Source organism: Diadema antillarum, unplaced genomic scaffold (assembly GCF_040938485.1).
Source record: "Diadema antillarum isolate AM-2024a unplaced genomic scaffold, OU_Dant_1.0 seq00000124_RagTag, whole genome shotgun sequence".
In the NCBI taxonomy this organism is placed as follows: Eukaryota; Metazoa; Echinodermata; class Echinoidea; order Diadematoida; family Diadematidae; genus Diadema; species Diadema antillarum.
Window position 1 is genome coordinate 2,192,969 of NW_027271204.1, and position 144,179 is coordinate 2,337,147.

A 144,179-nucleotide genomic window follows, 5' to 3' on the forward strand; every position below is an offset into this window, starting at 1 on the left:
AAAAACTGAAGAAAAGGACAAAGATAAATATGAAATAAAAAAAAAATGATCCAGAAAGCTAACACCTTTTTTTTTCACTTCTTTTTCATACAGAGAGTAATATCAGGTAGAGTGCTCAGCAAATATTGTTCATCTCATCCTGAAAGAAGAAAGAGAGGGGCCGGGGGGGGGGGGGGGGGGGTGAAGAAAGGCAAATACAACCCATAATACGTCAAGCCTTCGTGCCTGGATCCTTACTAACCCTTTCAAAAAATCATCCTTTGTTTAGTCTCTTACTTTTTTCTCTTTTTTTTTCCGCCACCAGCAGGAGATGCAATACTCCTTGAGCTTATAATACTTCAGTACTAGCACAAACTAGGCTGGTCTCAGAGAAAAGAATCCAGCAGGTAAAAGAACACATAGAGGTAACCCAGTCTAAACCAGAGCATACTGTATACGACAAATATTTCACGAGATTTTTATTTTTGCAGAATAGTTGGGTGCTATTCGCAAATTTAAAAACATACGAAAATATTATGTAAACTCTCATCCTGACATGAATGCGTCGAGCATGAATACATTTCTACGTTTAGTGCTCTACTTCACAATCACGAATTTAACTACATGCGAAATTGTCCGGAAGTAGCGACTCGTGAAATATTAGACTTGCTAAATATGATCGCGTATACAGCAGTCTACTTGCATGAACCAACTTTCCATCGTTGAATATACCAGCATAGCTCAAGTAGTGGCCATCGAATGCTAAGAAAAAAAACAACAACGACTGAGCAAACTGGACGTAATGTCTGGCCAACGAGCCCCTAGAACTTCCCTGCACGAATGGACTTTAGTTGGTGGAGGGAAATTTGCTTAGATTCTACTCAGGCACGTCCAATACAATAGACAGTGACATTTTCGACAATTCTGTGCCAGTTTGAACAGGAGATGGAGAAACACAAAAAGAAAAGAAAAAAAGGTTGAAAGAGAGTGCAACAGAGGGAGAGATGTGTAGGGGTAGATTATTAAATCATTAAGCACAAACATAGGCTTGTGTTAAGGTTGTATTTCAGCAGCGCTCGGACTATTGCTGGTTGTGAATGGATACTTGTGCAAATTTACAATCATGCTATGTGGATTGCTATGAGTCGACAGGCAAACAATAAATGCTCTCACAAAGGCCTGGATGCAAACCCTGTGTATTTGATGAGGGAACATGGTGCTACCAATTACACAGGCAATTACTTTTTTAGTACAAGGGAGAAAAAATGATATGTGCGCTCTTGTAGAACAGCAGAACACAAGCAAAGAAACAGAATTCTACACAAACATCTTTATATTCACTACACTACTAAAAATAACTATATCTTTATTCATGTATTTATTTATTTGTTTGTTTCTGTACAAAGGAATGCACTTTCCACTGATCCCATGTAATGCCTTAACATAGTTAAGGAATCAAATTTTGTTTTTTTATCTATCTTCCTCTTCTCTCAAAAACAAAACAAACCATGTTGAAAGAGAAAGAAACACACCTCCTATATGTCTCGCTTCTGTGTGTTACGAAGTATTGCTACATTGATTCCAGTGGAAGTCTATGAAACACATACTCTCATCTTCCTTTTTTTGCCCTTGTTTTTCCTCAACCACTCCCATTTCCTACTATTGCCATCCCAGTTAGAGTCCCCCTGCGTTCATCATTACTGGCTGTGGTATTACATGTATGTGCCTGATAATGCAATTGAATGCAGGCATCATATGCAAACAAAATGCTCAGCTGTGAACCATTTCTGAACAGCAAAGATATGATTGTCAGGCTTGTCAATGTGACGATGTATTCTCTATGAACTTGTTGTATACAGATGCAGACAATGTGCACTGGACTTGAGCTGCATGCTCATCTACAAGTTGTACGCTTTGGTGCTCACACTCCTCGAGGCAGGTTGTTTTAGTATATCGCGACCTCGCTTGCTTCGCGTCACGTGCGCCGAGCAATTACGATAACGATGGAACAAGCAGGCGATTTCTACGGACAGCATGATGTACATCAGTCATAGAACTATTTTCCTCACCATTTGACATGGCAAACTTCAACACCTACTCATAGGACCACCCCCCCCCCCCAAGTTTCGCTGGATTCTGTCAGGATCTTCATGCACATCAGTGAAGGACAAGCCCTGTCTCTAACAACTTCCTGCAACATCAACCAGCAGTGATTGTTGGCTTCATGGGTTCATGGCTACTATCTTCAGGGCAGGATCATTGGGAGGCTGCCAAGGAGCTGCCTACGCATGACCATCATCTATGTATCAAGGCCCTTGTTACACCTGCAAATGGTGGTACCGGTTTTTTTTCATCTCTAACTGATTCAAGTTCACTGCTTCTAATCCACCACTGAGATTCAGAAATGAACTCTTAAGTGACGCATTAAGGACAGAAACACAAAGGCTTACACTGACGTCAGCAACGTGTTTAAAATTACTCTGGGGGAAAAAATGGAACCCTCTGGCTATCATCAGCGACCCTTTTGCAGAATTTTCAGGAAAGACGTGCTATACACAGGAAGGGAAAACAGGAGATTAAACATTCATCAAGGGGGGGGGGGGGGGAGACAGAGTCTTCATGAATGAGAAATGGGCAGAAGAAGAAGGTAAAGTGTCAGACGGGCATCAAATTACCCGATGAAGGTTTTCTGTGGTGCTAGTATTCAGAGAGGTCAAAGGAAGTAAATAGATGCTTGAGCATACACAGAGCAGCTGCCATGGCAACCACTGTATTGGGAAATTAAAAAACCCGGACCTGTGACCCGTGATCACCTCACCGACTGAAATGCAATTAATTTGACTGTTGTGTGGGATGTCGAGCCAGCCTTTGCGACCAATTTAAAAGCGAGCGATTTTAGTGCAGCTTGAATGGAGAGTCAAATGTCAATGAAAAGACGTCCAGGCTTTCTGTTAAATTACCCATACATCACAAGCAGTTCAAATGCTCCATGACTTACAGTATCATTCATTCTTTCACTAATTTTTGGTCCATTCATTATGGTGTATCTCTTTTTCTCCCTTAACATCCCCCTCTCCTATCAAAAAAAAAAAAAAAATCTCTTTTGTTTTTTACTGGACTATCTTGTACGAGTTTAAGCAAACAATGTGACAGAATAATTCTTAACTGCCTAATACCCTATTCTATCCCTACCTCTGTACTTCTTTTTTGTTTCGTATGTTCAAATCATCCTTATATGCTAAGGACAATGTACCACTAAACAGGACAGTAAGTCAGAAATGTCTATAGGAAACATCATGCATCAATGTAAAAATATCCAAAACAAAACCAAAAGAAAAAAAAATCCACCAAAAAGAAACATACAAATAAACTTTGTAAGAGTTTTTTTTCTCTCTTCTTCACTTGCTCAAGAAAAAAGGAAGAAAAACAAAAACAAAAACATTCCCTACAGAAATCAGAAGAAATGACGCAGTCGTGTCTCGCTCCATTAGTAAGTATGTCAAGTTAATGTCCCAGGTATACATTGCACCCTTAATGCACCCCATTAGGTCAGTGGTGTTTGTACAATGGTGTTTTATACACTTAGATGCAAGGATCTGCTAATCTGCAAAATCTGACAAATTTTGTATCATTAGTGACACAGGATACTCACTCAGCAGCTATTACAATATAAAAACTGTCTATCCCCTTCCCCCCCCCCCCCAAACTAGACAAGCTTAGATTTTGCAGTAGGAAAGTGACATACAAATGCAACCAAAGTTAATAACAATGACCTTTGCCTGCAGGTGGATTGAGAAAGACAAATACTGGTAGCAGTGAATGCTGCACACACCTCAAGTTGATGTTTTATAAGGGGGCTTGAATCAGGAACCTCATTATGACATGTGCTAGTTCTTACAAACATTACAATTACATCCCCACAAAAAAAAAGTAACACACAAACAAACAGATTTAAAAGGTAAATAAAAAAAGTCGGTGAAGAACCTATTTCTTTAAATCTTCACGTTCATTTGAAAAACTATAATACACTTTTTATTCATTTACATACGTACGAAAAGAGGAAAGAATCATATGAGAATTATTCAGAATCCATTACTATTTCACTATATATACAATCAAGGGTGAAAACCACAATTACATACAATTTTAAATCTTCTTTTGTTTAAATGTTTTTCTTTGTCTCCTTCATTTCTCTCCTCAAGGGCTGATGTCAAGTCGGGGTCAAAGGTCAGACGTAGTATAGTCGTACTCTGGACGTGCTAACCAAGAGGTCCTCGTCGAAGAATTTCGTCTCGATCACAACGTTGCCACTGCACATGAAAAGAAAAGAAGAATATATGGAGGAAGGTGAAACAAACTCATGACATACTCAAAGAATCTATTGAACACAAACTAGTTAGTTAGTCTCACTGCAAGTTTTTTTTATTCATATTTAAAAATAGTGTGACAGGTAATGCTACAATGTGTAATGATACATTCATGTACAGCAGAAACAAGCAAAAACACTAACAACTGACTTCCTATTTGGGATACTTGAGGAAGGGGGAATACATTTATTATTCTCATTTAACAAGATTTTATTTTCAAACATACATTGCATATAAAATATCATTAATTGGATAATCTACACTGCCAGGTGCACTTATTTATAATGCTTATAATCTTTAAAGACATTTATGGGTATGACGTACTTGGTGGTGAAATATTTCAAGCTAAGCACTGTTTTGATTAACTTCGTAATGTTTTATTATAGGTTTCCTCTTACATCCTAAAACACATCTTCAATGGCAACAGGGGCAGGCTTTTTGTGCAGAAATTATTTCACTTTATTAATTCACTCAGTTCTGTTATTCTTTCTTTCCAGTAGAAGACCTCTCTCACAATAACAGTTGAGAAAGGTCTTTAAAGGGGACCTCCACATGATTTTCAGACTTTTACATTTGAACAACTATAAATTAGTCAAACTGAGTATAGAGTTTCAGAATTTATAGTGATTCGGATAAGTAATGAGAATGTTTTCAAAATTTATGATGAATTGCAATGAACAAGGATGATGACATGATAGCCTCACCATAAAGAATGCATGGGTTGGGGCTCAAGGAAGCAGAACAAAAGAAGAAGGTATGCATGGATTTTTCACAGGTGACCTTGTTGAGCAAGCTGTATTGTAATGGAATTACACTGCTACATTTATGAAATATATGAGGCTCTGATGTCATCATCACTGTTCAGTGTAATTTGTTTAAGACTTTTAATTTATTGGTTTCTCTGCTCAAGGACCACAATAAATTCCACGGATCTATACATGGAGCTGTTGATTTATGTACTACATGATGTGAAATTATGAAAATTGTCCGGAATGCCCCTTTAAACTTCAGAGGATTTTCTAGCACCAGACATTCCCCTCCCCATGAAAAAAGACATTAATTAAAATTTCAAACAGCTACACAATTTTCATGTCTCACAATATTTCATATTGAAGTATCACATCACATACGTCAGCACAGCCACACCATACATCATCCATGACAAGCTGTGTACTCATTGTCTGTTCTTACTGACGCAAAGACCAGGAAGGAGGGGGGGGGGGGGGGCAGAGAGGAAGATAAAACTTCCACAAATTGTAAATTCAAATACCAGCATGTGTGGAACGCCACCGATACGTTTAACAGCCTGGGTCGGAGGTCAGAGGCTAGGTTTGTTGAAGCATCAGATAAATCACGACACGGAGGGCAGTTCGTTTACAGCTGATGCAACATTGGGCTCTTTGTACCCCCCCCCCCCCCCCCCCCCCCCCCCCCCCCCCCCCCACTCACAACCGAACGAACATACATCCAGCCCGCTCGGCTCGGCCGAGCCATGTCACTCTTCTCTCCCATTTATCACATCCAAATGGCCCCGGTCTTCTTCACGTTGTCTCTCTCAACCGAGTCCTGTTTTCTCTCTGCCGTTATATTTGCCGCATCAAGCACTGTTTTGTCTAATCCTAACAGTTTCTGGTTTCCTGGTTGCTTTCAGTTCACTGCATTTCTGACCTTTTCTCCAAGTGGATTCGGAGAGGATGCTGTCTCCACTCAGTCAACATCTCTCTCTCTCTCATTCTCTCACAGTCCATAGGAAGTGTTGCCAATGTAACCATACGTCACAGGAGACAGGCTGAGATTTTTAACTGGAGCTGATTACATTATGATTTGCCGATTCACGAGTACATTTTGTCCGGATTTACCATGGACCAGCTCAAACAGAACAAATTTGTCCAAACACACTTGGGCTTGGGAATATTTGTCGGACTAAACCACTGCTTTCTGGATTATACCTTTACAAGCCCACGAAGTTGCACTGTGGCTTTGTTTTGATTCAAATGGAATGAAACATATTGCAAGTCACATCCTGGTCATTGCCAAACCTAAACCAATTTCAACCATAGATTAATATGACCTCTGACGGATTAATCTTCCAGCCAAAGCACAGTCATGAATACAAAAATCCATTTAAGAGAAATACGCTAAACACAGCTTTATATGTTGAGTGGGAAAGTGCCTAATTTATATCTTTAAGTTAACCCGATGCAACATGTAAATGATACAATGTAGAGGAGTGTGTATTAAGTATAACAAAATAGTAAACAGTACAATATACATGGACGTGACTATGTGGGACTGGTATATAAATCGTATGTTTGTCTTTCAATCTGCTTTCTTGCTGGGCATCTCAATAGATGACCTTTGCTGTAATATTTTTCTTTAATCTGAATTTATACCTGAATAAATGATACATGCTGACTTCCTCAATATGATGAAAAAGAAAAAAACAGACACACACACACAGACACACAGACACACACACAATTTTGCACTCTTTCCTTTTCTTTTCCAGTGGGTGCCTACAATAGCTGCATCCACATACAAGATTGGTTTTTGCCTGAAGATTTGAAAATCAATTTTATTTTCTACCATTCACACACATTGTGCAGGATGAATTATCGCAGGAGTTTAACCCATTGAGGATGGTTTGATTTTGCTACAACACGCATTTCCCATAGATGCTTGCCTGAGTATACTCGGGACTCGTCCTCAACGGGTTAAAAAAAAAAAACTCAACAGTGGTCAGAACATGACCACAAGCAACTGAGTGTAAGAACCTGCTATAGCAAGATGCATTATGGGATTTTGAATATTGATATAATTGATATATCCATTAAATGTCTGCATGTGCCTTTCACTCACACACCCCAGGGCAAATCATCGTGATAGTTTAAAAACAAATCAAACAGGACTAACTTTTGCATCACAGTGCAGACTGTGAGAGTTACTATTTTGTGTGTGTGTGTGTGTGTGAGTGTCACACGACGTAACAGATTTTGCACTGCACTTCAAAGATTTATTTTCAAAACAATTAATTTCGGGTACACATGAATGCCGCTAATGATATCAGGCTTTTAACACTGAATATGCTTCTCTTCCCGTAATGGAAAAACACTTGAGAGACCAAGTGTAAACACTCATCCTAAATCACCGCAAGACATCTAGGTAACGTTCGTTTATAGCTGACTAGGTGTTCTATTTTCATAGTGCATTGGCATGGGGGGGGGGGGGGGAACTTACCCATCGTATTTCTTTCCTTGCAGCACTTTTCTGGTCTGCTTTTTTGTACACCATGCTATGGGTCTCTTTTGTATAACAACAGTGATTAAGAAAGCAATTCCTGCCTCTTATATCGTTTTTTAGAAGTAAACTTTGGCACTCTGGAGATGAAGTAAAGACATGCAACTTTTTGATTCCTCTAATTTCTCTTTCAACGCCCTCCCCCATCTTTCTTTGTTTCTCTCTTTCTACATGCCGTCACACTACCACAAAACTGCTAATACTTCCACTTCCCTGTATTTTGCTTCGCGTAATTTGGGCAGTGTGACCACAAACTTCTTGAGAAGTTACCAGCCAAACTTCCCACAAAACCACCTGCATACACTTGGGGAGTTTCTTTCTCCCTTGTCGCGAAACAACACATAGTTCTGTGCAGCATGACCACGTGCGGCTGAAACTTTGAGAAGTTTGTGATGGCATAATACAGGTAGGGACCCATTCATTTTGTTTACGCACATTGTGCATTCTTCTGTACGCTGTCCCACGTTAGTATTTTTTCCTGCAAGAGACAGAAAGAACAGGTAGTTTCCTATCACTGAAAGTATGCATAGTTTTGTCTGCAGTTTGACCACATGCTCAATTTTCTTGAAGTTATCGGGAGGCACGAAGTGTGCGGCCAGTTGTCTTTACACCCAACTTCTCCTGTTATTACACACTTTCACCAAGCAACTTGGGTGAAAATCTTCTGAACTCAAGTAGTTTGATATCAGATTACCCATCTTGGCCCACACTGCTAAGCCTCTAATGATGACACCACCTCAACGTCTTTTTTATTTTGCTGTTATTCGGTAACAATTTTGTGATTTATGCCATCCCAGCAAATGGCTTTGATAGACTCTCTAAGATCAGTGACCATGCACTGCTTTAATTCAGATTGCCACTACATCATCATTATCTATAATGCCTACATGGAATTCAGCTGAAACTTTTTGCTCTTAAAAGTTGCCAGCTTTTGTTTTCCTTCTATCGATCAAACTGTGTCTTCCTTCACCTTAGGGACAAGCCCTCCTTTAAACGACTGTTATTGCCACTGACAGAATTACGATGTCTGGGTTACTACCTTAAGGGCACCATGAGCATAATTCATAAGCCGACTGGCCTATTCCTTCCTCATCTCTCCGCCCCCCCCCCCCCCCCCACCACCATTAGCCTGCTTTTTTGAAGATTCATGAAGTTAAGATGATGAATTAATCTTGCTCCGTGTATTTCATCTTTGTACAAAGAATTACACGTTACATTTTTGCTCACATATACACACACACACATATGCACACACAGTATCAGAGTCACACTATGCTGGGTACATTCTGCCGCTATGGGGAGAGGGACAGACAGAGAGAGAGAGACACACACACACGCATAGTCAAAGAATGCTATAAAAACAAAACAAAACAAAAGAAGAAACTGATCAGAAAGCAAGCGAGAGTAGGGCGAGTGGAGATTTCTGACACTCAATTATGATTTCAACCACACAGCGCAAATGTGGGCACGCTCTTAACCCAGTTCCCGGCGAACATGTCATTGCTTTTGATTTCCCGTGACATTTCCAGCGGACCCCGCCCTCGACTTGGCAGTGTTATCTCACTCTATGCCTGCAATCTGGGGTTCAAGCAAATTAATCTGCTCGCCTCCTGGACTAATATCAAGTAATTTGCACTGTGACATTTCATTATCCTCACCACAACTCTCTCTCTCTCTGTCCACCTTTCATTCTTACGATGATATTCTCCCCCTCCCCCCAATCCCTTTTTTACTTCTTTCTTTTACCTCCAGGCAAGTTGTTCAAAAATGAAAAAATAACACACGCAATGTATAAAACAAACAAAAAATCCGCAACTGCTGCAAGTTCCCTCAGTGGAATGCTTAATAGCACGATCCGTCAACAGAGAATAATTCACATCATGACAGAAACAATGAGGTGTAATAGGTTTCAGATTCTGCAACGTGGAGTGTCTGCAAGACTTGGAAATTCTGTCAGATGTAGGATTTTATGGCTCATACTGCAGTCTCGGTCTAACTTTAATGTGTACAATGATTTATCTACCTCAACCCTTGGAGGTATTTGGAGGTTTCTTAAGGATAATGCTATGACATTTCAAAAATATTTAAATTAAGATCAAATCCAGGAAGTGTGATATAACTTTAAAGTTTACAGCAACCGATTTTTGTTTTTGTTTTTTGTCTGTCTGTTATCACAAACCTCACAAATTCCTCAATACTTCATAAAAATGTAAAATACAGGATATTCAGAGACTGGTCACATAACCTCTGATATAACAAATCTAATATTGCAATGACTATCTAACTCTCAGGCAGGGTCAATAGGATTTCAGGCCAAAAGATGGATTCCCGTGAATGTTGTGTGAGAAATAAGCAAAATCTTCTCTTATCTCACTCCTGTATCAACCTGTTGCTTACAGGAACCTTGTGTCTTGCACAAAGTCTGTGGAAATCTTGTATGCATCGTCTGCTAAAAAAGGTATAACTTGCAGGAGTCTTCATATGAATTCCCATAAAAGAAATAGTTTGTTATAACCACGAGAGAAAAAAAACACCTCAGATGTTCAGATTGGAAATGTCTCGAATTAAAAAATATGACAGAAGCTATATATGTACAGACCAAAGACATGAATGGGGGTCACTGCAAACATCTTGAGGACATGACAACCCTTGACCCTGTTTTTGCCAGTGATAAGTCCAGTCTCATACATGGGACATGCAAAGCCTCCACTGCAGTCCTTGGGAAAACTGTGTTACAGTGAGCCATAGCACGATGGATCATTCATGAAATTCAGCGGATCCTTTCAGCTTGAAACAACGAGCTGTACTGCCATGGGCAAGAAAGAAGTACGCTTTACAAGTCAACCAACTCAAAACAAAATAGGATACAAAGCATGACTCCACAACAACAACAACACAATACATGACATCAGGTATCCCACCTCCGGCAAAAGAACTTTTCACACTCATGTGAGCTCAACTTCTCTGTGAAAGCAAGTAGTGAAGACTTCTCATTCTTCTGCCCCAACAAGACCAAATACGGCTGGACAGTGGTCAAAACCAACAACAGCAAAACAAAGAAACAGACGCGAACAGACACATATGGAGAATTCTCCCAATCGCACGTAAAGGTAAATGTATAAAACACTTGGTCACTAGCGGTCGGGTCCATACGCTGGCCGCATACTATGTGGAAATGAATGAGAAGAGCTTATGCACCCACGCATAACATGTGGAGGTCAAGTGGGGTCACATAATGCTCACTCCTGCACTACCAATAATGCAGACTTTAATAGTAGGCATGGACAGAGTGTAATGGCATCTATTTTTTTTTTCTTATGGTACAGTAGTTTGGAGATACAGATAGTGCTCCATGTTTTTCGTGTCTGATCAAAGAGAGTTAGCGCCGTGCACCAGCACAACGTTGTCAACTCACTGTAATGGAAATTGAATAGCGCCGCAGCCATTTGAGTTTTTCCTGAAAACAGGCAGCCCCCCTGATGCTACAGAAGCAGGAGGGTTTCTCCTCTCAAGGACTGCACTACATGCATGAAGCAATTCAACTTTCATGGGGTCTGGAATTGACAACTAGTGATGTGTCCCATATCGGAATAAATGGCCGGCAATCAGCTAGAACTGGTTCTGCCCCTTTGGATGAAACATTGCAATGGGCAGGGGGTGATTGCGATAATAGTTAGACCCTGCCCCATCTGACATCTGATCGCAGCAAAAGGGTTCTGCGGTCACTGTCCCCAGTGCAAACTTAAGAATGTGTTGGATGCATCTGAATGGGGAAAAATGGGACCCAAATCAGAGATACCTTTTTTTATATTCTCTTGGTTCTAGGGTAATTGCCCCCTGGACAATTACTCCAGACCCTTCCCCTGATTCTAACCCTAATCCTAATCCTGAACCTAATCCTCATCCTAACCCAAACTCTAACCCTAAACCTTACCTTAACCCTAATCCTTATTCTAACCTTATCACTAACCAGTATTTAGCCGGGGGGGGGGGGGGGGGGGGATTGCCCTGATATGATTTTCTTATCTGAATATGAAAAGATATCTAGAAGTTTTCTGGAAGCCTTCTGCAGAACCACAAAGACTGGCAATTCTGTACACACTGCCTTATTTCAGCCAAAAAGCTGGTATCAAACAAGGGGAAAAAAGAAAAAAAGCTTTTTAGTATTGCTAAACCTTTCTTGCATGGGACCTACAGAAATGAGAAGGATTCGACATTGATCCATTCTAAAACACGACCTGACTCATCTACTGGTGATTTCTCAGGCCAAGGGCAGTTGAACATTTATTGTTTCATCGCATCATTGTCAAACGAGAAAATTTAAGAAAAAAACAGAGTAGCAGTGAAAAAGAGAGAAAGAGAAACAGATATTGCTAGCCTGAGGGGAAAGTTGTCAGGAAGAAATATTATGAATTCAAAATCAACTGATTAATGACACTTGAAGTGAAATCAAGTGATAGTGCACTCGCAACCTTTTGTATGCTTGCAATTTTTTTTTCAATAACTGTAAACCGGCCTGCGGGTGTAATTTAAAAATCAACGCTCTTTTCAAAAGAGTATGACCAGGTCTCAAACGTCAAAACTCCTCATTTGCTTTGCGATTTTACAAAACAAGGACAAATTGTAATATTTTCTGGAATTTTGAGGTAAATAGGTTTGCATGATCAATCAGGATAATACCTATATAGTTTAATAGCAATTTCTTAATTTAGAACACTATCCCTTTCTTGGTGGAAGATGCAAAGCGAATATTGAGTTTTTATAATCTGTTTTCAGACTCACATTGAAGACCTCAATGGGCAATTCCGCGGTTAGTAACGTTACATTTGAACAAATTTAGATATTTGTTTTTACTACTAAATTACCATTCATTCATTTCAAGCCAAAATTATGTCAAAAACATGTTCATCCTTCCCAGGTTTATGATACAGAAAAGAATGAATACAATCCAAGAAATAATAGCATTGCTATGGCAACTTAAAGGGCTGGTTAGTAACGTTACGAAAAAAGGACATGAGAAAAAAATCAATGTCTTGTAACAAAAAGTGTGCAAAAATTCAAGTTACTTCAAACAAAGTGTTGCATCAATTTCAATTATTGCATCATGACAAATGTTCACACAATGTTTTTTAGCAGTTCAACCAATAATTTCTTAGCTAGACCCCCAAAAGCATGGTTAGTAACGTTACGGTTAGTAACGTTACATTTGTCCGGAGTAATTCCGCAGGTCATTTCACCCTTTTGTAATTGACAAAATGTCACATGACTTCTGGAGTATTTAAATGTATTTATCTTTTACCCTTTAGCAAAACTTTGAGGAAAAAATTTCAAAGGAACCCACTGTAATTTGCATTTAAGTGAATTTCAGCATCCCCAGTCCCACATGTACATTTTAAATGATGGTTTTAGATCTCGCAAAATCAATCAATACGAAAGATAAAATCTACTGAATTTGAAAGACCTTAATGATTGGTGAACATCCTTGGCATTAGTTGATACCTAGATTAAAGAGTAAGATAAAGAGGCACATTTCTTTTATCCATGTCATGTCCACCTAACTGCGGAATTGCCCCAATGCATTTTATACTTTGATAATTCAATTTGCTATACCACTATCAGAGCTACATTAAGCTATTTGTATTTAAGATGATTGTGCAAATTTGAGATTTGCAGTAATAAAGAAAAGATCTCACAAAGATCTTTTAAAAGCTATTATGTGCTCCTTGTAAGGCCAGACATTGATGACTATTTCATTTGAGATTTCAGTGCTCTCACTGCGTTGCACTGATGGATTTTGACGAGACAGGCCTACATGTCTTTCATATTGATAGTAAGATATTAAAACAATACAGATTGAAACTTTGCTTGTTTCGTCAAGTTGAAATAACAACTGCACTGGATCAAAACACAGTACTTTCTATATCACATAGCACAATGATAACATAAGTAAATTTGAGCAGAAAGGGAAAACATCAGTCTGCTTGCACACTAAGAATAGTTTTGAATTTTCGTTTACATAAGGTTTGGTGATCATTCACACACAAGGTGCTTGCAATAACGATGCAATAACAAAATATGACGTGAGTCTGTTTAAGTGGAATCTCATTGGAAGGGAGTGTCTAAAACGATTACTGGTATTTCTTGTCAAATTAACCGCAGGACTCGGCTTCATCCCCAAATTTGCATGCAGCCAACTTGGGATGATATAAACGCATTTATAGCACTACATCACCGCTCAGAGCTTGTGGTGATCCCTCGTGCTGTCCAATTACTGTGGGTGTTTACGCCGGAATAATTCCTAATGCATCTGCCATTTCACACTCAAATGACTCGCTTTCGTGTCGCGGTCTTGGCCATGCTTATTTTTTTTTTCTTCAATCTGTTTTGTTGGGGTGGGGGGGGGGGGTGGGGGTGGAGAAAGGCGGCCAACTTTTATTTCATCTTCCTGCCTGCTGCATACTCGAAAGCGACTGCACTAATTCCACCAATGACAAGATTTTCCAGGAAATCTACCTGGCAGCTATTTCTGATGTGTTTTTTTCTTTTTTATCAACATTGCACTGACGCAAGGGAACATCTTAAGATAATAATCTGAGTACTCGCAAAGTCTAATCCTTTCTAGGGTAAAAATACATTTTTGTAGCGATAAATCTAATTTGCCTTCTTCATTTATTTTACCTGTCACATCAGATAAAACTTCCTCAAATGAATATCGACAATGCCTTTGAATAACCTGATCACTCACTCTCATTCTGGGTTGTTTCAAAGTGAGCACTGAGTGGCAAATAAACTGAAGTTGCCAGCTCGATCACTTTGCAACATTTTTTTACATTCACTCAACTAATCATTCAACTCTTGAACGACAGTGAGTCAACTATTGTGAAGATTATGATAACAAGAACAAGGCAAACAGATGTATTGACAAATTAATCAGGGACCAGCAGTCAAAGACCTTTTGTGGTCTGAAGAAGAATATATCATCATAGACTATAAATACACCACCAGCACACTTTTTTTCAAAATCTGCACCCATCATTCTATGAGCTGCAAAGTTTCAGAATAAATGCTCCGTGAAGCTACATCACTGACTCGCGGAAGACCTTCAAACACTGCACTGTAAGTGATGCGCATTTGACGGAACAGAACTGGGGCACACATTGTGCTGTAATGTAAAATGTACTTGCTTAAAGCTCCAGAAACGCCAAGATCAGGGTTGCCACGGACGGTTAGATCACATTTCATGGTGATCCCTTATAATATTGGCAGGTCATGTCATTTCTGCCTTTGCTTGGCAATCCACTTTGAAATGCACTGAGATGTAGAACACAAAAACAAAACTAAAACTTTTCTCCTCCATGGCAGATTTTATATCTGCACGCCAGACTTTGTATTTGAGTGCAAATTCCCCTGACAGGTTGAAATGTGATCGGCAAAAAGTGCGCACTGCATTTCCTCTCTACCTAACCAAGCGACAAAGGTCGGGTGATCTGATACCGCCAGTCCAAGATTTTGCAGCCTGCTAGGTCACATTCAGAGCACAAACATTATACAGCAATGTGGCAGAGACATGCTAGTCTTTTCATCCAACAGTCAACACCTTTCTCCTTCACCTCTCGCTTTCTCTCGCAAGCAACAGGCTGCTGATCAGTTTTCAGTGGACTAGCGCTTTGTGCCATCGGCTATTACCTACGGACTTGAACTGCATTCACACTGCAAATGTTAGCTACAACGCTGGCCAAAATATGTTTACAAACAATACTTAAGTGAACTAAAAAAAAAGAGGAAACAAATGAAAAATATATTCCTTATCCTTTAAAGGGAAAAACCAAAGTGCATGTTTAGTAGCAAGATCAAACAGAAAAGAGGTTCTTCTTGCTTTCTAAAAGAAATACATATTTCGTCCGTTGAGAATGAGAAGGGCGTTAAGTTGTTTCAAACACTATGGGTTTAGAGGCAACTTAATGCCCTTATCATTCTCAACCGACGATTTGTAGATGAAATGAGTATGCCCTGAGGCAGAATATCAAAATCAAAAAATGGAAAAAACAAACTCTAATAAAAAAACAAACTCTAATAAAAAAACACACACAAAACACACCAGTTGATTGATGAAAGTAAAAGGAAGAAGTGGGGAGGGTATTTGATTTTCATAGATAGAATTTCAAAATTCATGCCAAATGAGACGCCACAATCTGATAATGTACGAGTCACAAGAGGTGAAAAGGGTTCCCATGGACCCTATCCTGTGAGAAGTCAGGCACGCTACACACTCTTGCCGCCTCACACCTCACAAGCATGATTGACGGTCATTTTCTTTTATTCATGATTGCCCTCGGAGGAGACACAATCCCATTCGAGGAGAGTCACACATGGTCAACGGAATGGAAATTGAGATGATTGGTGAATTACTGCAGGAGCGACAATATTTTCGGGGGAAAATTGCCGGCGAAATCACTGCAGGGATTTGGGTCGAGGGCAAACTGATATCGAGCCTTCCCAAGGCAACGGTCTGAAAACTTGTCGTGATTGGACGAAGCCAGGCGTGGCAATCCTAGTTTTAACGTTTCTGGCTCTTTACCACATGGAATAAGACAGGCAACCATGATCTACAATCTCTGTGCGACAAATATTGATCAGTAGAATCCGCATATAAATGAGATGACATGCAACAGAATCGTGAAAGGATGAAAATAGATATAGCCCCTTGCCATGTATCCAGATCAATGCTACACCCTTTTATGGTAATCATGCATGGCCTGTGTGAAATAACAAACACAAACAAACAAACAAACAAACAAACAAACATAAAATAACATTTTTCCTGATCATCAGACCTTTTGTCAATTTCTTTAGATTTTGTAGTCCCATGAAGAGAAAATTGTCACAGCAACTATGGCTGTCATCATAGATCGGGAAGTTGCAAAGAGTCATCACAAAAATATTTTTGCGACTTTATTATGAAATGTAAAAGCGTACATGAAATGACCCATTCATTATACAATACAACCAACTGAACCTTTAGTTGCTCTGTGGTACTGAACAAAGCAGAAAAGATCCCCCCCCCCCTCTCTCTCTATAACAAAACTGAAAACAAAATCAAAATACCAAAAAACAAACACAAAACATGAGAAACCAGTTTGAGTAATGCATCATGTTTATAGCCACATTATTGCACTCAGTGGTGTAGTGTAGATGGCATCACTATCAGCAACACTTTCACATCTACTTCTGATTACACACAGCATCAGTTGAGATTCAGAAGGGCATTAATGCTTTCAAATGTCTGCCAAGTCTGAATAGTGATAACACACAGCATCAGTTGAGATTCAGAAGGGCATTAATGCTTTCAAATGTCTGCCTAGTCTGAATAGTAATAACACACAGCATCAGTTGAGATTCAGAAGGGTGTTAACGCTTTCAAATGTCTGCCAAGTCTGAATAGTGCACTTCTGCTTCTTAACCAACAACATTACAGCAGACAAAAAAAAAATCGACAACAACAACAAAAACAAAACAATGTGCACGCACAAGTACTGCTTACTCACTGAATTCATACTCGCACACGCATGAGGGTTTTCAGGCATGAACGGTACAGTGGTTCTGGTTAAGCATGATGATACTAATACCGACACTGTGCATTACTCAATGCATTCAGATTGATAGGATTGCCATGTGCCGGTGGTGTTCCAGGGGATAAACATCATTCCTTGCCATGGCAACCACTACCTGTTTGATGCAGTCATACCAGTCGTTGATATGGTGGGGGCGGGTGGTGTTGTATTCATTTTGTATTCTCTTATTCACATATGCATTCGTTGCCATTTTCATGTGAAATTGGTGAGGAAAACCACTTCATTAAGGTGCAGGCAGGGCTGCTATTAAAACATCCATTTCCTCCACTATGGATTTTTTTTCTTTCTTATTACCTCCGCCAAGGGAGGAGGTTATGTTTTCGCTACCGTTGGTTTGTTTGTTAGTTAGTTAGTTTGTCCGTGTGCAAAATAACTCAAAAAGCAGTTAACGGATTTGGATGAAACTTGCAGGAAAGGATTAGAATGATACAAGTAACAGATGATTAAGTTTTGGTAGTGATCCGAGAATTTTTTTGGAATTTATAAAGGATTTTTTATATTTTGGCAGGTAGGGTCAATGAACTTCAAGGGAGTTCAGGCTGCGCGTATTTGAGGTTTGCATGCGTGCACTAAAGTGCGTGCTCTAGTGTCTGCTAGGGCGAGGCGCGCCATGCAGCTGAGGGTTTATGATGTAACAAAGGCTTCTACATTGTATAGTGGGAAATCGGGCGACTTTCAGCACACAATGCTATAAGTACGTAATATGGGTGGAAATCACTGATATCTCAATCAGTGGTGGAAATGAGCTGCATGCTTGGCGGAAGCTTGGAAGCTTGCGCTCTCAGAGTGCTTCTCTAGTTTTAGCATTTGTTTTTTAACAAAAATGTTAATGGATATGGATGGAAAGTACGAAAGGAAGTCATCAATGGGCTATAGCATGTGATGACTGATCCCTTTGTGGAGGAGGCTCAAATGTATAGCGTGTACACAGACTCGAGTCCTGGTACATTGTATGTGATAAAGAATTCTGTGGCATTAAAAAAGATGAGGGTAATTTCAAACTTTACCACATCATTAATCCATTCGTAACTGAACCGCCTAAAACCACAGGTCTTGTTACTCCCTAGAACGCCCAAAACCGCCCATCCATTTTTTTAAATAGTTTCTGCTTTACCATTTTTATTGTTTTCATATAGAGTGTATAATGCTGTAATTTGAAAGAGGTCAAAGGTCAACAAATGTATGTTAATAGAATAACTTCTGTGACACATCAGTAACAATAGGCCATTATGTATGGAATATTCAGCTGCTAAGGGTTAGACTCCTGGATGAATGTCCACCATGCCAGGATCAAATACATGTAAAAGAGGGCAAGCTCATTACCAAGCTCTAGATGGACCACAAACTTTTGATTCTGCTACCGGCAATACTCTGGTCAAAATTTGGTGAAAATCCAGCCCCTGTTTTCCATCGGAAAGATGTCAAGAATCATGAAAACTTGCTCATTTTGGTTTAATACTTTGGCCCCACCCTGTATGTCCCTGTTGGGGAATACCAACACTTGTACAAACTGTGATCCCCTTCCTACATTGATGATTCCTGCCATAATTACTGGGCTAAAATCCAGTCCCCAGTTTCAAAGTAGAATACGACAATGTGAAAAAAGTTTAAGAACCCTTGAAGGACAAGTTCACCTTCATAAACATAAGGATTGAGAGAATGCAACAATATTAGTAGAACACATCAGTGTAACTTTGAGGAAAATTGGACAATCGATGCAAAAGTTATGAATTTTTAAAATTTTTGTGTTGGAACCGCTGGATGAGGAGACTACTACAGTTAGTGAGTCATGTGCGTACAACAGTACAAAGAAAATGTAAAAGAAAATTCAACATATTTTCACTTTTTTTTGCATAATAAAAGAGCTCTTGACTTCCCTCTTTCTAAAGGCAGGGGGAATAATATTACCCATAACATTTGTCGGTAACGAGTCAGTTGAATGTGTACTTTTTTCAAAAGATGGAATTTTGTGAAATTCTCTTTATATTTTGTTGTACGCATGTGACATCTAAGTTATTCATACACTGCAGTAGTCTTCTCATCCAGCGGTTACTACACACAAACTTAAAAAATTCATAACTTTTGAACGGATTGTCTGATTTTCCTCAAACTTTCAATGATGTGCTCTACTAATATTGCTACATTGTCTCAATCCTTATGTTTATGAAGGTGAACTTGTCCTTTAGGAAAGTTTAAACCTTTATGCACTGTATAATTCTTTGGTATTTGCAAATTGTGTTTGCAAAGAAGGTGAGCAAACTATATGATATTGATTCACAGTTCAGCATCTGGAGAATTCATATCTGAAAAAAAAAAAAAAAACACGAAAAAAACCCCCTCCGACATTGTATGGCTTCCCAGATGACGAAAATATATATATATGTATGCACATAAATGTCAAGGAGATGAGAATGAATTGACATTTCACTGAAAAGTGGACAAACTGAAAAAGTAAAGCCTCTGACACTGCAAGTAGAGCTACAGCTAGGCAAAGCAAAAGGACTCCCACAGATCACCATCAGTACCAACCCTCTCTTGGGACCTTGGTATTCGAGATGCTTGATCGGCCTGATCCGCGTCGGACAACCGACAAACACAGAGGGGGAAATCCCAAGTCACCTTTCAAACTTAAGTCCCGAGTTTGCATGCCTTTCCTTGCTCTCCCCCTTCAGCCCCCCCCCCCCCCCCCCCCCCCCCCCCCATTGTGGGCATGTGGACTGGCTTCGGAAGGAGTCCTGCGGGACAAATCTAATGTCAGACCGCATAATGGCGCTTGTGCTCGTGTGTGTGTGTGTGCGTGTGTACGCATGTATTTGTATGTGTGTGTGTCAGAAAGCCAGCATTATAGATCATAGAAGGATTCACAAATCAGAGTACATTGCAGATCCATTCTCAGGAAACTCTCAATCCTCTCCAAGCCACTTGACCATCGGTAATTGATGTCCCAATTGATCAGTCGGGCGACAACGCGTCTCCTACAAGAGTGCCGGAACATGCCCATTCATTATTATTCTGCGTCATTCGTTGTCATGAAAACAAACTCGAATCCTAAAAGCACATACAAACAGTGAATTCTATTTGCTCTTCTTTTTTTCTTTTTTTAAGATTTCTTTGAAAACTAGTTTTTCGTCAATTTGTATGTCGGTACATGGCGCCAGGTGTAAATGAGGCACAGACATCTGCACAAAATCTCTATACTTTACCGACATTATAACAGTTTTGGCACAAACAACACAAAAACACAAAATGTAAGAATTGTGCCACTTCAGATACACAACATAACTGCTTGAGTTAGCCGCCTTTTGCACAACATATCAATTAATCAATTTTAGCACAATAACTGAGGTGTTAGTGCTTGATTAAAAGAGAATAAAACAAAAACAATAACAAATGTTGGCCTGTGAATGGTAGTTAAAATCACATTCATGGTCTGCATGTAGTCCATGGGCGAAAACAGGTGCCAAACAGGTGTACCTCATACACACACATGGTGGTGTCTAGAAATCACTGCTAGCACTGCCTCTTTGAAGTGTAGTTGAATTCTAGTTTGTGAAACTACTGTAAAAGTGGAAATTTTCGCAGTGCTCAAATTTTTACGCATTTCATGCAAACCAGAAACTAGTGCGGAAATATCTAAAAGCACACAAATATTTTTGACTGCCAACTGTTCCAGTAGTTGATGTCTTGATTCCACGGAATTAAAGAAAACACAAAACTCTTCTTACCCGGACGAGTGCGAAAAATTATTCGCACGAAAATACCCACTTCTACAGTAAGCTACAGTAAGTGTAAACTCTCCTTTTTTCTCATCGTATGCCATGCATCATCCATGTGTAACAGATCAGTGTGTGCAAGTGAGAGAGTGTGTATGTGTGGGGAGAGGGGTGCATTAAGTGTGTGTGCATGTTTGCATAATTAATGGCATTTACCTGTTGCATCAAGATGAAAGGTTTTCAATGAAACCGCAAATCAACTTGCCTGAGACTGGTTTCTTCCAGCTCATCCATGGGGATGACGTACATTATACCACCTGTTCATTCAACCCTTTCAATTCTAAGCACAGCACAGCTTACAGGTGCATGGATGTCACCATCAATGAATAAAGGAGTGCTGATTTTCCCTGGGGGCACTCTCCAGTATGGCACCACACCTCTCAGTGTTTCAGACGGAACACCAGTAATCAACATCCACACATTCAACCACTTTCGATTCCACAAACAGAGCATTTCAGTTCTCCTTGCCTCATTGTAGTCTACATCTTTCCATTGATTTGAATACACAAGCCTACAATGTGTACAATACATTCAACCTGTAGCCATCTTTGAATAAGGACCCGTACTTCCAATCTGGCAACTCCCATTTTTCGACTCAAAACTTGACAGTCCTGTAGAAATACAACACTACAAAGATCCAAGGTGTATGCTCCAAGTCATGATACATAAATAAACTCCCCTTCTTAAAAAAAGAAAGAAAGTAATAATCATAATAATGATAATAATTAAATCATCATCATTATAATCATAATAAATAAATATATAAATATAAATAAATAGATAGATGAATAAATAAATAAACAAATGAATGAATAAATAAAGGCAAACATTTGATACTTCTCTTCATGAAAGACTTACAGACAGCCAATCCCTTTTGCATGCAAATTTTTGAAAAATTGGTGAGAAAACTTAGGTATTGAAGAAAACACTATTTGGAAACCTCACTGTAAATTTTGAACTCAAGGGGGTCTTTATTTGTTTAGTTAAATTGACCGTTAAGATTTGAACAATTTTGCGAACTTCGCAAAAATTACAAATCTAAATGCTAGTCTAGTTTTACAGACCTGTGTGATGCACTTAGTTGTACATGTAGTTCATGTAAGTGGTGTGTTGTTATTTGCCACTGATAACAAAGTAAGAGAAGCTAGTGAATTCTTCTTTTCTGACAGCTTTAAAACATGCATGTGTTGTTCGAAGTACATTTGTACAAGTATCATATTACAACCACAGGAGGATTAATGTAGGCAGCTGTGCTTCGTACACAGAATACGTCACAGTGAGCGTTTGGTGCATTATTTGAATTTTAACGGCTAACAACCTTCAATTATCACAGTAATGTTACAGATTTACAATAGTCTTGTCATTCTGGTGAAATATATCATGTTCTGTGCTATTTGGGAAGGAATGCAAAAGGGAAGGGCCATCTTTAACACTGGTACTCCAACAGAACCAACGCTAGTAAACTAACCCACCTACACTGTAAGAATACAAACTCATTCCACAGTTGCATCAATTTTCTAAAATGCATTGCATAAATTTCTGAATAACCACTGTCATTGCCACTTGTACCAGCTTTTCAGGAGTATTATACCCTGGTGTTTTTCACCTAAAAAACAGCAAGTGTCGAGAAAGGGCTCCCGTAGCACTTTATGGCAAATTATCTTCCCTGCTGTAAGCATAAATTACTTAGCTGTATGGAAATCTTCATTAAGTTTTCATATCCGACTGAGCTAATGCCAAAACGATAGCACGCGAATATGCCAAGATATTTTAGAATTTGTGCATACATAACATGCAAAACTGGGAAAAAGAAGACTGAACGAAGTGGGAGGGGGGTAGGGAGTAGTCATTAGGTGAAAGCTCTCACATTTTCCACAGGCACAGAGGCTCACAATATGTCAGGTGTGGTATGCTAACATCATACATCAAGTCACCATACCTGAGTACGGAGGCAGGCATCATTTGTCCCTCGGCGGCGGCCTCGATCGTCGACTGCCACGTGTTGGTCGAGTTTGGTATTACAAAGCCGAATTCGAAGTACCATTCTGGGTGGGGCAGTGAGAGAAAAACAAGAGAAGAGAGAGAGAGAGGAATGAATGCATGAGGCTAAATAAGCATTCATTCAACAATGTGAATCCTACGTGTTATCCAAATTGCGCATTTCATTTAAGAAATGCCTAGAGAGGTTTACATTGCGAATAATTAAAGGGCCCCTGAAATCCAAATGCATGTTGATTTGGGTTGATTTATGATACCCTCAACATCACTTTTGCGGTGAAATGAATATCTAGAAACATTCCATATATTTTTAAAGATTTTTTTCTTCTATTTTTCTTCAGATTACTTGGGAACACCCACAAAAAATCCTTCCAAAACAATATTCCTCCGATGACCTCATTCGTCAATCATTGCTAAAATGTTTAACAAAAGACATTGGAATGCACCTTCCCCTCGACTCAGCATAACTTGCATGTTCCCTCGCCGTGTCTTTTGTTAGTCACATTAATATCACAGAAACATACAAGTTATGCTGAGTCGAGGGGAAGGTGCATTCCAATGTCTTTTGTTACACATTTCAGTACTTTAGCAATGATTGACAGACTCGCGAAATATATGGTGTATACAGTATGCTAAACACGCAAAGATATTTCATCAGTGCTCTCTCGGGTTTTTACAAACATTTTCTTTGTATTTGTTAATAAGTACAAATGAAATGAAATGAATTTCATATCTTTGGTAGATAAAGCAAAGTAGAAGAAATCCACTCAAACACAAGACAAAAGTTCACTCTCAAAAAAAAAGAGAGAAAATAAAAACAATGCCCCTAAACTACTTTGTTAACTGAACAGAAACCTTGAATCAGTGAAGTAGGCCAAGAGCAACATCCATTACTTAGGACACCTCATCACATTTCTCTATTCTAAGAAGCACTTGACAAATTTTTGCCTGCAGCTTCTGAGGAGAGGCTGAAGAACAGTCACACCATTAGGCTTTGTTAGCTGTACAATGACTATCACAAGTAGATATAAAGCTCCAGGGAATGTGGTGACAAAGAGAGGTTTTTTTAGAGGGAACATTTAATTTGTCAGAAACTTTAGAAGCAGAGGATTAAAGTTAATCACGAATGTGGGTCCCGGGCTGCCGCAAGGAAAAGGAGAAATAATGTGATCCGAAGCATCGCTAAGCAGACAAGATGGGTTCTACTTTGGATAGATTAATTCAATCTTTCCACGAAATATGTGCTGTCAGATTCTCAAGAGCTTCTCAAGAGCTTCTTTCATGTTCTGTTAATTTCAGAGTACATGTACACAATCTTAAAGATAATACACCATTAAAGAAGAGGGTGAGAAGACTTTCTCAGAACATTATTAAAGTGGGAGCAAAAGTAAGAGTGATAACCAAAAGATAACTCTTCTGTATTCCATGAAACAAGGACTGATTTTGCCCTATTTTCCACATTTTGTGTGTGTTGTGTGTGTTTGTGTGTGACATTGTGTGCTGCTGCAATTTGAAGGTGTAGGATCATTGCTCTATTCATTTGAAAATATGGAAGCTTTTAGAACTCCACATTCTGTGGTTGGACTTCTTGCTTTACCATAAATCGATATCACAAACTGTTTGAAAATTATGCGACGTGGATTTTGGGTGGGGAGAGGGGTGGGGAGAGGGGTAGGGAGAGGGGTAGGGGAATACAAATTTGTATGTTTACATACAACTCTGTTTAGATTTTCAAGAACTATAAATTTACCAACATCAACTTCCTGCTTACAATAAAGAAAGACAATGTAGCCTCCTTTGCCAAAAAGCTCAAACTTTTGAGAGATACAGTATGTGCAATTGCAGAGTAACTAACTATAAGACCGACATGATGGTACTAGTACCTGTCTGGTCGGGGGTGGAAGGGGGGAGGGGGAGACGAGGGGAGGGGAGAGGGGGAGAGGAGGGGAGAGGAGAGGGGGAATGAATGCAATAAACGGTGCTACAGACTTTAATCAGAGGATGTGATATAGTTAAGGATTGTGTTCAGAAAGTCTTTTTGTATTTCATTACTGCTATATTGTTCTCTGAACCAAACTTGAGAGCTGTTTTTTTTACACAAAAGTTCCACTGGTCACTGTTGATCACTTTTCACAACTTTTTCTTTTTTGTAGCTCAGTATATTCATTTCACCATTCATTAAAAATCATCATAAAGCAAAGAAATTGAGGTAACAGACACATGAACCCACAAATAAGTACCAATATTTTACCAACAGTCACTGAATGATTGGTATTAAATAACCCTAATGAAGCACTGAACACAAGAATTTATGAGGCTTCTTAATAAACAAGGGTTTTTTGTTCTGAGTACATTTTTATTTCAATAGGAGAATAAAGTCAAATATAGGGAACAGACAACTTTCATTATGATCAGACAAAAAAAAAAAAAAATGAAAAAAGATATACGGGAACGAAACTTTGATAATGGGGCAATAGTTTGGCCAAAATACACAAACAACTTTGTACAGCGTATGTATAAAATGCAAAAAAAAAAAAAAAAAAAAAAAAAAATGAGTCAAGGTAATGAGGCCATCCCCTAAAAATTCTCCTTTACTACATTTTTTTTTCTCTTTCATCTGATTAGGCATCTAACAGCATTTGACCCCGCCTCTTTACAAACTCCTCATTTCTACAGCAGTGGAACCCCCAATGTTGAGGATCTAATGACTTTTCCAGAATGTACCTTATGGGGAAAATATCGGCTGAAAACCAGAAGGGCATTATAGCAATTTGGGATGGAATTGAATAATTGGTGTCACGTTGTAGAGCTTGATCTCCTCTTGTATATTATGGTGTCAATTTTAGACTGTTTCCATTTTCAGTGAAATGTTTAAAATCAAAACCAATAGGGTGCTATTTTACCTGATATTTGGAACAATGCTTATACAACCTACCCACTTTTGATTAAATTTCAGCTTTTATTTCATGAAATTTGATTGTGTTGTTTTAATTTATGCTCACATCTTGGAACGTGATACTAGTAGCACCCTTCTCGTTCTCTGCTGACAAAGATGAAATACATGGTTTCAAGCATACATGAGACTCGTGCTGCACCGACATTATCACTTTACGTATTGGCATTCAATGCGACTGTAACTGAAATCACTGCTCACGAAAAGTGGATATTAAAGACTGAAGAATTCTACCTTTTCTTTTTCATTTTTTTTTCACTTCCACTTGTAGCCTAGGGACTTTCAGAGTTCTGCATGTCTGATTTTACACAATTAAAGCCAACTTCAATCATGGGTGGATTTTCCCTCTCATAGAGAGATTCTATATAGCATGGCTTGCATGCTAATGAACAGGACTCAATTCCACGTCTTCAATCTCAAGGGAATGGCCGAGGTAAGAGCCCCTAGTAGGGTTGCCAGGAAAACTTAAAAATGAAGGAAAGACACGCAATATCTCAAGCTTTCAACAGCCGTGACACGGAATGCTGTTCACATTAATTAAAATCTACTGATACTTCCTCTCTGCACATACGCAGGAGAATACGTGAAAGGGCCTACCTCATCGGGATTGGCACATATTACTTTAAAATCTGGTTACGATTCTTTGCCCTCATGACTATGCAATCATTCGCCGAGCATCTTTTCCAGAAGTTGCTGGAAGCTGACAGTTCATGTGATGCAATTATTTCTTTCTTGCAGCAACAGTATCCTTCCTGATGAATTAATGGTTTGGCAGGGGATTTCATTGGCAGGTTCTTTCCTGAAGCTCCATCCAAATCTAGGGTACTTTTTGTCTCTTTCGGTCAGTGCAACACGTTCATAAAGTAACATTTTTTTTCCCCTACCGCTTAGGGAAATTGTTTTTTTTTTCAATTATATTTGTTTCTTTATGAGGGGACTGCATTCTACAAGCTCTGCTTTTTAGCAGTCCCCTCCATTTCCAGCATTTTTGTTTCTGCCTTTACCACAATGATGACGTAACAGTTATTTGTATCTCTGTTGATAATTTCCCTGGACATCTCTTTTACTCTGTTATTCTGTTCATCGCATTGTGGTACTGATTTCCTGACATCTGTGTATACGAGTGTTTCATTGTATTTCTAATTATTTGTTTGGAAATGTAATAAATCAACTTGAACTGACTTGACATTTATTTAAGAATTGCAAATGGAGAATGCTGAAGACACTTACATCTACTCTGCAGTCACCCTGAGACATACAGTACTATGCATGGACCAGCACTGTTTGCAAGGCACTTGAGTCACACACATGGGAAAAGAGCCCCATCAGATGCTCTCCAAATACATATTTTGGGGGACTACGCTTCAGAATAACTACAGTGTACCACAGTACACTGATATTATGCCTTGTGCATATAATTTTGCCCCTGTCACATCGACTTAAAAAATTGTATGCTATAGTATAACATTGTTCTCTGCTGTAAACATGTTAATATCATGGACAAATACTTCTGGTACCACTATGGATTTTCCTATGCAGAGTTATTCCAGCCCCTCATAGAACTTTATTTTAAAAAAAGATAATAATATCTGGTCATCATCTTTAACAGAGAAAAGGGGGGGGGGGGGAGATTGGAGTGCCACCACAGATATCAAAATATTGGTATAATAAGTGATAACATAAAATATTGCGAGCTTTTCTGAAACTCCTTGGAACACACCAAACATCCAGTTTTTACCTTTAATAAGGGTTTAATCAAGAGCACAGCTATTTTCAGCTGCAGTGTAAATAATATTGCGGGCACCGCCAACAGGTGGTTCTACCATTCTCCGGCACAGTGCAAGTGCCCTTCCATTTGAAACATGATACCTTAAACCGAATCCTCCACTTTCACGGTGGAAGCAGGAACATACTTCCCCTTTTAGAATACAGGATCTAGGTCTTGAAACTGAAGACATGAACCAGTGTTCAGAAGCTGCCCACTTTATACTGATTTTTCACAAAGCATTCTGCAAAGGTAGACATGCAGTGTCTCCCCCCCCCCACTGTTTAACTACAATTATACAGTACAATGTATATTATTCATATTCTCTCACATTTGCCAATCTGAGATGACAGAGGAACCTTCCTGAGAGCTAGCATAAATCATTTGCGATATGAAATCACATCTGATATTCATAATCCTTTCAAAATCATTCCCCCTGCTCTCTGACAGAGCAAAGTCAAGTGCTCATTCATTGCACTACAAAAGTGCACACATGTTATTGAAGTATCTTTATTTGTTGTATTTGTCACTTGAATGAAGTAACAAAATCTTTTTTCTTTTATTTCTCATTCAGAGACGGCTGCACAAAAGTTCGAAATTCCTCACTTTTAGATGGGTTGTCTGGTTTCCTCAAAGCTTGCTGATGTATTCTACTATGATATGCTGTATTCACTAATTTCAGTTTTCACACGAGTTTCATTCTCCTTTAAGTGTTCAAATGCAGAGTTTGGTACGCTGATAAAGAGCAAGATTGTCAGCAGGTCCTCAAAAAAGAAAGATAGAAAAAAAAAAGAGTCCACATGATGTACATTTTTGTGTACATGTATGTATTTGAATTCATATGTATGTATCTGCCTATTGGCATGTACAATTGTACATGTACATACACATCCTATTCTTCCTAGAGGTGTAATCTTCACTGTCATTCCTCTAGCTCAATTCTGCTGTGCACACAAAATTTCCTCCAATATCAAGAGGAGATTTCCCTTGTCAAAACAAGACAGAATAACAGGCAGAGAGGCAAACTACAGTGCATGGTGTCGTCAACAGCACCCTGATAGATAATTTCCCCGCAAATCAGAATGGGCGGACAAAAGCAACACCAGACTCGCACTCCAAATTCCAGGAGCGTGCGATACCGTCACCTCATCAATTTGAGAAATTACGGGATCTCCGCTCACGTGCCCTTTTGACATGCAGGGAATACACCTATGCATACGTGTATATGTATTATCTCTTTCACCAATCACTTCTATGTATTTTATATTCTTGCTTCCCAAAGGAATTCAATCAAGTACCTTCTACTCACAGGACTTCAAGACTCACACATTAAAGATAACAAACTAAATTTGTACACATATATCACAGAAGCATCTCAATAATATCACTACACGTACACTACCGCTCCAATATTTCTTTTCTTTTTCTGTTTTTCTTGGGGGAGGGGTGTATCAGTTAAGAATCAGAAGGATATAGCAAAACACTAAATTGTGCTGGACACATTATCCAAAGTCGCTGGCACTGAAATGGTTACCCCTTTGTGTGCAGTAAAGTGCTGATTAGCACAGAAAGCTCTACAGCCCTAGTGCTGTATACACTGTCCATCTGAAGTCCCTGAGTCACATATGGAGTATTAAATGACACAAGTTACACAACTCCAGCTGAGAGCTACAATGAAATACCATTGCATCAAGAGTATGGTGCTAATGCTACCACATTAAAATGCTAGACAACCATCCATTCAAATTTCATCATGTGTCTCACTCGCAGAAAGCATCCTCATTATCTCTAATCTACAAATTTAAGACCACAGTACAGTTTGTACATCGCTGCATCAGGAAGCAGACCAATAAGTTCTTTAATAAATGCTGGGCTTAACCTTGTTAATTGTATTATTTAAATAGAATATATTCCTCTTTCTGAGTATGTTCATTGTTGCTAGTCATTGGGAGTTTTCCTTGCATGAAATGTGTTTTGTACAGATTTCTATCAATCAGGGTTACAAGGAGGAAAAAACAAGAACAAAAAAAATCATATTGATAAACAGTCAGTGCTACAATTTAGTCTGTAGTTGCCATCACTATGTAAAAGCAGTCAAGGTCACAGCTAATCAGCTGTGAGCATTTGTTGTCATAGTTACTGCAAGTACTGCAACTGTCAGTAATTACAAGTTATAATGTACATCTTTCACATGAAAGAGGCCAAAGGAAAGTCCATCATACTTGAATTAATAGATGCTGATAGTTGTTACTTTGTCAGAGGCCTTCATCGGTTGTATAAAGACTCCTTGAAAGAAGGGCATGTGACAGCAATTTTCTGATAATGGAGAACATCAATATCATGTCTTGCCACACAAGCAGGTGAATGGTCTACAAGTATACAACATGCTCTTGGTACTTTCAAGGTGTTGTCACTATACACTGTTGTTCAACGCTGATATAAAACAAAACATGACTGGCAGTGTTTTCTAATTACAGACTATACATTAGTTTGAACACTTTCTGACCACTCACATTCAAAAAAGAAAAAAAAAAGTCTAAGGCCACTCAAATAAGGGCTGGCAGCTCAAATAAAGGAAAGAAATTGCAGCAAAGTCATACAGTGCAATTTGATATGAACAACAGATTTCATATAAAGGGAGATATTGTGGCTCCCTCTCCATTTTAAATGTAGGTCAATCAAACCAAAATTACAGATATTCAGCATTTGATATGAACATGACCCCAATTTCTAGTGTAAGCTTTTTATAATTTGATATATTGAACTGGACTGAGATTTCATATGCCATCATCCACATGAAATGTTACAATTTCTGAGCAAGGCAAGTTCTGCAATAGGCCAATGGTAGAATGTCTCCACTACAGAATCTATGGCCATATATCTATTCAAATGACTGTGTGTTATTAAGCCCTTGACTTAAAAGGGATTTTCTATATAATTTTGTTACATTTTTGGTCTTCTTTGCAGGCAAGTAAACTTAATGTTCAGGCAAGTGTTTTGCAACAATCAAAAAACCGCTTGCCTGACTGAGCAAGCAATAAATGAAAGTGGTAGCATCCTGCATAATGACATTACTTAGTTATTGAAACACAGGCAGAACTTGCTATAATCTAAACCAAACTTAGAAACACCAAAATCACAAAATTTGTGGATGAATATACTTGTACTCTCCACAGTAAACGTGTTGGTAAATGCCCACAAAACAAAGCCATGGGCACTACATTACAACTCACACCAATTTTATTATGATAATTATTATCTTTTTTTATTAATTTTTTACCCTAATAACACATTGGTACTAATATCAACTAGAAATGTCGCTATGGCGACTGGTATGCCTCCGCCATAATGCATGATTCTCCTAATAGGTCTAGATAGTACATGTGGACAATGTGTGATTACATTTTCACAAAACTGGCAAAATATTGAAATGACAAGTTTGTCACAAATGTGTTGAATGTTCACCTTCCTTGACCTTGGTTTAATTGGATGAGTAGGAGAGCATGCATTTGGGAATTTAAGGACTTTAACTTGACTTTGACCCATTCATACATTTATGCATTGAGTAATTTTCATGGTACCGGTATGGAGAAAAAGTGCAATTTCTGTACTGAATAGTAAATTGTTACCATGTTCATCTTGCCTTTGACCCTAAAATTCATAAGATAATCACTTTCAGGTAGAACATGCATAAATATGCAGTAAGTTTCACGATAAATTGAGCCACTTCCGAGATATGGAGGAAAAAGTTAGTTCAGCACTTTCACTTGATCTTTGACCTTTTGACCTTTGAGGCAAAAAAAAAAAAAGAAACAGAAAAAAAAAACTCTCCAGAGAATTTCTATTAGGTTACACATGCAAACACCAAGTGTAAAAAAAAAATAATAATCCTGCTGGCATTGCATGAACATGAGGGAAATAGTAAAATTTTGAAGTGTTGCACTTGACCTTTGACCCCTGACCTTTGACACAATGAACCCTACATTCTCTAGATAATCACTGCCAGTCAGTACATGTATATACTATGTTCCATGAAGATACCTTGAACAATTTTCCAATTTACAGAGAAAAAAAAGACGTTTTAATACTTTTACTCGACCTTTTGACCTTTGACCTTTGACCTCATGACCCAAACTTTCACAAGAGAATCTAAATTGGGTAATACATGTATACACTAAGTTTCAAGAAAATATCTTCAGGCATTGCATAGATATGGTGGAAATAGTGAAATTTTATGTATTTGACCTTGACCTTTTGATCTTTGACCTTGAGCACGTGCACCCAAAAGTTGATAGGCACAAGTTCACCCCCTAATACACATACATGCCAAGTTTCATTAGGATACCTCAACAGGTTTTGATAGTTACCTTGTCCACAAAATTCATTACGGACGGACAACCCGAAAACATAATGCCTCCGGCACCACTTCGTGGCGGAGGCATAAAAACATAAAATCTTGAAATGCTTATTCTATTCAAAATGATTTTCTGGCTCATCCAATATGGTAAAAACTTTCCAATGGAATCAAGTCTTTCCATACATTTACTTGTTTAGTATTAAAGGTACTGTTTACCATTGGGAGCAGTGATGTAAAAAAATGTTTGAGTTATCCCAATTGATGCTTATGTGTAGGTCAGTTGTACCACAAAACATCCTACCATATAAAAAAAAATTGCAATAAAGCCTAAAATATCAAGAGACATAACTACTTTTCTCATTAAACCATAACTGTAGATGATTTTTACAAGGTGTAGTCTAGAAACAATTTTATTATAACTATTGTTCACATTTTGTATATTTAACAATACTTAACACTGATTATACTGATTAACCGTTTTACACTGGTTGTTTCTAAACCGTAACTCACATTTTAGAACTATTTTGAAGTACTAAAGCTGGGTTTTTGTTTCATGATCTGCAAATGGTAAAAATGCCATTAAAAGCATGTTGGGGTTGGGATACAAAATACCCTTCATGATAATCCAGTGCACATACAAAGCACAACGAGCCAAGTTCAGGCAATCCTAGGCATACAAAAACCCTGGAGGAATCCATTTGCGTGACTTCTCTAACAATCCCTAATTCTCGAGCAGCCCCATTCTCTTCCATCACGTACACTAGCTCTAGCAGAGGTGCCGTGGCATTCTCTCCCTCAAATTTTGGGCTGAATTGCTTTGAAATCAAGAGCACTAATTGATGTATTGCCCCCCTAGCGACTACTCCACCGCAGCCCCGCGAGCACATTCTCTGCTCACGTACTACCCAGATGATGCATTAAGCTCCACAAAGCATCTACACAACCACTTCAGCTCCTTTCGATCTTCCTGGCACCACAGGCACGACTCAATGCCAAAGCCGAGATATCAAATCTTACGGACATGAATGCTCCAACATACAGAACACAATTCTGAGGTCATACAGGCCTATTTATTGTACACCTTTCTCCATTAGATTGCATGCAGCCAGATAGACAAAAATATCTAATAAAACAGATCCAACAAACAAGATTTAATCTGGTTTGACATTCAAGAATTCAACATGTTGAAGCACATTGCCTGCTTCAAGGTTATATGGTCAAATTGGTTTGACAGATATTTGAATAGGTGTTGCTATGCAGCACCTTTCCTTTTGACCTTTCATAAATGACATTTAAACGCATTGCAATCTCATCCATTTGTGAATATCAACGTAAATTGTGGTTTAGAAGTGGGAAATTGAGGAATGCAATGCCAATGAAATCAAAGTTCTCAATAACATTCCCGATGCTCTTGCCGCTGACAGTAAATTCAAGCTTGTTGACTCAATTTAGGGTTTTGGTTCTGTATCAATTGAGATCTACTTTAAAAATTACAAAAATGGTACAACCATATGGTGTGTGTTCACTTGGCCTCATCATTATGTTTTAGCCCCATATATCCTATTTTCTATTCAAAAGGACAAATGAAGGTCATTGGGACCATACAAGTATACTGTATACGCCGAATATTTTGCGAGGTCTTTATTTTCGCTAATTTTACGAGTCAGCTGCTATTCGCGAAATTAAAGACACGCGAAAATATCGGCTCTAATCCCGATATGAATGTGATGTATGCGTATACATTTCTCCGTTCAGTACAGGACTCCATGATAGCGAATTTAACCACTCGCGAAATTGTCATGAAGTCTCGGTTCGCGAAAATTTAGACTCGCTAAATATATGCCGTATATCCTATTGACATCTACAAGTATCCAGATGATCAGATCTATGTGTGAGTTTTAAGCATGTTTGACCATGTTATTTGATAATACTTTGACACAAATGGTGATACATAATTTGTTTTGGCTATCAATTGAAATTTCATGTGAGGAATTCCTTAAACCATTTTCTCAAATTCCTAAAACATTAAATTTAGACATTTTCCCCCTAAACCACGAAAAATGATCCTTCAAGGGAAAAACCATGCCTCAACTGAAAGACTTTGAATTTGTGCATGTATGTCCTTTTTGCAACCCTGAAAATAAGATTTCTTTCATCAGCTCGTATATTGTAGAGGCAGGTGATTAGACCTTTCCTTAGGAAAAATAAAACTTGATTTTTTTCTTCTTTTTCTTACGAACAGAGATGCCACTTCCAATGAAAGAGAGGGCCTGAAAAAAAAATCTGCAATCTATTGTACTACACGTGGAGCTATTTTGTACATCTACAAAAGAGCCTGATCTTTAATACCACCGAGGTCTGAATTTGGGCTTTTGTCTGAAAACTAGCATCCCTGTATGATTGAGAGAGAAACAATACCAAAGATTTCCAGTGAGTTTTGTACTTCAACCCCGGAAAAAAAAAAATCCAGATGTTATTTTCAGTACAACAGTGTGATATGTGGTCGTTTTTTTTTCTATTGTTTTGTTTAAACTCTGATGTGTATAAACTTGAAGATTTCAACAATGTTAGGAGACACCTCTTCAACCATGCAAAATTGTGTGATGTTTGCAAATGGATATCTGACCTTTAAGGATTCAGTCATCTACACTAGATATGAACTTATTTTTGTCCTGAGGCATCTACTCTACACTTCACTCACTGAAAATAGCAAAATATACCACTTTTTCATCACATACAATTCAGCTTCCTACATGATAGTAAATCAGCAAAGGAGATGTTTGATTGACTATCCATTCAAAACTATCCAGTATGTATTTGTTCGACTTAAAGTTGACTTACCACACTAGTACATGATTTTGGTATGGTGGCAGCTGATTATAAACACTTCATTTTTCTTGCTGTCTCCACAGTCTATAATTTATGTTGTCAATTTGAATTTACTGTATACATCGAATATTTCGTGAGGTTTTTATTCTCGCGAATTTTGCGAGTCAGGTGCTATTCGCAAAATTAAAGACATGTGAAAATATTGACTCTGATCCTGATGTGAATGTGACATACGCATGTACACTTCTCCGTTCAGTACAGGACTCTACAATCGCGAATTTAACCACTTGCGAAATCGTTGGGAATTCCCGATTCGCGAAAATTTAGACTCGCAAAATACTCACGAAATATATGGCATATACAGTATATTATCTGTGCCTTTGTCTGGATTTTTTTTTTTTAAATCTGTTTGAATGAAATAAACATGAACTGAATTGAATTGAATTGAAATTTCCATAACAAACTTCCCAGAGAGGACACTCACCTTCTAAACAGCGTCCTTTGAATAGCACCCTCTGTTCAAGGCGGAATTGATGCATGGGCTCGATGGAGGAGAAGTTGACTTCGCGTGAGATGGCTTTGCATTTGAGGATCTTCTTTGGCACCCTGGCTTCGTGTTCCCCGTCCGGAGCTGATCTGAAATTGATCATTTCAGTCGGAGATGGAAGGACATAAAAGATTCATGGGTGTTGTTCTTGTTGTGCTTTTTCTCTCTCATTTTGCCTGGCATAGCATTTCTAGAATTATGCTGTACATTTCAGTCTTCTGCAACATTCTTGACAGGTGTAAGAGCCTATCAATTGTCAGTGATACACAGACTCCAATATAACAGAAATGCCCTAAAGTTTTCTTCTTAAGTATGAAGTTGGTCAGACGAGTGCAAAAGACTGCAAAAATGCATCATTTGTTTAAATAATCAGAGATTGGCCACACACACACACACACACATACACACAAAGACAAAGGATAATGAACAACAGGCATGCAATTGTGCCAACATTTTGACCTTCTCGCAAAATAGCTTTTAAAGGGATGATATAATTTTGGATGAATTGCGGAATTCAGATTTTAAACCTTTGGATGATAACTAGTGTAGAAACCACAACATTTAGGATACTAAAAGCATGCAATTCTAAGTGGAAATGAATTTATTTGATAAAAATTGGTTTTGAAATATGGCTGATATGAAGAAAACAAAGTAAAGCAAAGTGATCCCAATAAAAAACAGGGTCCATCTTTTATTACGACCTCATTGTTTATCGCATATCTCGGCCATTTCAAATCCAATATTAACTATAAACTTGCATATATGTGTTCCTCTAGAATTGTACGCTCTTTGATATCTCATATTCATAGTGGTTTCTAGTTCTCGCAAAAAGTTAAAATCTGAATCCCCTATCTCAACCAAAACTATCATTCCTTTATGGCTTGCTCCTCACATAAAGCTATGGGGGTGTATACAGCTGTTTTTCTTTAGCTGTTTTTGGCCCCTCTTCTGAATAAACAAAAACACACATAAAAGCACTAAACAAATCTATGTAAAATGAAATGCATACCATGTGGCACAGACCTTGACAATGATGATGTGCAAGTGTGCCAACTATCAGATATTAGAACTCACAAGAAAAACACAACCAGTTCAAATTTGCATGCCTGAACATGCACAGTATGGTTTACCACACACTGCACAGTGTTCGTACTACAAAAATAAAGTACAATTACGTAGTAAGTTATAATTCCAATGATTTGTTCCATCTCAATGTCAGCAGAGGGCTTACATATAATGGCAAATGGGCTAAACATAACAACATTCATCACTTTTAAGACTCCCTGTATATTCCCTGCAGACAGAGTGCAATGTTTTTAGGACATGTACAGACAATGTTACTTTGCACTATATCACACACAATTATTCGTTGAATACAGAAGTTCTCCACAGCAGGTACTAAAGCCACTACACTTTGTTTTTAGCTGTTTTTGTTTGATGTCCATCATTACTTTCCACGTGATACTCTTCCCTGCTTAGATGGTGACGAATGGATGCTGAATAATCAAGCTTTACAGGGATTAGTACTCTTCGAAACAAATTAGGGTGTTGTAATTCAGTACAAATGTACATATACAGATTACAGGAATTTAAGTGGGACATACAAATTACACACATTTCAGATCAGCATTTTACATGTATGTGTGATAGTAATTACAAAAGTTGTACCTCACAATCTTCAGCACATACATGTAAGTGTAAGTTCAAAGTACTATACCTGCAATACATACAAGTTGACAAGCTGCTCACAACGATCACCAAAAACCAAGTTCAGCTTCTTGTCAAACTATTAAAGTTTAACTTGTTTTTCACTTCAACACCATCTTACTGTAAAAGTAAAGAGTGGCAGTTAACATAGCACTTCTAATGGCTAAATACATGTTTCAATAGGGTTAAGAAGAACAGAAAGAGAGAAAGAGACAGACAGAACAAGATTTGAAAAAAAAAAGAGAAAGCGAGATGGGGGGGGGGGGGGGGGGGGGGGGGAGAGGGGGCAAAAATGTTGGAATACTCACAAATCATCGTGTCCCTGCCACATAATCTTTCCAGAATCTGCATCTCTGAGATTCATCCAATTTCTGCATTGAGGATACGCTGGTCAAGGAAAATCTTTTTTTTTTTTTTTTTTTTTTTAATGAAAATACTGTTTATACTGTATGTACATACATGTATGCACAGTTATAGTCCAGACAATTATACAGTACATTGTAGGTGCCACATACAACTGTACATCGTGTATAATTGAACAAAACATACTGTATACCCCATATATTTGGAGAGTCTAATTCTTCTTTTTTTTTTCTTTTTCTTTTTTGCGAATCAGAACTTCTGAACAATTTCACAAGTGGCTAAATTTGCAAACTTGGAAGACAGTAGCATCATAAATCTTGTTCGTCGACTGTGTGCTGTGTACCAGTACAAAGGTGATGTACAAAATGTACATGTGTATTATGCATACACATACACAGTGTATGTATTGCACTTCATGCTAGGATCAGAGTTATTATTATTATTTTGTTTTACATTGTCTTAAATTTGTGGATAGAATCCAACTGAAAAAAATTGCAAAAATAAAACCTTGGCATCAAAGTACAGACTTGTACTGGGCCAACTTACAAAATTGTAAAACCAATACAATTACATTGTATACGGTCCTCTATTCATGGGCTACTTTTTATGTAAAATGCCAACTTTGGGAAAGTTTTTTTTTTTTTTCTGCATACAAACAAGCATGGTGAATGAAAAAAAAAAACTTAGTATTTCAAATCAAAACAAGCAAAAACAAAGAAAAACTAAAAAAAAAACTATAATATCAAACCTAAATTCCTGCTTTTGACTCATATTTACAGAGTCATGATAGTGAATTTCAAAAAAAATAAGTGTGCCAAATTCTGCATAGTTCATTGTTTAAATGACTGGGGCCTGTCTTATAAAGACTTGTGATAAAAATCAATCACAAGTTTCTTGTGAGCTGCAATGCAAGTTGCGATTGATTTGGGGACTTGTGATTGATTTGAAGGCTTTATAAGACGGGGCCCTGGATTACAGGTGTACGTTGGAGCATGAAGTACAACTGGTATTTATTGCATGCACTGTTAGCATCATAGATAGCAACATCGATCAATCAAAAACATGGAGACATCGTGAGTGAGATAGTGGATTGATTGCTGGCTTCCGCTTCTTCCACACGCAAAACATTTGGCATCACATCGATTTCCTAAATCGCTCAATCTATGATGGATGTTGCCCTTCAGTTTCCATCTACCTGAAAATGCAGTAAAATGTGAATTATGATAATAAATTGAAAGCATTCGGAATGGGTGGATGGGGGGGGGGGGGGAGGAGAAAATGAATCACAATTAATCTGCTGAAGTACATGTACACTGCCAAAAACAGGCAGAGCTGTGCTTTCTGCATGACCAAGAAAGAAGAGCATTTTCAAATCAATAATACAAAGCATACTATTTTTGCTTGCTTCAGTGGACTATTTCAACACATTTTACTGCAACATGCAGAATTCAAGGCAACAGTGTACAAGGCACCGTATAAGCTGTTATTTTTGCGAGGGTTTGATTTTCTCGAATTTTGCAAATCATAGTTGGATCGCGAATTTAACATGCGAAAATGTCTCCATGCGCTTTGTTAGCTGCATTAACGTAAGCACCGGTGTCGATTCATGAAAACAACATCTCGCGAAAATGTCTATGACCTCGTCATTCGTGAAAATAACAGTGTATACAGTACATTGTGGAGCATATACAATGTAGGTGTAGGGAGAAGATTACACAGAGTGTACTCTGTACTTTTTTATTCATTATTTTAAGCTGTACAGTATGATCAACTTTCAATTTTGCAATTACCCTTGTAAATCTACAAAATAATTGGGATTCTTTTTCTTCTGAGCATGAGAACTACAATTTGTACTGCTGCTGAAAGTTTCATCTCAAGCTCATTTAATATTTCCGGCATCATACATAAAATCTCCCAAACCTTCTTCAAAATTTGCACACTCTGAACACTTGCAACTGAAACTTTGCAAAGTTTGTCACATGACCATTCCTTTTCCCGCTTGCACTTCCTCCAAAGCGCGCCCTCATTGGGATGTACAATGTATGTGCGCATTGTTTACAAAACAATCATTAGCTGTCAGACGGCACTTTCTCTTCGTCGCGCATGCGCACCTGTGACCAAACTTCACGAACTTACATTATATCATCAAATGAGACTGGCTAAAGCCACCAGCCAGAGGCACGCCCCATCTGGAGGCAAGCCCAATCAAGGGGGCCATTGGTAACATAATGCCGTTTAATATATTCCTCTTAATTTCTGGTTTGTTTTTTGTTTTTGTTTTTGATATACAAGCAAATTTGCTATCATCACTTGATGCCAAAAATTATGACCAATCAGCAGTGTTCTATTTGAAGAAATTGCACATTTACAATCTTTAAGATGGGCATATCCAATAATTCCACTGGTTGGAGTGACAAACTATGTTACGCATTTCTGTAGGAATGCAGAGCTGGCTAGAAGCCCTCTCCCAACTCGTGAATAATAATTGCATTTGAAAACCCCAAATGGGCACCTAAAATGGGCAGCTAAAATAGGCCCACTAGCAATTGTCCACAATGATAACACCAAGAGGGCCTTTGAAAAAAGGTGACCTCAGCACACGATGAGCATCACCTCGGGCATCTTTGGATGTTGTACTGCTCCTAATGGGAAGGACAGGGCAAAAACACTACCAGGACATAAGGGAGAGATTAAGATCACCAGGGTAGAGCAAAATGCGCACACAGACGTGTCAGCTGTGGGGCGAAATACCAGAGCATGTTGGTAATAATCACCCCCCTTAATCGGTCAACGCCACTTTTTCATGAATAATTCCTGAAGATTCTACCTCGATTAAGTTGCTATTATACAGTGTAGGTGTTATGTTGCTATCTAGTACACTTGTACTTTCCTATATGATGGCATGGTAGATCAGGAGTCTTAAAGGGATAGTGCAGCTTTGGGTCAGAAGACACTCAAATGTACTGATAGAAAAGTCTTGGGTTTATGACTCAAAATCAATGACATCTCACCAAAACAAGAGAAAGATCACTCTGAGGGAAAGTAACAGGTATTCAGCAGGAACAAGGCTGAAATTTCCACCAACTAGAGGATGTTTCAGCTTGTGAAGGTCCATTAAACATCAATTGCGTACTGCACAATGAAGGCACCCATTTCTGACCCCAACAAGGACTTAAACACTGATTTTTAGGAATTTTTAGAACCATTTCATAAGGGAATCTGTAATGTTATAACATACCCTGTACACTGTATATCAAAATCTATTGTCCACTTCCATTTCTAGATGGCAGATGAACAAAAAGACAAGCCCTAAATAAATATAGCAAATTAAAGATGAACCACATACAATGATTTTGTCAAACTACTGTACTACACGTGTACATACCACGAGCAAAGCCGAAGTAGTTCAGGCAAATTTTCTTTGTTGATGTTACAATGTATAGTAGCTCTGATCATTCTTGCCATCACCTTGTGCCACATACATGTACACAATGTCTTGATGACAGAATTTCCCGCAACTTGTTTATCTTGCACATTATGCTAAAAGAACACTACGCTCCCCTATTATAGCTTCAGCCCCATGTACACATCAATAACTACATTTTGTACAAGCTTGCATCCACATATAAAACCCAGGAATTCAAGGTCTATTTGATGAAAAATTGGTTTTGAAATGGGCGAGATATCCAAAAGCAAAATATCAAACAAAGCAATAAGAGGTACTGTACATACGTGATGTACATGTATGTACTGTAGGTCTCACCTTAAAGTAGGATCACTTTGTTTTGGATATCTCAGCCATTTCAAAACTAAATTTTCATCAAATGAACTTCCTATGAATTTCTCATAGAATTGTACGCTGTTTCATATTTTATCAGACTGCGGGTTTATATTTCAATTATCATTATTTGTATCTCACAAAAGAAACTTGAAGACCAATTTCAATAAAAACTATAATTATTATTATCCCTTTAATGCTTTCTTGATTTTGCTACAGGTCCTAAATCCACTGTTTGCTCAGGATCTACTGACGTGTCATCAACAAGGGGATTACATACCGTGTACGTCATCATATCATAGGAAATATGTGACTGGTATACAATTGTACAAAGCATGACTAAGCATTAAAGTTATGGGATAGGATTAATATATTTATGAATGCATTTTGTTTCCACTATGCCAGACAATTACGCACTGTGCAGTATACACAATGTATGACTGTACATGGTAGCTGACATACGAACTGGCACATCTGCGCGATGAAATTGCATAATTTAATAATGTAATGAGTGTACCAATACTTTTTGAGTTGTGACATAGACAAGGATATTTCATGAAATGGCCTTCAGCTTTGCAGCCCTGATGATCATTATGACTACCAAGGGAAAAAAGAAGAAAAAACATAGCGCGCACGCACACACACACACATACACACACACACCACACCACACACACACATCATTGGTTCAGTGAATCAGCACATTACATTTCATAACTCTACCAAAGTTGACGGAATTTGCTACAATGCATCATGAGGGCAAAAAACAACAACAAACAAGTAAAAAACGATTGGTATTGCAAAATTTTGTTTTTGCAAAGTGTGTGTGATCATACATGCTTACACATCATTTACAAATTTTGAGGCATTCTAGGTTATCTTGGTTTACATTGTCGATCATAAATACAGTGGCTATATGGAAAATTTGATGCCTTCATATAAATCTTACTATCTGACAAGGGTAAGACATAAATTTTACTCACAAACATAACCACTGTAACCCTTTTAAATTCTATTCATAACATCAATCTAAACCTAAAACCCTATCACAACCCTAACCCTACATCCATGGAGATATTAAGACTGGAGCAACTGTCGCCAAAGCAAATGTCATGTTATTGTGTATATCAACTTCCTGTCAGATTGCTACTACACACACCAACCACAGGGTACATTATGATATAGTGTACCAACAAGAAAAGACCACTGAAGCGCAATGTTAGGCACTGTACCACAGTATTTCAAACAGTGTGTATCATTTTTGCCATTAAAATGGAGAACTTGTCCTACTGCACTGCACAATTAACTCCCATTCCCCTACTTCCCACCCGATCCGTCTCTCTCAATGACAATATATTAGATTAAAGATCCCCAAAACGAGGGGAGGCTAGCCACGTGGCACCCATTAAATCCCACTTCTCCCCACCTGAGCAGCATTCCTCTTCAACCCATCTTCCGCCCAATACTCCGTTGCTAGGCAACAGATGTGAAACGGTACAAGCTCACTTGAGGATCGTTATCTTGGTAGTAATAAATGTCTATACTGCAATAGGTAGGGTTCATACATGAAGATCCTATAAAGTGTTTCTATTATTTTTATTATTATTATTCTTATATTTGCATTTAACCTCAAATGCTGGCCATGTGGTAAACAACAATAACAACTACATCTGGCTAGAAGACCATGGAAATGCAGCATATCAACGAATACAGATTGTCGTGCAATTTGTGACTTTCCGTGTAAAAAAACTTTTGCTCAACTTCACATCACCATAGACTTCATGATGCTAGTAGTTGGTATGAATTACACCAAGGGATACCAAAATCACTGGCCCACTACTGAAGTTGACTGAAGACTTCTCAGTATTGTACGTGTACAGGTACTGTACAAATATGTATAAATATATATCAAGCTATTTAAAACAAAAATATCACATTACATCATGCAATTCCAGAGACTTTTTAAAAGTTATTATACATTTAAAAGCTTTTGTGATTTTAACCTACATGTATAATAGCCAAACGTCTCAGCAAATGATGACTTACAATTTGTAAGCACAACTACAGTGTACGACAGATATGAGACAGCTGATAAACCTTCAAGCTGATAAACCTTCTGAAACAACGATGCTGTTTAAACTACGTTTGAACACCTTTCTGTCACTCTTGTGTTTTCAAAACAAACTTGATATCTCATTAATTGCACAGCCTCTTGATAAAACTGATGGAAATTTTCTTCATTAATTAGGATTATAATATCTGTAAATGAGATTTGAAGTACAGTTGTACATGGTCTACAGTGCACTCCTGTTATAATGAAGTCCTCTGGACCGGCGCTTTCCTTTCATGTTATCAAAATAAAAATTTAATTACAGCTGAACAGTAAAGTTCATAAAGGTTTTACACATGTAGATGATAATTTTGGGACCTGAATCTTTAATTATTTGTTGTAATGAGAATTTTGTTTTAACAGGAGTGCACTATTAATATTCACTGTGATACAGGCTGTAGTAATGATCAAATGAAAAAGAATCATTTATCATGACAGCGATTACATTTTCTACTGTTACAACTACCACGGTAATCCTCATTGATCGTCATCATAATCACTGTTTAACTATTATTCATAATGTATGGAAGAATTTAGCCTACCAAATTGCTGAACTTTATGTTGGCCAAAACAAAATGAGAAGTACACTCTAGGTCAAGTTTTGCTCCCAATTATTGCTCCTTTGAAACGAGCAATGTCTATTCTGTATCCAGTTTCTCTTAACTAGATAACTCATAAATCAAAAGAATGTGTCGCTCATAAAAGTGTTTACTGTGGCAATATTCTGTTTTATGTTAACTTGTGACATGGTACAAGTACCTCGCTGAGCAACTAATTAGGAGAAATGAAGAGCAATCAACATCATCAATCCACCCACTTATCCATCTATGTATTGCAACCATGCAACAACATGGGGGGGGGGGCATGGCTGAATATGTTACAAAAGCAGTTCAGGTAAGTGCAAAGACCAAATGCAAACTACACCTTCTCATGTGAAAAACCCCACTGCCAACTACAATGTTCTTCATTGTCTGGGGACTGCTTGCTAGGTCTACCAAAGGAAGTCCTGTGGGCAAAGCGTAGGAGAGAAAAACAGAAGTGATCGATGCAAGTTAAAATTGAGTGCCCAAGCATTCGTGTCTGAGGGAAGCCCTATACCAAGCATGGGGATGCTGATGGCAAACGTGATGCGTGACATTCACAGCGCCGCTACCCCACAGCATGCAGTGAGCCAAGCAAAGGTGTACTGCTGCATTCGGCATGAACGCACCACTCGTCGTGAAGTCAGGAGAACATTTGGATCGTCCATTGCAATGCTAATGGAATTAGCAACTCGTGCAGTTCCCTGAAGAAAGCCCAGCTGGTTTATTATTCTTTCATTCATGGTGACTGCAACAATGGCAACAGGAGGGGAGAAAACGGAATGTGGAGTCCTTGGTACTTTTTACGTGTCCTAAAATGCATGTTTAATACACAGATGTTCGTTGACAAGACATGAAGAGTTTGTTTGCAAAAACCAATAAGTCCATTTTTGAAGATTTTGAAGTACGGTCTCTGTAATAAAGTACAAAATAATACATTTTAATTGATATATTGGTCACTACATATAAAGGTACATTTTTGAAGTTATGGTCAATGAAGCAAAAATTTTCTTATCATTCTCTTTATTTTTCTTGACCTTTCATTGCAAATATCTCGGTTTGACAAATATGCACTTATCGGTTTTTGCAAACAAACTCTTCACATATTCATAGAATACTACGGCAAGAATGTCAGGGCTACCAGATCATATACATGTAACAAGGAAAACTCATGAAATTTGATTTTAAAGAAATCTTATTCACCAAGAAATAATTTCTTGCAAAGAAATGTCTTCATAACAAAGAAGAACTTGACATGCACAGCATCTTGGTCACTGAATCAATAGTCCCACACAAAAGCACTTTCCATCACGCAAAAATTGCCACTGAATGGACAACATTTTTAAACTTGACCAACATTGATCCAAGCTCTGCAGGAGGAAAGGACAGAACTTCCCCAGGACTACGCCACACAGCTTGTCCAGAGCATGCGTCAGAGATGCCTGGAATGTGTCCAGGCACGAGGAGGACATAATATTGAACATTGATGTTTGTGAATGCTTTTTTCGTCCTGTGACACTGATTTTTGCGTAAAACTTGTAAGGCTCACTCTGTTACATTTTGTGACTTTTGATTCAGTGGCCAAGATGCTGTGCATGTCATTTTTTTTTCTTTGCACTAAAGATCATCACTTACTATTGGGTATGAGATTACTAATGGATATTGCAGCATACCTGTGTACAAAATTTTTTATTTCTAGGAGGGGAATTTTTGTGTGTGGCCTTTGACAGAAGTGGGTACTTTCTTTTGCTGTCCAGTTTATTACATGTATACAGTAAAATTTATGTATGTTTTTAGACCACAATGTTATAAAAAGTTCTAATGTTCACTAACTGGAGGTGTACATATGAGTGTTAAAAAGCACATGATTTCAAACCCAGGTTGTAGATTTCAAAGTTTACCTTTATTATATAAAAAATAAACAACAACTTTGTAGTGGTGCATTTGCCCTTGATATCTTTAATATTTCACAGAAATGTTCATGCCAGCCAACAAATATTTCTCGCCAGAAGTGTGCAGGTTTGTCTATATTCAGGCAAATGTGGTACTGTATGAGGAAGACACCAGAGAAAAAGGACACGGGAGATGAATGCGAAAGCCATGACCATTGCGAGCCAGTGGAAGAAATTTAAACAGGTGGTGGCCTGGGCGGCTCCTTGGTCTTGCAAGAGTTTTTTTGTAAAGTCAAGTTTGAAGTGGGGGTAGAACATTTGTCGCAAACCTGCTGAAACTTTTGCAAATCAGGGCCCATTTGTATCACTTTCCAGTTTGTTTACAGAAGTGGTCAGCGACCAATCTACATGTACATCATGCTGGGGATTTGGAGACCGGCAAAGATCGTGTGATAGTCGTCTCAGGGCTGTTTGCGACCTGGAGACGTCATCGAGTGCCCCCTGAACGCAGGATTGCCGCTTGAAACGTAATATCCTGCGTCAAATGAAGAAGTGCATCTAATCAATACGCTTTACCACTCTATCCCCTTCTGTGTCATGTTTTCTCTGATAGGGGAAATTCTGCCGAAGATATGAGACATATGACGTACACAACAGTAGACTGCAACACCTGCCCACAGCTAAATTTAGACAGTATGAAGATTTACAGTCGTGTTTGCCTATCGCAAATGATCAAACATTAATACACTGTAATGTATTCATGATATCCTTCTCCATTTTAGCAATGTAAAAGAACATCGTCAGCCCTAAAAAAGCCCTTTCAAAGTAGATTTGATATCACTTTAAAGATAAGTGGACAGGCACATTGTACCAAGAAAACAGATATGAGTACCATATGGGGTCATGAACAAAACTTGTACAATGTACAGTATACTGTATCCGACTGATTATATATACACAAGTTTGTACCACTCATACAACAGGGAAGACTTCAGTGCATTCTGTACTGACACGAAAAGCACTGCTGTTAAAGTACATTGTATGTCGAGCCCTGCATCAATACAATTTCTGTATGACATGAAGGTTTGAAATACGTTTTCACAAAGCAGTGATTGTCACAAGCACAAGGCAGGTTCAGTATAAGATCAAGGAGTTTCCAATACATGATGGCCTCACCTCAAAGTGTTCCCAAATTGATTTGTACACATTAATGTCACAAAAATCCAAGTTTAGGATCTCAGTCTACAGGTCTTCACAACTTTTACATCATAACTGCTATTAAAATAGAGGATACAATGTATCATGAATACAGTGTGTGCGTGATCATTTGCATAATAGGCAAAAATGGCTGTAATCTTCACACTGTCTAAATTTAGCCGTACATTGTAGGCACGTGTTGCAGTCTACTGTTGTGTACGTCTTTATGTCTCATACATCGATGTATCTTCCGCAGAATTTCCTCCATCAGAGAAAAACATGACTCAAGGGAGAAAGAGTGGTAAAGTGTACTGATTTGATACACTTCTTCATTTGTTGCAACACTAATTTGGTGCAAAAGATTGAATTTTTTGTTCTTGATTTCACGTCAACTGAAATTTGATATATCAATTTAAAGTACCGGTACCCGTACCATGCTTGTTGAGTAATAAAAAACGTGTGAAACTTTCCGGTCCCATTAAGCTATTGTAATCCTTGTACAAATCCTTCTTGATTTTGATTTAGTGTTGAAGATTTTTTTTTCCCATTTTGTTTGGTTTTCATTTCACTGCTGTGATATATCTGTACAGCCAATTTTGTCACTGTGCAAAACTGCACTTAGAGCAACCATATGTTGCCATGGGAGCCATTTCCTAGCTCTGCATTTAATAGCTTCCTCTTCTCAACAGCCCTCCAGTAAAAATGCTTGGTACATGTCTAAAACTGGGTTAAACCTTTGAATCCCGCATGTATGATGAAAAGGATGCTGCTAATCTACACACATGGAAAGTTTGTTTAATGCTCCATACAATGATCGACACATTTAACACACAGTTTGCTGACTCATTCCCTGCACACTTCATTCGGAGCCTACATGTAGATTTCACAATCATTCCTGTGTCACCAGTTTCAGAGAAGTGTCAACAAAATCCACTGATTTGCCATGCTTGTCATGCTCGCAGCCCTACATCACCAACAGCCAAATTCATTTATGATTGGAAAGACATGGAGCCAGCTTGTACAAGACAGCTGTACAATACTGTACAGTTCCAGTATGTCAACAACAACTGGGTAGAACACCTTGATGTCAATGGCACTGTACCTCTGCTATTACTGTTGAGCACAGCCAAAATTAGAGTGGCTGTATGGTTAGGCAGGACTCTGTGTGCGGTATCTAAATGCGTGTACAGATGTAACTATGGCAACCAGCTACAGTTGCCTGAGAGCGGCTTCAAGCCATCAATGAAGTCCATGCCATCATGTGCAGAGCTGCAGCATATAAAAGATAAAGTGAATGGCGTAGCGGCGTTACCTGCCTTTTTTGTGTCTCTGTGGTTTAACAATGTGTGGCCCACAAGAACAATAGGTTTGTACAGTCACTGTGGTACACAAATACCCTGGGAAACACAGTTAGTGGATACCTGGTAGAGGTTCTAATAATGTATGGGTATCTCCTTTATAGTATAACACACTTATACATGTAAAGTGAAGTGTTTGCATCCCAATGGACTTTAATACATGAGGAGATGGTAATGATCTTTGCATAGAACACACTTTGGAACTCTACCAGCAGCATCACACATTTATAGTTTTAAATATCCATAGAGGATGCGTTGAGTTTTAGGCGTTTATTTCAGGAAGACAACTACATGTACACTTGTGTATGCACATTGTATGTAGATCTAGTAAATGCTGACGGAGTTATGCAGCACACTGTGCTGGTTGTGATTCCAAGAACGCAGTCAGCCTACTGAACATTTTAACCCATTGAGCACGGTCTGATTTTGATATATACTGTAAAAGTGGATATTTTCGCGCCACTAATTTTTCGAGCTTGGCCGGGTTAGAAGAGTTTTGCGTGTTGCTAATTCCGTGGAATCAAGACATCACGCACAGGAACATATGGCAAGCAAAAATATTCGAGAGCTTTTATTTTCGCGCTAGTTTCTGGTTGCGCGAAATGCGCGAAAATTTCAACACCGCAAAAATTTCCACCTTTACAGTAACACGCATTTCCCATAGACACCTGCCCTAGTATACTCGCGACTTATCTTTAATGGGTTAACACAAATTTTGTGCCTGGTAGTGCTAAATTGTAATCTCCCCTTCCAGGACAAAAACAAAAACAAAAACAAAACAAAAAATCGAAACATTAAAACTAAAAAAATAAAAAATTTGGTGTTGGGACTCAATCAGCTCCATTTCTAAATTCTAGTAAAAATTATCCCAGGAAGCTCAAAATAAAATTTGTTGCATGGAGGTACATGTGATGTACATGCCAAACACTAGTAGACAGCTTAAAGATAAATCCGACTTCAGAGCACTGCAACTTTAATACAAAAATTGTATAGCAGCCATACAAATGTGTACATTGTACATATGTACAGTTGTAATTGGGGCTTCCAAAGAAGAACAATTTACGTAGCACTTTCAATGGGATACCGGTACATGCAATGAGTCAGGTGCATTGCTACATATGTCAGTGCATAAATTATCTTTTGTTCGGCATACCTGAAGCCCCAACTGTAGAAATTACCACAAAAAGCAGAACCCAAACCAAATTGGTCCATATAGATATTTTACATGGAAACACACAACGATGGAGTGGAAGAAGAAGAAGAAGAAGAAGAAGAAAAAAAAAAAAGGAATGATCTCGTCATGTTGGCCACAGATCTCTTTTTCCCCACCATGAAACTTTAACTTTTGAATCTACAGTAAATCCACATGATTACTACTAGATGTACCTAGAGTAGAGTGTTTTAGTCACAGGCAGCTCTGCTGTCAGAACAGAATTAGAAATGATTCAGGGATTGCTACAAATGCATAGGAATAATTTACACAAGACCTACTTTACACTGTACCTGTGTGACCTCTTAAAACTTGTTACACTTTATGTACTGTACATTTCAGAGCTACATTAGATCATTCTGGCCAGTTTCTCTCAAAACTGAGGCTTTGGTATGATCAGTGTACCACTACATATCCAAACTGCATATGGGCATTACAGCAGATAATTGTATACAAGTACACAGTGTAAATGGGCTTTCCGGCAGTAACAGGTGCCGGGATACAAAACCAAAACTTGGAACCTCCAGACAACACTGCTAACCCCCACATTATTTAATACAAAAAGCACATCCTTTCTGAAAGTGGCAATGCGAAACTCAGAGCAGGATGACTCACTCACAGTTGATGTGCATTTGCACAAAACGTGGTAGAAAATACCACATAATTTGTTGGCAAAATACCATGACTTGTTGGTACCATTCTGATTCTCAAAAAATCTCAAATTGTAAACTTGGTTGTAATCGAGATATTTCTTGCATCCAAAAGCAAATTACTGTAATTCTAGGATAAATTTCCAAATCGAGGTCAGGAGGTACACTGTACGTGTATCTTTAGAGGATAGGTTCATCTTCAAATGTGTTGGGATTGAGTGACTGCAGCAATATTGGTAGAACACATCAGGGAAAGTTCAGGATGAAAATCAGACAATCCATTCAAAAGTTATAAATTTTCATTCAAAGTTTCTGCACAGTTACTGCTGGATGAGAAGACTACGTACTACCGTGAATGAGGACACATGCGTAAAACAATAAGGAAAATATAAAGAGATTTCCACAAAATTTCATTTTTAGAAAAATGTACACATTCCCTCGACTCACTACTGACCTAGATATTTTAAGGGTAATCTTAATATTATTCCCCCTGCCTTCTGAAAGAGGCAAATCAAGAGCTCTATTATTATGTGAGAAAAGTGAAAATGTGTCGAATTTTCTTTATTTTTCCTTGTAACTGTAAAAGTGGATATTTTCGCGCGACAAATTTTTCACGCTCGGCCGGGTAAGGAGAATTTTGCATGTTTTAAAATCCGCGGAATCAATACATCAACTACTGGAATATGTGGAAAGCAAAAATATTTGTGTGCTTTTATTTTTGCTCTAGTTTCTGATTGCGCGATATTGCGTGAAAATTTCAACACCGTGAAAATTTCCATTTTTACGGTATCGTTCTAGTATGGTGTATGGGTTTGTTCAAAAAGTTGGGACCCAAAGTTTGACACATAGGTCCAAAATTAAACATCAAATTAATGAAAATGACTGACATTTACTGTTATACCTAGCCATACTATAATATATTTCATCCTTAGGATTTGCTTGAAAATTCCAATATAATTTTCTTGTATGAGAATGAGATTGATTGTAAATACCGATGTCACATGGACACCACATTGAAAATGCTTTCTCCTTTTCTCCAGGAAATGGCATGAGAACTGTAATTTAAAAGCAGTAATATCACAAATGAATACCATCCACACAATGAAACAAGAATCAGATGCTCATGTCCTCAATCTTTTTTAGGGAAAATTTGATCTATCACTCAAAGTTTGCTTAAAAATACCCAAGTTACAAAAAAGAATGTTTTCTTCTAATACATGTACAAGACAATCTTATCATATGCTATCTGATAATGTGATACAGTGGTAATTGTAGGTTATGGTGAACTCTACATTCCTGCATCGAGTATTAAGACTTGTTATTAAGAGCAAATTTCTTGTGTATCTTTTTGTGTGGCTCCAGTAGTAGAGCGATCTACCGATGTTACAAGGACACCGTGTCTTAATTTTAAAAGCAGAAAAGGGGGCCTTATTAAAACAAATCATTTCAAAGATATATGTTCATAATATACCATGTTGATATTTCAGTATATGAGCCAAAAACGGTTTATTCAATTACATTTCATGCCATTTTCTGTACCCCTTTCATACCAGTGTTACACCGAGGACACAGTGTCCATGTCACACTGGTACATATACGACATGTATTATCCCCCCAAAGTTAATTTTCTTGAAGATGTAGGTAAGCTTTTTTACCTCGGATGCTACAAGTAAGTGATCCTTACTCGAGGACAATAAATGTATTATCATTATAAGCTCTGAAATTTTGTGTAGCATAATTCTGCAAAAATACAATGTATACCATGTTACATGGACACTGTGTCCATGTAACCCTGATACTTGCCAAATGACAAGTTTTGTGCAGTTACAGCTTACATTGACAATTACCTTTAGTGATTATTTCTAACATAATAAATGTAAAACCTCTCAACACACATTTCATTGGGAACAATTCAACTGGAAATTCTCGATTTCTGTGACACTTTGGCTGATACAAGCCATACCGCCATTATGGACGGTGTCATCACAAAACGTCAATGCCAGACGAAAACTGTTATTATTGAATGCCATAAGATTTGCATACAAGTAATTAATTAATACATACGGATATTCTAACAAAAAAATTGGGAGAAGCTGCCCCATAAAAGACTTGATAGTCATAAAGATAGATCCCAAAATTACGGGGTCATCCCACAAGACCGACACCCACAAGTCATACAGCCCACGAGTTTGAAATTGAAAAGCGGTCCAGGAGTCATACAGCCCATGAGTTCGACACTAGGCAAATAAAGCCCATGAGTTCGACACTAGGTAAAAAAAGCCCACGAGTTCGACAGATACAACACAGTGCTTAATAATGTGTCGGTATCGTGGGCCTTGTTAGCGTAGTGTCGAACTCATGGGCTGTATGACTCGTGAGCTGTATAACTCATGGGCTGTATGACTCGTGAGCTGTGTAACTCGTGGGCTACAAAGTATATGACTCGTGAGATGTATAACTCGTGGGCTATATGACTTGTGGATGTCGGTCTCGTGACGTGCACCCAAAAATACCGCCGTTACGCTGGACACCATCCTGACACAGCAAAGTTTGAACATAAAGTGTGGAAATACCGGTACTCTGACTTTCTTGCTTTCATAATAGATGTGTTTAGTGTCAGAAATGAAGAAATTCTTTGAATATATAACCACTTTGGCCCTTCTAATAGTGGAAATAAAAAAATGTAGGAGAATACCATCGTTACATCCTCTTTTGATCATTGGACTGCACATACAAATGTACGTGTGTAACAATGGTATGGGCAATTTTTAGATCAATTATATTTAAAAAAAAAATGTTTTTGTTTGGCATGGAGAAATTGGTTAGGCAATGGAGTTTGCTTTATAGATTATTTCAGAATTGCTGGTACATTTAACTCGGACAATGTGCTCAATACTCTGTCATCACAATACCCTGTTTAAATTTTACCCAAAAAAAGGCTAAAATGACAGTGGACACCATTAAATAAAGTACATTTTTACACAAATTTACCAATTGAGGAAGCATGCTTAGTATTTCATGGTATAAGCCCTCCTATAACAATGATACCAGTGCTCAACACAAAAAAAGTTCTGTATGAACAAAGCACTGAGACACAAAATGTTATGCATGTTGAGTCTGTGCCAAAAACCCTGGGTCCCAACTTTTTGAAGAGACCCGTACAAGTATGCACCTGACATCACAAACTGCAGTACAATTGTAGTCTTCTCATCCTGCGATGGTGGCACTAAAACTTCAAAAATTCATCACTTTTGAACCTGTGGATTGTCCAGTTTTCATAAAACTTTCACTGATGTGTTCTACTGATATACCGATACTGCATTCTCTCAATCCTTATGATGGTGGACCTGTCCTTTAAATCTGATTTGCTCTAAGATTCATGGTGCACACTTCCCATCTGAAAGACTTGTACCACTTTCAGTAACTCTCTGGCTCGGGCCAGGCCCGAGCTAAGTCGTAAAATTTTGAGTTTAATGAATAGGTTGGGCCAAAGTGTCCTGCGCCAGGCTCGGGCCTGGCACTGATCGAAGAGTTTATGAATGATAGCAGCGCCAGGCTCGGCCAAAATTCCTTGCACGGTCAAAGGATTACTGTACCTGGCCGTGCCTCTGCCACAGCACACATTGGGTGATTTCAAGTTCGGTGCTACATGTAGTGCTAGTGCTAGTGCTAGCCCCCAAATAACAGCGTTAAATCGAGCTCCAACACCGACGGTCAGATTAACGAGGCGATACCGATCAAAATTATCGATCACCAGCACTAGGTGTTGGAATCACAGCACCGCGAGCTCCGCGGTAATTGCGCGACGAAAAAAAGTGATTGCGCGTGATTACAGTAAAATATTAAAAGATGTAGACAAAATTGCTCAGTTTTAGAGACATGGTGAGGAAGACAGATTAAAATTCCACAAATTTCATCCGCTCCCCTAAATACAACTATCTTAAATTTGCTCCCAGGCTCGGATTTAGAAAGCCATGTCGAGAGTGTTCGTGTACGTTACGTGGGCGACCACTGCATTAGCATAGACTTTGCACGTAAAACGTGCATCTATTATGGACGTGAATATGAGTCTCGCAAGGCAACGCTAACACCAGCACCGAACTTGAAATGACGAAAATGGGTGATTTCAAGTTCGGTGCTAGTGCTAGTGCTAGTGCTAGCCCCCAAATAACAGCGTTAAATCGAGCTCCAACACCGACGGTCAGATTAACGAGGCGATACCGATCAAAATTATCGATCACCAGCACTAGGTGTTGAAATCACAACACCGCGAGCTCCGCGGGAATTGCGCGACGAAAAAAGTGATTGCGCGTGATTACAGTCAAATATTAAAAGATGTAGCCATAATTGCTTAGTTTTAGGGACATAGTGGGGAAGAAATATTAAAATGCCACAAATTTCATCCACTCCCCAAAATACAACTATCTTAATTTTGCTCCCAGGCTCAGATTTATGAAGCCATGTCGAGAGTGTTCGTGTACGTTACATGGGCGACCACTGCATTAGCATAGACTTTGCACGTAAAACGTGCATCTATTATGGACGTGAATATGAGTCTCGCACGGCAACGCTAACACCAGCACCGAACTTGAAATGACGAAAATGTTAATCCCTAGGGGCTAGTGTTAGTCAATGGCGAAAAAGCACGTAAATCGCTAACACAATCGGCGGAGCTCGGTTCAGCAGACGACATTCAACACCGAGCCCAGCACCAGCAACCGGAAATACGTCATAATTTTGAGGTCAACTCCCAACACCGACGTGATTTCAAGTTCGGTTTTATCGCCGGTGTTAGTGCTGAGATAGCACTAGCACTAACGCTAGCACCGAACTTGAAATCACCCATTCAGTTACCATGGCAGTTAAATCCCTTACATGGCCGAGTTCGTGCACGAGTCATCTTAAAAGTAGCACAGCTCTGCTAATACCATACTTTAGTTTATCAAATACTGAACGCAAATTTTAGTGCTTGGCGCGGGCCAATTTAGCTTGAGTCAGGAGCTGGTCAAAAATGCATGAGTTACTGAAAGGGGTATCAACTTTTAACCTTGATTTAGCTCAACCCTACTTTTTAATACTTCATGAAGACTCATGTGGACTAAAAATTTACAGTTCTGTGCTATTTCACTCACCCCAACATTGCTAGAGTACACACAAGATCATTGGTAAGAAACTCAGCACGGCTTTTAACAGTGTTATTGCATATTTTGAACCCAATCTCTCATACACTGTAGTCTCACACGCATAAATGTTCTTGTCATCAACTCTACTAATAATACTGTATCAGGGCTGCCAACCTTGAGTGAGAGTTTGGCGTGAGACACTGCACTGCGAGGGAGAGGAGCTGTGCGGTTGTACGTACAACTTATGTACTGTACGTATATACGTACACACGTATACGTATGTACACAGTCAGTGTACGTAAAGCGATGTAAAGCACATGTCATAGCCATACATGTACTGTAATTTGCCCAAAGTACAAGCTACCTCACATCGTATAGGTACATTGTAGAAACCAATCGTAATCCAATAGCTCGTCTTTGTGCGTGAACCGAAAACGATTATTATTGGTTTTAAAGCTTTACACCCGGGTGGGAAAATCTCGAAATTTGGGCTTGGGCATACAGTATGTATCATTCGGATCATCAGAGAAATTATTGGACACATAGTCATGTACATTCCATTTTGGGGGTTTAGCGTGAGATTTCGTTTATCAGAGTGAGACAATCAAAATTGGTTGAATTGCGTGAGTCTCATGCTCAATGCATGAGAGTTGGCAGCCCTGCTGTATGCTATCCGTGATTTAGGAACACATCACTTGCACTGAGCTACGACACTAAGGATGAAGGACGCAATATCTTTTGGAAGTTTGTTGTACATAGAAGCCCTTTGTACAACACCTAAAAAAAGATTCTTGCTATCTGATTCGTCAATTGCTCATCACGTGAACTGCAGTTATTGTACAAATGTACCATGATGCACACTGTCACTGTTCGGTGTGTAATTTTGTCAAGAATTTTGGAGTATATTGCACCTTTTATATTTGAATACCCATGATGTGTAAAAAGCTCATAAAGAAGACAACACAATAGTTTTTGCAGCATTGCCTGGCTCTCATGCATACAGCTTGGTTTGTGCGGCCAGTCACTTATAATCTTATTTATTGTAAACATCTTCGCTTTTAAGATGAATTTACAGTATGGACATAACAATGGACTGGAGAGCTATATGGAATGCCATTAAGGAAACAATACAAAATTCATTTCACTCCAGCCAATATTCATTTCACTTTTAACAAATACATTTCACTCACAAACATTGATTTTACTTTTTATAAAAATACATTTCACTTTTCACAATAATACATTTCACTTTTAGATTAAAATTCATTTCACTTTTCACAAAAATACATTTCACTTTTGAATTAAACTTCATCTCACTTTTCACAAAAATACATTTCACTTTTGAATTAAAATTCATTTCACTTTTCACAAAAATACATTTCACTTTTACATAAAGATTCATTTCACTTTTCACAAAAATACATTTCACTTTTACATAAAGATTCATTTCACTTTTCACAAAAATACATTTCACTTTTAAATACAAATTCATTTCACTCTTCACAAAAATACATTTCACTTTGGCGTACCATATCACTCAGACGAAAAAATTTCACTGCGCTAAAACCATTTCACTCTGATAAAACCATTTCACTCCGATAAAAAAAAAAATACGTTCCTCTTTTTTCCCGGCCAAAAGGTGGCGCCAGTCTGAGAGGAGTCACAAGTGCCATGGCACTTAGCACTGAGCTGAGGTGAGTGGCCGGCCAGCTGGCCGGCTGGCTATAATGCAGTACCTAGATTTAGCGCGCTACGCTGGCGCGGAAGCGACGCGAGGCGAGCTAGCAGTCGACGGTCCTCGCCTCGGCCTCACTCACATGCACGCTCGTGCCGTTACATGCATACTATTTTGTACATCGAGAATTGAATCTACGCCTGACTTGCTGAATAATTAACGTGTGTTTTACAACGCTTTTCAACAGCGATGTTGTGGGGTAAGTTTGATGTCTGACTTCTTGTGATCGACATGCTATTTTTTCCGGTTCAAAATGAGTATTTCTTTTGCCGTTTAAATAGTATCTCGAAGTTGACATAGTATTTTTCCTCTTTCAAAACATTCCCGTGTTTATAGCTGGCTGCTGACCCATCTAAAAAGGGGATTGATGTGACTTTTTGTTCATCAGGTCGGCAATACTTCGTGCTTTACGCAGATACCAAGATCGACGGTGCCCTAGAAGCATAACTTGTTAAAAATTAGGCCTGAAGATTGCATTTTTAGAGGCCAAATAATGTATTCTAGTCCTCCGGAAGGTCACGTGATCGCATCTAGTGCGGAAGGGGACTTTTTCGGACCGTAAATGCACCGTTGTTAACGATCTCTGCGGAGGTGCAGGGTCAGTCCCATATATTGAAATTAGCGTTGTTCATTCGCTCAATTGGAACTTCGTGATATCGTGTGTTGTGTACAGTGAGTCAGTGTAGGCCGGTGGCGGTAGGCCTACAATTGTATGTGGCGATGGCAATTTGTAAATTTGAATGTACAACTTATTCACAAAAATTGCACAGTGTACAATGTGTATGCTGTCTATAATAAACAGGGTCTTAGTCTTCATCTCTTAGTAGTTAATTATTATATGATTTAGGCACCTACTCATCACTTAATACAAACAAGAACAGTATAGATTCAATGTTATCACAATATTATTATTAGTTTTTTCTTTCGCATGGAGAAAGAAGGCACAAGAGCGATTCTAGTATTTGATGTAAACATAATTTTCATGACATGTTTAAGAGTTGACCCGGCTGCAATGTTAACACTAATAGAGTACCAGGCTATTTGAATTTTTCAAGTTGGTGTACAGGTTGTCAGTAAATATCAGATATAGAGATGTATTATTAGTCTTCCGCATCTACAATTTGTAGCAATAAAGTTTACGAGGATGTCTGAATGAATGCAATTATTCTCAGAATAATATGAAGAGTTTGTTCGCAAAAACCGATAAGTCCATATTTGCCAAATGGAGATATTTGCGATTAAAGGTCAGGAAAAATAAAGAGAATACTAAGAAAATGTTTGCTTCTTTTGACCATAACTTCAAAAATGCCCTTTTATATGTAGTGACCAATATCTCATTTAAAAGGTGTTATTTTGTACTTTATGACAGAGACCGTACTTGAAAATCTTCAAAAATGGACTTATCGGTTTTTGCGAACAGACTCTTCATATGTTTACCATAGTACAGTGCATGTCTGTAGTTTCTCTCTGCTTGAATTGGGGTTTACTCCAACATAATGTTTTCGGACATGTTATTGTGAATAATGGTTTATAATACCATCTATGATTAATTTTCTCTATTTGTGTCACATTGTATATGTAGGTATCCCCAGTACCTGACATCACACCGATGGAACATGCATATTTAAGGTGATTCTCTTCTCTGTGGCCTCCAGGAAAATCTGCATGACATAAACGAGAAGATCTACACTGTCAGTTCTATAGTATATTTTGTTTTCTTGGATGCACACGTACCATTCAATCTCTGACAGATTTTTATCAAGGAGAGCACTGCTGTTTTGCAAGCGCTGAGTGACTTCCTCACAAGAATAGAAACAGCTGATTAGTACACCTGTCAACTTTTTCATTTCATTGAAAAACCTAGAGCAGTATGTGATCATGATAACCTACCTCAGAAAGGTGCTAAATATGTGATATGATACAATAGGAAGAATGAAGTTGATATACAATTGTAACATATTACAGTATATTACTGTATATCAACTTCATTCATCTTTACGGTAACATTTTTAGTAAAGAGGATGTACATGTATATTCTTTGAAAAGCACGGTTGTTGTAGTAAATGTGAAATTCGACCATTACAGATACATCAATGTGTGGAACTATGCAAGATAGATTATGTTAAATTATGTGCATTTAAATTACTTTGGAGTTTGTACAGATGGCAGAATTATGAGCCCTGATTAAACTAAATATTATCCTTTATGATATTCTTGATAAATGTTATGGAAGCAAGTACATTGTACAGTATGAAGTAGTATATGGACGTACAGCCATTACTCGACAGGGGCATGTCTTGTTGCTGAAGGTATGAATTTAATTTGTACATCATCACTGAAGTACTATAAGAGGTTTAGTTAGTACATGTATGCATGTTTTATTGCTAATATTTTGGTTGTGACCCATTTCAGAAGAGGTTTCAAAGATGTAAGAATTCTGTTCGATCAGGAAGATACACAAGGTATGTCACCAAAAGGAATTGATCGGTCAAGAAGGGATAAGGAAGATGAAGATTTTGACACAACAGTTAGATAGATGATACATTACATTAGTACTTCCCCCAAATCAACCAAAATTTTGAACATGTTCGCATTGAACGGGCATGCTCTTATTAGATACCTATAAAGAAAAAATGTGGACCTTGTGAAAGGTAAGGTGAGCAGATTTTTATAACACCTGGGGGGTTTCATGTTGGCCTGTAGTCTACCCCAGGGTTGTCGAGTGTTGTTACTGGTAAGGGGTTCGAATACACATTTGTATCATTCACTCAGTCATAACCATGAAGAGAGTGACACACAGATATTTTAAATGTGTATGATACTGCTTGTGTACATGTACTGATACATGTGTATTCAGTTGACAGAGATGTTGGGATGATTAGTTTGCCTTTTGACATTTCAGATAAGATTATATACAGTCAATGCTAAAGTTGGGAATGAAAGATTTCTTCACATAGATGTTTTGAAAGATGCTATAAGGCCAAATCTAATCTGTCTGCTTCGATTTCCAGTAATATTGATGTTTTAAAGTTACTTTAAATTTTTTATCTGTTTAGTTTCCAGTAAGTGTACTTCATACATTGGCGGATCCAGTTAGGACCGCAACTGGTGCACATCCCCCTTTATTTTTTGTTTAAACAAAAGAAATTAAAAGAAAAAAATGGGGGGAGGGGTGCATGCGCCCCCCTTTAATTTTGTAAACGCGTCCCCTCTTTACGGAATTCCTGGATCCGCCCCTGCTTCATATGTAGTATGTACACTTCTGAATTGTTGATGCAGCTGCCAGTTCATGTGTTTGAAACATTGGCAGTGTGACCAATAGATACATTGTACTTGCCTTCAAAGTATTTAAGGGCATATGTACACCTTCAAAACATTTTCTGCTGTTTGGACTGTTGATGAAGTTTATATATTTTGTACATGTTTCATTTTGTTTCCAGTAAGTACACTTCATATGTATACATGTACACCTTCAAATTGCTCTTGCAGCTGCCAGTTTACTGTCACCCTCTATTCATGTGTGTGAAACCTTGGCGATGTGAATACTATAGTAGATACACGTATGTGTACCTGCCTTCAGAGTACTCAAGGGCATTTGTACACCCTCAAACATTCATGCAGTTTGAACTATTAATGAAGTTATCTCTGTACATGTATCATTTGAGTGAAACCTTGCCAAAAGTGTAGATGGCATGTAATTTACAGAGTATTGCCTCAAAATATTTGTGGTATTCTTGCTTGATTTTATTCACTTACATAACATTCAAGCCATATTCACAACTGTTTCATGTTTGTGCAACATCGGTATCAGTATAGTTTGTTTATTGCCAGTGTCAAAATTTGCCAGCATTTTATTTGTAGAGATCTGCTCAATACAATGTAGCTCTGCAATTGTTCAAACTACCTGGTACATTACATTTGCTCTTGTCTTATTACTGAGCTTCACCAGAAGAATTTTTTTTTTTGAAATGTTCACTGTACGTCACTGTTGTAGTCAAGACAGACTGATCCTACTCGCGTTCCTACATGTACTCACAAGACCGCTGACAGTTGTACCTTTCGCAGGTCTCTTACATGCCACTTGGCTGGAGACTGAGTCCAATACCACCACCAAAAAATAAATTAAAAATAATTAATAAATGGATGAATAAATAAATGAGAGTTATAAATAAAAAAAATAAAATGATCTAAAACTGCATTTGACTATACTGCTAAAAAGTAGATAAAACTGTAGACTGCTTATGCAGCTCTTACTTTAGGTATTATTTTTTTTTGTTATGTGTGTGATACATTGTCATGAAGATTGGTGGATACCTTGAAACTTAACTGCAATGTAGTTCTTTCAACACTTACATGTAATAAATATATATATATATATATATATGGAGATGTATATACATTTATAAAGAAAAAAACTTGTGGATTGTGCTCCTTTCTCTGTTGTTATTAATGAAAAAAAAAGGTATTTTATTAATTGATGAGAATGGCACGTGCAATAATGTATGTAAATTTCTCTGCCTAGTTAGGTAGGCCTATAGTAATAGAGTGAAGTAATGTAGTGAAGTCCTTGGGATCAACAGCTTTCTTTTGTTACATCAAAATGTTGTTATAACCAAGCATGTAAAAAAAAAAGTGGATAATGTAAGCGGAATTTCGATATAATGTAACTGTGTTCACTTTAGCGGAGTGAACGGTATAAGTAGTGGTTATAATGTATTTGAGTGGATGCTTAGGATGCTTTGAATTGAGAGAGAGTGATGTGAATGATTGATGGCAGAATGAAACTGAGAATCAGACACTTCCTGTTGACGAAATCAGAAGGGTGGACAAAAGCAAACAAAACAAACATACATTGTATTATGAATAACAAGAACAAGACATATAATCAAATCAAAGAGAGGGAGAGAGAGAGAGAGAGAGAGAGGGGGGGGGGGGAGGCCCAGCAAGAGGCTGTAGACTATCAGTACGTAATGTCTAATGACAGACACAAGTACAGTATATCACAGCTAGACGCTCGAAACTGACCACGTTTATTTACGCTGGGGTCGCTCATACAGTAACACACACGTACAAAGGCATCGAGGACACACGTCAATTTCTATATGTGGGACAGTACAGTACTTCGCGATTTCGTGCCGAGAAAAAAAAAGGAATGACATCCCTATGATATCAGCTGGCTGCTGACCCATCTACAAATCATCACATTACACTTTTAGGTATCATCTTAAAGCTGAATAAATTTCCTTTTACATGATATAACTTTTGTTGGTGCCCCACGATGAAAAAGAAGACTTTTAGGAGAATTTTAGAAGAATATCTGTATCCATTATTTCCGGAACATCTGCAATTAGTTAGCCACGAAGTTGATAATCTTTCATGTCGTTCTTGGAAAAATCAACAAGATAGCATCCCAGTTTTAACCTTTGCCTATCAAATAAAAGAAACATCATGTGAAAACGTAATTCAGTGACCAAGATATGAGCATTTCAAAACGATTCTCCAATCGCGCTCTCTATGACTTGCGGGGTCAACTTGCGTGAGAGGACTTGGATATTCCAGACGGGTTTTTTCGGGCTTGCCGACTGACTGGCTACTCAGTAAATCTAGGTACTGCATGCATAGCCAGCTGGCCGGCCAGCTGGCCGGCTACTCACCTCAGCTCAGTGCTAACAAAGTGCCATTGCACTGTGACTCCTCTCAGACTGGCGCCACCTTTTGGCCGGAAAAAAAGAGGAACGTATTTTTTTGTATCAGAGTGAAATGGTTTTATCAGAGTGAAATGGTTTTAGCGCAGTGAAATGGTTTCGTCTGAGTGATATGGTACGCCAAAGTGAAATGTATTTTTGTGAAGAGTGAAATGAATTTGTATCTAAAAGTGAAATGTATTTTTATGAAAAGTGAAATGAATCTTTATGTAAAAGTGAAATGTATTTTTGTGAAAAGTGAAATGAATTTTAATTCAAAAGTGAAATGTATTTTTGTGAAAAGTGAGATGAAGTTTAATGCAAAAGTGAAATGTATTTTTGTGAAAAGTGAAATGAATTTTAATTTAAAAGTGAAATGAATTATTGTGAAAAGTGAAATGTATTTTTATAAAAAGTAAAATCAATGTTTGTGAGTGAAATGTATTTGTTAAAAGTGAAATGAATATTGGCTGGAGTGAAATGAATTTTGTATTGTTTCCTTAATGGCGTTCCATAGAGCTACATTGTACAGTGTACACAAATTACAGTCATTACGGTGTTACTATCATTCTGTCAAGAATGCTATCACATGGAAACCCATGGGGTGAACTGAAATGACGACCCATGTTTTTAAACTTCTTGCTACAAATTCTGTAATTATCATGTATGCTTGTTGATGCAGTTCTACCCAAGACATGTAAATTGTAGACAGGTTTTAAAACTAAATGCAGTGCAAGTACAGCCACACATGTGTGGTTTCCCCATCCATTTTTGCACTTTTGTCATTCAATTTCAAAGATTTATTATTCAATTTCGTCCCAAGAAGCACATGGAACACAAATCCTAACTTCAATTTCGTCAATTGTCATTGTTATTCGTTTTTCGTCAAACATTTTCGAAGACATGGCATTCAGAATCGTCAATTGTCATTCAAATTCATCCCTCCCGCTGACGGATCGCAGAATGTGAAGATCAAATTCGTCTTTGTTCACACAATTTCATGAATTTTTCATTCAAATTAGTCAGATGTTGTCGAATCTCTATATTTGATGGTGAACTAACTTTAAGCTGACATATTTTTACTTTCTCTCGTAAATTGTATCGTTACACAGTATTCCCTTACCATTGCGTAGACAATACACACGAAAAACATGACTGTCAACCAAAATTGATTGAAAGATAAACGACAGTTCAAAGTCATAACACAGGACAGTATGTCAGTGTATGTCATCTTTTGAACTTTAACTCGTAATGTTCAGGTTTTTGCATCATAATGCATGAAGCAAACTTTAAATTTTGTACCCTGGAAAGCAGCAGACATACATGTAATAATATTATTCGTTCTTTGACATTAACAGTTTACAATTCTACACTTACAAGTTTGTAAATTTTGTCTTTAATCATGTTTGCCTAGAAATCTTTCTTTTCAGTGTGTTCGTTTGCAAGACGGTACGTCTGTTTGCATCAGTGTGTACTTGGATTGCTTGTGTGTGTGTCTGTAACTGTGGTTCTGTGTGTGCTTGGGAGGGGGGGGGGGGGGGGGGGACACTTGTGTGTACATAAATTGTATATTAACGCCTGAATGTAAAATGTGAATGGTTACAGAAAAAACTACATGAATGACTGGAAAATCACACCGGATAGAGATATGAGACAAATATGAATGAAAATTTAACGAAAATGATTGACAAGAGACGAAATCGATCCTGCTGTTTTGGGTGCTGCGAGTGAGACTGACGAATTTGAACTGTAAATGACGAAAATGTATGCCAAATGACTAAGTTGAATGGACTTTATTTGAAAATGAACGACAAAAGACGAATTTGAAAGTAAGATTGGCCTATTCCCGACATCCTGCGACGAAATTGAAGTAAAAATCTGTGAAATTGAATGAAAAAAAGTTTGAAAATGATTGGGAAAACCTATATCTTTATATCCAGCACATGTGTACGGTCTTGTTTCAGATCAATGGTGTAACTTTGAAAATGACTACTTTATGAACTCTAAAAAATAAGTACAAAGTCGTATTCCCTTTTCCTTTGGTGGTTTGAAAGGGCACCAAAAGTGCTACCTCCCGTAGCATAACAAACTTGTGTGGTCAATTCATATCCTTGCCAGGGAGGCATATGTGGTCCAAAAGTGCCATTCTTCAGGGACAAATTTTACAAGGTTTTAGGGTAATCAATATTATGTTATGAAGCTTTCCAAAATTAAAATCTTATTATTGCTGTTGTAGAAGAAGAGGAGTCATACTAAATACCTATCACCATTGGAACACTACAACATCTCATATGTGCATATGACACTACCTCTAAAGGGGTGTTTCGGACGTGACATTTTCCGTTAACAAATTAGGGTCTAGTAGAATTAGTGCTTGGAATAAGTAAATTCAAAAAGAGAGCATCAAATCATTATTTAATGCATGGCCAATGATGTGTAGATTTACATGTAGCAGTATGAAGGCATCACCCATGCTTGAATAGAAAACATTCAAAAATACATTTTTGTTAACAATTTTCCGTTAACTTTTTGTCACGTCCGAAACAAATTTCAGATTGAGATAATCAATACCAAAAAATATAACTAAACAGTTTTCACCATTTCTAAATCACCACTGCTACTCTCATAAGAGTCTGTGAATATTAGGAAAGTATTAGTTTTTTAATAAAAATTTTCAGGGAATTTTACGTTTTCCGTTAACACATGTCACGTCCGAAACACCGTGTCACATCTGAAACATACACATGATAACTTTCAAGTCAGGTTCTCCACTAAAAGACTTACCAGGTAAATAGTTGCTTGTCTGACTTTCATAACAACACACTGGTTATATGTATGCATGAATTATGTCAGCTCAGGTTCATTTGTACATTTTGGAGTAATGAATGTAAACAAAGGGTGTTTCGGACGTGACGTGTTAACAACCTATTTAGACAAATGGACCAGACACAGCAATATACATTTGTTCACTCATTCTTCTTGTATCATTATCATTTGCAGGGTGCAAGATGTATTATGAACTACAACTAACATTATTTAACGGCACCTACTTGCCCAGAGACACAAGTATGTCTAAATTTAACCTAGGATTGGGATAACTGAGTGTCTTTCATTTCTTCATCCACAGAGGGAAAATGGGGAGTAGAGTTTCGAAATATGTGTAATATCTTCAGTATGTAACTCATATTTGATATCTCTTACATAGTCTCTCTGCAGTTTATTTAAATTCTTGGTAGTTTGAAAAGCAACAAATGTTTGCATTATAGTAAACACTGTTTCGGACGTGACACATTAGTGTTAACATTTTACTTTTTACTTGAATTCTATACAATTTTGCTCACATCCATTTGTGTTTTGAGTCAGTTTCATTGACATACCAATGCAAGGCAAACTATTTGGAAAAAAATTAACTTACCATTACTTATTTTTCTTTCTTCTTCACCTTTATTTGTCAAGAATATCCAATACATGTATGGACATGTATATTGCATAATGTTCTCATTGGACATTCACATGTTATATGTCTCTACAATACATTGCACAGCGACTCATAAGTGTGCTGCAGCAGTACATGTATGTTATTAAATTGGTGTCATGCTAAAGTGCTGTGAATAGTGAATCAGTTTCATTAATAATTCATTGATATTTCGTTACATCTACTTCTGTACACACACAAACTGTAGTACTGAGAATACTGTGAAAATCAAAATGTCAGATTTCTCTCCCTACTTGTACTGTGTATGAGTAGGGTCAATCCTGATTTCAGATAAACTGCACCCCATTAATAAACATTTTTGTTAGGAATAATCACATGATCTGGAAATGTAACTATCCAGACAAATTACCCTTAGTCAACTATCCCCCCCCCCCCCCCCCCCCCCCCCATGAAGTTCCACCTTAGTGCACTGCGCAGTTGAACTGGGATATTATTAAAGGTGTATGAAACTAGAGTGTGAGTACTAATAACTGGGAGAGGGCTGCGAGCAGTAAGATACTTTTACAACTCCCCTTCTCAATTCTATAAGGGTCATTCTTTTGTGCATCTCATAAAATATGACAAGTCAAGTTTTACAGGTTGTGCATATGGACATATAATACAATGTATATGGAGAACAATCAAAACTCCAAATTGAATTAAAGAGATGTAAACTTGAAATCACATCATATACCATCCACTCCCAACAAGAAGCTGATTTAGCGTTAGAATAGCCGATAAAAATGAATATTTAAAGGACATGTACACACATTGTAAGAACTGTACTTGTACATCCCGGAGTGAGCTAGTTATATGATGTCCCAACACATACAGTAAAGGGCATTGCATCATAGACAGACAGGGTAGTACAATATATTTGAACAAGCAATGCACTTGTAAATACATAAATTTAAGTAAATGAAAATGTAAAATGAAACTTGAATTTAATGATTGCATAGGCACATACAAAAAACAAACAAACTGGCAACTAAAAGTGGTATAAGGGGATGTAAATATGATCTTGCCTGCTAAGGTTCCCTATAAATATATTTAAATTTGATGGCACATACAGCCGTATGTGTATGCATAATGTTACCTAACTTGTGTTCCTACAGTCACAAATATCATGGTAGTCAGGATATTTAGCATGTTATTACAAATAACATTTTTGTTTTACTTGTTACTGATAGTACAGTGCAGGACCAATTGATTCCAGTACAGTTCTACAAAATTTGGAGGCCATGATTCGATCTTTGTCACAGGTATCAAAAATACAAAGAACAGCATTCCTCACTTTGAATGTGCATAAATGCACAGAATAATTGAGCATGTTTGCATGTGCAGGAGTTAACTGGACAGATGTTTTTAAGGTAACTACTGTAGTAATCTATCTAGCTAGTAACCAATTTCAGCAGACAAGTGAGCTCTACTTCAATTGAAGGATGTGTTTGAATTCACCAGGAGAATGTTGTTGCAATTTATCTAATGCATATTATTTATGCACTGATTCTTGAATATTTGTGTAAGAAATCATAAATAGGAGATTATAAATCCTAGTGATGCCATAACTTGGTTGTTATGTACAAAGCACAGGTCACTCACTAGGACATAAAACTACCTACAGGTACATCCTGTATTCTTCATGACTCTTGGAAACTTGTACTGAACAATCTGGGTCGATTGAGTTTTTGGCAGCATAGAATGCACATGTATCTATATTATGTACTTCAAGCTCTTTATTTCACTCTGTGTCATGTAAACTTTTAAGAGTCACGTCCGAAACAACATTATGGATTTTACTGATCTATAAAGCTTAGTGGTCTTCAATCATTATTCCTGACTTGTAAAACTGACCTTTTTCAAATGTGTGTAGGTGACATGAATCACTATTATAAAATCCTTCTGTATCTCAATATTACCTGTACCTGTAACCGACTTGTGTAATGGCAGGCTTCTTGATAACTAAATACTTTGCATGAATTGGCTATTACAACTTTTTCCAACAAGTTAATAGGACATTTGGTAATAGATTTGCTTTTCCTCACCACTTTAATGTGGCAGGCAAGCTTGAGGGATACAGTGCGTTGCTTTGCCAGGACAATAGTAAAGGCTTTGTGAAAGGCTTTGTATCAAACATTAGAGACACAAATTTATGTAAACATTGTGTGTCACGTCCGAAACGAATGTCCTGCATGTATACTAGTAATACAGTGTATGTTGAATGCATTTTAACAGGGTAATTATGCTTAAACTGTGGCTTGGCCACCATTAAGATTTGAATTCTAATGAAATTGATTTTGTTATTCCACTTAAATTGTATGTTAACTACTGTGTCACGTCCGAAACAATAGCCTTTTGTTAACAGTCACGTCCGAAACACCCGAGTCAGAAAAATATCACCACAAGTTAAAATGACTGAAATCTGGTGATACCTATATCATTGTGTTACTTCCTAAGCATGTTTTGTATACACCACTAGTGATTCATTTTCTCTCATTTTTAATAAAGAAATTCAAAAAAGAAACGGTCATTTTGTAAAAAATGACATATTTTAAGTTTTCCTCCTCAAATATGAAAAAATTACATCTCCTTATCAAAAAATGTTGACTAAAATTTGGAGTCTATATTGGAAGCATGAAATATTGATAATGATGGAAAGTGAAGTTGAATATTTTTATGCTTCTATGTCAAAAAATGGAAAAATGAATTTTTCATAAAATTAGCTCCATGCTTCAGTTTGCCTCCCTGTAATTTCCTTTTCATTGAAACGGGAGCTCTGAAACTTTTTTTCCCATTAAATACTAACCCTAAGTGAAATGCCCAACAACATTTTGAAGCATGAAAAGCAATTCTAAATTTTAGCCATTTTGTCCATCAGTTACACCATTGATCTGAAACAAGACCGTACATGTATTTTAATATCCAGCCACAGGCATACATGTGGTTGTATCCATGGGACCATGGCCTTGTGGCTGAATACAGCCACACGAGTGAGCGAGTAGCTGGTTACAACCTCATCAACATAATGTGCATCGCAAACCATCATCATCTTTAGCCTCATTTTTCTTTTTCTCAAAATTGGCTAGTTTTTTAGAATAATGATTTTCGTGTCCCTCCACTCAACTTCAAGTCTTCTTTTTATGTTTCCTACCCGTAATATACCACATACTCGGGGCTGCACACTATTAAACCAGGGAGGAGCTCGATTAAACCCATTTTTTCTACTGGTCCGACCTGTCCCTGTGGGACAAGTGAGTATACTGTAGGTACCGGGTACACAGTTTTTCAATTTCTCTACTGGTCCATTCCTGAAAAGCGCCAGTTACTGGTCCGAAAGTGATTTTTACTGGTCTGGACTGTCAGACCAGGCCTAGCGTGCAGTATTGTGTTGACATACCACATTGCTTGGTCTGTTCCTAATCCTTGTTTACAATCGCTAGGCTGGTGGCAGCAGAATACTGCATACCCTCTACTTGGGGCTGCTGGGTAGGGGGTTGACCGAAAGATCGGTCTGTATCTGTCCGTCGGGGAATGTTCCGCGGAGACTGCGTCTGGCTTCACGGATCCCCTCCGTATACAGACCGAAGTCAATGATCCCAGCTCCTGTGTGGAGCAACGCGCACAGATCAAACCAAATTTCACACAGCTTTTTTACATTCAAACAAGTTTGACATGACATGACACATTATGCAGCAATATTTGGGGTTAATTTCTCACATTTTGCAATCGAAATACTCACAGTAACGCGGTTATAATGCAGAAATTTTATCCATATCGCAACATCGCCGTTCGCTAGCCGTAAGTCGCCATTTTGAATCTGTAAACCAATCACATGCGAGGTATTTTTTTTGGAAAAAAAAACACGTAGAAACTACCTCGCATGTGATTGGCTAATAGATTCATACTGTATGTTTCTGCAGTTTGAACGTGACGGCGCGACGGGCTGGTTGATGTGTGTTTTGCGCTGAAAATTCTACCGAAATATTGGATTATTCATTTATCTGGTGAGTGTACTTGTAGTCTATTCTTGAATAGTTGATTTCACTATTCAAGCTTAAATTAGCCGACCTAGGGCCGTGAATTAGTCGCAATCGAGAAGGGTGAGGTACCTCACCCAATTTTCCATAGAGACAGTGGTTAAGAACATCCACACAGCAATGGGTACTACAACCTTCCGTCTGTCTACGGAGGACAGCGTTAATGGCAAAATACAAAAGAGTCCTCCGGACAGACGGATCTTTCTGTCTAGGTAGGGGGGTGCTGGGTAGGGGGCTGTTGGGTAGGGGCTGCAGCCAGTGCCATAAGACTAGAAGAGAGTCTGGACAACTACAAAGTGTGTACTACAAATCAGTTCGGGAAACCCACTCACAAGGGGGGCCCCTCCTTATAAGTAACCCGTCCCGCTTATAAGTAACCCCGTCCCCCTTATAAGTAACCCCGTCCCCCTTATAAGCAACCCCCGGGGCACCCCTTATAAGGAGTCTCCACGCTTTTTTGCAATGCAACGCGAAAATGAAAGGACTGCGGCAATTCGCTTGATTATGTCCATAAAGCTTCACAAGTTTCCTAGTTACTCACGAAATTTGAGCAAAATCGGTTTGAGGCATCATATCTAAAATCATGGATTTAAATGCGATGTCAAACGACCCATGCGAATGCTGAAATGCGAGCGATTAATGGCGTGAGTGTCGCCTGGCGCGGCGGCGCGGCAATGCTTGAGTGCAGACGTGGCGACTGAGGGAGTCGCCACGTCTGTGTGTGCAGAATGCGCTGTGTGTGCGCGGCCATTGCTAGTGCGGTGGATGCATACTGCTGCAGCGCAGGTAGGTACACACCACGCCACGGCATTCATATTCCCGCTCGAGTACTCGTACTGCGTAACTACAGCCAAGTCGCGGTACGTAGAGATTCGCACAGCTAACAGCGTCGCGCGCGCGTCTGGCCAGCTGGTCGGGCTATGCGCTATCCCGCGACAATGGCATGCGGCAAGCAGTTCTTCTGCTGCCGTTTCGACAGGAAAGATTGAACTAAGTTGTTACATCGCTGAACAGTCTCTGGTTTGAGATTGAGTATGCATGATTTCATGGGTTTGTTGGAGGGAAAATGTAAGGAGAAAGGGTGGCTTTTAAATTCTTTGCTTGCCAGATTCTGGCAAGCATTTTTTCCTCTTATTCCAAAACGCTTCCCGACTTTGATTTTCACTTGCCGCGGGAAAGCGCTCACTGTAATTTCACTCGCGGTACGTGTATCCAGCGTGCAAAAATGCGTGTTATTTTCCATAGCCAAGTGACGTACCATGACGCACCCCTCGGTCAAAATTTTGACCGACAATGATGGGATTTTGACGCACCCCTCGGTCAAAAATTTGACGGACAAAGCTGGTAAAATGACGAACACCTGGGTCACAAATTTGACGGACCAAACGAGGAAATGACGCACCCATGTCCGGGGGTAGTGGGGTGAGTCATTACATTGACAAGTGCATTACTTATAAGGGGGACGGGGTTACTTATAAGGGGGACGGGTTACTTATAAGGAGGGGCCCCCCTTGTGAGTGGGTTTCCCGAACTGAAATCGTTACCACACGATTACGCGTTAGAGGGTTAGCGTGTACATACAATTGTATCTGCCGAGTAATATAAAGCAGATTCATAAATTTGACACATTCAAAGAAGCGCTGCAGCGTCACCTCCATTGTGATTAGCTGCACATCACACCACAGTGCTGAGTGATACTCTATCCAGAGTTTTTCAGCGTATTCATCGAGATCCAGATCCATACGCTCAGACGTAACAATATGACCAAACCAAATAAGGCGTGAACAATGGGCACTGCATACATGTACGTAAATGTATGAGCGCACTTTGGAAACGACATGGCTCCATAAACATCATGGGACCAGTTTTGACCAATCACAGGCTTCAAAAATCGAGTCAAAAAGCAAGTTGGCCAGACTCTTTTTATTATTATGGCATTGGCTGCTTAGAAATGTTAGACATTCTGTCCATCAGTGTGTGAGTGGGGTGGGGTGGGGGAGGTAACCTGTTGACCCTTGAACTTTAATATTAATATAATCCAATACTACTGCACTATCCTTTACCCCAGGCTCTCTTCCCCCCCCCCCCCACCCCCCACCCCCCCCCCCCCCCCCCCCCCCCCCCCCCCGCAGCTCCAAAATCCAGAAATCTTTTAATTTATGCAGGTAGCTGCTGTAATTTTTTTTTTCCAATTCCAGCTCCCAGCATATTCCTTGCCTTGTGAATGTGTGATGTAGACACTAGACAGTGTACAGTAGTTCTAGTATTTAATATGTTTAACAATGATTGAGCTCGATAAGCTCGAGATGTGCACGTTCAGTTTGGATACTTACCGGTAACGCGTTACTTGTAACAGTTAGATAACTAGCCTGACCAGACGCTGTAGTACGCTGTGGTCGCGCTACTTACAGCGACTGGGCTGTGTATACTTAGTACTGTAGATAACTAACGTTAACTGTTACAAGTTACAGAATGGAATGTATAACATCACAAGTTTCACATGCATGGCTGACTTGACTTGTGTCACGAGTCTGAGTGAGGTAACGGTTAGATTACTAACGTTAGGGCACATGCCCATGGCATGTCTTTTTTTTTTTTCCAGACAGCATTAACAATAAGTTTACATAATATGTTAGATCTTCACATAATCTGATAATATCATGTGATGTCTAACATGTTACGTTTAACGTTATACTTAACTGTTAGTAGCCTATTTTATAGGCATCTAACAATCATAATCAGTTCACAGGTGGCATTGGTTAGACACTTGACATCGCTTGACCTAAGATTCTAACTTTGTTACTTCAACTTTTTTAGTTCTAACAGCAACGTAACGTTGTAAACGAAATTAAGTTTGAAGTGAAAGGATACACTTTGAACCCTTTTAAGATATCTTCTGCTCTGCTTGGCATTTTGGAAAATGTCCAGTATTCTGACGAAGACAAATGGAGACCTCGGGGTATTGCTGGTGAATTTTATGAACGTGTTCTTCAATCACAACTGCACTAGCCAGCTTGCCAACCAGCACGACGGAGCGGAGTGCGTTCGTTATCCAATGGGTAATCGTACATGTACTGAGATTGAGAAATAAGCGGTGTCGAACCGGTCACTGGAATGTACGATACCACAATCACAAAATTATTATATTTGAGATTCTACGAAGTGTTACTCCAGTGCAGACATCCAATGACAAATCGGTGACATAAGCCAATAAAATCCACTTGCAACGTTACTTCTAGATCCGTATCCTCTGTAAACCAACGTTCAGGGAAAAATATTACTGTGCGGCTGTCATACAACTACAGGTTCCCGCATCACCCCTCGCGCTACGTTAGGTTGTATACCAACACTACTTTGGTCCCACGTACGTACGTGGACGTACGTTCACCGTACAATGTGTACAAGTACACAAATGGATGGGATTCGTATGTCTGGCTGGATAGGCCACTGCATGCATGCATTCACCGTGACGCATGCAGAGATGTACTGTATGCTGCTTATTTCACACTTTTTTACTGTGATCACGTCGCGCGCGCGGACGAGGACCGCGATACGAGTACAGATCGGCACCCATACACACACACCTGATAGAATGTGCGTAAAACGTACGCAAAAGGCGTACATACGAGGATATGATAGCACAGGTGCCCATGAACAACGCACAGAATGAAGCCGTTTACACGGTGGTCGGGAGCGCGGAGTGTCGTCGGAGATCTAGGCTTCATACACCACCGTACGTGTTACAGCTCGAGCGCGAGGGAGACGCACCGGGTGGGGAGACGGCGTCAATGTCACCCGGTAACAGACTCTTCACTCTAAACTATATCATTTCGCCCATCGTGAAAACATTAAACAGGTCAAAACCACGCAAACATGGCTATTTCAGTGCTAATGAGGCTAAGAATATGTATGAATTACTTGAATATGTAGTAGATATTGTGTTATGTGGAAAGATAGGCTATTTTATTCAATTTGGAAAAGACCTATATTTTATCGCACATGAAGACTGTCCTACCGCAATTTCCTCCACTACACATTGTAGCTGTCGCTCTTCAAAATTGGGTTCCATACTTGAAATGACTTGTGTTTCTGCCCGAAATTTCGATGACATGTTTTGTATACTGTAATTATAAGTACTCCGTAACTTTCTACTTCTTCAAGTTCTGAGACGTGTAATGATTTTTAAACTTGTTACATTTTCTGTGACTGTTGTATCCTTTCGAACTACACTTTTCAAAATCAAGGTATACTAGTCAGAGTTTTCTTAAACGTTCAGACAAATCGATGATATTGTACAGAAGTTAATGATTATGAAAACTGAAAAGCGTTGTGTAGGCCTACATAAATAATAATAATTCATTGAAATACAGTTTCATTATGTTCAATTTCGGAGCTGCAAAAGTTGGTTTCTTTAGAAAAAAATCCTATTAGTTTACAATAATTATTCGTTCATGAGATTGCTTCGGCAAATGACAATCACTTGCCTATTTTGATATATGCAATGACCTTTGACATTGACCTTTTGATGCAGCTGATCATTATTTTCTTTAAATCTTCAGGAGAAAAGCCCTGGACTGGTTAGAAACTTTTTCTAACAGAAAAAAAAAGGTAATAACATTTTCGTGTAATGTGGTGCCATCACATTCTCTTTCAATGTTATTGCATGTGGTGTTCTACAGAGCTCGTTATTTAGTCCGCTCTTTTCTACTCTATACACTGATGATCTTCAAAATTCATCCGATTAATTGTTTTTTTTTTAGATTATTTGCTTATGATTCAAATACTTTTTCTTTCAAATCGTGACCCAAAATAACTGCCTGAAATGTAAAAATACGGAACTTATTTCTGTTGGAGTATGGTAACGATCAAGCAAGCTTTCTGTATTGTATAATAGAAGAAAATAAGAATAACATGTTATTTAGAAACACTGTTTCTTCTTTGCAGGCAACATTTTTATTTTGATAGTTTACTCCTGGAACTTGTTCAATCAACTTTATGGATTTTCTTGGTATGATCATTACGATATGACTGAAGTCGCCATAGAAACGTCACATGAGTCACTTAGGTAGATTGTTATCAAGAAATTTAATGGAGGCATTCTGCGAGGTTATTTTTCCTTCTTATACAATGCTCGCATAATATATACCTTAATCATACCTCAACTATATGATATTCTCGTTTGATGCAATATCATTCTTTTATGCAATATCTGGATAAATCACTGACTATTCAGAAGAAAGAGATGAGGATAGAAAATATGGACCTCTCGATTGATCTATACAATCACACTTGAACAGTTATCTTTAAACTACATAAAAAAACTTCCATTTATTTTGATTGTTAAGAAGTGACAGTCTTCCGCATTACAGTTATCCACATGACAAGACAATCATCATCTTTACATACCTATGTTGAGAAACTAATCTATAAAATAAATGCAAAGAATATCTTACACAGGCCCCATTATAAGCATCTCGGAATTCCTTACCATCTCAATCCGCAAGCATCTTTTTCCCCCTCTAATGTACGATTAAACTGAAATACCGATATCTAATATAAGTAATTAATACGGATAGCTCTCTCCCCTTGCTCTCTCTCTCAAATATACATGTGTCCACTCATTGTAATTCACAGCACTCATTGTATCAAGATGCCTATACAATCTTCAAGAATATGTTTTGATAGACAGCTGGAATAATCTCAGAGGAAAATAATCGTATAGTTTATTTCTTTTTCAATTCAATAGATTGTTTATTTCCATCATCAAAAAAGAAAAAGAAAACATGATTCAAAGCGGTACAAACTGTCGATTTTTCTTTTATTTGTCTGATAAGGACAGTATTTTTTTTCGAATACAATATAAAGTATATGCACGAATGATGTCATAAACAAAGTAGAAACAATGCACACTAATCTTTGTCATGGTATCAAAAAAAGTTTTTTTCAGTATGTTTTGAATTATGCAGATACTTCGTGATATAGATGAAAAATTGTATCATCCCGTCCATTTTCCGCACCCCTGGCCATTATCTTGTCACTAATGGGGAACCAATACTTGACAAAAAATGTGTGTGTTTTTTTTTAAATAATGTTTTTCTTAATTGTTGTATCATTGTATTATTGCATCATCAATTCAAGAAGACTATAACTAAAGTTGTAATAGGTATTATTTATATAATTTTTCTAATGTTTTATATCTTTTCTTTATATAACATTTATAAGATTTACGAAAAAACGTCAAACTAAAGTAAGCTATATGCATCTAATTCGATTTTTTTTTTCACCTAAACCCATGCAAGTAGAAATAAATAAGTTACAGTCAAGAGCTTTTAGAATTTCAAATGGAGCTTTCCTGCAAGAGAATGTTCGAAAAAAAAACCACCCATGTTTTATAGCAATATAAAACGGTAGTGCGTAATCATGACTTACATTAAGGTGAATATCAAAGGCACACAAGCCTCCTATCTATACCTTTGACTGTTTAGGAGTAATGATAAAGATAATGATGATGATAATAATAATGATGATTATTATGATAATAATAGTAATAATAATAATGATTATGATAGTAACAACAACGATGATAACCAAAATTTGTCTTTTTCTTTTCTAATCTTGCAGAGGTACATTTTAAGAGTTTGTTCGCAAAAACCGATAAGTCCATATTTGCCAAATGAAGATATTTGCGATTAAAGGTCAAGAAAAATATAGAGAATAGTAAGAAATTTTTTGCTTCTTTTGACCATAACTTCAAAAATGTACCTTTATGTAGTGACCAATATATCATTTAAAAGTATATTATTTTGTATACTTTATGACAGGGACCTTACTTCAAAATCTTCAAAAATGGACTTATCGGTTTTTGCGAACAAACTCTTCATTTATAACTGAATGTTAAACCAAGGTAAACATTATCTTCTGCACAACATCAGTGCAGGAGTAAGGGGATGTTTGTCGTTATTCCTTGTTTTTCATCATTTATTGACATCGTTATCATTACAGTGAGAAGAAGGGGCATATAAAAATCGCGTGTCTTCCTGTGACTCTGCTAAAACAATGCTTCATCAGAAAACAATGTAATCAAATAATACTTTGTCGATTGAATTGAATTGAAAGTTAAGGTAGCCAATCGTCTCATTCTTCAAGATGGACCGCAAATAGCCTTCCTTTCACGTATCGATAGAGGACGCAATAACTGGGTGCAGTCAGTGCAGTCCAGTGCCTTGGTGCAGTCAGGCTGTTTGTATATGTAAAGCGTGGTATACTGTATTGATAGTCCTCACCACTGCTGTTGTACTAGATTCTTTCTTGCTCCCATCCTGCGGTAGCTGACGGATGCTAATAAATCTATTTCTTATTATATTGTAGTGATTATAGTCATAATAATAGTTTCGATAATTACATACAAATGTATCAGTTTGATACATTCTGGTTCGATTACATATACTCAGTAAAAAAAGAAAAAAAAAGAAAAAGAAAGTAAACACTTTTTCAAGTTCATCTATATCTCATAGATTATTTGGCTGATATTAATGGTTTATATACCATGTTAAAGGTAATTTGATTGGCTAATCAACCTAGTAGGTCAATAAAAGGGGAACTGCACGCATAAGTGAACACGTAGGTCTTTCCCTTCCAAGGCACAAAAGTAAAAATTGCAAAATTCATGCGTATTTTCTCTCCCATATAACAACGAGAACAAAAGACAAATTCAACACAACGGGAAATGCAAATTGATTTGTAAAAATCAACTTGTTATCTCTACAATGTTTATGTAACCTTCCAAAGTTAAAAAAAGACAAAAATAATGGAGGAAACTTAAGAATCTTCTGTCAAATCCATATTCAAAAGATATAAGAGAAGAAGCAATGGTAAGAAAGATGGTAGATGTTATTCCATATTAAGAAAATTTGAAATGATATTTAGTTCTTGAATTTGTCTCATGAATTCTTTAATTCACGAATTAAAAAGTTAAACAAAGAATTTCTGCCCATTTTATCACTTTTACGGCTTACTCCCTACGTCATAACATTTAGAGTTGACAGGAAATACTGATGTTCCCCCTTCAATTTCCCCACTAAGTTATCGTTTGAGAATAGTATAAAGAGAAACAAGGAAACGAAAATTTATTTCCGCTATTTCATTCATGTCTCATGCGTTAAATTGGTCTTTTGTTATCATCGCTATCTTGAAGGGCATTTGCAAATGAATGTTAAAATGTCAATTTCTGCAATTTTTACTTTTGTGCCTTGGAGGACAAGAACGAATGTTTTCACTCATGGGTAAAGTTTACCTATACACGCAAGGTTACACAATCATGTCCTTCATTTCGACCACTTCTGTTTCCTTGGGGGTTTTTTTCACAATGTAAAATATAGTTAATATAAGTTTTCTCAATTATTGTATATTCTTTTCTTTCTACAATTTTCGTTTTACCTTATCCTCTGTTGTCAAAGGAAAGGATATATATGCTTTCTCCAAAACTGAAATAAACTTTGAAATTGAGTTGAAATCAAAATTAAAACTTACCAGGTTGATAGCCAATTAAATAATCTTTAATATGGTATGTGACACAATGATTTCATGAAAAATATGAATTGGAAAAAGTGTTTACTTTCTTTTATTGCTGAGTGTTATCATTGTAATTGTCACTTATCACTATTTAATATCATTGGTATTGTCACTGTCATTGTCGCACTCTCTATTACAGTAGCGTAAATTCAGGGGGGAAAATGTAATACTACTCCTGGGAGGGTTTGGATGCCAGCTAGTGCATCCCTTGTATAAATCAGACGCTACACAGGACACTGCTTCATGTTTAGGGTTAATATAGTAACTAAACTCATTAAGATCACACAAAATATGGTTGATTTAACCCTAATCCCACCGGGTTTTTTTGAGGGACTTGAAACCGGGTGGGGGGGGGGGGGGCTTTTTGTGCACCCCCTTCAGATCTCGCTCGTGGATCACGCAACCCTCGCGAAAATTTGCACAAAGGCAGAGGCCAATGTAATCTAAAAGACTGTATAGTTAAATTTTTCAAATTTTAATTCATTTATTTTGTTAATCAGTTTATGCTAATTTATGCAAAAATATTTTTTTTTTCGCCTATGAATAAGAAAATAAGGCCCCAAGACACCCAATTTTCGGTGAGCATATTCTTCTCAATATCGTCGACAATAATATCTTTATATGAATTGATTGCAAAAACACAATTTACATTGGATTTGTACATAAAATCATGTTTTTGAGCAAAATGCCCCTCCCCCAGGTGGGAATAGGGTAAAGGTGTAAAGTAATGTTCATTAAAGTTGAATGAAACAGCAATGAAATCCACTGTCTGGTCGCTGTGCGGATATTATGCGAATCATAAATATTGGTTGTAGCGTCGACATTTTGGGAAATACTCCTGTCAAGTAACAATTTTACGACCCTGCAAGTAATGTGGATATCCACACAAGCAGAGTGTGCGAAAGGGGTTTGAGACTTTACAGATTTTCCCCTACTCATAGGCAGGTTGCATCATTACGCACTTTCTGCTATTTCTCCAACCTTGTTTGCGTGATAACTTTTGTTTATATACTTATGAGAAGCACTTTGTGATGAAAGATGTTACTTGATCTAAAAACGTGCTTTTGAAAATCATGTCATTAATTTTGTAGAAGCTGCCTAGAAGTTGATTTAGCCTAAGTGTCTGATCATTAGACCTGATGTGTATCTTTTCACGAATAAACGTTAATTTTACAGCATCGTTTGCAATTTTCATTATACACGTGCTTATTATGCACAGAAATAACCTGACAGAGGGACGGTAAAATTGATTTCAGTATTTGAAGAGCTTATTTGCAAAAGGGGCTAGATCCATTTTTGATGAAAATTGAGTTATTAGCATCACTGCACAGAATTCCATTTGAGTTAGTTACAGTGAAAATGTCAACTCCAGACAACCGTTTGAATAGAAATTATCGCAAAATTAGGTTTAGATTTCCATACACTTGTGTACAAATTCTCACAAACAAACCAATTTTTTCTCCAAGGTACTAAACGTGGATCAGCCCCTTTTGAAAATAAACTTTTCCATGAAGTGTTTGCTCGCAAAAACAGATAAGTCCATATTTGTCAAATGGAGATGTTTGCGATTAAAGGTCAAGAAAAATAAAGAGAATAATAAGAATTTTTTTGCTTCTTTTGACCATAACTTCAAAAATGTACTTTTATGTAGTGACCAATATATCATTTAAAAGGTATTATTTTGTACTTTATGACAGAGACCGTACTTCAAAATCTTCAAAAATGGACATCGGTTTTCGCAAACAAACTCTTCTGCAACTGCACAAAGTCCAATGTCTGTGTACAAAACTTTCTCTAAAATAAGTCTGTCTGGGCTTTTATTGTAAGTGCCTGGATTGGAACACAAACTTGAGAAATGCACAACTTCTGACAGAAGACGGAGGTTGAATGTACGTGTTACAAGAAAAACTAAAAAAAAATAAATAAATAAAATGGATTCAAAGCCGAACCAAGAAATGATATCTTCAGACACCGTTGCTTGCTCCGTAGGTCTTATAGGCTGAATACAGACAAACACAAGCACAAAAGGACATGCTGTGTCACTATTTGCGCATAAGGTGCGGTAAAAAGCAAGCACACCATGCGATCAGATAACAGAAAAAATTTACTTTTACCAAAGTAATGTCAAATCGTGATTATATGAAAGGGTTAGAGTCTTACAGCAGACTTTGGAAGTTACACAGGTCTATTGAGCTTTATTCAGTTGCGGGTTTTCAGTGCTCTTACAAAGCATTTGCAATAAACATCATAGAGCTTCTTATGGCCAAAATACGGTGGATATTTTCTGGAGGCTCTTCAGAGCAGGAAAGACGCAAATCATGCATAGTGGTAACAGAATGTATTATCATCATTATTATCAAAATAATACTGCTGCATATTCTGAACTCTTCAAACTGTCACAACTATTCTTTGTTCCTTTTCCCCTATTTGACACATGGGGAATTGATTGTGTTATGATTAACAACTTATGCGTCCATGCATGAGGACAAGACAAGTGTGCTGGATTTAAAATGACAATGGAACTGGACTGGCAATGTCACACGAAAAGACCCGAATATCATCTCAAGATTGACCTGATTTGTTCCTCTCCCGCCCCACCCCCCCCCCCCCCTCATTTGACCCGACGTGGAGAATTGATTGTGTTATGGTTGGTTAAGAACTCGTGTCCATCCTGATAATGGCAATGGAACTGCCACGAGAAAAGACCAGAGCATCATCTCAGGATTAGCCCTGCGGCTGGACCCCATGAGGGAGCAGAGAAAGGTGCAGACCCGAGACTATACCTGGCGCCAAACTGTCGAGGAGTAAATGAATGCTCGATGTACCCCTTTAATGATTTTTATCACCCTCAGTGTGGGCGAGAAAGTTTTTCATATTTACACGTTCAGTATGCCTGGCCACACGGTCCGGGGCCAAAGACCAGGGATCATGCATGTCCCAAAAGGCCCAACACAACGCCGCGGCGAATTGAGAGAAAAAAAAAGAAGAAGAAAAAAATTACAATCAGGTCAGGGAGTATGATCATACTCTGGTGATGGTGTTTGGAAGCCCACATATTGAACAGTTGCAAGGTCATGAGTGTATTCATGACAATTTCCCTTCTTTGGCAAACTGGTTGAAAAAAAAATACCATTATCTATACACAAAATTAACCAGGAGACTTGCCGTCGTCATAAAGGAGATAGGGATAAATTAAAAGAAATCAAGAAAGGAGACAATGCAGGGGTGTATCCAGGATTTTTTCGGGGGGGGGGGGTCGTAATCAAATTTTTTTTGACCTTTACCTTTGCGAGGGAGCGGAGCGACAGAGCGGGGGGGGGGGGGGAGGGTGTGGGAGGGGGTGTCCCCCCTCCCACGGTAGGGAGTTTTTGAATTTTATATCTTAAAATGGGGCCATTTGGTGCATACAAAAGTGACTTTTTCGGCATGGCAGTGCGGCTTAGAAATAAGGTATGGCATTTTAAAACTAACTTACGAAATTTACGAGGTTTTTGACAATTTGCTGGAACACCACCTGGTCACTTTTTTTTCCTGTTGTATGTAGGGTAAAAAGCCCTCGAAAAACAAAAATGTCTTTTACAAAAAGTGGACCTTTTGACAATTTTTTTTTTTTTTTTTTTTTGGGGGGGGGGGGGGGGGGGGTTTACGACCCTCCCGACCCCCGCCTTGCATACACCCATGCAATGATAACCTAAAGACATAATAATCAGTGAACATTCTTATCATTAAAGATTGCGAGGACTGCAAGGTTCAGTTTTGCAAGCTAAATTTCAAGTAGATTTCTTTCGTTTCTGAAATTTTGCCGGTATGTGTTGTTATAATACAGGTTCATCTTTGTCAATATGCGTAGGCCTACCTGTTTGTGTGTGTGTGTGTGTGGGGGGGGGGGGGGGGGTGGGTCATTATTTTGTAGAAATTGCTAAATGAGAACTTTTTTTTTTTGATTGTTGAAAAGGCGCCCTCTCTTATGTCTGTTCACTTCACCTTCATTACTGACAACTGCAGCCCGTTTGGCACTACTGATCGCGAAATACGGCGGTGACATTATTCCAGTGATGATGGCGGATAAATGATTTGGAGAAGCAAGGAAATTCACATGTGTTTTTTAAAGCCTACCAGCTGATGTCTGTATGCAATGCATCACAGAGGATACCAAGATGCTTTTCTCGAATACTAAATTATATCACCCTTCCAGACCAGAGTATACTAGTCGTTCATGTACGTGAGTACCTGACCATAGAATCGCGAGTATAACGGTTGCCGCCCTATGAAATATTCGGCGATTCAGATGTTCGGACGCGGTTGAGAGGAAAATATTACGTGTAATTATACAAATGTGACTCTTTCGTAAGAATTTCTCTGGAGGTCTACTGATATTCTCCCGAAGGCAGTGGACACCTATTATACCATGCCGCTGCAGGAACAGCAATGGATTTTTATTTCCTTTCTTGGACTCACAATTGTGTGTATTTTCGCGTCAGTCATAATCACGGAACACAATATCGTGCCTCTACAGCAATATGGCAAGTTAAATAGCCCATATTATGAACTCGTTTTACTTCTTAAAAACGTTTGGAGTATTTTCAAATTCCAGGTTTTATTGGTACAATACCCCAAATGTTTATTTTATTCTATTTAATTTCATTTACACGACTAAAGAGTTGTAGCTGAGGCTATAACATGTGCATCCACATGTTAAGAAAATACACTTATGATTATATTTCATAGGGCTTATAAGACTATATAGAATGGTAAAAGTTTTATTAAAGCGCGATGTGATATAGAAAAAAAAGGGGGAATGGAATTCTAGTAGTTTCATATGTTTTCACGATGTGATGTTGTGATGTAACCAAAGATTCAATTCTGTAAGGTTTCAATGCCATGGCTCTACTACAATGACTATACAGTCCCTAACCGGCAAACACACAAATCTATTTATCTAAATTGTGAATAGACGTTCATAAACCTAAATGCACTCTTTACCTTTCGTATAGGGAGCAGTGATTTAAAATGTTAGAGTTATCACATTTTTATGCATATTATATGTGTAGACCAGTTGTATCCCAAAACATCTTTTACCACAGAAAATTTTGCAATAAAGCCTAAAATATAGAGGAGATATCACTATTTTCTCATTAAACCATAACTGTAGACGGTTTAGTTTAGAAACAATTTTATTATACTATTGTTCACATTTTGTATATTTTACGATACTTAATATTGATTATACTGATTAACTTTTTTACACTGGTTGTTTCTATCCCTAACTCACATTTCAGAACTATTTTGTAGTGTACTAAACCTGGGTTACTGTTTCATCTGCGAATGATAAACAATGCCTTTAAAAGAATAGGAAATATTTAAGAAGTTGTTACACTGTTCAACTATTCTATTTGTCTGTTGAACATAGATTATGCTGGTTAATTTGCCAACAACGTGTTGGTCAAAATATGTTATCGCTAAGAGGAGAACAAAACTCAAGAAATTTATCATCCTGTCGATACCAAAACAGTTACGGTAAGTTATAGAGCACACAAATTTTCGGGAACCCTCCCTTTTGTGTGTGTCTATATTATAACTTCGCAATTGTATAACGCTGGTGTCTGCCATGGAAAGGCACTCATGGCACTTGATCTAAAATGTATCAATTTCAGCTGTTCATTCAATATAATTATGATGACGGGATATCTAATTTCCAATATCCCGAGTCAGGGATTAGGTACTACAACATGGGAAGGTGTAGCTGGTGGCTTGGAAGAGGTAAGTGTTCAAGTAGGTCATGAAACATATTAAAGAATCTGCATTCCTGACCCATAGAGGGAGGGCATGCACTCCTCACACCACAGTAACACTGATCTCCTATTGACACTGGGCGGGTGTTATACCATTGGCACTAACACCAGCAATATCAAATCGATATCATGCGGTGTCAATGCTGAATTAACACCAGCGCAGTGTCAAAAATATCACCAGCTACAGTGTCAAATTAACACCATAAAGTGCCAGGTGAACACTTTTCATCACCATCGCAACATACTTTCTACACCTGTTAGTGTGCTTGTATGGTCCTCTCTTGACACTTGTTCGGTGTTAGATTTAACGCCCATGATGTTAAATCTAACACCGATGTTTTTGCAGTGATGGGTACAGAGATGTATAATGCTCTATCTCCCCAATGCGCTCAAGCTGTGCGGATGAGAGAGTCCCTCAAATGAACTTTGTTTGCTGATCTCAGGATACGAGCTTGCTGATGTCTAACGAGGAACTCCGAGATATCAAACAGATATAATGATAATAATAAGGTCTTATTTACCCAAGGTAGCCTCTTCAGAGTTGCCAATGCTCTACCAGAGGGTCCTGCCATTACTATTACCCTGGCGTTGCCAGGTATCCATTTATACACATGGGTCGAGAGGGACACGGTGCATCATCGGTAAAAACATCTTATCCAAGGACGTAAGCACTATATAGGCGGGATTTGGACTCGGGTCCTCCGATCGGGAGTCGGGAGTCTTATCCACTATGCCACAGCGCCCCCACAAGAGTTTGAAGATTTGCCATCAGGCGCTATAAACACAAGAACTCCACGTTTGAAGACAACCCTCTTGTTGGTCTCGCAAGATGGGGCCAATGCGAACCCTCTTCCTTTGTCGAGTCACTATACGTTCAGGGCATGATATTATTTTGGAGTGTCTGAAGTACATAGTAATATGGACAAAATCAGTTTGAGACAGATGTTCTCTTTACTTTTCCCTTTGATAAAGATTTCGGTCTGTGATGGCCTTCATCAGGATCCAGCAAGAGAGCAATCGTTATTGTCAAGATAAAGGCCATGACAGACCGAAAGCTTGATTAAAGGGTAAAGTAGAGAGCAACGTCCGCCTCAAACTTTGCTTCTTCCACATAATATGCTTTATGATACACCTCGTCCGTTTCGGTCAGGATCGATCTCTTGCATTATAAATATAAATGGTGTTACGATCAAAATCACACTGAGAAAAGAACCAATTTATTGATGTTCAGGCGGTTTAATTAACAGTAATATTGCTGATACAGACGCGTAAGATTTGTTATTACAGTACAAATCAAACAATGATCACTTATTCAAACCACAGTCAATCACTTAATGTGTAACAATCAAAAGCAAATGACAAGGTCCATGTAATCCTTTGGAATTGTCCACAGATGATGTTTGATGCACAGATGAATGATCCTCGATGCACCGATGACATAATGATCCCTCAAACGTAAATCAGTGGGCACTGCATACTGTAATCCGAAGTATTAATCCAAAGTATTAATCCACAGCAACACATGTATGGAGTCGAGACGTTATGACGACCGCGCCCCGTTGATGCATGAATAATGGTAATCCAGCAAATATCCAACTAGGAATCCCCCGCAGCACCCTCACAGCTTCAAATTTGCAATGTCCATGGACATGAAAATGGAGTCTGTCACCGATGATGTAGGCGAATCAATTCTCCGCCGGCAATATGTTTCCCAGGCAATATATCTCCACAAACATAGCTGGTCAGCAGGTAACACTGGACTGACTATAACAAGTCGCTTCAGAGCCAGAAGTGACATAACTCCCCTCCAAGAACAGAGGTGATGGGTACTCTGCCTACCTCAGAATTTCTGCGGCTTATAGTAATGATAATAATAATAATAATAATAATAATAATAATAATAATAATAATAAATCATGTATTAAGCGCAGAAACTATGTCTATATATTCTACTGCGCTTCAAGAGCTCTTAAATTTCTATGTTGCATAATGCTGCATGGGCAGTAAAAAAAAATAGGCCTATGCTAAAACAAAAAAAGTTTTCACTTTTGATTTAAAGCTGTCTAATGTCTGACATTTTCGAATGTCTAATGGTAATCTATTCCACAATCTAGGGGCTGCACAAGAAAATGATCGGTCACCTAAGTTAACTTTTGTGTTGATTTGGGGTATCTGCAATGTCAATCTATCATTTGTACTACGGAGATTATGACCATGAGTCTGAGATTTAAAGTTCAATAATTCACTGACGCAACTAGGGGCCTGACCATTCAGAGCTTTATAAACCAGCATCAATATCTTGAAATCAATTCTCTGGCGGATGGGCAGCCAGTGCAATTCCCATAAAAGTGGTGTAACATGAGCAAATCTTGGGAGATTACAAATCAATCTCGCACATGTGTTTTGAATCCGCTGCAACTTAACTATCTGTGAATCCGGTAATCCATACAACAGACTATTACAATAGTCTAATTTGCTAGTAACACATCCGAGGATAATAGTCTTCATGCTTTCCTGATCGAAATATTTACTTATGCGTCTCAAATCATATATCATATAGTATGCTGATTTACATACACTAGCAACCTGAGATTCTATATTTAAATGGGTATCAAAAAGCACCCCCAAGTTTCTCACATTATTGGATGGTTTTATAACAGTATCAGCGAGTTATGTATATGCCATTTGAGTTGAATTTAGAGACTTGCCGTGGAGTGCCAATGACTAACAATTCCGTTTTCTTTTCATTCAACATCATTTTGTTTTGTAATGTCCAGGTTCTTATGTACTCGATGCATAATTCAAACACAGTTATGCAGTAGTCTTCGTTTGGTGTGTTAGGGCAAAATGACAAATATATTTGTGTGTCATCTGCATAACAGTGACGGTGATAGCAGGAAACTCCTTTTGAATATTTGTGAGGAGTCTACTTGTGTACAATGTAAACAGTATAGGGACCTAAACGTGACCCTTGTGGGACACCAAAAGGTACCATGAACACATCAGAGACAGTATCTTCCATTTCAGTTGTCTGTTTTCTACCAGACGAATAAGAGTTAATCCATTCCAGAACATTACCGTCAATCCAAAAATGGGTTTTCACAGTTTCCGACGGACACGAATGATCAATAGTGTCAAAAGCACCACTGAGATCAAGTAAGAGCAGTAAGTTGATCCTCTGGTCATCCATTGCCATCAGGAGATCATTTTTAATTCGAACGAGTGCTGTCTCAGTGCTATAAAAATTTCGGTAAGCAGATTGATTGAATGGAAGAAGTGAGTTAGACTCAAGGTGTTCAAGGATTTGTTGGGTAGCAGCGCCTTCTACCAACTTTGAAATGTATTGAAGATTACTGACAGGCCTCAGATTACTGAATTTTGCTTCAACACCAGACTTCTTCAACAGTGGTTTAACAAGAGCAACCTTCCACAGGGCAGGGAATTGCCCTGTTGACAGAGATACAAGTTTCGTAATCAATTTCTCAACATCATTCTCAGACAATTCTTTAAAAATTTTGAGATTTACAATCTGTTGATCAAATGGGGCTTCATCAATAACAAATTTATTCACATTAATGAGTTTTGATTCTATGTCATTATGAATTTTCTTAACTTTTATCCAAGAAATAATTGCCTAAGTCATTAACAAAAGCTGTTCTATCCGTATTACATGGAATAAAAGTTTACTGGTTGTTTGTTTGACATATTCAAAAGACCCTTCACGATATTAAACAGTGCTTCGGTGTTTTCCCTATGTTCAGACACGAGATCTTTGTTATGAATTTTGCGTGCCTCAAACAATGAGAAACTGTAAGAGTTTCGAAGTGACACATAATCTTTCCAGTCTTTTTCAGATCTTGACTTCAACCAACGTTTCCCAGCTTTCCTTTTTCTACGCTTCTTTTCTAATATAGCATCAGTTAGCCAGGGTGTCTTAGGTCGCAAGACCACAGTCTTTTCTACCATCCAGCCATCGGTGCATGCTTATCTAACAACTCTTTAAGTGTTGTGTCATACAGAATAGCTAATTTAGAGATATCAGAGGATTTTTCTTTACAGAAACGACTTTCAGCAATATCATGTTTAAACAGGTCAGTGTTGATGACAGATAACCTACGAAATGATATTTTCTTGACTGGAAAGTGAGCTTTACTTGAATTAAGGTAACACATTACAGAAAAATGATCAGAGATTAAGGACGAATAAGCCCATGGTTTACCTATTACAATGGTATCATCAGACTGCCGTCTGATCAACAAATCAAGGGTATCTAAGAAAGATTGTGAATCGCCACTGTTAGTATCAACATGTATATTGAAATCTCCTGTCACTAGAACAGGAACATTAGACAGCAGATGACTTTGAATATAAACTGTTAAATTCTGATACAAAACTGGAGACAGATACCGGATGTGATTCTGAGTAAGGAGGCCTGTAGATGTTGATAAGAGACAAATTATATGATCTACATGTAATGTGATATTCTGTATACTCGAAAGAGTTCACCTCACCAGCAGCTGTTTGAACGGAATGAACTGTTTCTTTGTATACAAGTCCAGTTCCCCCTCCACGACGGTTGCTCCGGGGTCGATGGATGAACTTGTAACTGGGAGGTATAGAAATTCCTGTAGCACGGCTGAGTCGTTCTCTGTTAGCCATGTTTCTGTCATTGACATGAGATCAGGAGTTGTGTCACATGAAATCATGTAATAGCGCTGACTTATTACGCACTGACCGAACGTTCACTAAGCACAGTAGAAAGTTCGATGATGATTTAGATTTTCTGGATTGTCTAAGATGATTCCTTCTACGGCCTCCACGTCTTCCTCTCCGTGTCTTTCTTCGTTGAATTCCATAAGAACGGATTATATCACATACCTCTGAAGGCAAATGGAACTTTGTGTGCCGCCATTGTGAGAGTTCTGCAGGAGTGTACTTGATACATGTACTGTGGTGAAGATCATTGTCAGGGATAGAACGTGGAATAATGCCATCATTCTCCTCTGGCCCGGGGTTGGGATGTATGTCACCACCATGTAACAGTTCTAGCTGGAAAGAAGCTGTTCCATTTGGGATATAAGGGATTCTCCTTTTGAGATACTGCTTCCTAGTGAAGTGTCCATGAGTTGAAAGTTTGATACACCATTGCTCATTGCAGTACACAGCTTCCACAGAAGTAAGCAGGCAGAGGGTTAACAATAGTCCAAGTTGAAAAGCTCCCATTGTGCTTGGAAATGAGTCCTATTGTTGAAGTTCACCCGGGTGCACATTACATAATACCCTGCGAGTACATGCAAGTGTATGCATAGTATGGCCTCTTACCTTATGCACTAGTTACAGAACTCAATGAAGCTACAAAAGTTGAACTTCAAAATACATATTGAGATCCAACCAATATGACTTCAAATTTGACCTGGCGTATCCAGACAACATACATGAATAACCAACAACAGTATAAATCTGTAAAGCAGTGCAAAACAGGCAAATGAGAGCTCTTTTTGGAGAGCCAGCAAAAGCATGTGTACATACTTAAGCGCTACTACCCAAGTATAGATAACACGCGTATAATCATAGATCCATTCACGCCTTCTTGAATGTTCTGTAATTCTCTCCAACCAGGGGCTACATACTTGTGCATACTTGTGACTTTAAGAACCTCCCAGAACCCTGACTTCCTTTCTATACCTACAAATAACTATATACCAATCACATTGGGCTACATATACTGAGTGCGTATTACATGACATCATACCTAAAAATTGCTACAAATCATGTTGGGCTACAAGTACAGTGTCTGTTTTGCATCATCCATAACAAGCCAAATATGTGGGCACTTCCTGGAACATTCTGAGAGTGAGCTACAATGTATTTCCTTTCATATGCAATTGTAACTATACCAAATAAAAACTTCTCCACTAATCTGGTCAACGTGTATACATACACACATTAATGCAACCATGCATACATCTTATATCTACCAGAATGTACATTCATGACAATATATCTATATAAACTAAATAATTTGAAAATTTTAAGTCGCTACAAAATTAAGATTGGTCAGGAATAAACACTTCATATACGCGCGCGCGCGCGCACACACACACACACACAAGAAAAAAACGGAACCACTCTATTATAATAGGAGATGTGCTAATTACGATAAGACGGAACTATAAATGGCAACATCATAGAAATCTGTATTTTACACAACTTTCCATTACAATGTCCATGGATGCAATGCATTTCTGTATGCTGTTGCACAGAAATGGCTCCTTTCCAAACGCACGGACCACGTCTACTAGATTTGATTATAATAACACAAAAAATTATGTTCATTCAGTAAATCCACGATTTTGTTTGGGGTAAATATCAAGTCAACACACATCCTGCATGCAGGGGCATCCATTAAGAATAGTCATTCTTTCAAATTAATGTTTTCACTCGTTTGATGAAAATAAATGCTATCTTATTTTCATGTGTACATTTCACTCATTTGTTACCAGGTTCCCAAGCATTGTCAAGACGGTTGGAGGCGCCCCCTTTTCAAGAAGACTGGGGAAATGTAACAGAGATAGAAAAAATGAGGCAAGTATAATGACACAGGAGCGTACATTTTTTTAAAATGTATGCTCTTGAAGATAGAATATCTTGATATAAGCAAAGATCCAAGTACATTAGAGAGAATTTAGAGGGAAAAATATAAGTATTAATTCGTTATATGGAAATATTATGTATGCAAACTGAAATAGAAGACGGTCATCCAAGTTATACTTTGTTTGTATTACATCGTAAGAGGTCTCCAAAGATATCCAAATTTGGACATATTGAGAGTTTATTTTTTCAGGAATTTAACAAAAATATACTTTTGCAAACTCAGAATCGAGTATTAGACCAACTGCAGTGGGTCTTATATATCAGCACGCACGCCCTTCTCATTGTTAATTCTTTTAGTGTTTTTAACTTTTCCATCCGTAAGAAAAATAACGCAGGAGATAGTACGACATAAAGCCTTAAATGAAGGAAAGCTTGCGCTAGCAGGGAAACGTTCCGCGCAAATCTTTTAACTGAGCCTTGCTTCTAGTTGTAGCCTCATATGCGCCACCCATAAAAATCATTCTTTATATTTAGTTCTCAACATTTGATGTTACTAGTTAGTAGTATATGCAAATGAGTGAGGTAATGATCGGATCACCTCTCAATTTCCCATCGATCGCCCATAAAAATGTGAAGAAAATTCAACTTTTCTGTTATAAAGGTCAATGATCAGCCAGGTTACAAGCTGAGATGGGGAAACATTAACGAGTTATTATCATCAAAGACCAGTTTTCTTTAAATAAGCCAAACTTAACATTTTTATACTTTTCTAATCTTAATCCGATTCTAATCAAATTTTCCCTGCTGTTCTTGATAAATTTCATGCATTCTTTTAGACTATACCTTTCACTGCTCCTCGGTTTAACCATATACTAAAAATACAGACTACAAATAGTCCAAAACCTAACCTGAGAATTGTACACTGTAAAAACATCGGTGTTAGATTTAACACCACGGGTGTTAAATCTAACACCGATCAAACTTCAATAAAGGACCACACCCACAGGTGTTAAAATGCACTGTGATGGTGTTGAAAAGTGTTCACCTGACACTTCGTGGTGATAATTTGACACTGTACCTGGTGTTATTTTGACACTGTACTGGTGTTAATTAAAAAATGACACCACATGGTGTTGATTTGATATTTGTTGGTGTTAATATCAATGGTTTAAAACCCGTCCAGCTTCAATAAGAGACCACACCAGCTGGTGTTACTTTGGTGTAAATTTATTTTCACATTTTTTCAAAAATCTAGTATTCTAATGTAAACTTCTTGATCGTCTTGTTTAAATTAAAAATCAACAAGAAGTGCAGTTACTAAGAAACTCTTCAAAAAGCAGTTTAAAATTTGGAAATGACACCCGGAGGTGTTAATTTAACACCATAAATGAGCACCGAAAATTTAACACCAGCTCGATGTTCACTATTTAACACCGGACTTTTTGCAGTGTATGCCACTAAAGTTGATTATGGTGCTGAGAAAACAGAAAACGGATATAGGTTATAATGATTTTATGATGCATTGTGGTCTTGCAATCTGGGGTAAAGGTAAAATGTGCAATGTTAAGAAATTACAAAAATTGCAAAATAGATATGCTCATTTGATTTTAAAGGCTGATTTTTCACTATCCAGTACTATTCTTTCAAGACCGTTAAACTGGCAAACGATTATACAAAGAAGGCAATATCAATCTTATGTATAAATTGATCAATGATATGGTGCCATTGTATTTAAAAGAAATAGTTGTTTTTCGAATTTGCGAACGCGATAAGCACTCACTTATCCACTAAAAATCAATACACTCCGTACAAAATATCATAAGAGATCTCTGCATTATCAAGGGTCAAACCTTTGGAACGACTTACCTCGCAGTATGCAAGTTTTGTCATCTTTCCTCATATTTAAAAAGCAGAGTAGAATTTTATCTCTGAAATTTTAATCCGATGGTAATTTTTTTTATTAGGATAAACAGAGTGCAATATATTATGTTTATTTTTGTGACACCGAGAACTAACATATCATTTGTTTTGTTGTTGTTGTTACAGTTGTTTTATAACTCGCGTTTTATACTCTCTCGGTTTAATATTGATTGATTTAATATTTATCTGGTCGATATGTTTACGTTTGTTTTGAGTATAACGTTGTGCATTTGAATATAATATATGTTTTTGTATCTTTTTATTGTGCAGGGCCCCTTGGTAGAGCATACCCTGTTGAAATAAAACGGAAATAGATAAATGAATAGTAACTTCATATGACATAAGAACAAAAAAATATATACAAACAAAAATGCATAAACTAAAGTAAATTGATGAGGTAGGCTATTTAAGATTCATTATGAAAACACCAATAGAAGGTGATTGTAAGAATTTTGAAAGGCTCTACCAAAGTTTTGGGCTCATGTGTGAAAAAGCACAATCAATGCAATCATAATATGTTTTCCCCGAGGTGTCGGTAAAATTATGTAAATTAGAGAAACGGATTTTCATCACTGTCAAAAAAAAAAACATGAAGGGAATCTCGAAGGTATTAAGCTGGGACTCGTCTGTGTAATCTGCAATAGGCAAAGATTTGTTATTGTTGACTTAATAGTCATGTTCATGTTGAATTCAAATGAGCATAAACTATTCCAGTATCTTCGTATTATCACTCAACCCTGATATGCATCACACTTTTGGAGTTTCAAAGTTTCAAATTTCTCCTTGTATTTCAGCACGAATATGACTGTTGTTCTTATTCGTTTATCTTCCCTACTTCTTATTATCCAGGAAAGCATTTTCAAAGCATCGGACGTTGAAAAAAACCCTTCAATTATTCAAAACCGGTATTTCTCCTGTGGATATGCGATTCTCGAAGAAAGTCAAGAAAATAGCGCGATTCAACCAGACAACCACCATGAGGAAAAGGCGGACCTGTACTATCATTGGGAACTCTGGTGTGCTGTTAGACAGCAGATGCGGCCATCTCATCGACAGCTCCGATCTTGTAATCCGAATGAATCTGGCGCTGTTTGGCGGCGAGTTCGCTTCGGACGTGGGTTCGAAAGTCACTCTGATGACGCTGAATTCCGATCAGTACAGGAACCTGATGAACTGTACGCGAAACTACGGCAACATCACTCTCGACGAGTTACCACTCTTGTGTCGGGAACTTCTGACAAGCTTTAGCCGCATGAACGGCAGCATCCTCTGGTACTTCGGGTCTGTGGCCCACAACAATCGTCTGAAAACAGCGCTTGCAGTGTTGCGCGATTTCTACAATCTCCACTTTGGTTTCGCCTACAGCCCGGCAGAGCTCAAGAGTCAAGTGAAAAAGTGAGCAGATGGAATACTTCTGGGAAGACTGGTTGTGTATCCCGTCATAAATATTTTTTTTTTCAGTATTTGTGTTCTTTGCTCTTTGCAACAGTTTTTGTTACATTTTGCATTTCAGAAAAAGTTGGCAATGACTGGCAATGACTGATGAAAATTCACTGAAGGACTAGTGATATAAGTCCCTACCCTCATTCACTCATGCATGAACAAAAGGATTGCAATCTATAGTAATGTCTCGCTGCATCCCAAACACGTTGTTAGTTTCGATGCCCTTTTCATTCGACTTTCTATTTTCTCTTCCGAAGAAACCCATCAGCGAAATTCCTAGTAAACAAAATGGGGGGGGGGGGGGGGGGGGGGGGGGAGATATGTTACCTTATTTCGCAACATGTGAATGATGTAACAATTGCATCCTTGAGGATTTGGTCAATGGTCAAAATAATGGCAGCCAGAAATTTAAATTTCCATATAATGTAAAACAAAACCAACAAAATAATGATTTTGTCATATTTCGATGTTCGAAATTCGAATCTGAATGATGCAACTCTTTCATCCTTAAAGGTGTTTAGACATTTGGAGTGGCCGCCAAAATCTCAAATTCGTTTATAGTTCCTCATAAGTCGTGACAAATAGAAATATATACTATACTTTTATATGGGTTTTTCCCCATTTAAAAGGAATCCCAACCTGGATGATGCAACTCTCGATTCTTAAATGATGCGAAATGTTCAAGGTGGCCGCCAAATTGCCGCCGAAATCTGAAAATACTTCTTTGTTTTTAGAAATGGCTGCAACCGCCAGTATAGGAGATAATAATATAGATTATGAAGGCAATTTCTGAAACATTCTGACAGCTGGACAATATCCCTTACCTGTTCTTGTGTATCCTAATGACCCATTTTTTTGTACTTTCTGCATTCATTCTCGCGTAGACTCTTATGGAAAACCCCAAACATGAATGTAAAAAGATGAACAACTTGATGTGTTAAATTATATCTTTCAAGACCAAAAATGGTAGCTGAACAGAAATAGAAATGAAATAGTAATAACAAGAAGCCAATCAAACGGAATGTAGGCAGTGACACCAATTCGCATACATTTCAACAGAATAAGGCAAACAACACAACAAAAACAAAAACCAAAAACAAAGCAAAAGGAAAAGAAACATGGGCAGCAATATTACATTCCCTCCAACTATTTTATTTTTATTTCTATTCAAATGCATGCAAATTGGTTGCTATTTTGCTTTTATGTTATGTCTCATCATGCCCTTGAAAAAGGCTAGTGAAATAGCCGAAAGCTCGGGGATAACGGCAAGACTTGAACATCACTGCAACGTCTATACTGCAAGTTTTCCTTCCGTCACACATATACCAATGATGCAGTACCCACCACGTACGAGGCCAAGCCCGCTTCACATTATATTATTTATATATATATATATATATATATAGATATATATACATTTATATATATATATATATATATATATATATATATATATATATTGTCATTTCAAACATTTGCATAATGCAAGAGTGAATAGTCCAGATTTGGGTTAGTTTTCACCCTCGAAATAGGGTCAATTTATCGTGTGTTTGGCTGTTTCTAATTTTCAGTGTTCATGTAGAGAAAAAATAGGAATTTCATCTTCTTTTTTGGCGTCCATTTTCTGGTCATCTTGAGTATATAAAAACCCACATGGAATCATCTTTCGCATTTGGATTCAACATCCTAGAAATAGGTAAAACAATGAAAAACACTGGGCGGACAGTAAGAAAATGTTCAGTCTCTGTTGATGGTACCCAGACTATGTCGTATTTAAATCACACACAATTATCATTACATTACATTATAATTATATCATATTATATCATATCATATTATACTATGTTATATATATATATAAATCATTCAAGTGTCATTTATTCTTTTTTTTTATCCTCAGAGTTATGAAATTGAGATATCCAAGTACCGGTATGGCGGTTTACGCCGCAGCCACTCACTTCTGTTCTCGAATTCAGCTCTTCGGGTTTTTCCCGTTCTACAAAGACCCGACGAATCGCACCTTGTTCACGCATTACTACGAACATGCCAAGATAAACTACAAGACCAACATTCACGACATGCCAGATGAGTTCAAAATCTTACTAAAATTGGACAAGAGGGGCGCCCTCCGCATCGTGAACGACTGCAGCGGGAGATGGAATAACGACATCCTGAGGGAAAGGTTAAAGCACGACGGGCACTTGAAGGGGGACGAGTTTGGTGATTTCGATATAAACTTGACAGATCAACCAAAAATCGAGCCTATATGAATTGCAAATCAAATCCAGGATCCGGTCTCAAGTAACATTAAAGAAACACATTAACTTCTTAAACTTGTTAATTTCTTTAACAATTGGGGTCACGTAAACGTCATCTAAAATACCAGGGGTATCTTAATGTCTTGGATATTTGTTCTCTTACTCTTTAGAAAGTATCTTTAAGATACGTGTTTTAGTTTCGGTATTAGGTCTACACCTGTAATCTACCTAAGGTATATCTCAACCTTGGTACAGAGCTTGGTATTGATACTCTTCGATGTAATAAGCCATTAGCTGTGGGAAATGCCCCAGTGGTATGATGCAAACATGAGCATGGATATTTGTCTATGAATAAGCATGTAACAAGAGCTCTTCAGCTACCATAAATGGAAGAAAAGGTCATTATAATCATAATGCAAGCCATTCCCCTGACTCGGACTGTAAGTCCATTTTCATTTATGTATATATATATATATATATATATATATATATAGGCTCCCTTATACAGCGTGTCCCCCCCCAAAAAAAAAAACAACAACAACGAAACCCCGCATTTGCTTTATGAGATGTGTATGAATGGAAAGGTATACCCCTCTTCTTTCATTTGATCCACAACTCATTGTTCAAAATTCATGCATTACTGAGTTAGAACAACAGACAGTAATGCTAATAATTTTACATTTGCACGAGCAAATGTGCCTTTGAATGTGTTTTTCAGGCTTTTCCGGCAATCTTTTGCAAAAACTAAAATCATGGTCATAATATCCATTCTTCTTCCTTTCATATGACATCCCATTCGTTATAAAAATGATCTACGTCTGCTCTCGAAAACTTAATTTGAAAATATGCTTCCATTTTACCCAGAAAGATGGATAATAACTAAGGAGCCAGTTAGCTTTCCCGACGCCTGCCCGACTTGGCAGATAACAATGGCCTTCATGCTTCAATGAATTTACACAAACATGAGGGGAGGGATAAAAGGGAATGTTACAGACGGTTCGGAATAGGGTCGTAAATTAGCACATGATCGTGAGCTTGCCTGACCATGCAGCCAACCACAAAGCAGAGGGTGTTCATCTGCGGAATGTTGAAGGGGGAGGGGAGTACCGGTATCATGACCGAAAAAGACTTTCTGTCCTGCACTTGTACCTTTGAAATGTTAGAAGCGCAAGTTCAGTGATAAATAAAGTGACGTACCCCCTCTCTTATTGCTTCACCTCCCCCTTCAAAAACTTCCAAACCCCGTCAGTGATGAAGGATGAACCACGCGTGAGGGAAATGTACAGAGGAATGAAAATACTGAGATATAAGTTTGAGGTATACAAAATAATCAAAATGTGTATAGTACCACTATTGTAACGTTGATTTCCCATAGCCTTTGGACTGCGTGCAGCCTGACTATACACACGAGATTAGTCTTCCATTATTGTTAAGTCTCATAGATTATTCTAAATAAACGACAACAAAGGGCTTTCCTTCTCATACAGCATTCTCTGTAAATACCCCCCCCCCCCGAACAACACCCATTGTTTTGTGTGAATTCATGGCGCAGGTGAGCCCATTGTCTAATGCTAATTCAGGAGAGCTGAATGCTTGTTTTTCGACTATCCGTAGAATCAGCAGAAATGAAGCATATTTTCATGCACATTTTTCTCAAGCATGCGTTATTCATATATGACGCATAAGGTCTTATACGAAAGAAGAAAATACGGATGCTTATCTTATGAACTTTGTTTTTCGAAAACGTCACGTTTAAAGTCTGAAAAGTTCATTTAAAATCACCATTTGCCCGTGCAAATGAAAATTTGATAGCACTACTGTTCGCTGTTCTAACTCAGTCATGCATGAACGATGAACATTAAGTTGTATATCAAATCAAATAAAAAAGTTTATCTTTCCATTGATATATATCTCTAAAAGAAAATGTATCATTTCGATAGTAAAAAGTTACAAGGAAACTCGGTTTCGTTTTTTTTCTGGGACACGCTGTATATATATATATATATATATATATATATATATATGTTGATAATGTAGTCCACGTGTTGGCAAGATAAAAAAATAAGTAACAAAGCTGCAACAAAGTTCATGCTGTATTCACCAACGGTTTATTTCTTCACACAAATTTTCGGGCGTCTCGCCGCCCTTTCTCAAGTGTTGACACTGAGAGAACAATAACAAAATTAAGCCATAACAATATATTGCAACCGTGTTACCAAGGATGTGCGCTTTAACGCATCCATGCTAGGCATCCTAACACCCAGCGCGCATCCTGGCAACAGTGCAATGTTACGTCATAATGAAATTACAATGAGTATAAAGCATACATGAAAAAACTTGGCACGACTGATACAGAAGTAATTCGTCTGAATACGCAGCTGCGGTGGTAATGTAAAAGCAGTGCATTATTTCTTTCAAAATTCAACATACACATAAATTAACTTTAATTCTAGTGTATAGATAATCTTTACATAATCTGAAATTATCATGATCAATATAAACATTCGATTTTTTAAAATCAAACTGAATCGTCACACTGATGGTTATGCAAAATATGTGCAAGCAGTTTACCATTCCTTTCAAACTTCAGCATACACATACATTAACTTCCAAATTCTGGTGAGTAGATAGTCTTTAAATAATCTGAGACTATAGCATGAATATGAAATACGTGAAAAATCATATTTTTCTTCTTTTGATTAAATAGATACGTCACAATACGTCTCGGAGTGGAAAAAAGACTGGTTCCAAGAAATGGTTAAAAGGAGCGTCAGCATTATATCACTCAAGCAATATAATGATAAGATCTATTGCAGCGGGGTAAACGGGAGAACATACAACAATAAGCGGCGCACCTACTTGTAAAAAGTGTAGTTCGTGAGCCATGATAGATCTATGTTCATGCCCTGTCCCTGGAAGCTTCGTGTGCGGATGATTGTTTTTAGCTCTTTCACGTGTCTTTCTTCAAATGCTTCCATGTCCTTGTATAAAATGCAACATTGCAGATCTGTTAGTGTGTGATTTGTTTTGTTGAAGTGTTGTGCGACTGGATGTTGTGTTTGACTTCTAATGATTGTGCTTTTGTGATTGTTGAAACGTTGTCTAAAATTTGTTGTTTCTCCGATGTAGACAGCCAGGGGACATTGCTTGCATGTAAGGCTGTATACTACATTCTTGCTGTTGCAGTCCCCTGACGTCGGATGGAGGGTGTGGCCGGAGCCAAGTGTGATATCTGTATCTGTGATTAGGTGAGCGCATATTTGACATCGTTTGTTTCCACATTTATGATTTCCAGTAGGATTGATTGTTTTGTTGACTCGAGATCGTGTAAGCAAACTTTTCAGGTTGCGTGGCTGTCGTTGTGCATGTAAGGGACGTGCTGTTAACTCGGGAGCTACCGATTGGACTTGTTTGAGAGTAGGCCATTCTTTCCTCACTTCCTTCATGAACTGTTGTGATGTGGGATGATATGTTGTTACAAAGACTTTGCGTGTGTGTGAGTCTTTGGGTTTCAGATTATCATGATGTAGTAAGGATGAGCGTCTTTTTGCTATCGCGCGGTCCCTACCTGCTTGCACAATGTCTAACGGGTACCCCGCTGCAACGAATTTTTGCCCCAGCTTCAAAGACGCATCCAGAAATTCCTTGTGATCAGAAATGATTCGTCTGTAGCGGAGCATTTGACTGTACACAATTGACCTCTTAATATGATTAGGATGGAAGCTGTTGTACTTAAAATACGTCTGTCTGTCTGTAGGTTTGTGGTAAACAGACGTGTTCAGCTTCCCTCCTTCTTTGCGGATAGTCACATCAAGAAAGTGTACTTCTGACCTAGAGCTGTCCATAGTAAATTTGATGTCGGGATGAACCATGTTGAGCTTGGAGTGGAACTCCGACAGCTGTTCGTCAGAATGGGGCCAAATGAGAAAAATGTCGTCAATATAGCGGACGAACATGCTAGGTTTTAGAGTTTCTTTCGAGAGGAATTCTTCCTCGAGTACGGCCATAAAAATACTGGCATACGCTGGCGCAAATTTAGTACCCATGGCAGTACCCTGAGTTTGTAGAAAGCATTCATCATCAAATGTGAAGTAATTATGTTTCAAGATGAACTGGGCAAGACGACAAATGTCTTCTATGGGCATGTCAGAAGAAGGGTCGTGTTTGGTCAAAAATCTACGCAATGCATTAACCCCATCGGAGTGAGGAATGTTCGTGTACAGACTGACGACATCCAAAGTGACTAGAGTGCAATTTGGAGGAAGCTGACTGTTGTCGAGTCTATTAAGAAAATCATTGGTATCTTTTACATAGCTCTCGACGTTATGTAAGACCCCTTGTAGATACTTGTCAATGAAAGCTGACATCGGTTCAGTAAGTGAACCTACACTGGAAACAATTGGCCGTCCAGGCGGAATGATCTTATGTTCTCTCGATAACTCAGTAATTTCGGAAGTTTCCAAATCTTCAGCATTTTTGTCAGTGGCATTTGCTACCATCGTCGGAAGTTTATGGATCTTAGGTAATGTGTAAAATCTACTAGTTACCGGCTTACTTGGTACAAGTTGTTTCGCTTCTCTCTTATCGATGTGTTTCAGGTTATTACAAAGAGTCTCAGCTTCCTTCGTGAACAAGCTCGTAGGGTCACTGTCAAGCTTCTTGTAGAATCTAGTGTCGGACAGTTGTCCGACAACTAGACAACTGTCCGACACTAGATTCTACAAGAAGCTTGACAGTGACCCTACGAGCTTGTTCACGAAGGAAGCTGAGACTCTTTGTAATAACCTGAAACACATCGATAAGAGAGAAGCGAAACAACTTGTACCAAGTAAGCCGGTAACTAGTAGATTTTACACATTACCTAAGATCCATAAACTTCCGACGATGGTAGCAAATGCCACTGACAAAAATGCTGAAGATTTGGAAACTTCCGAAATTACTGAGTTATCGAGAGAACATAAGATCATTCCGCCTGGACGGCCAATTGTTTCCAGTGTAGGTTCACTTACTGAACCGATGTCAGCTTTCATTGACAAGTATCTACAAGGGGTCTTACATAACGTCGAGAGCTATGTAAAAGATACCAATGATTTTCTTAATAGACTCGACAACAGTCAGCTTCCTCCAAATTGCACTCTAGTCACTTTGGATGTCGTCAGTCTGTACACGAACATTCCTCACTCCGATGGGGTTAATGCATTGCGTAGATTTTTGACCAAACACGACCCTTCTTCTGACATGCCCATAGAAGACATTTGTCGTCTTGCCCAGTTCATCTTGAAACATAATTACTTCACATTTGATGATGAATGCTTTCTACAAACTCAGGGTACTGCCATGGGTACTAAATTTGCGCCAGCGTATGCCAGTATTTTTATGGCCGTACTCGAGGAAGAATTCCTCTCGAAAGAAACTCTAAAACCTAGCATGTTCGTCCGCTATATTGACGACATTTTTCTCATTTGGCCCCATTCTGACGAACAGCTGTCGGAGTTCCACTCCAAGCTCAACATGGTTCATCCCGACATCAAATTTACTATGGACAGCTCTAGGTCAGAAGTACACTTTCTTGATGTGACTATCCGCAAAGAAGGAGGGAAGCTGAACACGTCTGTTTACCACAAACCTACAGACAGACAGACGTATCTTAAGTACAACAGCTTCCATCCTAATCATATTAAGAGGTCAATTGTGTACAGTCAAATGCTCCGCTACAGACGAATCATTTCTGATCACAAGGAATTTCTGGATGCGTCTTTGAAGCTGGGGCAAAAATTCGTTGCAGCGGGGTACCCGTTAGACATTGTGCAAGCAGGTAGGGACCGCGCGATAGCAAAAAGACGCTCATCCTTACTACATCATGATAATCTGAAACCCAAAGACTCACACACACGCAAAGTCTTTGTAACAACATATCATCCCACATCACAACAGTTCATGAAGGAAGTGAGGAAAGAATGGCCTACTCTCAAACAAGTCCAATCGGTAGCTCCCGAGTTAACAGCACGTCCCTTACATGCACAACGACAGCCACGCAACCTGAAAAGTTTGCTTACACGATCTCGAGTCAACAAAACAATCAATCCTACTGGAAATCATAAATGTGGAAACAAACGATGTCAAATATGCGCTCACCTAATCACAGATACAGATATCACACTTGGCTCCGGCCACACCCTCCATCCGACGTCAGGGGACTGCAACAGCAAGAATGTAGTATACAGCCTTACATGCAAGCAATGTCCCCTGGCTGTCTACATCGGAGAAACAACAAATTTTAGACAACGTTTCAACAATCACAAAAGCAAAATCATTAGAAGTCAAACACAACATCCAGTCGCACAACACTTCAACAAAACAAATCACACACTAACAGATCTGCAATGTTGCATTTTATACAAGGACATGGAAGCATTTGAAGAAAGACACGTGAAAGAACTAAAAACAATCATCCGCACACGAAGCTTCCAGGGACAGGGCATGAACATAGATCTATCATGGCTCACGAACTACACTTTTTACAAGTAGGTGCGCCGCTTATTGTTGTATGTTCTCCCGTTTACCCCGCTGCAATAGATCTTATCATTATATTGCTTGAGTGATATAATGCTGACGCTCCTTTTAACCATTTCTTGGAACCAGTCTTTTTTCCACTCCGAGACGTATTGTGACGTATCTATTTAATCAAAAGAAGAAAAATATGATTTTTCACGTATTTCATATTCATGCTATAGTCTCAGATTATTTAAAGACTATCTACTCACCAGAATTTGGAAGTTAATGTATGTGTATGCTGAAGTTTGAAAGGAATGGTAAACTGCTTGCACATATTTTGCATAACCATCAGTGTGACGATTCAGTTTGATTTTAAAAAATCGAATGTTTATATTGATCATGATAATTTCAGATTATGTAAAGATTATCTATACACTAGAATTAAAGTTAATTTATGTGTATGTTGAATTTTGAAAGAAATAATGCACTGCTTTTACATTACCACCGCAGCTGCGTATTCAGACGAATTACTTCTGTATCAGTCGTGCCAAGTTTTTTCATGTATGCTTTATACTCATTGTAATTTCATTATGACGTAACATTGCACTGTTGCCAGGATGCGCGCTGGGTGTTAGGATGCCTAGCATGGATGCGTTAAAGCGCACATCCTTGGTAACACGGTTGCAATATATTGTTATGGCTTAATTTTGTTATTGTTCTCTCAGTGTCAACACTTGAGAAAGGGCGGCGAGACGCCCGAAAATTTGTGTGAAGAAATAAACCGTTGGTGAATACAGCATGAACTTTGTTGCAGCTTTGTTACTTATATATATATATATATATATATATATATATATATATGTTGATAAGGTAGTCCACGTGTTGGCAAGATAAAAAGATAAGTAACAAAGCTGCAACAAAGTTCATGCTGTATTCACCAACGGTTTATTTCTTCACACAAATTTTCGGGCGTCTCGCCGCCCTTTCTCAAGTGTTGATACTGAGAGAACAATAACAAAATTAAGCCATAACAATATATTGCAACCGTGTTACCAAGGATGCGCGCTTTAACGCATCCATGCTAGGCATCCTAACACCCAGCGCGCATCCTGGCAACAGTACAATGTTACGTCATAATGAAATTACAATGAGTATAAAGCATACATGAAAAAACTTGGCACGACTGATACAGAAGTAATTCCTCTGAATACGTAGCTGCGGTGGTAATGTAAAAGCAGTGCATTATTTCTTTCAAAATTCAACATACACATAAATTAACTTTAATTCTAGTGTATAGATAATCTTTACATAATCTGAAATTATCATGATCAATATAAACATTCGATTTTTTAAAATCAAACTGAATCGTCACACTGATGGTTATGCAAAATATGTGCAAGCAGTTTACCATTCCTTTCAAACTTCAGCATACACATACATTAACTTCCAAATTCTGGTGAGTAGATAGTCTTTAAATAATCTGAGACTATAGCATGAATATGAAATACGTGAAAAATCATATTTTTCTTCTTTTGATTAAATAGATACGTCACAATACGTCTCGGAGTGGAAAAAAGACTGGTTCCAAGAAATGGTTAAAAGGAGCGTCAGCATTATATCACTCAAGCAATATAATGATAAGATCTATTGCAGCGGGGTAAACGGGAGAACATACAACAATAAGCGGCGCACCTACTTGTAAAAAGTGTAGTTCGTGAGCCATGATAGATCTATGTTCATGCCCTGTCCCTGGAAGCTTCGTGTGCGGATGATTGTTTTTAGTTCTTTCACGTGTCTTTCTTCAAATGCTTCCATGTCCTTGTATAAAATGCAACATTGCAGATCTGTTAGTGTGTGATTTGTTTTGTTGAAGTGTTGTGCGACTGGATGTTGTGTTTGACTTCTAATGATTGTGCTTTTGTGATTGTTGAAACGTTGTCTAAAATTTGTTGTTTCTCCGATGTAGACAGCCAGGGGACATTGCTTGCATGTAAGGCTGTATACTACATTCTTGCTGTTGCAGTCCCCTGACGTCGGATGGAGGGTGTGGCCGGAGCCAAGTGTGATATCTGTATCTGTGATTAGGTGAGCGCATATTTGACATCGTTTGTTTCCACATTTATGATTTCCAGTAGGATTGATTGTTCTGTTGACTCGAGATCGTGTAAGCAAACTCTTCAGGTTGCGTGGCTGTCGCTGTGCATGTAAGGGACGTGCTGTTAACTCGGGAGCTACCGATTGGACTTGTTTGAGAGTAGGCCATTCTTTCCTCACTTCCTTCATGAACTGTTATGATGTGGGATGATATGTTGTTACAAAGACTTTGCGTGTGTGTGAGTCTTTGGGTTTCAGATTATCATGATGTAGTAAGGATGAGCGTCTTTTTGCTATCGCGCGGTCCCTACCTGCTTGCACAATGTCTAACGGGTACCCCGCTGCAACGAATTTTTGCCCCAGCTTCAAAGACGCATCCAGAAATTCCTTGTGATCAGAAATGATTCGTCTGTAGCGGAGCATTTGACTGTACACAATTGACCTCTTAATATGATTAGGATGGAAGCTGTTGTACTTAAGATACGTCTGTCTGTCTGTAGGTTTGTGGTAAACAGACGTGTTCAGCTTCCCTCCTTCTTTGCGGATAGTCACATCAAGAAAGTGTACTTCTGACCTAGAGCTGTCCATAGTAAATTTGATGTCGGGATGAACCATGTTGAGCTTGGAGTGGAACTCCGACAGCTGTTCGTCAGAATGGGGCCAAATGAGAAAAATGTCGTCAATGTAGCGGACGAACATGCTAGGTTTTAGAGTTTCTTTCGAGAGGAATTCTTCCTCGAGTACGGCCATAAAAATACTGGCATACGCTGGCGCAAATTTAGTACCCATGGCAGTACCCTGAGTTTGTAGAAAGCATTCATCATCAAATGTGAAGTAATTATGTTTCAAGATGAACTGGGCAAGACGACAAATGTCTTCTATGGGCATGTCAGAAGAAGGGTCGTGTTTGGTCAAAAATCTACGCCATGCATTAACCCCATCGGAGTGAGGAATGTTCGTGTACAGACTGACGACATCCAAAGTGACTAGAGTGCAATTTGGAGGAAGCTGACTGTTGTCGAGTCTATTAAGAAAATCATTGGTATCTTTTACATAGCTCTCGACGTTATGTAAGAGTATCTACAAGGGGTCTTACATAACGTCGAGAGCTATGTAAAAGATACCAATGATTTTCTTAATAGACTCGACAACAGTCAGCTTCCTCCAAATTGCACTCTAGTCACTTTGGATGTCGTCAGTCTGTACACGAACATTCCTCACTCCGATGGGGTTAATGCATTGCGTAGATTTTTGACCAAACACGACCCTTCTTCTGACATGCCCATAGAAGACATTTGTCGTCTTGCCCAGTTCATCTTGAAACATAATTACTTCACATTTGATGATGAATGCTTTCTACAAACTCAGGGTACTGCCATGGGTACTAAATTTGCGCCAGCGTATGCCAGTATTTTTATGGCCGTACTCGAGGAAGAATTCCTCTCGAAAGAAACTCTAAAACCTAGCATGTTCGTCCGCTACATTGACGACATTTTTCTCATTTGGCCCCATTCTGACGAACAGCTGTCGGAGTTCCACTCCAAGCTCAACATGGTTCATCCCGACATCAAATTTACTATGGACAGCTCTAGGTCAGAAGTACACTTTCTTGATGTGACTATCCGCAAAGAAGGAGGGAAGCTGAACACGTCTGTTTACCACAAACCTACAGACAGACAGACGTATCTTAAGTACAACAGCTTCCATCCTAATCATATTAAGAGGTCAATTGTGTACAGTCAAATGCTCCGCTACAGACGAATCATTTCTGATCACAAGGAATTTCTGGATGCGTCTTTGAAGCTGGGGCAAAAATTCGTTGCAGCGGGGTACCCGTTAGACATTGTGCAAGCAGGTAGGGACCGCGCGATAGCAAAAAGACGCTCATCCTTACTACATCATGATAATCTGAAACCCAAAGACTCACACACACGCAAAGTCTTTGTAACAACATATCATCCCACATCACAACAGTTCATGAAGGAAGTGAGGAAAGAATGGCCTACTCTCAAACAAGTCCAATCGGTAGCTCCCGAGTTAACAGCACGTCCCTTACATGCACAACGACAGCCACGCAACCTGAAAAGTTTGCTTACACGATCTCGAGTCAACAAAACAATCAATCCTACTGGAAATCATAAATGTGGAAACAAACGATGTCAAATATGCGCTCACCTAATCACAGATACAGATATCACACTTGGCTCCGGCCACACCCTCCATCCGACGTCAGGGGACTGCAACAGCAAGAATGTAGTATACAGCCTTACATGCAAGCAATGTCCCCTGGCTGTCTACATCGGAGAAACAACAAATTTTAGACAACGTTTCAACAATCACAAAAGCAAAATCATTAGAAGTCAAACACAACATCCAGTCGCACAACACTTCAACAAAACAAATCACACACTAACAGATCTGCAATGTTGCATTTTATACAAGGACATGGAAGCATTTGAAGAAAGACACGTGAAAGAACTAAAAACAATCATCCGCACACGAAGCTTCCAGGGACAGGGCATGAACATAGATCTATCATGGCTCACGAACTACACTTTTTACAAGTAGGTGCGCCGCTTATTGTTGTATGTTCTCCCGTTTACCCCGCTGCAATAGATCTTATCATTATATTGCTTGAGTGATATAATGCTGACGCTCCTTTTAACCATTTCTTGGAACCAGTCTTTTTTCCACTCCGAGACGTATTGTGACGTATCTATTTAATCAAAAGAAGAAAAATATGATTTTTCACGTATTTCATATTCATGCTATAGTCTCAGATTATTTAAAGACTATCTACTCACCAGAATTTGGAAGTTAATGTATGTGTATGCTGAAGTTTGAAAGGAATGGTAAACTGCTTGCACATATTTTGCATAACCATCAGTGTGACGATTCAGTTTGATTTTAAAAAATCGAATGTTTATATTGATCATGATAATTTCAGATTATGTAAAGATTATCTATACACTAGAATTAAAGTTAATTTATGTGTATGTTGAATTTTGAAAGAAATAATGCACTGCTTTTACATTACCACCGCAGCTACGTATTCAGAGGAATTACTTCTGTATCAGTCGTGCCAAGTTTTTTCATGTATGCTTTATACTCATTGTAATTTCATTATGACGTAACATTGTACTGTTGCCAGGATGCGCGCTGGGTGTTAGGATGCCTAGCATGGATGCGTTAAAGCGCGCATCCTTGGTAACACGGTTGCAATATATTGTTATGGCTTAATTTTGTTATTGTTCTCTCAGTATCAACACTTGAGAAAGGGCGGCGAGACGCCCGAAAATTTGTGTGAAGAAATAAACCGTTGGTGAATACAGCATGAACTTTGTTGCAGGTTTGTTACTTATATATTATTTCCCATTTCAATTTACGTCAAGTTGCTTTATTTCATCTCCGACAAATTGAGGATACAATGAAATTTTTGGGTATATAATTAATGGCACGAAAAAATATATATGCTCATACAACATTTTTTTCCAGAATATGACGCACAAGCAGAATTACAACAGTGAGACATAGGTTTGGTAATTGATATTGAAGATTGGTAATTGAAATTGAAAATATTTCGTCTATTGGGGCAGCAAGGCTTCTTCAATATTTGGTGTTTCGATGTCATAAGAGTTGGCATTATATTCCCGATGATCGAACTTTTTGGTCAGTGCAACGTTTGATGCGGCTATAAGTAGGCCCTCTAGGCAGTCTATTGGAATAGAGCAAGTAAAACAGAATATAAAAATAAGGAACTCATAAGCACATGAATTAAAACCAGAGATTAATGACAGTATTTGTTCAGAGCTTACAAAGTCGGTAAACCAACTGCAATCTATGTACAGTATCCCTATAATCATGTCTTATAGTTTCATCTTTAAATCATATATGATAACTTAAGTGAAATATACGTGGTTTTGTTGATGAATGTTACCTGAAAAAAGCAGCATTTCCCACCACTGGCGTAGCCAGGGGGGGGGGGGGGCGATGGGGGCGGTCGCCCCCCCTAAGATTTGGACCGGGGATTTGGGGGGCGGAAAAAAAAATGCGTGTATACTGTATGCATGCACATGAAGCGGGTCTCCTTTGCAACCTTTCATCAAATAAGATATATTTTTTTGAATATTTCACTCAAAGTGTGCACCAGATCGTTGAATTTCAATTCAAAATATGCAAAATCTCTCGTGCTTGGGAGGGGAATACCCCCTCCCAAACCCTCCCCCTCTGTGCCTCTTTCCCTATAGCTAAGTATACTTTTTAGATTTCCAAAAAATTCTGAATAATTCTGAGTGCGCAAGACTTATATTCCGGAAACTGAAGGTTCCCTCATGTATAAGGGGAATTTCCCCTTTTAATCGACCCTTTCCTCCCTCAGCCCCCCCCCCCATCAGTTTTTTTTTTTTTTTTATTTCCCAAAATGTTGCTTCCATCAAATATGCGTATACGAGATATCTCAATTTCAACCTTAAAAAGATAAAAGCTCCATCGGAAGGGAAGGGTGGAGATAACACTCGCCCACGCCTTCTCCCTGCTCGCCCCCCCCCCCCCGCCATGCAAATAAGTAGACTGTGGCTATACCCAGATCGCTTTATTTCAATTCTAAAAAACGCAAAAGCTCCGCGAGCGGGAGGGGGATTCCCCCTCCCGCTCGCGGAGCTTTTGCGTTCTTCCCCTAAGTTCTACCTCACTAGACTTTATACATACGCACAGATGGTGCACATTCGGAATAAGAGCTAAATTCCGTGATTTTAACACTTCGATGAAAAAGTATTGCAGCAAAAATTTGCACCAGATCGCTGAATTTCAGGTCTGAAAACGCAAAATCACCTTCGTGTGGGAGGGGATATGCCCCTATCTACACCCTCGTGTGCATGCTTTTTCTGTCTGATTGCTGAACAGAGAGCGTTCATGACATTCAGTGTAAGAATTAATACAAGAAGACTAGTGTATCTAAATTATACCATTTTATAGGCAAATTGTTCAATAATAATCTACACTAAAATATACTGCAACCTTAAACAAGTGGGACTGTTTCAACTCGTTAAAACACGCAAAAACATGCATCAAATTGCACCATTTGCAACATCAAAATGCAAAAAGTTCTCACCGTGGGAGGGGGACCCTCCGCCTCCCACACCCTCCCCTACCCCCTCGCTCGCTCCACTCGCTCGGGTTAAGTCGCGTTCATGATATTCAGTGAAAAGAATTAATACAAGAAGTGTATCTAAATTATACCATTTTATAGGCAAATTGTTCAATAATAATCTACACTAAAATATACTGCTACCTTAAACAAGTGGGACTGTTTCACGTCGATAAAACGCGCAAAAACCTGCTTCAAATTGCACCATTTGCAAAATCAAACTGCAAAAAGTTCTTACCGTGGGAGGGGGGACACCCCCCTCCCACACCCTCCCCTCCCCCCTCGCTCGCTCCGCTCGCTCGGGTTCAGTCTCGTTCATGATATTCAGTGAAAAGAACAAGAAGTGTATTGGAATTGTACCATTTTATAGGCAAATTGTCAATAATAATCTACACTAAAATATACTGCTACCTTAAGCAAGTGGGACAGTTTCACGTCGATAAAACGCGCAAAAACATGCATCAAATTGCACCATTTGCAACATCCAAATGCAAAAAGTTCTTACCGTGGGAGGGGGGATACCCCCCTCCCACGCCCTCCCCTCCCCCTCGCTCGCTCCGCTCGCTCGGGTTCAGTCGCGTTCATGATATTCAGTGAAAAGAATTAATACAAGAAGTGTATTTAAATTATACCATTTTATATAGGCAAATTGTTCAATAATAATCTACACTAAAATATACTGCTACCATAAACAAGTGGGAATGTTTCACGTCGATAAAACGCGCAAAAACATGCATCAAATTGCACCATTTGCAAAATCAAAATGCAAAAAATTCTTACCGTGGTAGGGGGACACCCCCTCCCACACCCTCCCCTCCCCCCTCGCTCGCTCCGCTCGCTCGGGTCCAGTCGCGTTCATGATATTCAGTGAACAGAATTAATACAAGAAGTGTATTTAAACTATACCATTTTATAGGCAAATTGTTCAATAATAATCTACACTAAAATATACTGCTACCTTAAACAAGTCGGACTGTTTCACGTCGATAAAACGCGCAAAAACATGGCATCAAATTGCACCATTTGCAACATCAAAATGCAAAAAGTTCTTACTGTGGGAGGGGGACACCCCCCTCCCACGCCCTCCCCTACCCCCACGCTCGCTCCGCTCGCTCGGGTTCAGTCGCGTTCATAACATTCAGTAAAAAGAATTAATACAAGAAGCGTATCTAAATTATACCATTTTATATGCAAATTGTTCAATAATAATCTAGGCCTACATCAAAATAAACTGCTACCATAAACAAGTAGGACTGTTTCACGTCGATAAAACGCGCAAAGACATGCATCAAATTCAAAAACATGCATCAAATTGCACCATTTGCAATATCAAACTGCAAAAAGTTCTTACTGTGGGAGGGGGGACACCCCCCTCCCCTACCCCATCGCTCGCTCCGCTCGCTCGGGTTCAGTCGCGTTCATGATATTCAGTGAAAAGAAATAATACAAGAAGTGTATCTAAATTATACCATTTTATAGGCAAATTGTTCAATGATAATCTACATCAAAATAAACTGCTACCATAAACAAGTGGGACTGTTTCACGTCGATAAAACGCGCAAAAACATGCATGAAATTGCACCATTTACAACATCCAAATGCAAAAAGTTCTTACCGTGCGAGGGGGGACACCCCCCTCCCACACCCTCCCCCCCCCCCCCCCCTCGCTCGCTCCGCTCGCTCGGGCTCGGTCGCTTCGCTCCCTCGCAGACTAACCGCCCCCCCTAAGATGAAATCCTGGCTACGCCGTTGTCAACACAATATCTAAAAAAAAAACAACAACAGTACAGACCGGGTTATAAAAAAATATCCACATTTATACTCGTATCGTAGGCACAAGTGAACATGAATGCACTAGTAATTCAACCTATAAGGAGGTCATGAGATTCACCCATAATGCTGTCTTAAGTTAAGGATATTTTTTTTAAAAAAGCTGATAAGAGAAATTAGAAAAGGCAGGACATAGCATCACATTATGATCATGTAAGACGTATTACTGAAAGTGCGCAAACTTTAAAAAGAGTTGAAAATAATTATACACATTTCCTGGAAGTAATGAAATGTAAAAAAAATAAGAAAAAAAAAGAAGTCCGAAGTAAAGAAAATTTACAAAACTGAAACTCGCTCTCATTAGATTACTGGAAAGAAAAGGAAATCAGACATTAAAGCACGGCAGTAAAGATTATGAAGATGTGGTGCATTACAGAAATATGCTGGTACTGTTCACAACTTCTTTTTTTTTCCACATCATTTTTGGCCACAATGCCGTCCTTTTTGCTGTTGTACAAAGGGCTCCTGCCGAAGTACGCTGACCCCTCTCTTCTATTCACTGATATCATGTTTGAGTTAAGAAAATCCACACTTTGGTTGGGGATTTTTTTTCCTTTAGTACGTATCGTGCATTGGACAGCTAGTATCACATACATCAAAAGATACTTTTTTTCACTCGTTTCGTAACATTAATGTCATCTAATTTCCAAGAAAAAATCCTTTTCCTTGCATGGTATCAGGTTTACAAGCAACAACATCAAGGCAATTGGAGGCGTCCTTTTGTCCCAGGGATTGGGGGAATGAGACAAAGATAGCAAAAATGAGGTGAGTATGAAAAATGCAGAAGAAACGCTCGTCCTGTCGTGTACGCGTTTACAATACAATACCAGAGTACAAGAAGGGTCCAAGTTCATCCAGGAGAATTTGGGGAAAATGAAAAACAGATAACATCATAATGTAGTCATTTATTCAGTAACGGAAATGTTACGTATATATGAATATGGTAATGCAAAAACGGTCATTTGAGTAATTATTTATATGCACATTATTTTGTAAAGGTTCTTCAATATATCCAAAGATGAAATAGGCTGCGTGTTTAGACTCTATCCGTTCTTATTTTAAACACGTATATACCACGACTGCTTTCGTAGACTCAAAATAGAATATCAGATCAGTTGGAGGGGATTACATGCTGGTCTAAATGTCTTTCTCTTTACTTTTTCTTTGTCTTTAAGAAGAATAAGACAAAAAATGCGACATAAAACCTTTAATAAATGCAAGGAATTGTGCTACAGGGAAACGTTCTGTGCAAATCTTTGAACTCAGACTCCGTGTCTTGTATGCACAACCCATAAAATGATTCTGGAATAGTTCTTGAGGAGTTGATATTTGTATATATATGCAAATGAGTGAAGTGATGTCCTCTCCTCTTAGTTTCCTAATGATCGTGGTCAAAACTATGACGAAAATCCTACTCTTCTGATTAAAAGTGAATGTCATTTCTTGCTATATGCCTTCAGTATAATGTTCTGTCAGATATGTTACGAGTGGGGCATAACCCCCCCCCCCCCCCAAGAATATTTCACGAACATGTATACAAACGTTACATCAAGTTGTAAGGGATGGTACTTGATCAATTCACAAGTGAATGCAATTGCTTGCTATATGCCTTCAATATAATGTTCTGTCAGATAGGTTACGAGTTAAGATTGGGGCATGATCCCTCTACCCCCCCCCAAAAAAAAATGAAAATCTCACGAACCTGTATAACAACGTTACATCAAGTTGTAAGGGATGGTACTTGATCAACTCACCCATGATTTAGATGACCTATTTTCTCACTCTACAAGGTCGTGACATCAGTAACTGTAAAATCAACCTTTTCATCGATGTCCTGGTTAAATTTTACACTTTCTTTTTAGACTAGATTTGAATGGTCTATAGAATAGAAATCTCCAAAACCTAAAGAGTTACATCAGCATGACACATTGTTCATGATAATACAATGATAATAATACTACTACTAATAAAAATGATAGTGGACTCTGAGTGTAGCGGTTATTCTACATTTGTAAAGCAGAAAGTGGATAGGATATGAAAGGCTTCACCATAGTAACTTCATTATAAAGAATGAGAACAAATAAAAACAAACAAGAAATGAACGACAGATAAGGATTGGTTGTGGTTGATTAAAGCAATCATATTTATTTTTTTTCAATTAAATAATAAATTTACTACCGCGTATCATCACTATAATCTTTGGCATGTTTGCTATACTTCAGGAGTTTCATTTTTCTCTTTGTGACTCAGCATGGACATAGGCTGTTGCTGATGTTGGTTAATGTTCCCTGCATTTTGTTATCCAGAAAAGCGTTTTCCAAGGGTCGGACGTTGGAAGAAACCCTTCAAATATTCAAAACCGGTATTCCACCGATGGATATGCAATTCTCTAGTAACTTCACGGAAATAGCGCGACTCAACCAGACTATCAACATGAATGAAAGACGGACCTGTGCTGTCATTGGCAACTCTGGAGTGCTAACAGACAGTAAGTGCGGCCACCTCATCGACAGCTCCAATCTTGTAATCCGAATGAATATGGCGCTGTTTGGCGGCGAGTTCGCTCCAGACGTCGGTTCGAAAATCAGTCTGATGACATTGAATTCCGGACAATACAGGCACCTGACGAACTGTACGCAAAACTACGGCAACATCACACCCAACAGGTTACCAAGCGTGTGTCGGGAAATGCTGACAAGCTTAATCCGAATGAACGGCACCATCTTATGATACTTCGGGGCTGTTGACCACAGCAATCATTTGAAAACGGTGCTGGCGGTTTTACGCAAGTTCTACAATCTCCACTTTGGTTTCGCCTACAGCCCGGCAGAGATCAAGAGTGAAGTGATTAAGTGAGTAGGTGGAATACTTCCAATAAGGATGGTTGTAAAACCAGCCATGAACATAATTTGTTATATGTGGGTTTTGTTTTCTGTTCTTTTCTTTGATTACATTTTGCACGCATAAATATATGAAGAAAGTACACTGTTTTGTCAAGTGCTGGTGTGTTGGCCATTAAAGGCATTGTTCATCATTTGCATGTGGAACAAAATCTAAAAAAACAACAACCAACAACAGTGCTTCAAAATGTTTCTAAAATGTGAGTTAGGAATAAAACCAAACAATGTAAAAATGCTGATCAGTATAATCAATGTTAGGTATGTAAAATATACAAAATGTAAACAAATTAATGATAAAATTGTTTCTAGATACAAAAGCCGTCCACAGTTATGATTTATTCAGAAAAAATTGATATCTCCTTCATAACTATTTTAGGCTTCATTGTAACTTTGTTATACGTATTGTGTTTTATTTTATAACTGACCTACACATATGCATCAAAATGTGATAGCGCGAATATCTTTTTTTAATCGCTGCTTCCAATGGTAAACAAAACTTTTTAAATCAAAAAGTACCTAAAGATCGCACTGTTTCTGTGTAATTAATTGGAGACGATTCGATGTAGGCCGACCTTCTCATTCACTCATGCATTAACAAGCAGGATGAACATCTCATCCCCCTTCGCCAGGGAATGCTTATCATTCTTAAAATGAATATTATATATATATATATATATATATACAATATATGTATATATATATATATATATATATATGTCACCGACGGGACAAATAGGCGTCCACTCGGTATTTAAGTAAATACAAAAGAAATATGAATATCAAAGTGGGAGAGCAATTTTCTAAATCTGTTGTTCAAATAAGAAGACTGGGGGAGAAAGAACGACGCACTATTAGCAATTCTTTTAAATTGAATAGTACATTTATTTATTTATTCATTTTTTAGATCTGAATAACAATTACAAAACAATATATTTTGGAATACAAGAATACAAAGAATGAAATTAAAATGTAAACCTAAAACAACGCAACACTGTGTTCAAGGTGAAGAGCTAAACCATAAGAGCTACACCATCTTCATCGTGATCCACTCAGGCGTTAAAACAGGAGACAGACAACAAAGTCCTGACAAACTCCGTGATGGAGAGAGTATGCCTCAGCCACCGATATTAACTGGTGTTAAATGTGGATAAATTATCCACAAAACAAGTGAGAGTGCGGGGTGTCCGGTAACGTTGGACTCGGATCAGCTCAGTGGATGAAAGCGTTCTTCTGTTATGATTTCTTCTATGGCAACAACAAACAATTGCGCATGCGCAATAACAAAAATACACAGAAATAAGCATTAGTAAAGGGGGCACACGTGTTGAAATATTTTGTATCATAACACTCACCCGCGCTTTAAAATCATTGTTGTCCTCAACAATAAGTGAAATTAGACCAATATGAATTAGATGAACAAAGTTATTACATTAATGTGACAAACATACTAGCCTGCATTAGACACTGAGGTGGAGTGCTCGCTTCCATAGCGTTGTGGTTTCCTCCTCGTTCTTGTTGAGCCTCGACATTTTTCTAGAGTCTGTGCCGCTTCCTCGACCACAAGTTCCTCTTCCTCGTCATCACTTGAGAACGTGCAGGCAGTAAGTAGATTTCGATGGACCGTTTTGCAATTGCCTTCGTCGTTACGTATGACATAAACGTCCTGTTGTGGCATTCTACTTTCTACAGTCCATGGAGTTGCCAGCCACCTGTCTGCGAGTTTCTGCCTACCAATAATGGCTTTATTGGCTAATAAAACTCTGTCGCCTTTGCAAAACGGTGCTTCTCTCGCTGCAGTGTCGTAGATCCTTTTCATTTTCTTGCGGGCAGTGTCCGCTTGTTTCTCGGCAGTGCGATAAGCTTCCCGTAGCGTGTTGTGTAGATCGCCAACATAGGCTGATACTTCCTGGGGCTCGTCTTCATCAACATCGTCGTTTCCAGCCATGAGATCGAGAGGAATGCGAGGCTCACGCCCAAACATCAGGAAGAATGGCGAGTAACCGGTACATGAATGCCTTGTGGAATTGTAGGCATGTGTCATTGACTCCACATATTCTTTCCAGTTAGGCTTCTGTGAAGGTTCTAGTGTTCCAAGCATGTTTAGGAGAGTTCCGTTGAACCTCTCAGTCATTCCATTTCCCTGGGGATGATATGGAGTGGTTCTGCTCTTCTCCATGCCAAGGACTTCGCAAAGTTCCTTAATTACAGCTGCCTCGAAACACCTGCCCTGGTCGCTGTGAATGCGTTCTGGTATGCCATAATGTACAATGTATCTACTCCAAAGTGTCTTTGCAACAGTTGATGCCGTCTGATCCCTGGTGGGGAAGGCTTGTGCGTGTCGGGTGAAGTGATCAGTTATCACCAAGATGTTTTCTAGTCCACCTCTTGACGACTGCACGCTTAGGAAATCAAGGCAAACCAGTTCAAGTGGTCTCGTACTCTTGATCGGCATCAGTGGGGCTCTCGATTTGCATTCCTTAGTGATCTTCCTGACAGTGCATCGTCGACATCGTGAGATATATTGTTGGACAACAGATTTCATACCTGGATAGAAGAATCTGTCTTGCATGAGAGCCAGTGTCCGCTCAACACCAAGGTGGCCCATATCTCGGTGTGCTCTATGCAGTGTCTTCTTCCTCATGCCCTTCGGCAGAACCAACAGCTTGCGGTCATCCGGCCTGACATACCATAGTACTCCCTCTTCACAAATCTCTAGACGATTCCAATGACGAACCAGCATCCTCACAGGGACCTTTTCCTCCTTCAGTTCCCGTGATTTGGGTTTGTTGCGCGTCTGAAGCAGCTCAATGACGCGCTGTATAGTCGTATCTTGTCTTTGACATTGGGCGATTTCACAGAGGGACAAGCCTGGAACCACCGTTGAAGCCTCTTCCTCTGCATCACGCACTTCCATGGCATTGACTTGAACAACTTTTACTGGCGACGGGTCCTCTTCTGTGTGAGTGGTTCCTGAACAAGAGAGATCCAGCGTCCTTCTAACATCCTCTGACGAGAGTCTTGAAAGACTGTCAGCATTATCATTCGACTTTCCTGGTCGGTACTTGATATCGAGGTTACATTGAGCCAGATCATTCACCCAGCGTTGACCGTGCGCATCGAGGTGTGCCTTTCCGAGCACATACGTTAGAGGATTATTGTCTGTCACTGCAGTCACCTTCCTACCAAGAACGTAGTCTCGAAACTTCACGGTTGCCGCCCAATGTAGCGCTTTGAATTCCAGCTTGTGTGCTGGATACCTTGCCTCTCCGGGTGATAAGCTTCTGCTGGCGTAAGCAATCACTCGCTCCTTCCCGTCCTGTTCCTGCGCTAAGACTGCTCCTAGACCAGATATGGATGCATCAGTCTGTAGAATAAAAGGCAGTTCAAAGTCAGGGTATGCAAGAATTGGAGCCGATATCAAAGTCTCCTTCAGACATTGAAACGCTTCTTGACATTGCGGGGTCCAGACATCTGCTACGGCTGATCGTTTGCCTGGTTTCACCTTGCTTCCAACCAGAGCGAACAATGGATTAGCCTTCTTTGCATAATCTCGAATGAAGCGTCTATAGTATCCTGTAAAGCCGAGGAAACTTCTGACTTCCTTCTTCGTCTTAGGAATAGGCCAGTCTTTCACGGCTGCGATCTTTTCCGGGTCGGTAGCTACGCCTTCCTCTGAAACGACATGCCCGAGGTACTTCACTTCTTTCCTTAGAAAGTGACATTTACTTGGTTTCAGTTTTAGGCCATGCTGCCGCAACCGGGTGAAGACGTGCTCCAGTCTTTTCAAATGTTCCTCCAGAGTAGAACTAAAGATGATTACATCATCTAGGTATATCAATAACTCGCTGAGATGCATGTCACCGAATACCGTATTCATAAAACGCTGAAAAGTCGCTGGGGCGTTCATCAGTCCAAAAGGCATTCTTGTGTATTCATACAGTCCCATTGGAGTAGTAAAGGCCGTCTTCTGCCGGTCCTTTTGTGCCACTTGGACTTGGAGATATCCTGACATCAGATCAAGGCTTGTGAAGTATTTAGCTTTGTGCAGCGCATCCAGGGATTCATCAATTCTGGGGAGGGGAAAGGCATCGCGAACTGTTCGGGTATTCAACTTCCTGTAATCCACACAGAGCCGAATTCTACCGTCTTTCTTCCTGACGATAACGATCGGCGATGCAAAGGGACTTTTACTTGGTTTGATGATCCCGGCTGCTTGAAGCTCCTTCAAATGGTCCTTCACTTCACTGAAGTCAGATGGGGAAATTCGTCTGTAAGGCATACGAAAGGGGCTCGGATCAATAAGAGGGATGTCATGGACTATTGTGTCAGTACATCCAAAGTCTTCCGGGCCCTTGGAAAAGACATCTTCGTTTCTCTGCAACAGTTCCTCCAGTGCCTTCATTTCGGGAGGCGTCAGCTCACCAGTCGGTAGGTTCAAATCAGGAATCTGTGTCTTGACTTCTTGACTGAAAATATTCACCAATATCTCTTGAGGGGAGGCACAGTCTTCCAACTCAATTTCTTTGCCATCAGCTTCATTTTGGATCTCCGGCATTTGAGTTACAATTTCTAACTTCCCAAGTGGTGTATTTCTGTTCAAAGTCATTGTGTTTGCAGACATGTTAGACACTGTTACCGTCACCTTTTCGTTTTCGACAGGAGAGAATGTAGCATCTACTTTGATACCGTGCGAATCATAGCCTTCGACCAGAGCCATAAAACTGCGCCCACGTGTGCACTCTGGAGTACTGGCCCAGATTTCCATGCGCTGTCCTGGATTTATTGTTAGCGGTTTCTTTCCCTCAAACCGTATATCTCCCACGTATCCAGTCTCGTCAGCAAGATCAAGGCCATCACAGTTCAATACCTGGAACGCCAAGAAGTAGGGAGTCGACATCTTCTTTACTTTTCCCATGAAGTCCTTTCCGTACATCGTGTGAATTCTGTCACGGGATGCACGTAGAGCATTGGTGCCTAACAAGCAAGATACTTGTCCATCCTGTCCAATTCCTGGGACTACCAAAGCCGGCACTGATTTCACTTCAGTCCCGAGCATTTGAATGTTTAAAAGGATGATACCGTCATGAGGAATGTCTTGACCTCCGGCTCCTTCTATTCTTACAGGACTTAACTGGATTTCTTGCTTCTGGAGGTGGGGGTTGCTTAAGACAAAGTCTTTTGTGATCGTCGTTACCTGAGAACCAGTGTCTAAGATAGCCATACACGGTTGACCACAAATTATCACCGTAGTGCCGTTCACTGGTCCTATTAACGATTCACCATGGCCATGCTTCACCTCTCCTCCTTTAGGGCTGCGTTGCTCATATACTCCTACACCCACAGATCGCCCTTCATCTGCGGGTCGTCCTAGTTTGACTGCGTGCGAAGGGTTGGGCAGGAGCTGGCGATGTGCCCAGGTTGTCTGCATCGGTAACAGATCAACAGTTGTCGGCGGGTCTGTCTTTCTCCTTTGTTAACCTGTTCCTTTTCTTGAAGCTGCTGTTCAAGACTCTCGATGTGACGGTGCTGTTTCTCTATCGTTTGATGGAACAGGTCCATCTGTCTCTCCTGAGTAACGGCCAGCTCGTTCACCATCTTCACAACTGTATCCAGATCTTGGGTGTTTCCCTCTTTCCCTTCCTTCGGCCTGGTCTGCTGTCTGTACACTTGGGCTGAGGCAAGTTTCTCTTCCGCACCGATGACCCGTAATTCTTTCCGAAGCTCCCGGAATGACATGTCTCTTGGCCTCATTGGTGCCAGACGGGCTCTCACCTTCTGATCGCGTAAGCCGTACATGAACTGTGTGGTCAGCATAGCGTCACGGACCGACTCTCCACAGAGGGCTGCCTGGTCACCACGATCTCGTGCAGTCCTTAGTTTAGCCTCTAAAGCTACTGCGTACTCCGACGGCGTCTCATTGGCTTGTTGCGTGCGTGAGTAGAAGTTTGCCATGGGTGATGATGTGACATCGCTATCCCCATACTCATCGAGCAGTTCTCTGAATGCCCTCTCGGCCGAAAGTTCTCCTCCCTGAAGCTCTAGATTCAGGACCAGGTCACGAGCCCTACCACCCGTGTGTCTGACGACTTCGTTAAAACTCGCGCGGGGAGAAATGTTTCCTCTAGAATCAAGAAGGTAACGCATGTCACGCACCCAGTCATCAACACTCATACCCCCTTTACCTGTGAACACATTAACACTTTTCAACTGCTGTGATACAAGGAGCGTCGGGGTAGAGCTGGAGTAGCGTCCATAATGAACTTCTGGGGCAGGCATCGGGTCGAATCCGGCTAGCTGTAGGGGTGATAGACTTGCTGTCGTCATGCTGGGTGTACGTTGAGAAACGGGGGTGTCACATGGTGATCCATTCGGCGTGATGGGAGACAGATGCGGTGGTCCTGGTGTATCCATCGTGGTCAGGTAGTCCTCGGTCCACAGTCCACAGTGTTGCGTTGGTTTTGTTTAAATCTTTATGAATTTAATTATAATATCGCTAAAACACAAATTGCAATGATCGTTCTTTCATTCAATCTTCCCGGGTTTCGGCACCAAAAATTATGTCACCGACGGGACAAATAGGCGTCCACTCGGTATTTAAGTAAATACAAAAGAAATATGAATATCAAAGTGGGAGAGCAATTTTCTAAATCTGTTGTTCAAATAAGAAGACTGGGGGAGAAAGAACGACGCACTATTAGCAATTCTTTTAAATTGAATAGTACATTTATTTATTTATTCATTTTTTAGATCTGAATAACAATTACAAAACAATATATTTTGGAATACAAGAATACAAAGAATGAAATTAAAATGTAAACCTAAAACAACGCAACACTGTGTTCAAGGTGAAGAGCTAAACCATAAGAGCTACACCATCTTCATCGTGATCCACTCAGGCGTTAAAACAGGAGACAGACAACAAAGTCCTGACAAACTCCATGATGGAGAGAGTATGCCTCAGCCACCGATATTAACTGGTGTTAAATGTGGATAAATTATCCACAAAACAAGCGAGAGTGCGGGGTGTCCGGTAACGTTGGACTCGGATCAGCTCAGTGGATGAAAGCGTTCTTTTGTTATGATTTCTTCTATGGCAACAACAAACAATTGCGCATGCGCATTAACAAAAATACACAGAAATAAGCATTAGTAAAGGGGGCACACGTGTTGAAATATTTTGTATCATAACATATATATATAGATAGATATATATATAGAGAGATATAAAGATATATATATATATAGAGAGAGAGATATAAAGATATATATATATATATGTAGATAGATATATACTAGGTGTTACAAAAAAACATTTCCCACTTTTGATCCTTAAATAGTTCAAACGCTGTACATCAGATAAGACTGTCATTGCTATGAGTAATAGCTGGATAGTGTACAATTTAGTTGGAGGGGATTTGAATATGAGAGCATGAATCAGTTTCGTTAAATCCATGATTGATTTTAAGACAAGTTCCAGATTTTGGTCAAAGTTGAACCCTCTGTACAGAATTGAACTTCACACAAGACCCAGTGATGTGTATGTGAGTGTGTGCTTACAATGACCCTGAAAAATAGACATGAATGCCACGAATACAACCTTTTCAGAACTCTGCTGACTAGGCTTCTGGACTCTTGCTGCAAGGAACATGAATGCTTTATTAATGATTCATGAAAGATTGCCCTGCACAGCAGGTCTGAATTTATTGTAAAGAGTAAAATGCATGCACATGAAAAAATATAAGTATATATGTTTTCAGGTGCTTTCATACACTATATTTCAGGATGAATAAAGACTAGCTGTGATAGTGGAATTTGTCATGAATATGTAATAGAGCATTCCAATCCTGGCCATTGTTCAGGACCATTGTCAGGGTGTTAAAGGGTGTGTACAGTTCTGGTCGAGGTGAGAATTTAGCTTTTAACTTTTTGAGAGATATTCAGAAACCGCTCTATATGAGATGTCAAAGGGCATGCAATTCAAAAGTATATCAAAAGTTTATTTGATGAAATTTGGTTTTGAAGTGGCCGAGATATCCAAAAACAAGGTGAAACAAAGAGATCCTAATAAAGTTGTGGCCTGTAGTCTTTTATTATTATCACTTTTTTGGATATCTCAGCAATTTGAAAGCCAATTTTTATCAAATAAACGTTGAATCCTTCTTAAAATTACATGTTCTTTCATATTCAAAAAGAGGTTTCTGATTTTCTCACTTACGAATGTAAAAAAAACAACAACATGAATCCCCACCTTAACCAGTACTGTACAGCCCCTTTAACCACACATTCCCATACACACCAATTGACCCCTGTGCAAAATTACAATTTTGTACAGAGGGTTGAAAACAGAGCAAAATTTGAAACCTAACTTAGAAATAAATCTTGAATTTAATGAAACTGACTTATGCTATCATTTCTAGCATGCCGCCAACAAAAGTGTACACTGTTCAGCTATTGCTGATGTCATTGTCAGTGTTATCATATTTGTTTGAACTATTAAATATCATGTGGGAAATGTTTTTGTAACACAATAGATATATATATATATATATATATATATATATATATGTAAGCGCCATGAGAGCCTGACTTGGCGGATACCGGCGCTATACAAGACTTCATCATCATCATCATATATGTATATATATATATATATATATATATATATAGTGCGAGAGATCGTTCTTGCCCGAAACGTACGCGGTGCCTCATTGTGTATAGCATATCATACTATAGTGAAAGAAATTAGATCTTGAGGCGGACGTGTGTCGCGCCATTAAACTATAACTTGGTTTATTCCGTAACTTGCCGTGTAAGCTCTTCAACATGCATACACGAATGTGCTGCTTGCCCGCGCGTACACACTGGCAGATATTATATTTCTGGTAGCGTAGGCGGCGAGTTACGGTTTAAGCCAAAGTTACGGTTTCGAACCTCGACAGACGTTGCTCTCTTGTTCTCCCTTTTAATCGAGCTTTCGGCATGTCATGGCCTTCATGACAAAGTATGGTTATTATTTTTCAGAATTTTGATACACGAATAGAAATTATGTTTTTTTTTTTGTATGATACGCTAGTAATACTTTTATTTTGATGAGATGATGTTCAATTGTATTTTTGTGTAATGTAATGATTTGTGTATTAGGTAATATTTCAGAGGGCTGTACTCACTTCCCTGGTATTATTATGTGACATAACGCTATATAGTATAACATTGCACTTATTACATCATGGCACATTATCCCATCTGGACAATTATTGTAATATGTGTTCTGTTGGCAGACCCTGATGAAGGCAATGAAAGGCCGAAAGCACGATTAAAAGGGGGAACAAGAGAGCAACGTTCGCCTCAAATCTGATTTCTTTCACTCTCTCTCTCTCTCTCTCTCTCTCTCTCTATATATATATATATATATATATATATATATATATATGGGCCGTGACGCGAGAAAAGGGCCCTTAGGCCGTAAAATACCGAAATTGAGTTTTCACCGCCACATTGAAGAGCGAGTTCTGATGTATCTAAATATGCAAACCGTTTTCTGAAATTCCACTCCTAAGTGCCCCAATTATGAAATTTAAAAAAGCATGTTTTGCCCAAATCCTGCCACTTTTTAACGCGTTTATGCATGCGCGCGCGTAAGTCATGGACGGGGAACACTGTGCCCCTTTAACAGCTCATAGTCCCATAGTTTGGGTCCGTTATTCATCAAAGTTGGAATCTTTCCCCCAAATCTTGTCATGGATGATATGATGTAAAAATTAAGTATTCTTATGAAATCATCGTTACCATGACAACCACAAAAATAAGAGTTGCATTTCAAATTCTAAACGAATTTGGGCTTTTATAACAAAACACGCATAGAGAAACATGTCGTTGGATATGGTAACAAAATGTATCCGATTGAGAAGTGGATGTGTGCGTGAGTGTGTACTTGTGTGTTACTTACGTGTATGTACATTGAAGATTTGTGTGTCTGTCTGTTTGTGTTTGAGTGTGTGTAGGCTTGTGTGTGAGTGAGACAGGAAGATGATAACAGACCATGTTTTTGTCGTGAGTGTCTAGCGTAAACTATACAGTCATGCAAGTTTAACGGTTGTGTTGGATTGTATGTTAAGCCATCATTGTGTTCTCCTGCATGTGAAAGTGGATGTGTGTACTTCTGTGTGAGCTTGTGCGTATGTATATTGTATGTTTATGTGTCTGTCTGTCTGTGTTTGAGTGTATGTGTGTGCTGAGACAGGAAGAGGATAAGGGACCATGTCGTTTGTCTTGCATGTTTGTACACATGTAAATAACGTTTGAATGTGTTTGAATGTATTTGCCATTATTGTGTTCCTCTGCATGTGAAAAGGTCTATGAACAAACTTTATATTCTAAAAAGTTGCATGCATGAGTGTTTGGCTGGGTGTGTGATATAGCTGAAATGCTACGAACAGGGCCATGGTTAAAAATGAATGCAGCCATGTTTGTGCAGGCCTAACGGAACATCCCGGCACTGTTACACATACAAGATGTAATGTGTTTTTGCAAAATATACAATCTAGATGTACTAGCAAATGTGCGGATTTTATACTTGCAATGTAGGATGGAATTAATCATGGCCTATTTTAACCCTTCTTTTACAATTACATTACAAAAGTAAACTAGAATTATGTCACTGGGGTAAGAGTACTCGAATATACATTCATTCATTCAACATAGGCCTCCATGTGCAAAAACACACACGCATACACACATATGTACATGTACAAAGAAGTACCGGTACACAGCATGCACTATGCAAACAAAACTGTAACATACATATATTATATTCACTCATACTTCCAAGACAATATCAAAATGAAAATGAAAAAGAATACATATAGAATTGTAGGCAAACATGCTCCATATGGAATTTGTTGGAGTAAAGAGTTATTGCACTTGCAACACTTTAATCTCTTCTCATACCACTTAATGGATCTCAACTCCATCAAAGACAATGCATGATGAAGTGTAGATAATTCAATTCAATTCCTTTTTCTTCATTCTTTTTTTTCCAACAAAACACAACACAGAATAAATCATGAACTATATCATAAACGTATACATTCGACTTCGCAGAGGATAAATGATACAGATAAAGATATATGTATGCATACTGGCAAAAAAAAAATACAGTTATGTTTCAATTGAGAAAAAAAAAAGAATTGAGAGGTCCACTAAAAAGCAAGCTTGTGTATTGTGAACCACTCAAAGAAAAATGTTATGAAATACTTGCCATACCCCCTAGGAAAGAGTAACATTTACAGTTGTACTCACGAAAAAGATCCAGCGATTCTCAAGTGGAAAGTTTTAAGTGAGATTTCTGTTGGTTTCCATGCTTCCCATACCCTCATGAAATTACAGTAATCAAGTTACATTAATATCAGCCCAAACGCAGCTACATGTGAAGAATAGTAAGTCATCATATGTATCCTTGTCCCCCTGGTATTAGACACAGAAAAACAGAATAGAAGAAACATGTATGTCAACTGCTTCAGGATGAGGCTAGCTACATACAAGTTTTTCTCTCTTGGGCTCACTAAAAAGACTGACTTTCAAATTGATATCGACCACAGTCTACTAATACATGAGCTGATTAAATCACAATATCATTTGCACATTATTGGTAAGCTGATAGCAAAACAGTGGAAGTGAAGAGGAAACTTCTATGCTTATAACTTTTTTGAACAAGTCAACTATGAATACTTGCAATTGCATAGTGCCATTTATAAACACATGTCAACAAAAGACAATACATAAAGGATATGGTAACTACTGGAAGAAAACCTAAGAATGTTAAGTTATCTAAACATGCATTTGAAATTGTTACCCGTAAATTCATAGCAGAGTACTGATATGCCATGAGTATTAATACTGTAGTCTTCCACAGCTAGCAGTGTCTTGAGGGCATGATAATCACACCTGCCTTCTCGCCAACGACATTCAGTATAGGGTGGAATTTTTTTAGCTAAACCAGCTGTACTCGAGTACATTTGTAGGTTATAATAATGTGCAGCATATATGCTGCATACATGCATGGGGCGAAACATATTGTCAACCATGATCCAAGTTTCCAAACCAAAGGGCAATACCAGTATCTGCTCTAAGAGTGAAATACAGTAGGAAACATAAATTGGACAAGTATGCCAATAAGTTGAGGATGACACTTCATAGCTCTATCATGAGGCCTCAGTCTCTCGGACTGGGGGCAGGTGACATCTTGGAAGAGGAAAGGTCTGATGTGCTTGACGATATTCATAGCGCTCTGTCGAGTGTTGATCCAGTAGATATCAGCCTGGATGGGTAAATGTTTGTTTTGAAGAACCACTCCAACTGTCTTGAGTAAACCCAATTATAGTTTTTCTTTCTTTTTTCGTTATCCCAGAGGTGTTCCCTCACACAAACAAGTCCTGGCTGAACATGGTAGAAGTGAAAGTACGAAAACTTTCTGATCTCAGACAGCTCCCTGTAAACGGGACAGGTACGCCTTCCAGTCTTACAATTGCCAACCCCACCAGAATCGTGAAGGAAGATGACTTCTCCACGACTTTTGAAACTGTTGAAAGCTCAAGGCTGTCACAGTCAGACCTGAAAATCATGAATATTTTGAATGTTGATACGTACAATGTATTATTCTATTTCTTCGAAGGGTTAAGGTCATAATCAATACTAGAGTGTCATTGCAGAAGAAAAGGAACCATGCAGGTTACAGAAATGGAGTGATTAAAACAGATTAAATCAGATTTGAAATGTAAACTCAATGAATTAGTTCTATACCTCATCAGCCAGTGCAAGATGCATCTTAATACAAAGCATATTATGCAATTACCAAAAATACATTATGACTGTATGATTATGTCTTCTGATTTGGTTCATAGATCCAGGTATTCATAGTAAATGAAAAGGATAGGCCATAACAACAAATGATATCTTTTTTTAAAATTCAAATTATAGTTATACATGTAGTTCTACTTTACAGTCATAAGGTTGTTACTAAACTCAACATTCGATACTATTAATGCAATTAGCTGATGCACAGCACAATACAAACCTGCAATTAGTTGTTTGCTCCTGCCAAATCCTTTATCTACCAGACACCAAGTACGTCTCCTCTCCATCTGACGGTTCTGTTCCAGTTCTGTGTGCAGCCCAGGGTTGTCTGCTTGTTCAGGAATACTAGCACAGCCAAGTTTTTATTCTGCCCTGAAATATGAGAACAAATGCTTAGTCTGATTAATGTGGGTTTGAAAGGTGGACTGTACAGTGGGATTTTTAAAATCAAAATAGTGGTATAGCCCTAACAAAAAAGTCCTGTGGTACTCCCTGTGGTACTTGTCGGTACCACACAATGTACCACACACTTGTAATGTTACCACAGGAACTGTGTGGTACTGTACCACAGGCTTGTAGGGTACTCCCTGTAGTACTTGTCAGTACCACACAATGTACCACATAAATAAATGTTACCACAGGAACTGTGTGGTACTGTTTTACAGGCTCATGTGGTACTCCCTGTGGTACTGGTTGGTACCACACAATGTACCACACAAATATATGTTAACACAGGAACTGTGTGGTACTGTGTCACAGGCTCGTGTGGTACTCTGGGATGTACCACAGGGCAGTACCACAGGACATTACCACAGGAAAGTACCACAGGACAGTACCACAAGACAGTATACACACAAATTGTCCTGTGGTATTTTGGGACGTATACCACACGACAGTACCACAGGACAGTACCACACGACTTGTCCTGTGGTATTTTGGGACGTACCACAGGGCAGTACCACAGGACAGTACCACAGGAAAGTACCACAGGATAGTACCACAGGACAGTACCACACGACTTGTCCTGTGGTATTTTGGGACGTACCACAGGACAGTACCACAGGGCAGTACCACAGGAAAGTACCACAGGATAGTACCACAGGACAGTACCACATGGCGTGTCCTGTGGTATTTTGGGACATACCACAGGACAGTACCACAGGAATTGTCCTGTGGTATTTTGGGACATACCACAGGGCAGTACCACAGGAAAGTACCACAGGATAGTACCACACGACTTGTCCTGTGGTATTTTGGGACGTACCACAGGACAGTACCACAGGACAGTACCACAGGATAGTACCACAGGACAGTACCACAGGACAGTACCACAGGATAGTACCACAGGACAGTACCACACGACTTGTCCTGTGGTATTTTGGGACATACCACAGGACAGTACCACAGGGCAGTACCACAGGAAAGTACCAAAGGATAGTACCACAGGACCGTACCACACGACTTGTCCTGTGGTATTTTGGGACATACCACAGGACAGTACCACAGGAATTGTCCTGTGGTATTTTGGGACGTACCACAGGACAGTACCACAGGACAGTACCACAGGATATTACCACAGGACAGTACCTCGCGACTTGTCCTGTGGTATTTTGGGACGTACCACAGGACAGTACCACACGACAGTACCACACGACTTGTCCTGTGGTATTTTGGGACGTACCACAGGGCAGTACCACAGGATAGTACCACAGGATAGTACCACAGGACAGTACCACACGCCTTGTCCTGTGGTATTTTGGGACATACCACAGGACAGTACCACAGGAATTGTCCTGTGGTATTTTGGGACGTACCACAGGACAGTACCACAGGGCAGTACCACAGGACAGTACCACAGGATAGTACCACAGGACAGTACCACACGACTTGTCCTGTGGTATTTTGGGACGTACCACAGGACAGTACCACAGGGCAGTACCACAGGACAGCACCACAGGAAAGTACCACAGGATAGTACCACGGGACAGTACCACATGACTTGTCCTGTGGTATTTTGGGACGTACCACAGGACAGTACGACAGGAATTCCTGTGGTAATTTTCGATGTATACCACAGGAGAGTACCACAGGAACTGTCCAAAATCCCACAGGAAAATCATAATATGGTGCTATTCCACACGGAAGTACCACACAGCAAATTAAATTCGTAAGTACCACAGAAAAATGCTACAGGATATTCTTCTTGTTTTTTCTTAACATTTTATACCAGAGGACTATCACATCAGGAGAATATCAAACAGCAGTACCACACAGGAGTACCACACAGGAAAATTGTAAGGCAGAATCTACTGAAATTTATTATAAAAATACAAACAGAAAAGCACATATTGATATTCCTCAATTAATTGATAGATGAGTTATGCTGTGAATTATAGCAATTGATTTGCCATTACTTATCCTGTCCTATACTCCTACAGTATTACCTATTTAGTGAAAGTGCTGATGTAAAGCACGAGAAATTTCATAAGGACTTCTGTGGTACGGTACTCCTGTGGTACTCCTGTGGTACTCCTGTGGTACTCCTGTGGTACAAATTTTTACATAGCTCATGAATATTCATAAAAAGCACTCTAGATTTTTGAAAATACATATATGACTTAAAAAGTCAAAGTATTAATGATGGAACTTACTTTGAACTTTATGAAAGATTGTCTAATTATGTTATGTTATTTCCAATATCACAGATATTGTTATGAAAGTGTAATTTCATATCTTGATAATAAAGTATAATCGAGTTAGTAACCATGCCTTAATGCTTTACGGATAGACGGCCATATATATATGTACTGATACGGTCGATGGCTACCTAGGAATAGAATATGACTATATAGATCTATTATAGGACTAGATTGGCACTTGGCCATTAGACTCTCGTTTGAGGTTATATGTTAGGAGTAGGACAGGTTATTAAGTAGGGCCATGTTTGTCCTGAAATCCATCACTCACCCATCAGGAATATTCCATGATATGTGACTAAAATTCTCCCAGTTTTTTTTCGATCTATCCTGTGTGGTACTCTCCTGTGGTACAATGGAAATGCTGTGTGGTACTGCCCTGTGGTAATGTTGTGTGGTAATGATCGACCTGTGGTACTGTCCTGTGGTACTGTCCCAAAATACCACAGGACGGTTCCTGTGGTACTGTTCTGTGGTACTAGTCCTGTGGTACTGCCCTGTGGTACGTCCCAAAATACCACAGGATTTCCTGTGGTACTGCCCTGTGGTACGTCCCAAAATACCACAGGAATTCCTGTGGTACTGTCCTGTGGTACTGTTCTGTGGTACCGGTCCTGTGGTACTTTCCTGTGGTACTGCCCTGTGGTACGTCCCAAAATACCACAGGAATTCCTGTGGTACTGTCCTGTGGTATGTCCCAAAATACCACAGGACAATTCCTGTGGTACTGTCTGTGGTACTGTCCTGTGGTACTTTCCTGTGGTACTGTCCTGTGGTACCGTCCTGTGGTAATTACCACAGGGGTACCACAGGACTTTTTCGTAAGGGAGATGCCAACTGTGTGGACTGTTGTTGTGTTCTGCCAGTGATGTATTACATCAATTATTTATTTCAATCGGAAAGAAAAAGAAGAAATGAATACCGGTACTACACCCAATGATCAGAGATATGACAGGTGAAAGAACCTTCACAGTCACTAAATCATTACATGAAATCTGGAGAATAATCTCCCCTTGGCATTTAGACAGTGAGTACCTACCCAAAAACTCCTATAACAATGCTCTGAACACTTATTATGAATAGGCCTAATTCTACAGTACCGGTACCAGAATAACAAATGTAATGGTAATACTTCTAATAGTGTGTCGATGAGATGTCTTTGTAACCAAAGTTTAGCACTTAGCGTTAGAGTCTTTTGTGGAAAATATGAGAGAACTGATTTTGTCTTTTGGGCTTGCCCTTTGATACTTCAGCCTCATTAAGGTTCTAACTGGTTAGTACGCTAGTCCCATTATTCTTTTTCAGATTTTTTTAAAAAGTTGATACATAGTAGAACAACCCGGTATCTAATTAAGACTATTAATAAGTATTAAGACCTAGTTTGATTTACCAATGTAGAATTCAGTTGTGCAGTATAACTGTCAAGGAAAAAAAAATGTAACGTTAGTTGTAGAACTATCTTGCTGACAATGACATTACACAAATGTCACAATCTCAAGTAAGTAGGCCCAACCTTGTTTGCCTTTGGGTGCAGAAACCTAACGTTACACTTGAACAAGTCAGACAAAGCTGAACCACATGCATGATGCAGTTTACGTTGTTGCCTGAACTAAAGTACTCCGAAATTATCCTTACTGCTAAAACACAGGATTGCTAAGGACAGTGTGAACACTGGCTGTAGCTTATTTCGACATTTTATATGAAAGGAGCGTTAAGATAAATGTAACGATGTCATACATCTACGCATCGTCAGACACAATGTAGGCTTAACACGTTACTACTACGGAAACGTTTGATAGCGTCAGCAGATCCCCAACAAAAAATTGAAAGATTGGGACTGCGCTGAGCACAGGCCTGACCGGGCCGAGCACGAAATTCAAACATTTTTTCCATGAATTTAACATCAAATTCAGTGTATGTTCTTACCATTTCATCATTGGGGATCCAATATGTTGATGTTCACCTTGAGACAGATAATCAAAATACTGCAGGCGCCGTAGAAAAAGACGTTGTGGACGGGTTGATAAGGTTGATTCGAGCTGACTCCACGTGAAGGAAAGGTGAACAACGAGCTGAAATCTTTTGGATTGCGCGTATTGCTTTGTCAAACTTCCGCGCCGTTTTCTGGCGTTTGTGCGCATCAGAGCTAAGGGCCCTTTTCTCGCGTCACGGCGTTGTTACATGTTCACCTTTTGCTTCACGTGGAGTCAGCTCGAATCAACCTTATCAACCCGTCCACAACGTCTTTTTCTACGGCGCCTGCAGTATTTTGATTATCTAACTCAAGGTGAACATCAACATATTGGATCCCCAATGATGAAATGGTAAGAACATACACTGAATTTGATGTTAAATTAATGGAAAAAAATGTTTGAATTTCGTGCTCGGTCAGGCCTGTGCTCAGCGCAGTCCCAATCTTTCAATTTTTTGTTGGGGATCTGCTGACGCTATCAAACGTTTCCGTAGTAGTGTTAGTAACGTGTTTAATAAGCCTACATTGTGTCTGACGATGCGTAGATGTATGACATTGTTACATTTATCTTAACGCTCCTTTATATAATGTCAACATAAGCTACTGCCAGTATTCACACTGTCCTTAGCAATCCTGTGTTTTAGCGGTGAGGATAATTCCGGAGTGCTTTATTTTTTAGTTCAGGCAACAACGTAAAACTGCATCATGCGCATGTGGTTCAGCTTATTTGTCTGACTTGTTCAAGTGTAACGTTAGGTTTCTGCACCCAAAGGCAAACAAGATTGGGCCTACTTGAGATTGTGACATTTGTGTAATGTCATTGTCAGCAAGATAGTTCTACAACTACATTTGTTCCTTGACAGTTATACTGCATAACTGAATTCTACATTGGTAAATCAAACTAGGTCTTAATACCTATTAATAGTCTTGATAATTATTAAATACCGGGTTGTTCTATACATGTATCATCTTAGCGACAGCGTACTAACCAGTAGGAACCTTTATGAGGCTGAAGTATCATAGGGCAAGCCCAAAAGACAAAATCAGTTCTCTCATATTTTCCACAAAAGACTCTAAGTGCTAAACTTTGGTTACAAAGACATCTCATCGACACACTATTAGTATTACCATGGCATTACATTGGTTATTCTGGTACTGTAGAATTAGGCCTATTCATTAGAAGTGTTCATTGTCAACATATACTTCAGAGCATTGTTATAGGAGTTTATGGGTAGGTACTCACTGTCTAAATGTCAAGGGGAGATTATTCTCCAGATGTCATGTAGACTCTAATGATTTAGTGACTGTGAAGGTTCTTTCACCTGTCATCTCTGATCATCGGATGTAGTACCGGTATTCATTTCTTCTTTTTCTTTCTTTCCAATTGAAATGAATAATTGTTGTAATACATCACTGGGAGAAGACAACAACAGTCCACAAAGTTGGCATCTATACTACTATTTTGATTTGAAAAATCCCACTGTACAGTCCACCTTTCAAACCCACATTAATCAGACTAAGCATTTGTTCTCATATTTCAGGGCAGAATAAAAACTTGGCTGTGCTATTATTCCTGAACAAGCAGACAACCCTGGGCTGCACACAGAACTGGAACAGAACCATCAGATGGAGAGGAGACGTACTTGGTGTCTGGTAGATAAAGAATTTGGCAGGAGCAAACAACTAATTGCAGGTTTGTATTGTGCTGTGCATCAGCTAATTGCATTAATAGTATCGAATGTTGAGTTTAGTAACAACCTTATGACTGTAAAGTAGAGCTATAACTATAATTTGAATTAAAAAAAAAAGAAATCATTTGTTATTATGACCTATCCTTTTCATTTACTATGAATACATGTACCTGGATCTGTGAACCAAGTCAGAAGACATAATCATACAGTCATAACGTATTTTTGGTAATTGCATAATATGCTTTGTATTAAGATGCATCTTGCACTGGCTGATGAGGTATAGAACTAAACTTAATTCCTTGAGTTTACATTTCAAATCTAATTTAATCTGTTTTAATAATTATTCCATTTCTGTAACCTGCATGGTTCATTTTCTTCTGCAATGACACTCTAGTATTGAGTATGATCTTAAACCTTCGAAGAAATAGAATAATATTAACATTCAAAATATTCATAATTTTCAGGTCTGACTGTGACAGCCTTGAGGAGTTTTCAACAGTTTCAAAAGTCGTGGATAAGTCATCTTCCTTCACGATTCTGGTGGGGTTGGCAATTGTAAGACTGGAAAGCGTACCTGTCCCGTTTACAGGGAGCTGTCTGAAATCAGAAAGTTTTCGTACTTTCACTTCTACCATGTTCAGCAAGGCTGATTGTTTGTGTGAGGGAACACCTCTGGGATAACGAAAAAAAAAGAAAAACTATAATTGGGTTTACTCAAGACAGTTGGAATGGTTCCTCAAAACAAGCAGTTACCCATCCAGGCTGATATCTACTGGATCAACACTCGACAGAGCGCTATGAATATCTTCAAGCACATCAGACCTTTCCTCTTCCAAGATGTCACTTGCCCCCAGTCCGAGAGACTGAGGCCTCGTGATAGAGCTATGAAGTGTCATCCTCAACTTATTGGCATACTTCTCCACTTTATGTTTCCTACTGTATTTCACTCTTGGAGCAGATACTGGTATTGCCCTTTGGTTTGGAATCTTGGATCATGGATGACAATATGTTTCGCCCCATGCATGTATGCAGCATACTGAGTATATACTGCACATTATCATAATCTACAAATGTACTTGATTACAGCTTGTTTAGCCAAAAAAAAATTCCACCCTATAATGAATGTCGTTGGCGAGAAGGCAGGTGTGATTATCATGCCCTCAAGACACTGCTAGCTGTGGAAAACTATCAATACTCATGGCATATCAGTACTCTGCTATGAATTTACGGGTAACAATTTCAAATGCATCTTCAGATAACTTAACATTCTTAGGTTTTCTTCCAGTAGTTACAATATCCTTTATGTATTGTCTTTTGTTGACATGTGTTTATAAATGGCACTATGCAATTGCAAGTATTCACAGTTGACTTGTTCAAAAAAGTTATAAGCATAGAAGTTTCCTCTTCACTTCCACTGTTTTGCTGTCAGCTTACCAATAATGTGCAAATGATATTGTGATTTAATTAGCTCATGTATTAGTAGACTGTGGTCGATATCAATGTGAAATTCAGTCTTTTTAGTGAGCCCAAGAGAGAAAAACTTGTATGTAGCTAGCCTCATCCTGAAGCAGTTGACATACATGTTTCTTCTTTTCTGTTTTTCTGTGTCTAATATCAGGGGAAAAAAAGGATACATATGATGACTTACTATTCTTCACATGTAGCTGAGCTTGGGCTGATATTAATGTAACGTGATTACTGTAATTTCATCAGGGTATGGGAAGCATGGAAACCAACAGAAATCTCACTTAAAACTTTCCACTTGAGAATCACTGGATCTTTTTCGTGAGTAGATGTTTTACTCTTTCTTAGGGGGTATGGCAACATGACATGATTAAGAGTTATATGTTTGTTTGTTTTTTTCATTTTTCAGGGAACAGATGTTAACATTACCTCAGTTTTCATATAGCAATGGGAACAATTTGATTTGATTTGATTTGATTTATTTCTGCTTAATTCCGTTACATCAGATATGAGTATGTACATGTCATTTACAGTCATTTGAATATGACAAAACAGTATATCGACACATAGTTTTTAGTACAATTATACAAGACAATTAGGGTACATAGTTGAATTCCATTACTTTATCTATTGAATTTTACTTTTAGACTACTTCATTCTGTATCTGCTCTTGGTGGAAGTTGCATCCATCTTTCTGGAGTTCCATGTAAATTGTTCAGTGTGGAGACATTCTCTTTTTTCTTTCTTCCATTCTTTCCATCTATTCTGTCACGTCGTGTCCCTTATTTGCAAATAAGTATTTCATAACATTTTTCTTTGAGTGGTTCACAATACACAAGCTTGCTTTTTAGTGGACCTCTCAATTCTTTTTTTTTTCTCAGTTGAAACATAACTGTATTTTTTTTTGCCAGTATGCATGCATATATCTTTATCTGTATCATTTATCCTCTGCGAAGTCGAATGTATACGTTAATGATATAGTTCCTGATTTATTCTGTGTTGTGTTTTGTTGGAAAAAGAAGAATGAAGAAAAAGGAATTGAATTGAATTATCTACACTGCATCATGCATTGTCTTTGATGGAGTTGAGATCCATTAAGTGGTAGGAGAAGAGATTAAAGTGTTGCAAGTGCAATTACTCTTTACTCCAACAAATTCCATATGGAGCATGTGCCTACAATTCTTTATGTATTCTTTTTCATGTTCATTTTGATACTGTCTTGGAAGTATGTGTGAATATGTATGTTACAGTTTTGTTTGCATAGTGCATGCTGTGTACCGGTACTTCTTTGTACATAGGTGTGTATGCGTGTGTGTTTTTGCACATGTAGGCCTATGTTGAATGAATGAATGAATGTATAATTGGAGTACTCTTACCCCAGTGACATAATTCTAGTTTAATTTTGTAATGTAATTGTAAAAGAAGGGTTAAAATAGGTTTAATTCCATCCTACATTGCAAGTATAAAATCCGCACATTTGCTACATTTAGATTGCATATTTTGCAAAAACACATTATATCTTGTATGTGTAACAGTGCCGGGATGTTCCGTTAGGCCTGCACAAACATTGCTGCATTCATTTTTAACCATGGCCCTGTTCGTATTTCAGCTGTATCACACACCTAGCCAAACACTCATGCATGCAACTTTTTAGAATATAAAGCTTGTTTATAGACCTTTTCACATGCAGAGGAACACAATAATGGCTTAATATACATTCAAACACATTCAAACGTTATTTACATGTGTTCAAACATGCAAGACAAACAACATGGTCCCTTATCCTCTTCCTGTCTCAGCACACACATACACACACTCAAACACAGACAGACAGACACATAAACATACAATATACATACGCCCAAGTTCACACAGAAGTACACACATACATACACACACCCACTTTCACAGGCTAGAGAACACAATGATGGCTTAACATACAATCCAACACAAGCGTTAAACTTGCATGACTGTATAGTTTACATTAGACACTCACGACAAAAACATGGTCTCTTATCACCTTCCTGTCTCACTCACACACAAGCCTACACACACTCAAACACAAACAGACAGACACACAAATCTTCAATGTACACACACGTAAGTAACACACAAGTACACACACACGCACACGTCCACTTCTCAATCGGATACATTCTGTTACCATATCCAACGACATGTTTCTCTACGCGTGTTTTATACTGAAAGCCCAAATTCGTTTAGAATTTGAAATGCAACTCTTATTTTTGTGGTTGTCATGGCAACGATGATTTCATAAGAATACTTAATTTTTACATCATATCATCCATGACAAGACGTGGGGGAAAGATTCCAACTTTGATGAATAACGGACCCAAACTGTGGGACTATGAGCTGTTAAAGGGGCAGGGTGTTCCCCGTCCAATGACTTACGCGCGCGCATGCATAAACGCGTTAAAAAGTGGCAGGATTTGGGCAAAACATGCTTTTTTAAATTTCATAATTAGGGCACTTAGGAGTGGAATTTCAGAAAACGGATTGCATATTTAGATACGTCAGAACTCGCTCTTCAATGTGGCGGTGAAAACTCAATTTCGGTATTTTACGGCCTAAGGGCCCTTTTCTCGCGTCACGGCCCATATATATATGATTATGAGAAGAGTGAGTCTGAAATACGCCATCTGTAGATCCAACAAGAAGGTTTTTATTCACAAAATTTTCAACCCGGCTCGGGCCTTCGTCAGTGTAGTGTACACTAGGACCTTGGATGGTTAAGCAATTTCTCCTTCTACAAGAGATGAAGCTCTGAGAATCTGAGACTGGACCTTTTTCAATTTAATGAATAAAAACCTTATTGTTGGATCTACAGATAGCTTATTTGAGACTCATTATTCTTATAATTATAGCATTCGAAGTCCAACACGTGGAAAATTCCAAAATGAACATTTAAGAAAAGGAGGGGTCCGATGCTTGAGGAATGATGCATCTATTCCATCATTGAGGGTATGGGAATGTGCAAGATAGCGTCCAATTGGCTGTAAAAAAATTTAAAAAAATAAGAATTTCCCTTATATTCATATGTCTCATGTCCTAGAGGAGACGTTTAGTTGAACTTCTTGTCTGCATGAGTAAAACCCTCATTTGAGGCATTATATTGTTTGGATATCATAGCGTTTATAATTTGGATATTATTTAAGATGATCTGACGAATTCGCTCGACGACAACAAAACGGATTGATTATAGCTTTATTCTGTGGTTCAACGTCCCGAATCACAAAAGAAAATGTGATGTAACTGAGTTCAGATTTTTGCGGCCATCTTAGATATTTCTAAACTTGTAAGGATGCAAGAGGTTTAGCACCTCCGAAATAGGTGAAATAATAGTATATAATAATGAAACAAACACACACACACAGTGGCCGGACAAAGTTTAGCCTCTGGCACCCGGACTACATGTTACATTCTCTGTATATACATACATTAAGATAAATAATCATTCCCCTTTAAATGTCCCATCATTTTTTTTTTTTTTTCATTTACAGAGTTCTGAAATTGAGAGCTCCACGTACCGGTATGGCGGTTTACGCAATCAGCCACTCACTTCTGTTCCCGGATTCAGCTCTTCGGATTTTTCCCGTTCTACAAAGACCCGACGAATCGCACCTTGTTCACGCATTACTACGAAGGCGTCAAGCTGAACTACACGACCAACCGCCACAAGATGCCGGGTGAGTTCAGGGTCCTCCTCGAATTGGACAAGAAGGGCGCCCTCCGGATCGTTAACGACTGCTGCGGAAAATGGAATAACGACTTACTCTCTTAATTTCTAGGACTTAAATTTTAAATCTTTCTTACGACTTAAAATATTTTAAGTCTTTAAGACTTATTTTAGGTGGCTTCGATTAAAAGTTGAGTGTCGAAGCTGTTCGCAATCTAAATCTAACAAGGACTTAAACTTTCAGCCAATCAGATGACTTGTAAATGACGTCATGCGCTATCTTGAACCGCCTAAAACCGGAATTGGCGCTGGCCGTCACTTTGCTTCATGCGATGCTAGATAGTGTAGTCATACACACACATTCAGTGCACAATATGTACATTGTACATGTACTATAGTACTTATACCTATAGACCGATTCAATTTCGATGACCTATTCACCTACCGCCGCTAGCGGCGCTATAACGGTCGCCATAACTGGGGGCCAACGGGGGCTTCCAGCGAGCTAGCTACCCAGCGAGTTGCACTTGCAGCTCAGCAGCCTAGCGTACCCATCACGCATAGTTAGCCGGGCGCCGCCGCTGCGCCGCGGCCGGTGACCGCCGGCACTTTACTCACTGTGGAAAAGTAATTCAGCGGCTTTTAATGTCTTTTCTTCACTTTTGGACAAATTGAGTGATTAAGGTTATTGATCTCCAATGAAAGCTTCAAAGGAAGGATCAGGAAAACACATTTTGCAGTAATTTTTGTTGGGTGCACACATAACGTAAAAATGGAAATGGAAGCTGCACGGCAGTTTGTGCAATTCAGACACCACTGACGCGCACGATAAATATACAATTAGAGACAAGTGAAATAAGATGGTATAAAAAATGCACAGATTTCGAAACTAACTATGCCTACTAGATTCTTTATTTAGTTAGGCTATCGCTCTATATTCGTAAAATATGTTGTTCATTTCATAAGACAAGGTCAGATCAAAGATCTAAGTTTTGATAATTCACTGATTTTCAGTGTTCTTTTAGTGTTTGGTGCACAACTTGCCAAAGTTGGAATTCACTTCCTGGCTACTATATAATTTTGACAAACATACAGCCTACACTACAGCTAAATAAATGTTTCAAGATGCGTCAAATTCTTATATTGTTTTCACTCCTTCAATATTCAGCACCGAATTGACCATATTCAATTTAGGCGTGGAACTCTGAATTTGATTTTTCATTGAGTGATATTATACCTAGATATTAATCCATGGATAGAGGCAAACATCCGTTTCATAATCATAAGAAAGTATGATTTGAAAATCACTTTTGTAGATGAGGCGTTAGCGTAATGTTATGCAAGGTTACTTAGACCTAAAACAGTAGAACAGAAGTTTTGGTTGTTGACATCAGGCGACGAAAATTAAGTTTATAGGCCTATACGGCTTACAAACGCCTGGATTTGTATTCTGTTTGGTTTACTAAGTTAGACTTGTCTGAAGTTAGCGACAACCGAAAATGATAGGACCTATAGGATGTAGGATTCTAGAAGTCAATAGGTCTAGATCTAGTCTGGACTCCTGCCTAGAAATATAATTTAAAACAAGATCTAACGTTAGACAGATTCTACACCGCTGGCCCGAGACTCCCGAGTAAGAGCAAAAGCCTAAAAGGTATACACCTAAGGTAACTGATAGGTTGCAATGATAGCGCCATATCTAGCTCAAGATTCTTATTCATTATTTGTATTTAATTATATCAGATAGCTTCTCAACAGTCCAGGCTTACTAGCAAGACGTCTGCCTGCGCCTAACCATAGTTCTCCACAGTGGATTTTATTCTCTTACACAATTAATGTAAATATATGGGCCTTACACGCGAGTAAACAAGTCATCGCCAAAGAAATAGAGTCCACAAACACTCACGGATCATCGTACCGATATTTACCTTGAAATTCAAGTTTTGGCTACAGCCGTATGTCCTCTACCCATTCGCTCATAGTAAAGGTTGTTTGATTTATTTTTTTTTAAATCAGCTAGCGAAAAAAAAAAGTTTGACTGTAGTTGTCACAAGCCAGATGCGTCGATCGCTGACAGCGCCAGAGATAGCTAGCTAGCCGGTTGGCTCCGGGTGGTAAATGCACTGGCTGCCGCTGCTGCTGGCTGGCACCCTTGCCACGCACGCAGGGCGCTTGCCGACCCGGCCTGGTTGGCCCCCAGTTATGGCGTCGCCTTAAGAGGGCGCACTTCCATGAACAGTCGCTTGAATCGGTCTATACCATCGACCATTTGCAAACAAACGCTATTGACTCGAACAGTTGAGTTGGTCTTGAAGGCAGAAGTCATGCAGGCCGGAGTTTTTTGAGGGTATGATCTGACGGAAGCTTGACCAAGTTGCTTAAAGGTGAGCATATTACTGTATGAATGCTTAAGAATGTGTTTGATAACTCTGGGACTCAGTAACCAAAGATAAAAGATGTTAAGATGTGCACTAACCGCCCTACATTTTTTTTTTTTTTTTTTTTGGCGAGTTTGAGCCTTGCCACTGTATTATACAGCGCTGTCCATCCCTGAAGCGCCAGTGCTAACGTTAGCTGTTCATGGCTAATGTGTCTATCCAAACATTGTAACAAGTTACATGTAGGCTAACGTTATACTAGTATTCCGTGGGGGCTCTATTTCGGTGAAACTGCAAGTACAAGTGTAATAATACAGGGACTCTTATAAAGCGCCCATTCTACCTAATGATTTACGATGTTGGTGTCTTGACTGAAAGGTAAAGCTATGGGCATAGGCTACTGTAGCGTAGGCCTAACTGTCGTCTAACACTGAGTAACACTAACAGTAACAAGTTAGTGTCAGTTCACCCCTTCCTACACTATTGTAAGGTTTAATTTATCAATTTCTACGTAGAAAGGCACAGTTCTAGGCCTTATCATGCCCCACTATGCTGTGATAAAATGTAGGGCATATGCTGTTAGATGGGTTTTATTTTTAACGTTGTGTTTAGGCCACCAATAGTAGTATTAGTACGTAGACCCTATGGGCGCTACAATTGAACTGCGACCAGCCCAAACACGAAGCCCCCTGTGTGATGAGCACCCCAGGGTTTAGGGCGCCAATGTTGCAATGCCAGTGCAGTGGCGTCAAGCTCTGAACTGTAAAAACTTCTATCGCATGGGCCATATTGGCTGACATCACCAATTTCCATTGACTCCCATATTAAAATAGGGGGTCTACAATTAATAAACAGTTTCTGTTCCATTGCATGACTAGGTCTACTGAGTCTGATGTCACAATAAACAATTACCTTTGGCGTGTGCACTCAACACTCTTACTATCAAGTGTGCATCATGTCACTCATTTTACTGGAATAATCAACTTCAATGCTACTTGCACTCGGCTGCGTACATGTGTATGTAATGTGAATGTGCTACTGATTTGCATTCCATGAAAATACTTCTATTATTATTACTACCACTCAGTAGTAGGCCTGGACACCTAGGCCTTATGGTTGCCATTTCTGCACTGAATTCAAGACTCTTTCTTGAACTAGTAAGTCTGTTTATTAGTGTTATTGTTGAAGGCGTTGTATGAAACAAATAATGTATGGGATTAACTCGTGCAATGGAACAAGATTTCGCACGTGGATAAAGGTATTCTACTCCAGTTTTTCTCTTTGTAGCATAATCAATGTGGTGATCTGTGTTTGAGTAGAAGGATCTAGACTTAAAAATTCTACAGATCTACACTTCTGGCTGAGATGTATGCATTAAGCATCACATACACCAATGAGAGAATGTAGTGAAGTTTTACAATATATGAGGCCTTTTTTTATTTTTTACTTTTAATATTTTTTAAGATAAAGGGAATGCAAATTACCTGTTATTTGTATAATTTGTACTCCAAGGAGTACTCTGTCAGGACTATCCCTTCTTGGTGTTTAGATATGCAAGACATCCCTGGTATTTCTAAAAATTGATTTTAACGATAACATCTGAAACAAAAATCAGAGATATCGGTCTCATTTTTTCCTCCAGCATGAAATACAACCCTCGAGACCAATAAGAAATAGTTAATTACATAAAAATCTAGAAATGTGGCTATGGCGACCGTTTATACCCCCGAAGCATATTTGTTTTCTTCCTTTTTTTTGGTCAAGCGTTTCTGTTTTTCATTTTCCACTTCCTTATCACTGATATTTCACAGTTTTTGTGTTTATTTTCAGATCAATGCGGACTTTGCCCAGTTGTACCGAGAAAAGTGCAGGAGATGGTGAACAGATGGGGGCCATTTTACGTCAATAGAATCTTGCACTTGCCAAGCGAAACCACCCTTAGTTGCAAGACATCGTAAGAAGATGTGAAGACATGGATGGAGACAGTAA

The 144,179-nt window shown here is 38.7% G+C and overlaps 2 protein-coding genes and 1 long non-coding RNA gene across 3 annotated transcripts in view; 2 read left to right on the forward strand and 1 right to left on the reverse strand.

Moving 5' to 3' along the window:
- Positions 1 to 3,702: 3,702 nt before the first annotated feature.
- LOC139727256 (retinal rod rhodopsin-sensitive cGMP 3',5'-cyclic phosphodiesterase subunit delta-like) lies at positions 3,703 to 73,696 on the reverse strand. Its single transcript, XM_071638212.1, has 5 exons — positions 73,269 to 73,696; positions 37,513 to 37,575; positions 35,435 to 35,586; positions 22,988 to 23,093; positions 3,703 to 4,289 (listed from the first exon to the last, which is right to left on the reverse strand). The coding sequence occupies exons 1-5, from the start codon at positions 73,307 to 73,309 to the stop codon at positions 4,208 to 4,210; spliced, it is 444 nt and encodes a 147-aa protein (XP_071494313.1). The 5' UTR covers positions 73,310 to 73,696; the 3' UTR covers positions 3,703 to 4,207.
- Positions 73,697 to 94,196: 20,500 nt separating this feature from the next.
- On the forward strand, positions 94,197 to 94,673 carry LOC139727289 (CMP-N-acetylneuraminate-poly-alpha-2,8-sialyltransferase-like). The gene has a single exon (XM_071638243.1). The coding sequence runs from the start codon at positions 94,197 to 94,199 to the stop codon at positions 94,671 to 94,673; it is 477 nt and encodes a 158-aa protein (XP_071494344.1).
- A 49,285-nt stretch (positions 94,674 to 143,958) lies between these two features.
- The window catches only part of LOC139727257 (uncharacterized), a 1,835-nt gene continuing 1,614 nt past the window's right edge, over positions 143,959 to 144,179 (forward strand). The window contains exon 1 of the long non-coding RNA XR_011710740.1: positions 143,959 to 144,175. This is a non-coding gene — a long non-coding RNA (uncharacterized lncRNA). The remainder of the gene's footprint in view (positions 144,176 to 144,179) is intronic.

Bases quoted from the DNA above. Each gene is read 5' to 3' on its own strand.
- LOC139727256 (XM_071638212.1), bottom strand. From the start codon at position 73,309: ATGCCAAGCAGAGCAGAAGATATCTTAAAAGGGTTCAAAGT. The intron at 37,576-73,268 runs GTATCCTTTCAC...TCCTCAATGCAG, and splicing joins ATCTTAAAAGGGTTCAAAGT to AAATTGGATGAATCTCAGAG. The intron at 23,094-35,434 runs GTGAGTGTCCTC...TGCCCCACCCAG, and splicing joins CAAAGGACGCTGTTTAGAAG to AATGGTACTTCGAATTCGGC.
- LOC139727289 (XM_071638243.1), top strand. From the start codon at position 94,197: ATGCGATTCTCGAAGAAAGTCAAGAAAATAGCGCGATTCAACCAGACA.